Below are 144,179 nucleotides of genomic sequence, written 5' to 3' on the forward strand. Positions count from 1 at the left end.
ATCGCCCATCTTTATGTCTAATTTTATATCTTATATTCATGTTATAAACTATAGATACTGTATCTATTTGGACAATGCTTATCACTGCCACCAGTTGTGTTTAAGCGTTTCATTGATGCGATTTTACTGTTAAACACTCATTTCTGAATTGCTATGGTTCATTTATTGGGCATTAACAACTGGTATAATCAGGGGGTGGGAAGAGATTCCCACCTCCTTGGTACATTGCCAACGAGCATTACCTCCAGTGACAATTACCCCTTCTCTGCTAGTTAAAATTAGGCCCCAGATAAAAGCGCAATGAAATGTTCCTGCCTTTTATGTGAATAATTATAAATTTACAGAAAATAATCAAGCTTGTTTCAAACATGAGTCGGATGAGAATGAAATATCCTTTTCGCTTTGAATTTAAAGGGACTATATTTCATTGGGTGCATGTACAGAAAGTAGGAGACTTTTAAGTGAAAAGAACTCGTAGTCTGGCTTTGCGGACCCTTGGACAGAGTTTGAGATGAAAAACCCGCCTTTGAAATTTGATGGATGACAGGGTATAGCTCACTTATCCAGGTTAGTGAAGATAAAACACCTCATTTCTCCCAGCTTTTTTACAGAATTTCATTGAATTTTGAATTTTTACACACGTCTCTATATGGGGATCAACACCCGTGTGAGCCCTAGAGTATGCATGAAATGCACACAAGTCAATGGGAAGCCCATCCCATATACAAACTCTGCTGGTTTATGTTGATCTACTGTACTTCTGTCAAATCCCCCCCCCCCCCTCCTCCCTTCTTCTTCCCCCTCATCCCCACCCCCTACCCCACCTCTAACTCTGCTTTACTACAATTTGTTTTCTTGTTATATTCTTGTGGTATAGGGCATACAGTATAGTCATCAGTAACACGCAACTTTGAATGGTTGTGGAATTTTGATGTAGGCCTATACAACATTTGTATTTCTTTGTTTGGGCTATCTACCGCACTGAAATAGCTCAACATACTGGTACATAAAGTAATCTGCTTGATAAATCAAAGTGTTTACAGTACTTAATTTGCAGGGCCGGCGGAGCGTTTTCAAAAGTTGGGCCCACTTCCGGGTTTGATGAGCTAACAAGTAACACACACACAAAAAGGACCCCTACCTTTCCACGTCAGGGTTTCTTCAGGATCTCTATTTTAGAAAAAAAAAAGGGGGAGCCAAAGTGATGACACCTTAGGCCCTATGTGAAAATATTTTGAATGGTGCACAAAGAGTGGGGGGCTCGAGCACCCACGCCGCCACCCCCCCCCCCCCCCCATACAGTTCCGAGGTCGACCCGGCCATGCTTTGTAGGCAAAAAAAGGTGATGATTATATGAGGTGCCTGCATCTATGCATTCATCTTCTGAAGAACTATTATAATCAACACTGCAAGATTTATTTTTGAAAAAAAAAAAAAAAAACCCACTGACCATCATTTTCAAGAAGTGTTCCTTTGAGAGTACAACCCTTCAATGTGCAACTTCTCATGAGGGGCAAATACCATCAAAAACACATCACGATGTTAAAAACTAAATTAAAGGACAAGTCCACCTTCATAATTATTATACATAAGTATTGAGAGAATGCAGCAATATTAGTAGAACACATGATCAGTGAAAGTTTGAGGAAAATCGGACAATCCGTTCAAAAGTTACCGGTATGAATTTTTAAAGTATCTACGCAGTCACTGCTGGATAAGAAGACTATATTCCCCCTGCCTTCTGAAAGAGAGAAGTCAAGTGTTCTTTTGTTATGCAAGAAAAATGGAAATATGTTGAATTTTCTTTATTCTTTCTTTATAACGTTGTACACATGTGACATCACAAGCTATAGAAGTCTTTTCATCCAGCCATGACTGAGCAGAAACTTCAAAAATTCATAACTTTTGAACGGATTGTCCGGTTTTCCTCAAACTTTCACTGATGTACGTGTTCTACTAATATTGCTGCATTCACTCAACCCACATGTCTATTCAAGGTGAGCTTGTCCTTTAAATAATATGACCTCCAGGGGCCCGTTGCATAAAACTCCAACCGGATTTTTTTCCGGTTGAAATCACAAAATTCCGGTTGGAAGCTCCCAACCACAGTTTTTATGCAACGGATTTTACATTGTTAGGTTAGCAACCTTAAAAAATTCAGGTTGGGCAAATATCCCAACCTGAATTTTTAAGGTTGCTAAAAAAGTTTTATGCAACGGGACCCAGGTAGTAACAACCATTTGGAACTCCGTCTCTTCGTCAACTTCCTCAGTTGTTTCACCAGGGAGCTATGATCTCAGAGACAAAAAAATTGTTGTATCAATCAGTCACCAAAATCAACTGATTATAACCAAATTGCCACACCTCATAATTTAGAAATCATTGAAAAAAAAAAATGGATCTTTTTATTATTGCCTAACACTGAACGAGCCTGAAGATACCTAATTGTCGTCTGTTCACCACACCGAATTGAAAAGTACCTCTATGACATTTAGCAGCATATTATACTTTAAAAAGGTAAGGGAGACGGGGCCATGTTTTGCCGACTTTGATACTAGTGTATACAAACAGTACATTTAGGATGCAAAGTCCAAACACGTAAAACGTCATTCAATTTCTTCGCCCGCGGCCGCAGTATGGCAGCTGTGTAGTCTTCACAGTCCCACTAATAGATTATGTTGTCATGTTGTACCTTGTCATTTTCACTCTGATTATAAAAGGTTAAAAAGCTTTGCCTTTGTCCATATATCGACTAGAATTCTAGTTTACAGGTAGACTGTAGGATCTAGGTCATAGTCAGGTGATATGGTTTCAAACTTAAACTCGGTGGGTTCGTTTGCTTCTCCAAAGCTTGTCCCGACCAATGGCGATACGAATAATTTTTAGCCAGCCAGGGAACACTGTAAATTTTTATTTTACCAGTTTACATAGGGCCTAAATTACATGTAACGTTAGCCTAACTTTTAACTAGCTGCGACCAGCAGCCCCATTGTCCGCGTAGCGTAATGGGGCTGCTGGTCGCAGTTAAGGCACAACTACAGTATACACAGCCCTGTTGCTGTGAATTACACAAGTGTAACTGTAAGTCGCGACAGGCGCAGGCGTTTGTTGGTCAGGGTAAGCATAAGCCAACGTTAGGCCTACCGTACTGTTTATGTCAAATGTGCCAATGCAATGACATCCAATATGCATGTAACAAGTAAAATTTTTACTAGGAATTTACAATGCCCAGGGTTTCTAGTAGACCCGGCTTGAATTACACACTAACACCTACCGGTACTGTTTACTCAAACTTAGGTCTTGGTCATACCCAGTCTGTACCTTACTGTTAGTCTAGAAAAGTTTTTTTTTTTTTTTTAAATACTTTACCGAGAATGATGGATTAGATTTAATTAATTAATGTCTATCAAAGGAGACTCTGTACTACTGTAGTTCAGAGATCAAGTCTATTTGTGAATCAAACATGAGTTATCACACTCACACTCGCAGTGCTCATCTATTAATTTTAGGGCAAGTCCAAGATATCGCGCACCTTATACGACTACGTATTATTGTATTGTATGGGACATTTAGAAATTTCAAACCTCTGAAAAGTAATGAAGGAGCTCTTAGATTTTACTGTTTATCATCAGGAGGACTGGTAGCCCTGAGAAGAATATTGTGTTTAAGTTTGATGTCATTTGACCTTGGGTTAATTATCTTATGAAGAAAAATATGGCAACTTACGTATGGGACCAGAGAAAAACTGGATTTTTCAAAATAAAGTTTAAATTGAAAATTCTCTGAAAGTACCGTACTGATCAAGTTCTGTTTAGAAGTGAAGAAAGGTACAATACTGAAGTATCTGCCAGCAAAGTTTCACTGCAAAAGAATAACGCATATTTTCATGAAGTTGGTTTAATTAACGAAAGTACACCTTACGTATATGGGACATGGCTCAACTTACGTATGGGACATTTGTCTTTAGTGCACAAGTGTATTCATTCATGGGAATGACTTTAAATTTCCCCATAGTGTCATATTCAGTTCCACAAATCATGTACAACATGTAACAAATGAAATAGAGTAAGTGGGTACTTTCCCGGTTCAGGTACCTAACAAAAGCTAAAATAAGACAAATAAAAGTAATTACCAATTCACAATCAAATGTCTTAGTTTGGATTCCATCATGCATTAACACTGTCCTCATGATGTCTACACATACAGATACAGTACCCGTATATACTGACACTCTATTTCTCGCCCATTTGCAATACTCTGGTCAATATTTTTTATCAAATGGAAAAAAAAAAAATGTGCGTATTCTAGCTTGCGACCTTGATGTAGCATCTGTACATGCACATGTACCATGAGTAACTTGTAGTCTTGATAATGTCAACTGTAAAATCAAATTTAATGTTCAGTGTGCAATGTAATTTGCAAATACAGTTTGAAGTTGGTACTTTCAGTAGTTCTAGGCTTACCTTGCAAGTTGTCTAAGTTTTCATAGAGCTTTATAATTGTTTGAAATGCAGCACAAAACACAACAACAAGAGTAATTCATTTTGCTCTCTAATCATCATGTTTTGCCATGTGAATTTTAGCTTCTGCAAAATCAATTGAGTTCTAATGAAACTTTTAGATCTTAAAAGCCATGGTAGAACAAAGAGATAGAAGAATGTATGTACCAATGCTGGCTTCTTTTTTTTTCAAATTGCTTGGCTTCAGGTCTATGAAACCAAAGATGACAAAATTTGTGTTTATGTAATACTTTGTACATACATACAAACAACATGCTTGTGTAGTGATACAGGAAAGATTATCATTTCTGTATTCAAATCTTAAGAGAAAATGTAATTCTAGATTTTAAGCACTTAAAAAACTCACTGATCTGAAACTTACAATTTTGATAAATTCTAATAACCTCATTTGTGACCGTGCACCTCAAAACGAATGTAAAGTCGCACACACTGATTTTGCGTGAGGACTGAAAATAAGTGAAATGGGTCAACCTAGCCGAACTTGACTTTTTCATATTTTCTGAAAGAGCGGGTCTTCTTTTACACTATGCTAAAATTTGGTATCATAAAACGGGCAGGAAAGTGTGTTTTTTAGCAGTTTATCTCGAACATTTTTGGTAGAATAGTGTGATTAGGTGTGTCTTTAGAATCCCTTTTTCATTTCTGAAAAACCTTGTCCACACTCTTCACTTTCAACTCTAATAACTTTTGAAAGGATAGTGTTACTGCTTTGAAAGTTGGCATTAATTATGGACAGAATAAGTTAATGAGGCATGCTTAATTTCAGTTTAATCTGATAATCCCTTCATTGTTGTTACTCTGGTGGTTTACTTCCTGTTTTTTGTCCCATTCATCGCACATCCAGCACGGTTTGGTACACGTAAAGATTAAGCGCTTGAATAGACACTGTACTTCAGAGCCTCTTTTCTCAGTTCACACTTTTGCTGAGTTTGTGCTTTCTTTTCAATAATTAGATAGGTTAGGAGAGTCCATTTGATTTGAGTTAAACATCATTTCAAAGCTTAAAGTCTGCTCTTTCAGAATATGGTCTTAACTAAAAATTCATGTCTGGCGACTTTTTGTTTGTTTTGAGGTGCAGGGTCACATTTGATCATACACTACAAGATAGCAATGCATGTTGATGATTGTGTAGATGTGGGGTACAAAGTAAGTATGAGTTGATGGAGATGTCTCAGAGCACATCTGTCTCTTCAAACACAAAAAAAAGAAAAGAAAATTGAATTCCCTATTTGTTTGTGTAATTTGTGTTTTTAGCACTCCAACCACAGAACCAGTACCCATTTATTGATATTGTGGTTCATGGCAAATGTAAACCATAGTCTCCATTTTACAGGATTTTCAGAAATCATGTTCATGACCTTGTGACATATTCTGAGGGTGTGCAGTTGAAATATGAAACATCAAATCAAAGTAAAAAGTATTCTCGTAGGGTTTTTCCTTCACTATCAACTCTAGTAATAACAAAGTTACCTGCTGTCACCTCAAGTGATTTTTCTTTTCAGAAAGACCTGTAATGTTGTTATTGATGAGCGCCACTAGCACAATTGTTTTGATTTCCCTTTTGAGGCTGTATACCCTGTAGTACATGCTGAACAGTATACTGCACCTAAACTGACACTCAGAGAATCCCATTCTCTTGGACAAAGTCATTTTGTAGAGAGGTAAAGTTGAAAATGATAACTGAATTAAGAAAATGTCCAATATCAAAATGTTAAAAGGAGGAATGTTGATTGAAGACCAGCTGCACAGCCTGTAATGAAAATAAGAAAATACAAGTATAAATGAATATTCTTTATTTTCCTTTCTTAATCATAGAATGACTCAATAATGCTGTTCTTACACTCTCCCTGAGGTCAACTGAGTAGGAGAGGCAGATATATAGTCATATCCTTCAGAGTAGGTGCAAAGATAACTATTAACCATACAAATGTAAGGACATATAGCATCCATGTCAAAAGGCGGTTTTCCCGTTCACTTTGCATGTAATGTCCCATACGTAAGGCATTTGTCCCATACGTACCGGTAAGCAAACTTTCATATAAGATGAAGGACTAATTAAATTTCCACATTTAGTTTTGCTAATCTGTAGTTAGAGTGAATAAATTAGAACTTCCTAAAGTATGATTGGTCAATGTTAGAAATCTTCAGAAAAAACTTAAAAAACAATACTCAAATCCTTATGTATGGGACACTTCGTTCTGGGAAAGTGCATAATTTGCATAATTAATGTGCTGACCTTGTCTTACCAATTGGAAATTATACTAGCTCATACAGGGGTCATGTCCATAAAGGAACTAGGTCAAGGACAAATTCAACTGATTTTAGATGAATATTTTTAATTTGTCCCATACATAAGGTTTGTTTTTAATTTACTTATGCAAATGAAGGCCATATTTCTTGCATAAATTTGCAAAATTCAATATTTTCTTTACTGGAAATATATAATTTAACTCTTTGGCTACAACATGATATCAATAACTTTTTAATTAGATTAAGATGAATTTTGAGCATCTGAGGGGACATTAGGCCCAAATGATAATAATAATGATAACTAGAGATTGTAATTTGTCATTACTGACAAATTAAGGTGATCCGATTTTTTTTTAATTAATGATTCAAGTCCTGATCGCAATAGGCATGACCATACAGGTTTCATCTGTGTTTAGAGACATTGGCCGTGTGATGTTTGGATTCTCATTTAGAAAAGGGAGTCATATCTGTCATTTTTGGTACCAAATTCTGTATACACTAGATAACGAAGATACAGCAACAAATACATAATTTAGGCATGACCATACAGGTTTCATCTGTGTTTAGGGACATTCGCCGTGTGATATTTGGAATCTCATTTAGAAAAGCGAGTCAGACCTGCCATCTTTGGTACCAAATTCCGTATACACTGTAACGTAGATACAGAATGAAGTATATTTGACCATTGACCCCACTTTGCACAGCCAGGATGGCATCTAAGCAAAAAGTGGTTATTTCGTAAAATGATTCTTGTAACATGGTCTTTGCGTGTGCAAAATATGGAAGAGATAGGACATGTATTTACTAAGATACAGAAATTTGAGGGTGATAGACGCTGTTTTTCTTGAGTTATTGCAAAGAAAGTTGCAGAAAGAAAAGAAACATCTCAATACATTGAAGATAAGCTTTAAATTCAACCACGTTTTTTAACGTAATCCCGACATCGTACGAAAAAGACGAAGGGTAAAATACGATAGCCCAAAGTCTCAGCTACAACATATTAAGATCTGGGAGAAATTCAACGAAGCATAAGTGAGCTATTGCTCGAAAAAGATAGTCATGTCAAATTTCATTTGCAGAAAAACTGCACTCCCATAGAGATAACACGTCATAATGAAGATACAGAAAGAAGAATATATGACCTTTGACCGCACTTTGCACAGACATGATGGCATCTGAGCAAAAAGTGGTTATTTTGTGAAATGATTCTTGTAACATGGTCTTTGCGTGTGCAAAATATGGGAGAGATAGGACATGTATTCACCAAGATACAGGATGAAACATTTATGACCTTTGACCCTAATTTACATACCCAAGATGGTGTCCGATCAAATAATTGTTATTTTATGAAATAATGTACGTGACATGAACAAAACATGTGCAAAATATGGGATTAATAGCCATTGTTGTTGTTCATCTATTGCACAGAAAGTAGTAGAAAGAAAGAAAAATAAAGAAAAATTGTGTTATTTTTATAGAAATTTGAAGGAGAAGCATGAAAAAAAATCAGAAAAAGATAAAGTTAGGAAAGGAGATTAAGACTAACTAAAGAAAAAGAAGAAAAAATAGTGTTTAAAAAAATTTAAAAACAACTGGCAGGGGTGAGCATCGAACCAGGGACCTTAGGATTACGAGTCGGATGCGCTATGCAATGACCTATTTCATGCTCCATAGGCCCTATGTATTAAGCAAAATGACGCTGCATCGAAACCACATGCAATTTTCAACCAAGTTTTTCGACGTGATGCCGACGTCGTATGAAAAAATGGAGGGCACACTTACGATAGCCCAAAGTCTCAGCTACAACATACTAAAATCTGGGAAAAATTCACCGAAGCATAAGTGAGCTAGTGCTCGAAAAAGATAGTCATGTCAATTTTCACTGCCAGAAAAACTGCTCTCCCATAGAGATAACACGTAAACTGGTCAAATTTTACAAGGATACTTTCAATCCATTTTTACGAGGTGATACCGTTATCCAATCAAAATGTTGTAATTTTATGTTTGAAAGAACATTAAATAAGCTACATCATACTGAAATCTGGGTGAAAATTGACAGAAGACTCGTGAGATACGCCCGAATGAACTTGAAATATGATGACGTCATTTTGAAAATTTACTTTTTTTACTTTATTAAGAAATTTGATATCTTTTAATCATTTTGTCAGCATTGCCACTCCATGAAATGACATGTACAACTCATCAGCTTTCAAAATATGTACAGAAAATGGGGGGTCACCGTCCATCCTGACGAGTAAAATCGGATTTAAAATTGTCATTTTTTTGGCATAGTTGCACTGTATATCGCCATTGACGCGCGCGCGGAATTTCAACTTTGACGGGCCCGTATGACGTCATATTGAGTCGGATTGACTTGAAACTTGGTAGACATATTCCTTGACATTTCAGGCAGCCGATAAGTGTGAAAAAACTGAAAATTTCTATTGCATATGAGCTGTGCGTGCGTATATGCGCGCGCGCGTACGCGTCCGTCCGATTTTTTCAATTTTTCAAAAAATGCTCCAAATGGTCTGAAACGTGTGTAAAAAAAATTTGAGCTCGATTTGAGCATACAAATATTTCAACGCGCGCGTACGCGCACGTATCAAGAGAAAATGTGAATTTTGAGAACATGAGTAAAATGCACATAACTTGAAATATATGTGACGTAAATTTCATTGAAAAACTTCATTCCATTAATGAGATATGATTGAGAATGTGTTTTCATATAATGACGTCATAGTGACGTCACGGTCGACTGATCACTTTGATTTTAGTTCGATTGCCGTCTTTGGAACACGATACATACATGGTATAAGTTTGAACTTGATAGACATAGCACTTTCTGAGCTAACCTCTGCACAACTTTTGGGGAGAAATAAAGAAAGAAGAAGAAGAAGAAGAAGAAAGAATCCGTACAGATACAATAGGTGATCCGAGAGGATACTCGGATCACCTAATAACAATAATAATAATAAGAAGAAGAAGAAGAATTAAGAAGAAGAAGAAGAAGAAGAAGAATTAAGAAGAAGAATGATAATAATGATAATGATGATAATTATTCATAGACATGATAGTAATATAGAAACTAGACTCGGAATTTGTCAAGACTGACAAATTAGGTGATCCGATTTTTTTTTTTTTTTAAATCAATGATTCGAGTTTTCACCTAAGATTAGGGACATTGGTCGTGTGATGTTTGGATTCTCATTCTGAAAAGGGAGTCAGACCTGCCATCTTGGGTACCGAATTCCGTATACACTATCAAAGATGCAGAATGAAGTATATTTGACCTTTGACCCCACTTTGCACCCCCAAGATGGTATCTGAGCAAAAAGTGGTTATTTTGTGAAATGATTCTTGTAACATGGTCTTTGCGTGTGCAACATATGGGAAAGATAAGACATGTATTCACCAAGATACAGGATGAAACATTTATGACCTTTGACCCTAATTTACATAACCAAGATGGTGTCTGATCAAGTAGTTGTTATTTTATGAAATAATGTACGTAACATTAACTAAACATGTGCAAAATATGGGGTTGATAGGGGCTATTTTTCTTGAGTTATTGCAAAGAAAATTGGAAAAAGAAAGAAATATGAAAATACATCGAAGATAATCTTTAATTTCAACCACTTTTTTGGACGTGATCCCGACATTATATAAAAAACAATGGGGACACGTACGATAGCGCAAAGTCTCAGCTACAACATATTAAAATCTGGGAGAAATTCACCGAAGGGTAAGTGAGCTAGTGCTCGATAAAGACAATCATGTCAATTTTCACATCTAGCAAAATTCCCTCCCATAGAGATAACACGTCATAACGAAGATAAAGAAAGAAGTACATAATATTATGACCTTTGACCCCGATCTGCACAGACAAGATGGCATCTGAGGAAAAAGTGGTTATTTTGTGAAATGATCCTTGTAACACGGTCTTTACGTGTGCAAAATATGGGGAAGATAAAACATGTATTCACCAAGATACAGGATGAAACATTTATGACCTTTGACCCTAATTTACATACCCAAGATGGCGTCTGATGAAGTAGTTGTTATTTTATGAAATAATGTACGTGACATGAACTAAACATGTGCAAAATATGGTGGTGATAGAGTATGTTTTTCTTGAGTTATTGCAAAGAAAGTTGGAAAAAGAAAGAAATATGAAAATATATCGAAGATAGGCTTTGATTTCAACCAAGTTTTTTGACGTGATCCCGATACTGTATGACAAAATGAAGGGCATATTACAATAGCCCAAAGTCTCAGCTACAACATATTAAAATCTTAGAGAAATTCACCGAAGCATAGGTGAGCTAGTGCTCGAAAAAGAAAGTCATGTCAATTTTCATTTCCAGAAAAACTGCACTCCCATTAAGATAACACGTAAACTGGTCAAATTTGACAAGATTATTTTCAATCCAATATTACGAGGTGATGCCGTCATCTAATCAAAATGTTGTTATTATATTAATGAAAGAGCATTTAGTAAGCTGCAACATACTGAAATCTGGGTGAAAATTGGCCAAGGATAAGTGAGATACGCTCGAGTGAACTTGTAATTTGATGACGTCATTTTGAAAATTTGCTCTTTTTATTTTATTAAGAAATTTGATATCTTTTAATCATTTTTCCAGCATCGCCAACCCATGAAATGACATGTACAACTCATCAGCTTTCAGAATATGTAAAGAAAATTGGGGGTCACCGTCCATCCTGACGAGTAAAATCGGATTTAAAATTGGCGGTTTTTTGGCATTGTTGCACTGTATATCGCCATTGACGCGCGCGCGGAATTTCAACTTTGACGGGCCCGTATGACGTCATATTGAGTCGGATTGACTTGAAACTTGGTAGACATATTCCCTGACATTTCAGGCAGGCGATAAGTGTGAAAAAACGGGAAATTTCTATTGCATATGAGCTGTGCGTGCGTATATGCGCGCGCGCGTACGCGTCCGTAAAATTTTTTCAATTTTTCAAAAAATGCTCTAAATGGTCTGAAACGTGTGCAAAAAAAATTTGAGCTCGATCTGAGCATACAAATATTTCAACGCGCGCGTACGCGCGCGTTTTAAAATAAATATGAATTCTGAGAATATGAGTAGAATCCGCATGACTTAAAATATAAGTGACGTAAATTTCATCGAAGAATTCCATTCTATTAATGAGATATGCATGAAAATGTGTTTTCATATAATGACGTCATAGTGACGTCACGGTCGACTGATCACTATGATTTTACTTGCGCTGTCGTCTTTGGGACACGATACATATATGGTATAAGTTTGAAATTGATAGGAAGAGGACTTTCTGAGCTAATCGATGCACAACTTTTGGGGAGAAAGAAGAAGAAAAAGAAGAAGAAGAAAGAATCCGTACAAAAACAGAAGGTGATCCGAGAGGATACTCGGATCACCTAAAAAACAAACAAACAGGCAAAACTCCATGGGGAGGGGGAGGGGATAGGGCCAGGGACCTAGGCATGCATAGCATGCATGTTAGCAACCATCAGAGTGTTAGAGCTGAAGTTGTTTTCACTCAATATCCACGATATGCTCAATAGGCACATTTTACTCATTACTTCTAAAGGATGACCAGGTTGAACTACGACCAGCCCCGAACATGAAGTGAACTCGAACATGTTTCATGTTCTGACTGGTCGCAGTTAGCAAAAGACTTCCTTATGTCCCCCCCCCACACACACACACACACTAATTTTTTCTATGCTGTAGAATGTAACACTATCTCTACACTATGGTAACCTTGTCAGCTTTTACACATGGATGTGTGCTCTTGCTTCCAGTCCCACACACATTGACATGTGGTGAGGTATGAGTGGGGGGGGGGGGGGACATCAGAAAAAGATCTTCTTCTCCTTCTTCCAATAAGTACATCACTCTCAAAGAGTATTCAAACAAACATCACATCTGGTGCAAGAAGATAAACTTAGTGGTGCAAGTAAAAAAAAAAAAAAAAAAAAAAAAAAAGCCTCCTTAGTATGAGGGTTAAATCGGAGTGTCAGTGGTTTCAAACTGCTCCGAAAGGTCTCGAGAGACAGAGCTGAAACCACAGCTGTGGGAAGGCCGTTCCAGATGCAAACAACACTTGGGAAGAAACTGTGTTGATAAGAGAGAATTCTGCAGTGATGTTGCCAGAGTTGGATGTGGTGGCCTCTGGTCAGGGGGGTGTTTCACAAAGATTTAAGTTTGACTTAACTCATGCGTAAATCCCCAAACCCTGCGTAAATCCCTAAGTCCTGCGTAAATTTACGCAGGACTTTGAATCCTGTTTCACAAAGCTTAAGTCATGCGTAAGTCCCACCAAGTCCTGCGTAACTCTACGCATGGCCTGAAGCCATGCGTAAAGTCAGACTTAAATTCCAAATGGGAAGTTCAAAAGCATAATCAACTCCTAATATTCATTAATTTCTTCCACTTTATCTTATCCTGAGTGAGATGGCAGTATTTTTAACAAACTAGAGAATCACTAGTTTCGTAGAGGGTCTACTCCTACACTATTCACTGAACAATGTTCCAAATTAAAAATAGTCATGAAAATAGATCCCTACCTACAAATGTACTGATAGCTTGAACTGTTAAGTTAAACCAAAATTTTAGCTCGTAAAGAGCTATATAATCTACATGTACCGGTATCTGGACTTTGGAAATTAATTATGTTTCTACCAATCCTTTCTTGCCTGTGTTATCTTCTTAGCTGCTTACCCATGAATATTAATGCATGCCTATCCATTATAAATATCATGCATTCACAACAAATTAGAAAAACCTAACAAATTAGTTAGACCTATACTTGTTAGAAATGTTATACCTCTTGTGTACAGGACGGGGCTGTGTCTACATGTATCTACACTAACTGGTTAGACCGATAAATTTGTCTCTTGTTCGGTAGCCTAATTGTATCTGTACAGTCTGTAATACGGTCGACTGCATTAGCGACCGTATAAATACGAGGCTACCCGACAAGAGGCAGATTTATTGGTCTACCTCTACACATGACTGCCAATGAAATTAGCCAAGTTTCCATTTCTACGACTACGGTACCAGTAACATCTTAATGAATGCTCTTTTTTTTTCCTGGAAGCAAAAAACAAAACAAAATAAGACATAACAACCCCCCCCCCCCCCAGCATTTTGTGTCAGTTAGAGGAAACGGTTAGCCAATAATAGACAGTCACCTCTGCCTCGCATCAAAGGCTAACAGTAACATATACACGGAAAACGTTAGAGGTCTAGTAGTGTCTATGCCTAATCTTGATTGATGCAATTCTCAAACACATTCCAAAATAAATTCATCAATTACTTCCCAATTCAACTCAGGGCCCAGCAATTGGACTTTAAAATTCGACCAATTGATAGCCATTAGCCATGATTTATTATGGTTCTTACTAACCTTATACATGCAGTCTAGGGCAATCATGCACTTTGTTTTCTTCAAAATCATGAAGATGTGGCACTACGCCCCTACATGTATCTTGATTAATGACACAGTGCACAGACTCTACACTAACTGTTAGTGTTAGTGTTAGGCATAGATAGTTAGCCATGTTTCTACGAACTGAGAGTTTATATGTAACGTTAGACATAACTATACACAGCCCAGTATTCGTACAGCGTATTAACAGCGTCTGGTCGGGCTAATAAGTAATGTAGACATTGTCTAATGACAATAATGTAGTAGTAATGGGCAGACTCTAAATTACAATACAAGTAGAAGTACAGTACCAGTACAACACACACAGAGTTCATAATATTCAGTCCTTTCCTAACCTTCGATGAATCATCTCCTGCTAAAATTAAGACTTACATAATTTCAAGTACCTACCTAAGGACTAACACTACAGATTAAGCTAGAAATCTAAACTCACTTCTGTAGTTTAGCCAACCCCTAGCTAGTTGGAAAAGAAAACTTCTCTTCATGTGCAACAAGAGGCTAGCCCGAATCCTCTTCTACCAAGGTCCACAGTTCATTGTGCAATGTGTATGTGAATGGTTGTACAGAATGCAGAGATCATCAGTGCCAGCTAGCTGCTGCGACCCTTACGAAAAAGTCCTGTGGTACTCCTGTGGTAATTACCACAGGACGGTACCACAGGACAGTACCACAGGACAGTACCACAGGAAAGTACCACAGGACAGTACCACAGGAATTGTCCTGTGGTATTTTGGGACATACCACAGGAAAGTACCACAGGAATTCCTGTGGTATTTTGGGACGTACCACAGGGCAGTACCACAGGAAAGTACCACAGGACCGGTACCACAGAACAGTACCACAGGACAGTACCACAGGAATTCCTGTGGTATTTTGGGACGTACCACAGGGCAGTACCACAGGAATTCCTGTGGTATTTTGGGACGTACCACAGGGCAGTACCACAGGACTAGTACCACAGAACAGTACCACAGGAACTGTCCTGTGGTATTTTGGGACAGTACCACAGGACAGTACCACAGGTCGATCATTACCACACAGCATTACCACAGGGCAGTACCACACAGCATTTCCATGGTACCACAGGAGAGTACCACACAGGATAGATCGAAAAAAAAATCTGGGAGAATTTTAGCCACATCTCAAGGAATATTCCTGATAGGTGAGTGATGGATTTCAGGACAAACATGGCCCTACTTAATAACCTGTTCTACTCCTAACATATAACCTCAAACGAGAGTCTAATGGCCAAGTGCCAATCTAGTCCTCTAATAGATCTATATAGTCATATTCTATTCCTAGATAGCCATCGACCGTATCAGTACATATATATATGGCCGTCTATCCGTAAAGCATTAAGGCATGGTTACTAACTCGATTATACTTTATTATCAAGATATGAAATTACACTTTCATAACAATATCTATGATATTGGGAATAACATAACATAATTAGACAATCTTTCATGAAGTTCAAAGTAAGTTCCATCATTAATACTTTGACTTTTTAAGTCATATATGTATTTTTTAAAATCTAGAGTGCTTTTTATGAATATTCATGAGCTATGTAAAACATTGTACCACAGGAGTACCACACGAGTACCACAGGAGTACCACAGAAGTCCTTATGAAATTTCTCATGCTTTACATCAGCACTTTCACTAAATAGGTAATACTGTAGGAGTATAGGACAAGATAAGTAATGGCAAATCAATTATTATTTCATAATTCACAGCCTAACTCATCTATCAATTAATTGAGGAATATTAATATGTGCTTGTTTGTTTGTATTTTTGTTATAAATTTCAGTTGATTCTGCCTTACAATTTTCCTGTGTGGTACTCCTGTGTGGTACTGCTGTTTGATATTCTCCTGATGTGATAGTCCTCTGGTATAAAATGTTAAGAAAAAAAAAGAATTTCCTGTAGCATTTTTCTGTGGTACTTACAAATTTAATTTGCTGTGTGGTACTTATATCTGTGTGGAATAGCACCATATTATGATTTTCCTGTGGGATTTTGGACAGTTCCTGTGGTACTCTCCTGTGGTATACATCAAAAATTACCGCAGGAATTCCTGTCGTACTGTAGTGTGGTACGTCCCAAAATTCCACAGGACAATTCGTGTGGTACTGTCCTGTGGTACGTCCCAAAATACCACAGGACAAGTCATGTGGTACTGTCCTGTGGTACTATCCTGTGGTACTTTCCTGTGGTACTGTCCTGTGGTACTGCCCTGTGGTACTGCCCTGTGGTACTGTCCTGTGGTACTGTCCTGTGGTACGTCCCAAAATACCACATGACAAGTCGTGAGGTACTGTCCTGTGGTAATATCCTGTGGTACTGTCCTGTGGTACGTCCCAAAATACCACAGGACAATTCCTGTGGTACTGTCCTGTGGTACTGACCTGTGGTACATCCCAAAATACCACATGACAATTCCTGTTGTACTGTCCTGTGGTATGTCCCAAAATACCACAGGACAAGTCGTGTGGTACTGTCCTGTGGTACTATCCTGTGGTACTTTCCTGTGGTACTGCCCTGTGGTACGTCCCAAAATATCACAGGAAGAGTCGTGTGGTACTGTCCTGTGGTACTATCCTGTGGTACTTTCCTGTGGTACTGTCCTGTGGTACTGCCCTGTGGTACTGCCCTGTGGTACTGTCCTGTGGTACGTCCCAAAATACCACGGGACAAGTCGTGAGGTACTGTCCTGTGGTAATATCCTGTGGTACTGTCCTGTGGTACGTCCCAAAATACCACAGGACAATTCCTGTGGTACTGTCCTGTGGTATGTCCCAAAATACCACAGGACAAGTCGTGTGGTACTATCCTGAGGTACTTTCCTGTGGTACTGTCCTGTGGTACGTCCCAAAATACCACAGGACAAGTCGTGTGGTACTGTCCTGTGGTACTTTCCTGTGGTACTGTCCTGTGGTACTGTCCTGTGGTACTGCTCTGTGGTACTGTCCTGTGGTACTGCCCTGTGGTACTGTCCTGTGGTACTGTCCTGTGGTACTGCCCTGTGGTACTGTCCTGTGGTACGTCACAAAATACCACAGGACAAGTCGTGAGGTACTGTCCTGTGGTACTATCCTGTGGTACTGTCCTGTGGAACTGCCCTGTGGTACTGTCCTGTGGTACGTCCTAAAATACCACAGAACAAGTCGTGTGGTACTGTCCTGTGGTACTATCCTGTGGTACTTTCCTGTTGTACTCTCCTGTGGTACGTCCCAAAATACCACAGGACAATTCATGTGGTACTGTCGTGTGGTACTGTCGTGTGGTATACGTCCCAAAATACCACAGGACAATTTGTGTGTATACTATCTTGTGGTACTGTCCTGTGGTACTTTCCTGTTTTAATGTCCTGTGGTACTGCCCTGTGGTACATCCCAGAGTATCACACGAGCCTGTGACACAGTACCACACAGTTCCTTTGTTAACATATATTTGTGTGGTACATTGTGTGGTACCAACCAGTACCACAGGAAGTACCACATGAGCCTTTAAAACAGTACCACACAGTTCCTGTGGTAACATTTATTTATGTGGTACATTGTGTGGTACTGACAAGTACTACAGGGAGTACCCTACAAGCCTGTGGTACAGTACCACACAGTTCCTGTGGTAACATTACAAGTGTGTGGTACATTGTGTGGTACCGACAAGTACCACAGGGAGTACCACATGACTTTTTTGTTAGGGGAGCTGCGCTGCGCGAGCAACTGCATTCATCCTAACTTTCACACAGTCCAATATAAACATGTGGGACTGAATTAAAGAGGCCTCATGCACAAAACATCTCTTACCAATCAAAATGATTATCAAACGAGCGGCTATTCATGTACAAAAGAGAAATAATATGAGTCAGTAAATGAGCACTGTGAATAACGAATGATACAGTAATGCCATATGGATCGTAGTTGCAGAAAATCAAAGCAATTTCCCTTCCAGAAAAATTACTCAAAATTCATCAGCAGACAACAAATGGCTAATTTGCATATTTTTGGCTCGTACATTATTATTCAAATCGAATAAGTCAGTCTTAACCTAAGATTGACTTTGTGAAACAGACTTAAAAAGTCGCACTTAGACTAAGATTGACTAGCGCTAAGTCTGACTTACTAAGTGCGACCTTTGTGAAACAGGCCTCAGGTCTGATGAATGATACAGGTATGGTGGCCGGGGCAGCAGGGATAGCAATAAGGCCGTTGATGATCTTGTATAACATGAATACTACTTTCTTAACTAATAAATGCATTATTCAGCATGTTCAGGACTTCAGAAGTTATCATCTGGAGCAGAATTAATTGGTAAACTTTAAAGAAATACACCACAAACTATACATTGATATCAGTGCACTAGAACATAGAATAATAATATCAGATAATAGTAATACATAGTGTAACAGCTAGTTTTTGGTACCGGTAGTGCATTTCAGACTTCAATGCGCTTTACAGACAATCGTTACCCCGTCACTGGATACATTAGCATTTCAAACCAGCACTAACAGTGTTCACTTTCCACTCCCTGGGGAGCAATCCAGCTAGTTGGCATTTTACAGGTGGCGCACACACATGCTGATCAACCAACATAAACATTCACATTCTACCAGGTACTCATTTGTACTCCTGGGTAGAGAGCAGCAATGTAGACAAAACACCTTGCTGAAGGGCAATTTTGCTTAATTCACAGTGCTTGAACTTACGAACCCAAAACATGTTCATGTGATTCAGAGATGAGCACTCTTATCCACTCGGGCATAAAACCTCAACAACAATTAGTATGCAGGAGACTGCATAATAAGCCGGGTACCAAGATGAGAGCTATGGCAACTTCAGCCACATTTGATAAATTAGCAGCCACTGTGAATGCTGATACCAAATCATGGAAGAAGAACATGATTGCAAATGATAGTATCATGATCAAATGATTGTTAAAAAGAACGTCAAAACAGGCACTTATTTTGTGTTGCATTTAATTAAAATAAAATGTTTGTTCTTGTTTTATTCAGACCTCCAAAGTGTATAAAGGCCAAGATGGATGTTGCTATGACATCAGCTGAACTGGCATCAGATGCAGAGATGACGTCAGAGGAAGCATTTATGTTCATTCGAGAAGCATTGGGAGTGGCGTCGTGTAAAGACAAGATGGCCTCCGATCCAGTCGCTCTCTTGAATGAAGTCTTATATTCCTGGCAAGAAAATATACCATACCAGACGGTCGTCAGTATTGCTACGCCCAAGAAGGACAGACATCTTCCCACGTTGCTTGAGATCAAGAATGACATAATGGCGAAGCTTGGAGGCACTTGCTACCACAACAATATCGGCTGCTACATGGTGATCAAGGCTCTTGGTTACCAGGTAACCCTTGTCCCCGCTGACGTCATCCGTGCAAGCAGCGACCATGTGGCCATCATTATCTTCAACTTATCGGGGGCAGGCAGTCAGCACATGGCAGACGTAGGTGCCGGAGGTTGGCCGACATTCCAGCTGATCCCACTGGATTTTGATAGGGAATCTCCCGAGTACCACAAGTCCTTCTTGCGCTACAAATTTGTCCGACAAGATGACCGCATCTTACGCCTGCACAATGCGGAAAGTGATCCAGTGGGAGCAAATTACTTCAAGGCGACCCTAAAAGACGGATGGTACACTTACGCCTCCATCCATTACAACATGCCGGTTGAAGTGTCCTATTTTGATGAAATAATGGAGATACTTCATACCCAAGTTCAAGATGATATGATACTACTGAGAAAAATACGATGTGTAACTTACCCCAAGGGACGATTTGTCTCGATATTCAATGCCACACTCTTGGAAGAGCAAGAGAATGGATGCATAAAGAAAACTTACCTCAAGTCGCATGATGAAATTATTGCCGTGTTCAAACGTTACTTTCCACAGTTTGACGAAAGTGTCATACATGCAGCGATGGATGATGAGTTGGTCAAACTAGATTTTGACCGGGAGGAAATCGTACTAGCTTGTTTATGAAGAGAAAAAGTTTGGGTTAACTCTCACAGACCAAATATTGTATGCAATATCCTGGTGTTATACTCAGGGACAGAGAGATTTATGCAATGACGGCAATGGGTGTTGATATGCATACAACCCAAGTTTTATTCTACTTGACTGATTATACGAAATTTGCAGTAGGTTTCTTAACTGAAATAAATAAGTTTTAATTAATTGCATAAAGTCTGTGACTAAAACCTTCATGCATTATAAGACTCTTTACTTTCAATTTTAAGAAGACCCAAGTGCTTAAATCCTTGGACTGGGTGTTTCATCCCACCATGTCCCTTTCAACTCAAGTGCATCTACGGGTACCGTCCTAGCAATGCTGGGGTAATATAAATGGCAGGACCCTCTGGTACAGAACAGTGACAACATCAAAAAGAAGACCAATTTCAGTTTCCCTAATTTACTGTTTCTACATAGTGCACCTCTATCAATCTGTAGTTGGTAGTTTTTGATTGCTTTAAAACTGGTTAAATCTCTCTTGTTATTGTGCCCAACTCATTACCAGTTTTGTCCCACATATTTAATTTGTGTCATAATGTGCCATGGTTTAAATTTAAAGTGAAAGTGCATGGAAATACATTGTACATTGTACAGGTCAATTTCAGCATGGAGAACATGACATTCAGACAGTTTCTGACATTCAAACATTGCATGTGAGTTGATTTAGCAGGCACAATTAAATTGTTGAGTTTATCAGACACATTTTATTAAACTATCAGTGACATACATAAGAAATTTCATGGAAATGTTATGAACCGGTTGATGAGAAAATGCACTTCTTGCCACTAAAGGACATGACACAAAATGAACAAGCCAGTTATTCCTATACTCATAATCATAGTAAAAAATCCTGTGAATCTTAGGATAGAATGCACATGACTTTGGTATTGCTCTACTAACCTTTTAGGTCAAACTTTAATTATAATGTTGTATTCTAGAACAGTTTTACTGTGCATTCTTTTCTCATAGCCTAAAATGTCAGGTAGCAGACATGACACTGAGTGTAACAGACATGACAGTTTTGTCCCTTTTTTGAGAGTTTACATTATTTTTTTTTTTTTTATTACCAGGTATGGCAGGTCTTTGTTTACACACATTGTGACTGTAAAATTTATATTTAGTCTCACAGCATCTTTGCATTCTGAGAGAGGTGGTTTATTTTGTATTTTACATTACAGCAATATATAATATATGCATACATAATATATGCATACATAATATATGCATACATACGTATACAGTGTATATGGTATAATGGTGGGAAGGAGGACCTAGCAGACATAGTATTCATTCAGTTTAATGCCTTTCATGTCAATACCAAGCTTTTGACCTTTTGACAGGTCTTCATCAAAGCTTTGGATATCAACATAACAGAAGGCAACCAATTTGCACTAAAAAACCTGAAAAAATGAAGTTATGTCCGCTGGTTTCTCATTCCCCGTCATGGTTTTACATGTACAAAATAATACAGCACCCATCATGTACATGGCCAAGGCATACTTGTATGAACATGTTGATTTCACAAAATGTCCAGACTCCTGAAGAAGACATAGGACACCGAAAATTTGAGTCGAATAAACTCATGAAATAATATACTGCTGATTGTGCAAAATTTTACATCACCATCGCAGCTGTGTCTTCAGAAGAATCACTTCCACATCAATCGTGCTAAGTTTTTATGTACAATGCTTTTATACTTGTCATTGTATTATGACGTAATAAAACGCTGTTGCCAGGATGCGCGCTGGGTGCTAGGATTCCCAGCATCTATGCGTTAAAGCGCACATCCTTGGTAACGTGGTTGCAATACTTTTATGACTTAATTGTAAAATTGTTCTCTCAGTATCAAAACTTGAGAATGAGTGAATCGCTCAAAAATTTGTGTGCTGAAATAAAATGTAGGTGAATACAGCATGAACTTGATTTCAGTTTTACTTTTGATCACCAGCACATGGACAACTTAGTCAATATATATATACATGTATACAACATAATACACACATGCACACGCACACATATGTATGTATATATATTTATATAGTGATATGCACTTGTATATATAAACAGTCCATAGGGCGAATATACGTCCAAAAACGCGGTATCTTAACCCTATTATTCTGACGGGGGGGGGGGGGGGGGGGACATTTCGCGCCACGATTCCGCAACGCACAAAGATTTTGCCGCGTCGTTTCATGACTTTTTTCATTGAAGTTTCCGGCATATTTTGAGACCAAATTTGCGATGTCCGGGTTCACGGTTCTGAAGTTATGTAATGTTTTGCTATATGTATGTCGACCTGAAAACGGCTCAAATTCATGATTTCGTGTTCAAATCCAATGCAATTTGTGTTTTTTTGTTAAATTGATATAAATTTGATTATTTCAACTTTTAACCATTGAAATTAATCAATTCTAGTGTAGATAAGCTTGAAAAAGTGCCTGCAACAAATTTTGGCAAAAAAAAAATAGAAAACAAAAGGTAGAAAAAAATAATAAAATACATAAGAAATTAACAAAACAATAAACAAACAAAAAATTGATTTTGATTGTGCTATTTTTTTTACATGAAAATTGTTCGATGTGTCTTGAGGAACTCTGTGACAAAAATTGAGCAATCCTTCAGTCTTTGGAGTTATAGGAGTTATAGGTGAAAATATGATTTCATGCGTAAAAAGGACTACTCCACAGTAGGAGACAGATCAGATGGCATAGTGTGTGCAGATTGTGTAGAGGACTGTACCATCAATACAATTTAGGGGAGATTATCAGCGATGCGAAAGAAAAATGGGTGTATTTATATGTTGGATGTAAATAGAAAACGGGGCGTCATTGGGGGAAAGTAGGTATATCTGCTTTAACATAGAGAATTCAATGGTATAAGATGCATTTTGTGCTCTTGTCAATTCAATGCTTCTTAAAAAGTGGCAATACATTGTATTTGCATTTTTCTGAATATTATCATACTTTTTATCAAAATTACCCTTAACTATTGTTTATTCCACATTCCCCTGTTGGCTAGAAATAGCATTTATTAACATATTATATACAAAGAGAGAGAGAGCTGTATATATTGCATGATTTTGTAGGGTCAGTGTGTATTTAAATAGAGTGGCAATTATTTTATTTTTTTTTTAGATGATATGTGTCAGCGATGACCAACAAACTCTGAGAGTTACTTAGGTTTTTTGAAATATTTTATGACTATTGAATCAAATTATCCAAGCTGCTATTTTCTTGAACAGCTGGAAGATAGGTGTGTCAGACTCTTTGGAAAATAAAAGAAAAACAATTATTAAATACATTTGAGCTTGTCCCTTTACACACAGAATGTCAATGTTCTGTTACATACATTGTAACAAAAAGTGATAAATCAATACATAATAATAACTTATTTGAAGAAATAGCAAGTCACACGAGAAAGAGAGCAAAAGATGAGGAATTGACAAAATCAGAGGAAAAGCTATGGAGGAATGCCAAGAAAGTATGTACAAGTCCTATTTTTTTGAAGTTGCATTATCTACTGCAGTGTATACTAGTAGCTTTAAGATACATTTATGTAGACCTGTAAATAACTCTGTTGATTGGACCACTCATAAGCCACTTAATATTACAATGCAACATTGTAAAATTAAATATTGTACATGTAATGTCTTAATTCCTAAGTCCAAATTTTTCATCATTCTCAAATTCACTGGTAATGGACATAATTTCAACTTCACAGTATTGATTATGTTAAGTAGTTTAATAAAAAGGGACTGGGTGCATTTAATTCTATAAATGCCAGACAAGCATACACACACACACACACACACACACACACACACACACAAACAAGAGTCTTGCCAACAGTTTTGCTTGCATTATACGATTTAATTTGTTTCAATGCGCCATGATGGATGGAACAAGGAAAGATATGGATTCACTCCACCACTGTACAAGTTTAGAACAAATAAATATCACATACTGGTGCAGTAAATCGTAGAATGTAAATGGAAGCTGACAGAGCATGATGCTCTCAAAAATAGCATTCCAGTCATTTGATGTCATCTAACATATATAGCAAAACTACATACAGGCAAACCATGTCAAGAGGTTATAATCACTGTTATGGATAGCAGAGTCACTATGTATACTGCCCATCATTCCAAAGTCATGTTAACATACATTATATACTTTTAATTAGTTCTCTTCAGTTCTTCCAAGTACAATGTACACAAAAATACATTCTACATTCTATTAAAACAATAGATTCATAATAATGTCCAACTACATGATGATAAGAATTAGCATACTATACACACACAATGACACACACCTACACTTGGACTCGCCAGTTCACACATTTCTCGCATACACAAAAACATTACAGTATTTAAAAAGGTAATTTTTCTATCTGTTTATACAGAATTGTATCTAAGACATAAAATACAATTGTTCACACACAATTAGCCTATGCTCAGTTTTGAGTCAAAATCAAGTACTTATGCACATAATAATGGTGTTACTACATGATATACTTATCCAGAATAACTATCCTGGATATGTCTGCCTCAAGACAGGGAAAGAGAATAATCCAGCCCAACTTCAACCAGTCATATACAACATATTCCTTACTACTTGCTACTATCACTATTTGCTACAATTACAGGTCATAATCAATTACACAGTCAATAACTTTGGTCTGTGAACTTGTTATAAGCCACTACTTTTCAAGATGATGCTGAATATATACAATGTATATATATAAAGTTTATATATTCATATTGCTTCCAAAAAATTTGCTCCTGCCACAACTGCTCCCATGAAATATCTGCACGCTAAGCCAAACTTAACCCTAACCCCAAGTCCGTGAGGAAAATACGAGACCGGGGCAACTGTCGCAGGAACAAGTGTCACTGTTTATATTATTATACATAAATATAAACATATATATGTGCATATTCAAACATTCAAGACTAATCTAACAAGTATATACAGCATGTCATAGCTAGGTTACTGCCTGCAGTGTACTACCTATGGGAACTTCATGATAGATGAATAATCTAGCACCATATAGCTCCAAAACATAGCTTTAAGAAAAAAGCATAGCACACACAAATGTATGTAATGTATCAATAAATTAATACAGTCATTAGTAGCACAGAAGTGTATCTGAACATGATGTTTACATACATACAACAAGTCCTAAAAGACCAAGCAGCTCATGTTATCCCATTATCATGAAGTGTGATCTTTGAAGTTGTCTGACATTTAGCACTTGTTGAACAGATTAAACCCCAGCACATATGACTTTTAGCTTCCTTATCATTGTATTCCATGATTTAGATCATTTCTCCTTGGTACATGATGTTGCATTTGCATGTCATATCTAGGGGTCAATTTGTCTCCAGTACAAGTCACAAACGACATCCAAAGCAAGCATTTTTTATCAAATATATGTTCAGTCCTACACAAGGTGTTGCATAACACCCATTCTTCTGTTTTGTGTTTTTCTCAAAACTTTCCAATCATATCTGGGAGAAACAGGTTGAAGTTCTAACTTTTCAATCAGATTATACAGTGAAACAAGAGGCAGGGCATTCAGTTGTCGGTATTCTGTATATTAAACAGACCAATTTCACGATAAACTTGCAGCAATGCTTAGCAGGAAAACGGACAAGCACAGTTCCCCCTTGTGGCAAGCACAATGCTTTGAATTTCATCAACTGATATTACATGCATCAAACTCCTTGTCCCTATCAATATCAAAACACGTCTCTATCATCCTTAGTATGTCACATGTTCAGCAGTCTCACACTGCTGCATGTATATTTATTGCAATGTCTGGCAATATACAGCAACAGGAGCAAATTACTGTAGAATGACAAATGTTCGCGCACATTTTACAGTAATTTCGCGAATTTTGCGAGAGCCGAGATTTGTAAAATCAAAATGCACCCTAAAGATCTTGTCTACACTATATGCATTGAACGTTAGAGGCAACACGTGAAAATTTCATGCTGCGAGAAAGGCCGTCGGCTCCAATTTGTAAATTTCGTGCCGTGAAAATATTGTGTTTTACAGTATACAGCATGGATGAATATTGTGTCTTCTGCAAAGCAGTACTGTGTCTTGAAAGCCAGCAAGTAACAATTGCAGCAGAATGATACATGTATAATCAATTTTCCAAAATCCCGTACATAGTCACATCTCATGCCTCCACTATGGCAAACATACACACACACACAAAAAAAAAAAAAAAAAAAACGTATGACGGTACACATGGATATAAAAACATGTTTTTCTTCACCTTCAAAATATCTGGAGGGAAAAGACTGAAAGATTTGTTCCACCAGAACTTCAGATGATGAAATCACTGATTAGAACAAACATTCTACAAGCAATAGGAAGATCTAATTGCCTTCCAACACAGACTTGGAGTAACTGGATGGATTGATTGTAAAGTGGCAAAGTTGGCATATAAATTAATGAGTAGACAAGATGATGTCACATGACTAATGATGCCACATGACAGATGGTGTCACATGACAGATGGTGTCGCATGACGAATGATGTCACATGATGAATGACGTCACATGACAGATGATGTCACATGACAGATGATGTCACATGACAGATGGTGTCACATGACGAACGATGTCACATGACAAATGATATCACATGACAGATGATGTCACATGACAAATGATGTCAGCATTTTGTGTCTCGGAATCCATTCCTCTTGAAAGTGAGTGGAAAGCCTCGTTGGTGTAGCACGCTGTGGGGTATAGGCTCAAAGTGGACTTCCCCTGTGTGATAATACCTGTACGAAGCAAAGAGATAACAAGGGCAACATAAACTATAAGAAGTATATTGCCCTTTATCGTGCACTACAAAACAGATATGGTCTTTTACAGACAAGCGTGATACAACGCTTGACACCCCGAGTCCTATTTTCTCCAATATACAAATATTGTCCTAAGGGGAAAATATGTGACCCACTACAACAAAAGGATCCTAAAGTCGCTGACGGCTGAGCAGAGAAAAACGAGTTTGAAGTCACATCATCAAAAATGGTCAAAACTATCGGATTTCTGTTCTTGGCATAATTTTGTAGTGTAATGTTTTGTCTATCATGTGCCCAAATTTCGAAGCTAAATGATCAAAGGAAAGGCAAGAAATCAGAGTTTTTCTGGGTCGTAATTTTCCGACTTTCAACGTAACAGAAACATATCTGAAGATTTGGATTTAGTGCCGCCGCTAGACTCCGCCCCTAGAAACAAGGGAGTGATCTTATTGGTCAGTATGTGGCATCCTGATTACTGATTGGTCGTGTGTAGACCGCTGGCGCTAAGCTTGAGTGAATATTGCGGAGGTCGCCAGGAGCATACCAATGTACCTTCTATTGTCAAGCGGTGAAAACTGTCTCGCCTCTCCTTGATCATGATAGCGTCGGAAGGAAAACTTTGAAGGTCTTTTTCTCGAAACTCTGATTTCCTCAACCACTTGACATGCGCTAATTAAATCATTGATATCTCCGCAACCGAGTACTTTGATGAGTTGTGTTATATATGAAATTAAAGTAGAAGAGTAAGGGAATTGTGTTATGCCATTTTAAGGAAATCGTCCTCCCCCGACTTTCAGATCCTTTTGTTGTGGTGGGTCACATATAACTCAAGAGAAGACTGTCTAGTGTTATATTATACCAATCGACAAGGCAATACTTTTTAGCTACAGTTGAACCTCTCGTATCCGGACAAGTCAGGACCGGGGCTCATCCGGATAAGGAATTTGGCCGGATACGGGAGACTCAATGCTTTACACATGTACATATACATACACATGTAGGTCCTACTGATGTAGCCCATTGTAGTACCACATGTAGTAATGTGTATACTGCAACCTTTTCATTGTTAACACTCAGTAACAGACCCCAAAATAGAGGTGTATGTTAATGTTGGAAGTAATATGTAATTCATGTGTGTTTGTGTAAGAGTTCTCAAGGAGTTGGGAATCCCCCTTTCCTCCCGTAATTATTAAAAAAAGAAAAAAAAATCACGGCGAGATTGCGTCCGTATAATAGAGAGATCCGGATAAAGGGAGGCCGGATAAGAGAGGTTCAGCTGTATATGGCTTTAACATAGATACCTATCACTTTATTATAGCCTATCGGCAACCAGTCAAATTCTTGAATTGCAATTCAACTGACAGGACATCACTGCACACAATATAATGAATTTGATCCTCCCTGCATTAGTTATCCAAAATGCATTATGACCAAACACTGACCAATATGTAGACCGTAAGTATATGAGATTATTTCCATGACAAAGTGGAAATTGTATCTCAAAAGTGTTATTTATGTTTGTACATGGCTGAAGCAGAATTTAGAGAAAATATGTAGTAATGTAACCCATTCTCTTACACATCAAGTGAGTACTTGCATTGTAGGAACTAGTCCTATTTTTTTTTCTTTTTTGTATTATATTTTCATCAATTTTAATGATTCAAACAAATAACATAACAATCAAGTATACATTGTTAAATGCAACTTAGATTACAATAAAAACATGATTTATAAAGGGTCGTCAGTCCTATTTTTTGTTGTAAGAGTTGAGTTGTTGACAAATACGACTTCACTGTAAAAGCAACCCCTAGGACTCTGTTTGACAGTGTGGAGGTGTAGTGAAAAGTAGAAATGCTGCGCTTGGCTTATTCAAACATTAATGTCAAGTGGAATAACAGAATATGGTAAGTTTTGTCACCCACAGGCTTTTCAGTTTCTTAAAACATTGGCAATCATGTGTAACAATATTTTTTTTATGTCTTAGATTTTTCACAACACGATTAACGATGGCTGCATTCACATTTTTAAAGTAAAACCATTGTAAAACCATGCATGGATTGTCGGCCTTGTTTGTAGTCATATTAAACTTAAAGCATTAAATTTCTGAACAAACTGCAACAAGTGGCAAGAAGTTGCAAGTTGAATATTTTCTACACGTGTAGATTGTTGTCTTTGTCTTTGCTGCGCAGGTTACCTATTTTAAACAGAGAATGAGTTACTGGACAAGGAAGACTACGGCTTAAGATAGAAGGCTGGTGTCACAGGTTCAATTTGATAGAGTTAGATTTAAAAGGATGAGAAGCAATGGATGGAGCAGGCGGGGGGGGGGGGAAGAAGAAGGGGTAGAGGAACTGGAGCAGAGGAGTGGAAAGAAGGGGAGGAAGAGGAGAAGAAGAAGAGGAGGAGGAGGAGGAGGGGGAGGAGGGGGAAGAAGAAGAGGTGGGGATGGTTCCATGAAGGCAATCACCATGTTAACCCCCTCCCCCTGCAATGACAGAATGGATTAACCTGTTGAGGACAAGTCCCACATATACTCCGGCAAGTGTCTATGGGAAATGTGTGTTGTAGCAAAATCAAACCGTCCTCAACAGGTTAAGGAGAGGACAAGCAGAGAATTGGCCCTGTTTTGTGGGAATCAAACCCTGTGCAATGCTCACCTGTAGATGAATACTCCAGCAATAATGGCAGCTAATATCACTACACCCACACAGACTGCCACAACGATCCATTTCCATGTGCCTACAGAAAAATGACATAAACAGGCCCAGAGAAATAGATGGTTACATTCACATAATATGCCAATTATTTCAATTTTCACAGTAATCGCTATCATCTCAATGCTTTTCACATGATCTGCATTACTGTGATTCCTAAGTTACAATCAACATAATCAATGACACCACCATGAATACGAACAACATCAGCATCATCATCAATGGTAGCATCCCATCGTGACCACCACTTGTATCAAGTTTTGTCATTGCATGTTAAATAATCACAGCTGCATTAAACAGTCTAATGAACAATCTGGTCACAAAGAAAATGTCTTGAACTTTGACATATTGGAACACTAAATCAATTCAGTTCTGTGAGAGGTGCATGCAAGATCATTCAGGCGTTTAGCCTTACAAGTCAAACCCGAGCCAAACAACCTTTAAAAGATGAACTGTGTCCTTCCAAGACAGGCTACTGAAACAGAGAGGTAGCCAAAGTATTCTACAGCATGATACATGTACAAAAGACTGTATGTGTGAAGTACATCACACGTATGTCTCACATAAATTATACATATTCATGCTAAAGGATATACACGAAGGTAGCCAAGAAATGCCAAGAAATTATCTCGCAAATGGGGAAGAGTTCAATTATTCTACCTATAATCTTCCTACTCACCATCATTATGAGACAGCAAACCTCAGATCTGGAATCATGTGTCTTCAAGGAGCATGGCACCATGGCATAGAACACACTCTCTTAACCCATTGAGGACGAGCTGATATTGCTATGACACACATTTTCCATACAAACCTGCACGAGTATACTCTGAACTAGTCTGGGTGAAGTATTGTTCTTGCATTTCTACTATAGTTTCACATGGCGAGTAAAGCACACACAACAGCACAAATAAAACACCATAACTGAGTTCTGTTGACATATTGTTTCTTTCTCACCTTTTCTTCCCTGGAAGGGGCTTGCATTGGAGTCATGTTGGTCTGTAGTCAGTCCATCACTGCTGGTGGAAGTGGGTGGGTTGACTGGAACACATTTTAGCATCCCTGAGAGAAAAGGGGTGGGCAAAGAACAAGAAGGGGTGTGGCAGGGCTGGTATCACAACTACAGTAAAGTTAAGCAGGATTCAGCAGGTGAGATGATACCACATAGTACCTGGGGATGTCCCTCACCATTACCTACGTGTACATACCCTCTCCTTCCCCCTGGCTGTGCTCATTGACATGGCTGGCACAGTATCCCTTTTGTGTCTGTTACTATTCATGGCATACAGGAATCCTGCATGCACTCTTGAGGTGAGTTCTTTATCTTCAATGGCAAAGTACCCATCTATTTCTACATCCATGGGAGTTCTTACCACACAAAACACATCACCCCTTCCTCCACCGGAGTCCTCTGGGAGTGTACAGGCTTAGATTACCATCAATGGCAAGGTACCAAAAGCACCACTTCTTATATATCTAGGTGTATTCATAACCACCAATACTACCCCTTCTTACATCCCTGTGTATCCCTTACTACCATAGGCACATCACCCCTTTGTAAACCCCTGGGTGTGTCCCCCATCACCACAGGCTCATCACCTCTTCCTACATCCCCAGGCGAGTCCCTTTAACATCAAAGGCACATTATCCCTTCCTACACCCCTGGTGGGTGTGTCTCTTACCACCACATGGCACAGTACCCCTTCCTACATCTCTGGGAATATCCCCCACCATCACTTGCATAGTACATATATCTCACTGACACCAGTCCTCTGGACATGTCCCTTACCATCAATGGCATGTTATCCTTCCTATACCCCTTGGTGCTGTCCCTATACCATCAATGGCATAGCACATATCGCTTCATACATTCCTGGGCGCATTCCTAACAATCACTGGCATAGTACCCCTTCCATCAAATCTGGGTCCGTCTCTTTCCATCAATGGCACAGTATCCCTTCACACACCCCATGGCGCATCCCTTACCACCGAAGGCACATTTAGACATGTACCCTTCCAACATTCATGGGTGTTCTCTTAAAACCAGAGATGCATTACCCTTTTACTCTTGGGTAAGTCCCTCACCACCAGAGGCTCATTACCCTTTTTCTTCGCTGCCAATGGCATAGTACACCTTCCTTCACCCCTGAATGCGTCCCCTCCCATTAATGCCATAGTACCCCTTCCTACGCCCCTGGGTGTGTCCCTTATTGTTCATGGTAGGCCCTATAGCACTCCCCCTCACAGATCTTAATCTGGGTGTGTCCCTTACCATCAATGGTATAGTATCCCTTCCTACCAATCTGGGTGTGTCCCTTACTATCAATGGCATAGTACCCCTTCCTACCAATCTGGGTGTGTCTCTTACCATCATTGACATAATTGTACCCCTTCCTACCAATCTGGGTGTGTCTCTTACCATCAATCGCATAGTACCCCTTCCTACACGTGCACTCTCTTTCCTTGCTGCACACAGTGTGTGGGAATGGACAGTGGGAATCCATCACACATCCCATGGCTGGGTAACACGTCCGTCCAGTGCCTGGGGAAAAATACAGAAGAATATCCTTTCTATTTAACCCATTGAGGATGGACTAATTTTGCTACAACATGCATTTCCCATAGACACCTGCCCCAGTATTTTGGGGGCTCGTCTTCAATGGGTTAAAAGATTAAAAGATTAGTTCAAAGGATTTCATGTCATTTCAAGAATAATCACTCAACAGCATGTGGTCTTACTTTGAAAATAAGAAACAATACAAAAATAATAATCACAATTAAGAAAATCATGATATGTACAGTGTTACTCTGCTTGGGAATATTCTCAGCCAAAGCATGCTTGCTTCACAGTCACATTGAATTCTGCATAGTCACATTGCGAGCAGGGCCTTAACACGTTGAGGACGGGCTGATTTTACTACCACACACATTTCCCATAGACACTGTCTTGCCGGAGTATACTCAGGACTCGTCCTCAAAAGGCTAATACAAACAAAACTAATTACTGCCCCCCCCCCCCCAAAAAAAAAAAAGAAAGAAAATAAATAGATAAATAAATAAATAAGAGACAAACAGACAGTCATACCAAAAGTAATTTAATTTTAAGTCATACTGAATATGGAATTGTGATTAAGTACAGTACAATGAGTTCATAATTATATTCACTGTTTTTTTTTTATATCTGATCTGATCCGATTTGATTAGATTTGTCTTGTTTTGCTTTGTTTTGTTTTGTTTTGTTTTGTTTTGTTTTGTTTTGTTGTACGTGGCCACTTCAAGGATGTAATAAATGCTTGCAAAGGAAGCAACAACAGGACAGACGACTTTTAAAGTTCCCTCCTACGGGCCAGACAATGAGGATACAGTGTATGGCCTGGGAAGACAACAGCTGCTGCCAGGGGGACTTGAACCATAAACCTTGTGCTTGATAGTTCGTGGTCATAACCACTGAGCCACTACGAGCTCCATTATCCAAGTCCAGCCTTTGCCAATTCACAGATTCTGCACTCTACCTGTGAAGCCGTTAGCACAATGGCATCTCCCATCGTCACAGTAACTACCCACAGAGGAGCAGTCTGGTAGACAGTCCATGGATGATGGCGGCCGAAGCGACTCATCACAGCCGCCCTGTACCACGAGTACGTCGTTCTTCCCTTCAAATCCTGGAAACAGAGATAGACATTGGAGGAAGGGTGGATTAATGACTCTTTTCAGATGTCTTTTTTTTTTTTTGATTACTTTATGATGGTTTATTAATCTTATCCCTTCTTCTCTGCAGATGAATTTCTGCAGAGCCTGAAGTACTTTTTGTTATGCTAATGACTTCATTAGTGCCTACTAAGTATTCTATTTGCATACCATGAAATATGAATTAGGAAAAGCATGCAATACAATAGTGTACACAATAGTGTACACAATTGATCCATAGATAACTAGAAATGTCGCTACGGCGACTGGTGTATGCCTCCGCCATAATACATGGTTCTCCTAATAGGTCTATAGTACAATGTCTTGACAATGTGTGATGACAGTTTCACACAATTGGCAAAATATTAAAATGACAGGTTTGCCACAAATGTGCTGAATGTTCACTTTCCTAGAACTAGGTTCAATTGGATGAATGATTAAAACGTCAGAGTGCAGGTATTTGGGGGAACTGATGATTTTCACTTGACTTTTGACCCTTTTACAAGTTTATGCATTGAGTAATTTTCAAGGTATTGAGAAAAAGTATAATTTCAGTATCAAATGGTAAAATAGTATTATCGAAACCTGGCATTTGACCTTTGACCCCACAGTTCCAAAGAGAATCACTGTTAGGTAGAACATGCATAAATATGTAAGTTTCATGACAATACCTTGAGTTATTTTTGAGATATGGAGGAAAAAGTGCAATTTAGCACTTTCACTTGACCTTTGACCTTTTGACCTTTGACCTTTTGGCAAGAAACTTCCCACAGAATATATATTGGGTTATACATGCATACATCAAGTTTTAAAAAAATCCTTCAGGCATTGCATAAATATAAGGAAAGTAGTTATATTTTGAGGAGTTGACCTTGACCTTTGACCCATGACCCCCAACTTCCCTAGATAATCACTGCCCATCGGTACAAGCATATATACTTAGTTCCATGAAGATACCTTGAACCATTTGCGAGATATGGAGAAAAACATGAAATTTCAATTTTTTTTTCTCACAAAATAACCTGTGACCTTTGACCTTTGACCCTGTGACCCTAAAATCCACACAAAGTATCATCCCCCAAGGATATACCCTCATACCAAGTTTGATGCAAAACCACCACACGGTTCTTGAGATATCGACAAAAACAAAACGGGACGTACGGACGGACGGACGGACGGACGACCCGAAAACCTAATGCCTCCGGCCACTTCGTTGGCGGAGGCATAAAAATCACTACAACTACTGTTACTGCTGCTACTACTGCTACTTTTATTACACATACTACTACTTCTACTACTACTACTACTACTACTACTACTAGTACTACTACTACTCCTACTACTACTATTACTACTACTACTACTACTACTACTACTACTACTACTACTACTACTATTTCTACTACTACTACTACTACTATTTCTATTACCACTACTACGACTAATGGGTCAACTACCACTTCTACTTCTACTACTACTTCAACTAATACAACTACTGCTACGCTACTACTAATGAATATGATAACCCTTCTGTAAAATTTTCCTGTGCCGTTACTGGCATGCGCACTGGAGTGCTTTCATTACCAACTGCCACAGATGTTTGGAAGCTAATTGGTAATAAACCCATACCGGACAGGCTGATTTTGCTACAACCCGCAGTTCCAAAAGACACTTACACAAGTATGCTCGGGACTCATCCTCAATGGGCTAATAGAGATTTCCTAGTCTCTCTCATACCTACTGTGTCACCATGGCCTTCCTGTTGGACTATAAAGGAACATGGCTTTGCTAATTCAACATACAGCTCTACATCTGAATAGGCTTGATAATCATCAACAGGGTCACGTTGGGATGGGTTACTGGGCCCCGTCTTATAAAGCCTTCAAATCAATCACAAGTCCCCAAAATCAATCGCAACTTGCATTGCAGCACACAAAAAACTTGTGATTGATTTCTATCACAAGTCTTTATAAGACAGGCCCCTGGGTGCTGATGAAAAACTTTGGCAGGTTGAACCAATTTCCTGGGCACATCACAATGGGTTATATAGACTCGGACATATACATCCAAAGTTGCTGATTTCACTGAATTGCTTTGGAAAAAAAAAAGCAGAAAAGATAAGATGTTCTTTCCATTCTTTTCTCCTTGTAGAGCAGAAGAATCCACACCTCTTACCTTCCATCTCACACCACACATCTCTGCTGCGGGTGCTGGAGTCCCATTCTCCTGTCATCCACCTAAAGAGGGGGCACTTCGCCTCCTGGGCAGGGCAAGGTCTGCATGTGTGAAGAAAACACAAACATTTTGTTTTTTTCTTTTTGAAGATTGGAAGCAACTCACTAACAAATAAAACAAATGCATGGCAAATCAAGCAGCAATCCATGCCATGAACAAATCTGATGTAATTTCTTTGAGACTACAGTACCTATACAAAGGAAGAAGCCGTCTCAAACACATTGATGGCATTGCCAGGATGAGATACTGGGCATGAAATGGCTAACACACAAACACTAAACGATGGACAGATCAGAGTCTCCTGTTTGCTAAGAGGTCCTGGCAGAAGAACCTCCCATTTAACTCTATCGGTGCCACAGTGTAATTTCCCTGTGTTCCCATACTTGTGTTGACCTTTGACCGCTTTCAAATTACATAATTATATATTCTACATGAAAACAATAAAGACAGTAAAGCATGAAATTATAAAAACGCAGAACAAGTGTTTTTGGGTGGTATAGTGAGTAATCTGACAGACGGTTTTGGGTGGTTCAGTTACTAATGGGTTAAGACACAATAATTATGTAACTTTTTACAGAGACTTTTATGCTTCACATGCTACAAGGGGAATTGGAGGAAAAATTACAGTAATATAAATTGTAATGTAAATGTTGTGACGTAAATTTTCTGACAAAGCTATGATTACATTTCTTGCAAATGGACAGGAGCTACGCTATTATCCAGGGAAGGGAGGTATGACTTTGGCAGACAATACTGCAACAGACTTTTAGAATTCACTTGAAAAACCTCATCACTGCTGTTCAATCACAAGGATATGCAAGCTCTTGTCATGTGTAAGAGATGGATTCATGAGTGAAGCTTTCAATGTACTCTGGCATTTGCCAATTTATCAATCAGTTTGGGTGGGTTTGTGCGTTTCATAATAATATGTGAACTTGTACAAACACATTGTATGACTCATATTCTTTGTGCTCATCACAAATGATATCCCAACGTGTCTGGATGGCAGCTTTAGAACCTCACGCTGCACCTGTATCATCGAAGGGAAACTTATCATTCAAAATCTAAAATTATATCATTCCCCTACTCCCATACAAGCAACATACAACGTACACTCACGAAGGCCAGGCACTATATGTGCAGCTTTAAACATGTACTTACTAGCAAACTTATGAGAAGGACAGATAGATGCAAGTACTTTAACCCATTGTGGATGAGCTGATCTTTTATAGCACATGTTTCCCATAGAAATCTGCTGGTGTATACCTGGAACCAAAATGTAGTCATCAACAGCTTTAATAACAGTTTCTGGCCTGGCAGGGAATAGTATGGCTAGCTCAACTCACCTACTGTCAATGAGATGTGTAGTACATGGCTTCCCACCCAAGACTGGTGGACTGATCACAACTCTGGTCCTTGTTCTCTGGCCTCCCAGTGTGTCGTTGAAGCAATTTTTAAGGCAAGGTGTGAACTGCGACCACTCTGACACCTGGTGGGAAAGGAAAATAATACCAAGTCAAATATGACGCGAGAGAAAATATCATTCTCTCAACAAAATAATTCCTTCTGTACGTCTCTGGTTGAATATAAAAAAAAAAATTAAGTAGTTCAGGTCGTAATACCATTTTTTCAGATCTCCCACCGGCAAGGGGAAGTGTAGTCATTTCTATCTTAAAAATTGTTTTTTTTTTTAAATAAACAGTTATGGCAGACTCATTTATTAGCCATCCCTAAGAAAAAACATCAAACAAAAAAAAACAAAAAAATAAATAAACAACGTAAAAAAAGTAATACTAACATCATGTTAACAATATACTGTAAAACAAGGAATGTTTGCGTGCATTTTAATTTCATTTCGCGAGCGCCAAGATTTGCGAAATCAAAATGCACGCGAAAGTTCTTGTCTACACTGTATGCATTGAATGCCAGTGGCAATTTGCGAAAATTTCCTGCCGTGAAAAAAGGCTGTCGGCTCCAATTCACAAAAATTTCATGCCTCGCATATTATCATGTTTTACAGTAACTGAAACCAAAAGAAATATTCACGCAAGATCATTTGGTATAGTTCACATCTGCATAAACAATGAACTTTGGCCCAGTAAGAACAGGGTGCTTTACTGACATACTTACCACACAGTCTCCGGGGCACCAGACTTCACAGCGGCGATGAGTTTCCAGGTCCAGGGATGTCTGGTTGGGGTGTAGCCCCAGCTGGTTCCACCCCTCTAGAGAGCCCTCATTCCCTTGGGCTGGGGGGGAGGGGGGGGGGTAGTATTTACATCCCAGGAGGAGGACATAAAGAGAGGACAAGGGAGACTCCATTACAACATCAAACACTGTCTTTCCCCCCACCTGCCCCTTTCCACTTCCCTAACCCTGTCTTTCTTTTACATCCCTTCCCCCCTCTCCTTCTTACCTAACGCACCGTTTATTGTCCTCATCTATACTAATAATAATGATGATAGTTAAATAATAAGGTTTTATCTATCCAGGGCCCTGTTTGATAAAGCTGTTCGTAAAGTTAGAACAGCTTACGAGCGACTGGTGATCAGTTCTGATGTGCTACACTTATCACAATTTCCATAATTCAGCATAAGAACTGATCACCAGTCACTTGTAAGTCGTTCGTAACTTTACGAACAGCTTTATGAAACACCCCCCTGGGTAGCCTCTTCAGTGTTGCCACTGCTCTACCAGAGGGCCCTGGCTTTATTATTACCCTAGCGTTGCCAGGTACCCATTTATACACCTGGGTCGAGTGGTACTTCGTGGGTAACTGCTTATTCTTGCCCAAACGATTGCAGTACAGAGTAAACCTCTTGGACTGAATGAGACACATGGAGATTGTACACCTCCAGCCAAGGACTGGGTTTACACTGTTGCACAGGAAAGGGAATGGTAAGGGTTTCAATTAGCTAGTCTAGTTACATCATTTTGGGTTGGTTTTTTTTTAATTCCAGTGGCTGGTTTTCCTTTGTTTTTGTTTTTGTTTTCCTTTTTTTTTGCATTTGTTTTTTTTGTTTTTTTTTTGTTTTTTGTGTGTGTGTGTCTTGTTATTTTCATCTGACTTTTTCCACCTCCTTTTCATTCCCTTGTTTTTGCTGTATATGATTCAAAATAGTATTGATGTTTACACATGGTGTATTGTATATGCAATGTAAATAGTGAATACGAGAATGCTCCTGTTCATCTGATACAATCCAAAAATAAAAAAATATATATATATACTGTGGGATGCCGTAAACTTCATTTTACATTTTCATTATCACAAAGGAATTCTTATGACTCTCACAAAGAGTACTGACTAATCATTGTGATAGTCCATACCTTCCATTTGTATCATCTGCTGTAATCATGAGGAACTACAACTACAGTATCTAGGATGACCTCATTACAATACCAGAATTATCCAGACATAAAAAGAACTATTCTTACTAGAAATCAATATATCATTTGCCATTCATTATCACAATAAAACATATTTCATACTTCCATCTGAATTGCTTTTCTTAAGTTTGAAGAAAAAAGAGATCAACAAAAAAAAAGAAAGAAAGCTCAAAAAAGGAAGAGACTATTAAACATTTTGTGATTTGAAATGTAAATGAAAAAGGAAGGATGCCATAGAATGCAAGATTTCTGTACATCAAGTCACTGTATAAAAAACATGATCACAAGACTTTAGTTTAAAAGTGATCACTGAGAATGGGAATCAGGGGGACCATGAAAGAATGCAAAGGGAAGCAAACTGATTACTTAGTTATGTGCTAAATAGCTGGGAAGATGATTTTTGTCACACACCATTCAAGTAGCAGTACTCCAAGTCCACTGTGAGTCCGTCACTTCGCTGGCACTCCACCAGACGGGTCTGCTCTCCGACGCCGCAGCCCGCCTTGCTGTCAAACTGACAGCTGCTCCAGTTGCCACGGAACCAGCGATACGTGTAACAGGGTTTGACGTTACAAGGCTTGGTCTGGAATGGACAGGACATACCCAGATATATTAATTGGATTAAACCTCTGCAATTAATTTTTTTACACAAGATCCTACTTGGATCCCCAAATACCGATTCTTTGATACAAGATGGAATTCTTGATTGTTCAACTACATTAATGTCAGCACCTTTCCTGCACTAAGCAGTACTGGTAAGCAAGTGTACTTACTAGCTCTACACTTGAAAATACTATTTAGCAAGGTGAAGGATCTAATATTGTTAATCTTGATTTTAATCTGTGGCTTTTACCTGCTCTTGTTGTTTTAGATATAAATCTTGACGGAAAATCTTACATTTGCATACACTACATCTGGCATTGTGTTTAATATCATACTTGCAAAATGATAAATATAAGAGGTTATATCAAGACTGCCAACCTCTGTGGCCACCCCTCCCCAACAAAAAAAAAAAAACACAAATACATAGAAACAAATTGGAGTGACTCAAACCAGTGACTCAAACCACAAAACTTCTTTTGAGTGCAAAAATGAAGCAAAAAAAAATAACTGCATATTTTGGTTTAAAAACTAGGGATTGTTGCACACAAAGACAGTAAAAAAAGATCAGATAAACTTTTTGTTTCCAAACAGTATTTCCTATACTTGGATAATCCAAAAGCAGACTAAACATAGGACAAACATACAATGTACTTGTCAGCACCTCTGTTATACTAACAAATGAACACTCAGTATTAATACCATTCTGCCTCAAAGATCACAACACTTCTGCTATTGAAATTGTTTCTTTCTTGTCCTGATTTGTCTGACCTCATTCAAGTTGTGGACTTCTTGGCAGCGACGACCCGTTCCCGACGAGTGGGTGACGATCTTCCTCGTGCGCACCATGATGCCACTCGTCCCACACGTCTGGCTGCACTCTGACCACGGCGTGAACTCACCCAGCTGGCAGTCCACGGGACACTCTACGAGGCAGGACTCGTGGGTCGTGACGTTCTCATGCTGACACCGGTCCATGCCCACGATCTCTCCCGCCAAGTTGACGCAGTTCAGTGTCCGGTGGCGAGTACCTTTGACCAAAGAATAGGTGAAAAAAAAAATCACACAGGGGAAACAACTACAATGCTGACAGACAGCAGCTGCTAATACAGGAATAATAGGATTGTTATCATCGTCACCTTCAGGTCAAAAATGTCACAGTAAAAAAAAGTGCAGGTTTCAGCACTGAGATTGTACCAAAAGTTTTAAAACATTTTCCCAAGGTAGATGCAGTGTGGATATAAGAAAAGAAAGGGACAAAGAAAATTATTAAAAGGGAAAGGCAGATTACACACATGTACTAAATGAATGAGGTAGAGATCGAGACCCATTTTATCAGTGAAAGAACATTGAAGCTGCGTGTGTCCACATTCATTGCTATCCGGCATACATGCACATAATGGCAAGTTCTTCCAACCATTGGAATCCACACTAAATAAATTTTTATTTGAAAATAATTTGTCAGAATATAATTCTTTTCTCCATCCATCTTTGTCTCTGACCAATTTACTAGTACATTATAGGGATAGTGTGGCTGCTGGTTATGGCTACTGTAATGCTGTAAATGTATGATACCCCGGCTTCTTGGCTACTTTCTAATCATGCCACTCTTTCATCGATCCATCTCCCGATTTTCACTTCCACTCACACATCACATCACATGCTCAGCTCTGGTACTCACACACTTGCAGCGAATCATAACCAAGCATTGTGGTATTGTCCACTGTGTTCTTTAAAGGTAGGGGATACCTTTTACAGAACTCCTAAAATGCAGCAAAACATTAAATATGAACCTCAGGGGACTTGTTTAGGCCACTGCTTAGAAATTTGGAAGTCAACAGTTATCTACAACTTGCATAATGCACAAAACTCAACTACTCAGTAGTTCTGTGTCAGCCACACTTACGCCTTTTTGTTGCAGTCTTCTGTATTTTTTATCTATAAACACAAATCTAAAAGTATAAGAGCTGATGCAACAACATATAGAGTGTGTGGCAAGAATGTAAATATAGAAATGTTTGTAAGTTTTGATGAACTTTATTCACAAAATATACATGATGGACACACATGCAGTGCATGGGTCTGCAAAGGTAGCCTCGTAATGTACTGGAATTTACGGTGAGCCCCGAAAAAAATTCAATTCAAAATCTAACGGTCAATAAAAATGTACTAAATGTGACAGTGCACCTCAAAACGAACAAAAAGTCGCACACACTGATTTTGCGTGAGAACTGAAAATAAGTGAAATGGGTCAACCTAGCCGAACTTGACTTTTTCATATTTTCTGAAAGAGCGGGTCTTCTTTTACATTATGCTAAAATTTGGTATCATAAAACGGGCAGGAAAGTGTGTTTTTAGCAGTTTATCTCGAACATTTTTGGTAGAATAGTGTGATTAGGTGTGTCTTTAGAATCCCTTTTTCATTTCTAAAAAAAAACACATTGTCCACATTCTTCACTTAACCTTTGAAAGGATAGTGCTACTGCTTTAAAAGTTGGCATTAATTATGGACAGAATGTGTTAATGTAGCATGCTTAATTTCAGTTTAATCTGATAATCCCTTCATTGTTGTTACTCTGGTGGTTTACTTCCTGTTTTTTGTCCCATTCATCGCACAGCCAGCACGGTTTGTTAAAGATTAAGCGCTTGAATGGACACTGTACTTCAGAGCCTCTTTTCTCAGTTCACACTTTTCCTGAGTTTGTGCTTTCTTTCCAATATTTAGATAGGTTAGGAGAGTCCATTTGATTTGAGTTATACATCATTTTAAAGCTTAAAGTCTGCTCTTTTAGAATATGATCTTAACTAAAAATTCATGTCTGGCGATTTTTTGTTTGTTTTGAGGTGCAGGGTCACAAATGTTACCTTCCACTTTCAATACTTTATGGGAGTTTCTAAAATGATACTCTCTTCAACATACCACTGTCTTTATACAACTCTTCATTTAAGGCATGCAAATGGGATTCCCTACCTTTAATGCATCATTTACGTGTGCCTTTATACTACACTTGGACACAAGCATCAATGAAGGTCAACACGATGAATTCTCCACTGCCCGTCATCAACCTGATGCATGTTCTGCATGTTCTACGTCCTTACATGGTTGTACTTAAAGGCAGACCAGTGTATAGTGGTAAATAGGTAGGGAAAAAGGCAGGAAAGCAGAAAAGCAGGTTGAAAGATTGTGCGCCTCCCCCGGGTCCCCAATCACAGCATCCCTCACCTGTTTCTTTCAGCCAGGCCCTGTCTTCTGTTTCATACGTACTGCCTATTACTAGTATACTCGTGTGGTATGTGTTTTTAGATTAAATCACAAGGTGGCGCTCTTCACAAAAAAAAAAAAAAAATCTGCAGTAACAGATAGTATAGTTTTTTGTTGAAACCAAACTTCAGGTTTCTAACATTTTTTGGTGAAATAATGAGAAACCTCTGATGAAATATGAAAGAGCATGTATAGGTTAAACTCCAATGTTTATTTAATGACAATTGGTTTTGAAATGGCTGAAATATCCAAAACAAAGCAATCCTAATAAAAGGTGGAACCCAAGGATTATGATCGCTCTGTTTTACTATATTTTTCAATGTTTCAGCTGTTCCAAAACTGATTTTCGTCAAATAAACGTTGAATTCCTCTTAAAACGGTATGCCCAGTACTATTTCATAAGTGGTTTCTTGGTATCTCACAAAAAGTTCACAGCCTAATCCTCATCTCCACCAACACTATACCATCCCTTTAATTGGTCTACGAAAGTGGTATATCATCATAATCATTGAATGTGGAATGCAAAGAAAAATGTCAAATATCTTTCAGTCAGACCCAAAACTTACCTCTTCCACAGTCCCCTACCACTGCTCTACACTGGCTCCACTCCCCAAGCCTCAGGCGGTACGTAGCCCCAGCACAGTCAACCTCAGTGCAGGGAACCGTCTGTCGAAGTGGCACGCAGGGCTGCAGCTCAGCATTGGGTCTGACCAGGATGCGCGTCCTGGATTTCTGACCGGACGAACACGGGCTACTGCAGGCCGTAAACGCTGACCACTCACTGAATACACAGTCCCCTGGGATCAGGTAAAAATGGTCAAGCGGTCAAGGGAGTTAAAATGGGGATAAAATTTTGATTACTGTCTTCAGTGGTATGATGATGACGTTGATGATGATGATGATGATGATGATGATGATGATAGTGATATACATATTGATGATAACCACAATAATGATGATAATGAGAAGAGGAAGAGGAAGAACAGTGATTTCTACAGCTTGTGAATCTCTTTTCCTTTCATGAAAACATATTATATGCACCTGCATGAAAAATATGCATTTGATACGCAGTCCATTGTTAATAATGCTATTGTCTTCGAAGTTTGGTGCTCTGCAACATTTCATCTGGACATGCATGTTACAGTGTATGTACATCTGATTTTGCACTATTATTTCATCACGGAAATGCCATTGTCCATTTCTTTGCTGGAACCTTGCCTTCACTCTTCGAAAAGTCTAGAACTGGTTACAATTTTCATTTCTAAGGAGACAACATTTTTCAGAAAATTCAAGAATCTGACAATTTACATTCTTTCTGCATCTACAAGAAATCTTGTCTGGGATCTACAGACCTTGGCAGGGTAGAGGGCAGGATTGGCTGTCGGCAGGCTTTGGCGCCCTCTGTTGGCAGAGTGTTTCATTCCCAGCAGGGCAGGTGACGGTTCGTGTCTGTTTCCCTGTGCCACAGTTTGTCTGCAGGTCGGTGGGTACACAGGGGTTCCACTAATGTGAAGAAGAAATGCGACAACATGATTATTGTAAATGAATTAAATTGACATGTGAAATATACTACTAAACCAATAGAAAGAGGTATTTTCATCTGATATTTGTACTTAAATAAACAAGCTAAACAATGATAATAATGATAATAATACAGGGTACTTATAATGCACCAATTCCACGTGAGTAATGTGCTCAAGGGGCAAAAACAAGTAACTGCATACTTAGCAAGTTTTACAAGTACATGCATATGAAATAGTGTTACTACAAACTGTACAGTAGCAAGAAAGAATGAATTCAAATGCAGGTTTCCTCTAAAGAAATTTAAGTTCTTATGTTTTGTACAAATTATAACAAAATGAAGTGAGAAGATCAACCAATTTTGCCTATTTGTGTATCACATTTTCAATTTGTGACTATTCTTCATTCAGCCATCTTTGTATTTGCAGTTTTTAAAAAATGGTTCTTGAATATCAATTTCATAAGTATCAAAAATATAATATCAAGATGAGGAACTATCTTCCAATGTCTTACTGCACTTTTATATCTCCTATCAGCCTGCTGCTAAATCTTGCAAAGTGCACAAAGAAATTAGGTGTTCATATCTATGTCTGCCAAAATGTAACTAGGTCAAAGAGATCACATCCAATGTTAAACCTTCTAAGACCACAGTCAGTAGACTGCTGAAAACCACAGAGATGACTCTACCTCGGACAGGTCCCATTCCAGCTGGTCACATGACCTCTCAAAGCACATCTGTGTCTCAGCCAACAGAGGGCAGGCTCTTCCTCCCTGAATCGGACTGACGGTGCTAATTCGAGTTCTCGTCCTCTCACCTACAAAAAAAAAAAAAAAAAAAAGTGTGGGGGGGGGGGGAGAATGAAAAAAAGTATTATAAGAAGGAGCCTTTAAAAAAATCAAGTGCTGTGGGAACAGCAAAAGAAGTTTTTGAATCTAAGACTTGCTGGATGAAGAGTAAAAGCATTGTTGTTGTTGCTATAATTGTTCATGCTCTTGTTACTGCAGGTGATGATGGTGGTGGTATTGCTTAAGAAGTGCATCATTCACATTTGAACATTTGCACCTTTATCTTGTCTTAACCATGTGTATGAAACAAACCTTAGCCTTTCTTCAAGGCTCTCTTGCAGTAGTGATTGCAAGGGAGAAAAGCATTTGTTGTCACATAAGAAGTGAAGCCACCAGCATGACACAAAGCAAAGGAGTAATTGGACTCCTGTTCAGATTTTTTTTCTTTTTAATATCATACATCTTCGAATTAAAGAATTGATTTGCTATCAGTGTTTGGGAGCAAAACTTGTAACCAATTAGCGCAGCTCTGCTAAAATAAGCTCACAAAAAGCATGGCTTCCTACAGGTACGTCAATAAAGCTTTGGATGTGAGATGCATCACTGGATTATACACCAGTCCTGTAGCATCAAGTATTAAAAGCCTTCTGTGCTGACAGCCAATTGGCTATTCTAGCAATTCCACCTGACAAAGTTCATTACCTGAACCAATCAGTAGGAACAAAGCTTTCTATTACTGTACCCGGTATACGCCATATATTTCGCGAGTCTAAATTTTCGCAAATCGGGAATTCCCAACGATTTTGCAAGCAGTTAAATTCCCGATCGTGGATTCCTGTACTGAATTGAGAAAATGTACAAGCGTATGTCACATTCACATTGGAATCAGTGTCAATATTTTCGCGTGTCTTTAATTTCGCAAATAGCATCTGACTCGCGAAATTTGCGAAAATAAAAACCTCGCGAAATATTTGGCGTATACAGTCCCTTGTTTGTTGGTGGTATCTGGGCCTCTGAAAAGGACTAAACAGACCTGGGTAGCTATCATCTGTATAGTCAATCAATGAAAAAGATTAAAAGCGAGATGGGAATGAAAACCTTGACCGCAGGGCTCGGAGCAGGATGACCAATTGGACCAGATGGTCACTTCGCAGTCCACAGAGCACTGGACCTTGCAGGCTCTGGTCTCGGTGGGCAGGACCTGGTCAGTTTCTCCGGCCAGACAGAAGAGGTCTGCCATGTGAGTGCCATCATTTCGCTCACAGAGGGCACCTCTGTTTTGTCTCCCATTTCCACATTTCAAGCCTGGATAACAACATAAAGGTCAAAAATTTGCAAATTATAATCATTCATAATACTTGATAGCTACTGCAAATTTATTTGTTAGCTAACAAGCAATCAAATTTTAATTCAGACTACTGGCATAATACTTGTATCAGCAGAGAAACACAAAACCTTCCAAATTTTTTAGAGTTGTAAACATGTTGGTCTAGTCTCTCTTTTGAGCATGCCAGATCTGAGTTTGAGTAAAACAAAAAACAAACAAATAAAAAGGACAAACAAACAAACAAACAAACAAACAAACAAACATCCCCTTCAAATGCATCAGGACTGAACTGAAATAACTTTGTGATATTGCTAAACATCAAACCTGAATGATATTAAATATTTTGTCCATTTTACAGAATCATTTTTTATTCCCCAATTGCTGACATACCGATCTCTTGTAAATTACATTGTACAACTGTATGTCCAAGCCTAATAAAAATTTGATACAACAGTCCTCTCTTTCCAAACTGCCTGAACTTTATGCCTCTATCGTGGTAGGAATTCGCTCTTGGCCTGCCTACCTGCAGGAAGAACACAGGAGGTCCAGGGCCCGTAGGACCAGGAGTAGATAGCCTTGTTTGAGTTGCAGGACTGGAACTCGTGGAGGTCACTGTCTGCGATGTGAGGACACAACTGACGTGGATTGTCCCTGGGACCTTGGGTGAACAGGAAACTATAAGCATAGCATTCACAATCAACCGATCATATCACTCTAAATTGCCTGAATGCCGTTTCCATGCCTAGTAAAACAAGACACTATTGGTGGTGATACAGAGAAATTGTTTTGATCAAAAGACATTTAGAGTTTTGGCAGTACACTTTCCTTTCTTTTTGTTTTTCTTGTTAATAAAACAATTCACACTGTATTCCAGTACAACTTTACAGAGCAATATCATACACTGTAAATCTGACGATTAAATGACCTTTCAAATAATAGGAAATTAATCGTCAAAAGAACAAAACTTTTTGAATAACATGACACACCAAAAACATAACACAACACTGTCTCACATGTCAGCATGATATATCCAGACCATAATAAGACATAGATGTGCTGTATAATTTTTTTACTCTTTTGTCCTATGTGAGATTCCACAATACATACATTTTTTTAGCTTTTTTTTAAGCTTCTTTAAACAATCCAGCAATACATATCTTTAATAAACATGAGCATACCTATAGACTAGAATTAATTCTGAAGCACAGGAGTGATATGGTGCCAAGCATCAAACGCATCTAAGTTTTCCATCACAAAGGTAGTGCAGATATGTGACACAGGGATTTGCCGATTGATTGATTGATTGATTAATTGACTGTCTGACTGACTGACTGATTGATTGATTGATTGATTGATTGATTGATTGATTGATTGATTGATTGATTGATTGATTGATTGATTGATTGATTGATTGATGGATGGATGGATGGATGGATGGATGGATTGCTGATTGATTAATAATTTCCTGTCCACAATGGAAATTCTTCACACACTGGATATTACAACAAAATAAACGTACAGTGTACATTACACATACATCAAAGACTAACAGGGTAATACTGAAACTGAAACATACATGTATTAACACACAATATCATATACACCATACCATAACAATGTGATGCACTAGCCAAACATTTACAACAAAAACAAAATCTATTAACATAAATAACTTTTATACAATTATTTAACTTATGAATATTTTCATAGATCTCCTTTCCTACATCATCATAACCACATTATAAAATAATCAAATACTCGCCTATTTCAGCGATAAATTCACTAAGATACTGTACACTCAAATACAAATCTTACCAACGCCTACGATCTCCCGCTTCCTCATGCGGCAGTAGCCCCGCCCAGACTCCGCCCCACAGTTGGCCTGGCAGGGTCCATACTCAGACCAGGCAGAGAGCAGACAGTCCCCACCACAGGGGATGTAGCACCTCTGGGTGGGGGAGGGTGGGGGCTGGGTGAAATCCTGTAAGCACAGGCCTAGGGGAGGGGGAAATGGGAGAATCTTAGAACAAGTACTCAGGAGAATACAAAATGAAGCTATGGACACAGCAACTATTACAGATTACTAGCTTATATCTACTCATTATATGTAATACAATGTACAATGTATGTCTCTTTCACACATATAGTAATTTACAATCTTTTGTAAATGTTAGGCAGTCTTTATTAGATTTTTACAAATGTGACCAAAATTATTCTGAAATGGGGAATATGAAAAAAACAAACTTTGTGAAAAAAAAAATTGAAGGTTATCTACTTTACAGCTTCCTACCATTAGTCGTGTGGGTAGAAAGAATTGATAAAGAGAAATTTAAGTGTTGCACACATGTTTATACCAGGTAATCTATTTATCAAGGTAAAGCTCTGCTCCCTGGGGTTCCATGCAACTATTTATGATGGATACTGGTGCATAGAAGTGTTCATATCATATCATCATTTATATCATCATTATCATCATCATCATCATCATCATTATTACCTTCATTATCATTATTATCTTCACCATCATTATCATCATCCTCATCATCATCTTCATCATCATTCTCATTATCTTCATCATCATTATCATCATCTTCATCATCCATTACTACTACTACTTTCTTCTACTACATGTGTACTACTACTACTACTACTACTACTACGTACTACGTATTACTACTAATACTAGTGCTATAAACTGTAATTTTTGATATCACTGTTAGTATAATTATCATCATCAGGGCGTCGTCATCATCATCATCATCATCTTCATCATCATCATCACCATCACCATGGCATCACCGTCATCATCACCATCTTACCGTCCTCTGCCTCCAGACCATCGCTGCGTCCACAGTAGACCTCCCTGGTCTGCAGTCCCCTCCCGCAGTTTGAACCCACGACACTACACCCTGTCCAGGACGTAGTAACCCACTGGTAGGCATAGCAGGGATCTATGTCTGGGCACGGTGAGTACTCCATGATCAGACCTAGGGAGGAAACATTATCATGTGCAACTAAAAAGTCCATTTAGCTCAATCATTAATACACTATCTAAAATATATTCACATTGATTTTGATCTATAATGCACTGTAAAAGTGGACATTTTTTCCAAAGGCAAAAAAAAGTGTGCTTTCATTTTTACCCTGGTTTCATATTGTGCAAAATGTGTGAAAATTTCCATTGCCCCAAAATTTTTACTTTATACAGTAAACGTCCTTTGATAACTCAAGCCAATATCAGTGTGACATATAAGTTTGATTCCAAATGTGTTCTGAACTATCAGGCTTGCAAATACTTCATTTAACCCATTGAGGATGAGTCCAGAGTATACTCAGGCGGGTGTCTATGGGAAATGCATGTTGTAGCAAAATCAGTCCATCCTCAATGGGTTAAAAAATATGATGATGAAAACAACAGGCAACACTCTGGTGTGGTTTATGACAAAAGAAACATTCTCCTATTGTCGTTAGTAGCTTGCCAATCAAGTACCGTGCCTTTCAAGGAAGGTGAACAATGGTGAGTTTTCACATAATCAAACTTTACTGTTATGATAAAGCATTCACAATTACATAGTTGGCTTGCCAAGAATACATTCATTAACCCCTTTGAGTACTTTGAGTGATTTTTTGGCACAGATAGTACTATCGCACTGTACACATTGTTTCCGGTAGAGAAGGGGTTAAGTCTTCAATTTGATGAAATTCTTCCATCAAGTTTTTTTTTTTTTTTTTTTTTTTTTTTTTGGGGGGGGGGGGGGAGGGGGGGAGTTGCATCTCATTGACAAATTGCCCTACATCAATGTAAATAAGCACCAAATTGATAACTGTTTTAGTAGTAGCCATGACAAAGAAATCATGAGCATTATACTTGGACAGGATTCAAACCTACAAACTCCTGATCACTGGACAGGCATTGTATCCATTTAGACCACCGAGGTTCCGCCGGACAGCCATTGCCGGTTCTAATCCTTATAGCATGCTGCAGGTACAGCATAATCATTCATATCCAATAATGATAATAATAATATACAGTACCTGATGCATGCTATGAGGGTTAGAACCAGCAAGGGCTGTCGGCTGGAAGCTCAGTGGTCTAGTGGATAAAATGCCTGTACAGTGATCAGGAGGTTGTAGGTTTGAATCCTGCTAGAGTACTGCATGTATACTCATCATTTCTGTTGTCATGGCTACTACTAAAGCACTGCCCACTTCAGTGCTCATTTACGTGCAATTTATCAAAAAGATGCATTTAAAGGTTAAGTCTTGCTTAAGAGTTCTGGTACCATTAGCATCAGCTTCAGGAGGACAAGGACTTCCACCATTGACAGACAGGGTCAGTACATGCTTGGTCCTGGTCCTGCGTGCATGAAGACCACAGGAGGCACTGCAAGAGGACCAGGAACTCCAGGGACTAAGCTGGCAGTCCGTGGGACAGGGCCAATCACAGACCCGCTCCAGGTCCGGCTTGGAGCCAGCGTCACACTGCTGCTCACTGACGACCTCACCTGAATGGAAAACAAAAGCATCAGAAAAGGGATCACGGGCACAGGGGAGTGAGAGCAGAGAGATAGATAAGAGAATGTGGTCTGTCATTTGTAAGTGAGGTGCACTGAGATCAAAGTAACTGCTTTAGAGGTCCTTCAAAATTTTTAAGGTCTTTGCTATGGAGTACTGCAAAACTTGTTCATATTACAATAGTAGTGCGACACCAGATTACTATGAAATAACCACTTTCACAAATCTTCTTTGTTTGTATATAATGTACACATTAATTTTAGCATCTTACTGAGATATGTTAAGGACACACATCATCAAGGCATTTGGAGAGAAATGATGTGTGCCTTTAACTCGTTGAGGACGAGCAAAATCAGCCCGTCCCCAACGGGTTAAAGGCACACATCACTTCTCTCCATATGCTGTCATGATAACACAGGTCAACTTTGTTCTTTTTAATGTCATGGAAGCATGCAATTCTCTGAAACTCCTTTCACACCTTCTGCATATCCATCTACTACTCTGACATCTTGAATTGCAGATTTCCCATCTCAAGAGTGAGTTAACAAAATTTAGGATCTGTAGCTTTGGATCATATTTGTAAGATATCTATATAGAACTCTCATCTCATTTTTTTATTTATCTTTCAGCCTTCACTGACTCTACATAATATATCATGTTCATTTAAACTTCCCCTAACTTTAAAGAAAACTGCACCGAATAAAACTTATAGTGTGATTTTTGTGATGGATAAAATATTACCCTTGCTCTGCTCCAAAGATTCTGCATTTTACTTTACCTGTCGAAGACAAGCTAATTTTGCATCAACACACATTTCCCACAGAGAACTGCCACAGTATACAGTTGAACCTCTCTTATCCGGCCTCCCTTTATCCGGATCTCTCTATTATCCGGACGCAATCTCGCCGTGATTTTTTTTTTTTTTTTAATAATTACGGGAGGAAAGGGGGACTCCCAACTCCTTGAGAACTCCTACACAAACACACATGAATTACATATTACTTTCAACATCAACATACACCTCTATTTTGGGGTCTGTTACTGAGTGTAACCATGATGAAAAGGTTGCAGTATACAGTCATTACTACATGTGGTACTACAATGGGCTACATCAGTACATGTGTATGTATATGTAACGCTACATGTATAAAGCATTGAGTCTCCCGTATCCGGCCAAATCCCTTATCCGGATGAGCCCCGGTCCCGACTTGTCCGGATACGAGAGGTTCAACTGTATCTGGGACTAGTCTTCAATGGGTGAAACCAATCTCATACTACACAATCCAACCAGTCACATGACTCTGGAGGCAAGCCGTGTCACGTGACCAGTCGTGTGACTCAATACCGCACAAATATGCAATTAGACCATATGGCTGGGTTTGCGACTCTACTGGCGTCAGTACAGTGTGTACGCTGTACTGCAGCTTGACTGGCTGAAAGTTCCACAACGGTTGTTGAAAATTTAACATGCTATATCTTTGTGACTTGCATTGCGACCCAGGTGCGCGACTGCAAACTGGAAAGGCCTGAGACGTCACACTTGCGGTAACTAGGGTTGTTACAATGGTGGATTGCGGCGAAATTGTGTGTTGTGTTTGGCGGCATTTGATGACATAAATGGTATCCCCGGGTACCAAATGAAAATCAGCCATTTTGTTGAATTATTTATTTTTTTAAAAAGGTTGCACCCGGGGTTACGAAAGAGTGGATATTATTTTGGTGGTGGAGCTTGCGGCGCTAGCCACTACACTGCAGTGCACTGAAGCACACGCTTTTGCTAGCACAGCGTGCCATGCATGCATCGTATAACATGCAGTGGCATGGGAGTGACTGAGTCACACACAGTGCATGCATTTCTCTGCAGCTGTCCTCAAGTGGACATGAGGTGGCGCTACACAACGCGGTACCCCTGGTACTACGGTACCCCGGAGTAACGAGTGATGCATCATTTACTCACCAGTCTCCATCTCGCAAACCACTTCCCGCCTCTGGGTCCCCGCCCCCTCCCCACAGATCGCCATGCCATTGGTGGAGCAGTCCGACCAGGGCGTGGCCTGCCAGGAGTAGGTGTGGCAAGAGACGTACAGGTTGCAGGGTTTGGTCTGGGTCAGCTGATCCTCCGGAAGACACGGGTTTAGCTGCCGGTTGAATGGGTACGCTGTTTGATGGACCAATCATAGAGAAGATGGAAAATAATCAACCAATGAAAAGGATACAATGACAAGCACACTATAAACAAATATAATTGTCACAATTGAGACAGTAAAGGCAGATGTACATTGAACCTTGACCCTTGACCCTTCATTGCCTTCCCCACAAACCTTCAAGAAAAAGAACAACAGGCAACCCTGTTAACCCGCTGAGGATGAGCCTCGAGTATATTCGGGCAAGCGTCTATGGGAAATGCATGTTGTAGCAACATTAGACCGTCCTCAACGGGTTAACAATTGCATTCCTGTGGAATATAAAATACATTAAATTTATGAACCATCATTGCTACTTCAATTTAAAAAGGAGGAGAGAAAGGGGTGAAATAGTCCCTGTCTTACCTACAATCCTGCGACTCCTCTTCTGCACTCCTCCGCTCGTCCCGCACGACACGGAGCAGGAGCCCCACTCTGACCACTCGGAGACGACGCACTCCTCGGCGCACGGCACGCGGCAGGTGCCCTGGCGTACCGGCTTGGGCTTGCCGGCGCAGTAGGATGCCGTGAGGTGCTCGTTGCGGGCGCTGATGCAGTACACAGCCCGGTTGCGGGTACCGGGGCCACAGTCGTCATAGCCAAAGTCAAGGAAACAGGTGGACCAGCGACCTGACAGGTAATCAAATCATTTCAAATTTGATATTACACTAGCTCAGGAAAGTGGATCAACGTCACCATCTGCAACACTATACAAACTTTTTAATTGCAATGTGCATCCTATACACACAGGAGGAATACTACATTCTAAGACCACGGTGATAACAAAGTCCCATTCTCTTCTTGCCAGTTCATTCTTCAGCATTGTGGGAAGAAATTGGGCAGTAATTAATGTGTTCTGTGCATGATATCAAATGAATGTATGACTACATCAAATACACTGTACTACACGTGTGTAGGGTAATATACTTTACAGTACAATTTACATTAATCTATCTGAGGATATTTACATGGGGCCTTAGGAATTTGAAGGAAACATTACACAAACACACACCAGGGCTCCAGTTCATAACACTCGTTATCAGTGACAAGTTGTGATAGTTGTTACAAGCTACTGAAATCCTTGCATCTGATTGGCTGAGAGCAAATTCATCACAGAAATGTGGCAGTTGTCACTGATAACGAGTTTTATTAAACGGGGCCCTGATGTTCATTTCTCTATATCTAACAGCCTTTTCTGGTTTTAATTTTGATGAGTAATTGAATGGTCCTACCCAGTAGCATTTTCAGACAAGACTTGGTGGCAACTGGCGAGGCTCATGAAACTTGAATGTAACCTAAATGAAAGTTATCTGGGTATGTGGCAAATTTCATGCTCTGTGAATTCTGTTCAGTATTTTAGATGAAGATTAGAGGCATTGCTGTATGTGACAACAGACGTGTACAACCCCCCCCCCTTTTTTTTTCTTTTCTTTTTTTTTTTTACAGATGTTTTAGTCATGAAAATGCTCTCAAACTATGCAAATGTATGACGTATAAAAAAAAAACTTTTTCTGAGAGTGCAGCTTGTTCTAGTTGATGAGGTATTTCTCGGGAAGTAAAGAATAATATTACTACTATTCTCCAATAATCTTTATACTTTCTTTAATCATCCACAGCCTGAATATTGGTTCACATTTCTGTAAGGTAAAACTTGACAATGCCTACATCCTTTTTTAAGAGAAAGTGTGAGGATGTATATAATGGCAATCGTGTGGCAAATGTGGATTCTAGCTTACAAATGTTTGTATATCATTCTACTCCTTGTCTTGAAATATGAATCATCTGTTGAAACCAATACGTCCAAAATACAAAATACTGGTATTCATCAACACCAAAGCCATTCATATCTAAAGATAACTTTTTCTTGACATTTTGATTAAAAATGAACACAGAAGAAAGCAAAGGATTTGTACTTAGTCAAAAGAAAAACTTGTAAGAAAAGTTTGGGTCCCAAGGAAACAAGATTTTGGCAAAAACCATAACAACCAGCACATTTAGCTCAGGAGGGCATTCCTAACAATGAGATCCCCCCTCAAAAAAACAACAAGAGATTTCAACTGTTTTCTTTTTCTTTAAATCACATTGACAAGCACAAATAAAAATAGATGAAAACAGAAACGATTTTGTCGGGTTCCGATGTTTTCATGAAGTTGCCTGTATGAAAAGTGTGCAGTTAATTACCCTTTTCGGTGGTCATATTTATGTGGTTGTTATCTAAAGAAAGCGAGGGTGCTGGGGTTACATAAGAGGTGTGACTCAACCCCATGTGGAGTGGTAGAAGAGCTTCCTCTTTTAATGCCATCCTTCAACCTGTAATGACTCCCCTTTCCTCTCATCATTTCCTTGATAAGTGGACAGCAGCGACCCTCAGATAAAGCCGGTGGGTTCAGCTGGAGCGTGATGGCGTCATTTCTATCATCATGCATTTGATCTAACCCACATTATATTAACCCGTTGAGGACGGTTTGATTTTGCTACAACACGCATTTCCCATAGACACCTGCCCGAGTATACTCGGGACTCGTCCTCAACGGGTTAAACACTGATGATGGCTTGTTGTATTGGGCAAACTACCAGAAAATTATTGCTGAGTTTAAATTAAGTTAATAATCATCAATAAAGACAGTACGAAGAATCATGTTTTAGTCACAGTATTTCTAATTACTGTATTAAGCTGTTGGTTTTGTATACAGATATTTCCACAATTGAGGAGATCACTTCTTTGCCCCATGTTATTGTATCAAATTGACAGTGATGGTATCATACACGTATAAGTGCACTATTACCCTGCCACATGGCAACATTTTCACATGTTTTTAAAGTCACGGTCCAACGAGATTTGTGAAATTCATGAAAATTCGAAACCCCTGCGAAAATTACAGCTTATACAGTAGATTTTCATCAAGGATTTGCATTTTGTCAATTACTAGCTAAGTGAGTATCCCTGCAAACCCCTTGATTTGCAAACTTTCCACTGCAGGGCGTTCTGTGCATGCACCAAGTCTTGAGAAGAACAGCTGTAAAGTGATATTATATTATGTTGATGCATTCAATGTATAAAATGAAAAAATTTGTTTGCATTTGCTAAAACCTTGTACTGTATGTGCCTGCCCTTCAAACATAAGAAAAAAAAAGGTTGCTTCTGTATACTATGTATATGTGACTGTGCTTCCTTCATTGTTTGATGGTGAATAGATTTTTCATTAGACTTGTAAAACCTTTGTATCACAGGCAGAATATTATCATAACACCAAGTTTAACATTGCCATTATTGTGTTGACACAATTATGTTTTCATGTAAACAAATTCCAATGACAGGTGGTAATGGAAGAAAAAAATATCCATAAAGATTGGGATCCCTTCATTGGCAATAGTACATACATTGTACTTTGACATGCATCATCTCCAGTACAATTTGGAAAAAAAAAAGGAGATAACATGATCACATGGCATACAATCTTAATTTAAGAATAAAAGTTCAACAAAGAAACTATAGTCAAACAAAAGCATTAAAAAATCACTATGTCCAAGGATGCCTTTATGCCAATCTGAGGGCATTTGAGGAAAGATTCTTGGATTTGATACAAACTTAGGTAAATCCCGACTTTGGGCACAACAGCAGAAAATTAAACAGCCCCAGCTACAGTGCTGTGTCTTGCTAAATATGTTAAGGTGTGATCAAAATGATTCATCAAAATCAGCTGTGATGATACATGAAAGAAAGATTACAACTTCAGGCTTACTACTTGTTCCATGGTAATGAGAAGTTTTTATGTCAGTCCTGCAAATGTGTTGTGCATGATCCCAATTGTTGCTTTGTTACTCACCTTTATGCCAACGGGCACACTCGATGTTCTCACACTCGCGAACCTCCACCAGCGGCGGACACTCCGCCCCTCCAAACACAGTCTCCACCAGGACCTCCCGCCTTCGGATCTGAACAGCGCCCTCACCGCAGCTCTTGGTGCAGGGTGACCAGTGGGACCAGTGGCCGACTTCGCAGTCCACGGGACAGTCTTTGTAGCAGGCCCGGCTGGCCACCGGTTTGAAGCGACTGGCCGAACCTGGAGAAAGGACACGTGTGGTGGGAAAAGAAATCTTGAATAGCAGAGACTGCCTGCAAATTGCTGAGACATAGACAAGATGTTCTTTCATTCAGGACTGCCACCACTCACATATCAGACACAGGGAGGTTACTACATGTATAAGAACATTTCCTGTGTGCTTAGAGCATTTCAGCAATCAAACATGATTCCTTTTTGATGATCAGCAACATTTGATATCTAACTTGTCTGGAAGATTCCTGCAGAATCAGGAAAACTTGGCAACTACAGTACATTTATATGTACAGTAAACTGCACGGAGCATCATCATACTGGGATTCTTTTATTCCTCTTTCATTTCTGCAACTTCCCTTTGTTTTTACTTTCATTTTTGTTTGAGGGTACGTAAAAAAGGAGCCCTCATGAGACAAACATGTCTATAGAGGATAAAACATTAAACATATATGTACCAAGGAAGGGAAGTGCAGCATGTAAAAGCTACACTGTACAAGGCATGTCCATGAACTGTGTGTTTGATTATCGATTTATTCTTTTTTTAATGTTTGGAAAGGCTTATCTTTTGTTTAATTAACTGAATGCTATTTGATTAATATTCTCGATCGCATACGAGACAGCATGTACATGGAAGTATCATTCATATATACCTGATATTCAATGTTTTTCATGATTGAGTTTTGTATAAATGCAATTCAGTTGCATTTGAACACACACACATAATAATGATAATAATAATAATAATAATGATAATAATAATAATAATGATAATAATAATAATAATAATAATAATAATAATAATAATAATAATAATAATAATATTAATAATATATAATAATTATAATAATAATAATAATAATAATAATAATATTAATAATATATAATAATAATAAAAACTTTGACTCTTGTGATATGCATTGCCATGGGACAATCCATTCACCATCAATGATACTTTTTTAAACCTTGCACAGTGTGTGTGTAAAAGGCACACCAAGAAATAATCAATCCTTTTAAGCCTATTTAATGCAACTTGCCACACTACTTCTGCACAAGAGCATGTCCACAGGGTTATATACATTGGCCAATGTTTTGATCTAGGCATTTAAGCAATTTGAAGATTCAAAGCACTTTATTTAAGTATAGTTTTTGGTTTTGTTTTGTTTTGTTTTTTTTGAGGGGGGGGGGGAGTTGCTATTTGTGAACAATGGTGGCAAATGATATTTATTTCACATGTAGCAATCTAGAAACTGATAACTCCTGAATGTAAATGCGGCTTTAGTGTATACACATGAATGCTAAGCTTCAATGAACAGCATTGCTTTGTGCATAGCAGTACTCTGAGGGCTGGAAAGGCATATATATATATATATATATATATTTTTTTTTTTTTTTTTTTTCAGAAAACAAGTATTTTAACCACTCCTGCAATGGACAAGTGTAGTAAAGAAATCTGAAACCAACAGTATTTTCCAAGAGACCTGCATTATTTTTTGGGGAAAAGGTACAAAACACTGCAAAAAAGGAACAGTTGTCATGTCTGTATGCAAGAATCCTACATGGCAGGGTTGCCTAACAGGCATTACAAGGCAGACTGCTAATAGGTATAGGAAGGTATCAATTTGTGGAGGAGTGTTGATCCATAACTTCTTGCCGCTAATCGAGTAATCCGCTGGGAGAGAGCTTTAGAAGGTGTCAGCAATAAGTCAATTACCTTTCCCTCAATGAGTGCCTGAGATGCACCCCGCGCAGTCTGTCGACAAGTTTTGCGGTGAGTGATGTGAGTCACATGATTGGTCATTTGTTCGCGCTGTTCACGCAAAAACGTCAGTAGTCTGCAACGGCTGTGCACTAATAAAGCACTAGCATTTCTCGTCAGTCAATTATGTTATGACTGTAGGAGTCTGGAGGGTTATTAACGCGATGTCAGTTGCAAAGTTTTGATGTGCTAACCTCACACATAACATAATAAAAACCCCGGTTGACATAATGACCTTGTGGCACATACTCGTCTTGGATGTACTATGGGATACAGGAAGTATGGCATGAACAGTATATGGGTATTGTTCTATGTATAACAAACAATAACAACACAAAGAGAACAGACTCAGTAATAATGCTCAAAACAAAAATCAATTTTAATTACAAGTTGCTATGTCCATCTCCATGGCTGTCTAGAAATTATGATTTATGGCAGCTGACAAAAGCAATGATGGATGTGTGCCATAATACTCTTTATAGTAGTTTCCCGCTTCTGTGTTTTAGGCGCAATGTACTCGAGACTCGTCCTCAACAGGTTAATTGATAAATTTCAAGTTTCTTCTAACTCAGTTTTTCTTCCTAACCCACATCAAATTAATGCTTGAACACTCCAGCATTTCTGTCAACAAAGTGTTCATAACTCTTTGATTTTCTTTTATCTTCTGCAGTTTTCCCTTCAGTTCACAGAGCACTGAAACTCCTCTGACCTCCATACAGCCTTCCCCCATCATTGGAACTGGGAGATAATGATGATGCTATAATTAGAGAGAGCCCGACATGCCCAGGAGAGAGTGTGACAGACATATGGAACAGCTTTGAGCCGTATCTGATTGAAACGAGACATGGTGGAGACTGCTCCCGTTTATCACTCAGTACATAGCTACCGCCTCCTCAACGAATGCCACTCACCAACACCCCGCATCCTTGCACCAAGGCTACAACTGTTTTTAACTCCCCTCTTAAAGAATGCCAGTGGGTACTTTGTTAACCCATCCGCTTTGAAAAACTGCTGGCTGCTACACAAAGTCTATGGGAGTGTCAGAATCTCATATGAAATGGGTTAAGTACTGGTACACAAAAACCAAGCAGAGTGCAGATGTCAGAGAGTTCATTTCTGCTTTCGCAATCTACATCACTCTGGATTTTTGCAAGTGCTAATCTCGACCCCAAAATATTTCTCATTCTCTGCAAATTTCACAGGCAATTGGGCCTGATGACCATGAGAAAAATTTCTACCCATTTGACAACCGCATATATGACTGATGTACAGGAAAGTAAAATATTAAAGAAATAAAGAAAAGATTAAAAAAAATTCAACATATTTTCACTTTTCTCGCATGATAATAGAGTACTTGCCTTGCCTCTTTAAGAAGGCAGGGAGAATAATATTACCCTTAAAATATGACAGTAGCGAGTCAAGGGAATGTGTTCTTTTTTCAAAAAATAAAATTCTCTCTATATTTTCCTTATAATGATTCTACACATGTGACATCATACACTGTAGTAGTCTTCTGATCCAGCAGAGACTGTGTAGAAACTTCAAAAATTCATAACTTTTGAACGGATTGTCCAATTTTCCTCAAACTTTCATGATGTGTTCTACAGATGTTGCTGGATTCTCTCAATCCTTATCCATGTGGAAAGTGATCTTTTCCTTTAAAGGGATTGTATAGCTTCGGTTGAGACCTAATTTCAGGTTTCTAATATTTTTTGGTGAGATAATGAGAAACCTCTTATGAAATATGAAAGAGCATGTAATTCTATGAGGAATTCAATGTTTATTTGATGAAACTTGGTTTTTAAATGGCTGAGATATCCAAAAAAGAGCGATTCTAATAAAGTGTGGGATCAACACTTTATTACGATCGCTTTGTTTTACTTTGTTTCTGGATGTTTTAGTCTTTCCAAACCCGATTTTCATCAAATAAACTTTGAATTCCTCTTAAAATGGTATGCTCTGTACTATATCGTAAGTGTTTTCTTGGTAGCTTGCAAAAAGTTAAAAGCCCAATTCTCATCTCCACCAATACTGTACCATTGATCCCTTTAATGTTCTGTGAAATGAATCTGGTCAAAGATAGATAGTACATGAAAGAAATGACTGTCCAGACTTAAGTTTCCATCATGGTATTTTTCACTTAATACTAGACTCGTAAGATTTGAATTAGATCTATGGCAAAATCTTGTTGCACAGCTTTGATTCAAAAACAAGAAGTAACACATGAAATTCAAGAAAATGAAAGTCTGGTGCAAGTGACACCTTATTAGGCGTTTTCACATCAGCCCGATGTTTCAAAATTTTCTGACTTGGGAAATTAACCCAATCACGAAATAGTGCGCTATTTGATAATGTGAACACAAATTAGCGTGCTAATTGTATAGCTCTGATCGAGAAAATTTCTCGACTCCAACTCTGGAAATTTCTGAAATAGCGGGATAGTAGCGCACTATTTGATAATGTGAAAACGACTCGAGAAATTGGCGCGATGCATCCCATCATGCCTAGCGTGTGTGACCCGATCGATCAAGGCAAACTGCACACAAATCATGAGGAATTTTTGAGAGGGCACACACAAGTTGGATTTTTATCGGGCTTGGATTTTTGTCGGGCTGATGTGAAAACGCCAATAGGGATGTGATGTAAAGACATTTTTCCTATCATTATTCATACTTGAGACTGGATAAATGGGTAAAGGAATGCACCAAAAATGCTGACAAGCCATATCATCCTTTGTGTGCTTTAGGTGCAGACTGACACAGAAAACCCCATAGCCATTGTACACACTGTCCAAAGTTCCTGGCACAGAAAGGGTTAACCCTAATCAGGCTGGGGGGGGGGGGGGCGGAATCCGCCCCCCCTCGACGTTTCGCGCAATATCTTCGCAACGCGATAAGCTCCCGCCGCAATGTTTCATGACTTTTTTCTTTCAAGTATCGCGCAACTTTTGAGACCCAAATTGTTGCGCCCGCGCATACCGTTTTGACGCGACGCCCGTTCGAAAAAATTTGTCAACCCCCAACTTGCTCCAAAACGTGATTTTGTGTACAAATCCGATGCAAATTGTGTTTTTTCAATTAATTCACATAAAAATTCATATCTTCACTTAGAATGGCCGAAATTAATTCATTTTAGCATAATACTGCTTTGAAAAATGTCTGTGACAAATTTTGGCCAAAAAACAAACAAAAACAAAAGGTCAAAAAACAAAGAAATACATAGGAAATTAATTTTGATACAGATTTTTTTTTATCCTATGTCTCAGAAGAATGATACAAGAAACATTCTTAAAAAGAAATTAGCGTAATTGGAGCATAAATAAGTGATTTAGAGCCCAAAACTGATTTTATGCATAAATTACAATAATTAATTAATATAAAATATAAGAAAAATTTTTTGGAGAAAGCAACCATACATTTTGATAGAATACGTCGCGGGCGTCGCATGTGCTGATTTTCGGCGCGATCGCACGTTCCATAGGCGAGATCTGAAGGGGGGGCCCCTTCAGCCAAAAAAGCCCAGCCTGATTAGGGTTAAACATACCAGACTCTTGGCAGGTGGAGTCCTCGTGCAGTGAGAGGGGTGAGCTGCCATTCTCAATGCAGAAGACTTGTCTCGTGGCGATTCCGGCACCGCATGCCTCGCTGGAATTCCCCGTCAGATGACATTCTTGCCAGTCCTGGACATAGTGTGAGAGGAACATAATGACATGACAAGATTCATACAGAAAAATATATATTGTCGCTGGGGCAACAAGACTTTGTATCTACAAAAAGTCAAATGTTCAGGAGAGCCAAAAAAACATGGTGGCAAAAGCACTGCAGCAAATGGGATAGCCTTTCCTTTGACATGACGTGGTGGCTTCATTTTTGGAGGAAGACAGTTGGGATTTGGCCAGGACATCACTTAACCCATTATCTAGCCATTAATCACAAAAAGTCAGTTTCACCAAAAATTTCAGATACAAGGTCTTGTCACCCCAGCAACGATGCAAGTTTTTTGGAGTGGAGCTTTCTGCAGATGGGGTCCACACTGCAGCAACAAATTTAATGCAAAGTTGAAAGAAATGCCCTCTGGTATGCAAATTTCCTGGTGATGATTAAGGTGTTTCTTGGCACAGCTGCCTAGTAATCTGTTAGTGCACGTACATGATAGTAAGGTTAGATTTTTCATTTTTTTTTTTTCACTGCAACTGTAAAAAGGACCCAACAGCAATTTTTGTTATAATTTCATCACAATTACCATCACTGAAAAAACAGAACACTATCCTCAATTTGACCCACGTCAGGAGCTCATGCAACCTTTCCTATCATGGAGTAAAAGCAATTCACCATTGTTTGACACTCAAAGCCATAGAGTCCATGCATGCTGTATGGGGGAAAATACCTTATTCGTATAAAACACATTGGCTGTTGAAAATTCAGAAAGCACTTCTGCTAAAAATGGAAGTGAAACAAAAAGTGATAGAAGAAATAGAATACAGTCAAACCTGCCTTAGGGGCCACCTGTCTATAGCGATCACCTGTCTATAGCGGCCAAAAATCCAATGGAGCCGTTGCCGAGCCGATAATTCAGCATGTTTTTCTGCTTTGAAGCCGTTCGCGCAACGTTCAGTGATTGCCACCGCTGCATTCATCCCTTATTTAGTCAAAATAATGCACTAGTGTAAAGCTTTCTTAATGACAAAACACCTACTACTGTGCAAAATTTCATATATACACCGGCATGGCTAAATGCATGAAGCACACGGTATGTGCGTACGTACACACATACATTTGATATGTAAGGATACAACGATGATGCATGTGCATATAAGCAAAGTGCACAAAGTTGGATTACCTGTCTATAACGGCCACTTTTTCCGTTTCCCTTGGGTGGCCGCTACAGACAGGTTTGACTGTATACGCAAGTATGCAGTAGAGAGGGACAAGTTATAGAAAGGTAGGGAGCAAGGGATAACCTTGATGGGGGTGGAGGGGGGGGGGGACAAGATGGGGAATAAAGGGGAGAAAGTGGCAAAGGAAGAAAGAAATCAGAGTTGAAATTTTTTGCTGTGAACTTACATCAGTAATTTGAACAGCATAATTTCATATTGAAACAAAAAAAGAGCTTCATGTAAGAGGGGAAGCAAATGTCTGCTAATCCCCTGTGGCACCAGAACTCACCTGCAGAAACCACACATACTGTGGGCAGATTGTCATATTCTGGTCCTCGCACGGCTGGTGGTCTGTGAGGGGCGGACAAGGCACACCTCCATTGGAAGCCGCCCGAATCACCCTCCTAGACCGCGTCCTTTTCAGAAAACAAAACACACATTTTCATGACAGTTGATTCTAGACTTATTTAACAAGGAAATCCCTAACAAAAAAGTCCTGTGGTACTCCCTGTGGTACTTGTCGGTACCACACAATGTACCACACACTTGTAATGTTACCACAGGAACTGTGTGGTACTGTACCACAGGCTTGTAGGGTATTCCCTGTGGTACTTGTCAGTACCACACAATGTACCACATAAATAAATGTTACCACAGGAACTGTGTGGTACTGTATTACAGGCTCATGTGGTACTCCCTGTGGTACTGGTTGGTACCACACAATGTACCACACAAATATATGTTAACACAGGAACTGTGTGGTATTGTGTCACAGGCTCGTGTGGTACTCTGGGATGTACAGGGCAGTACCACAGGACATTACCACAGGAAAGTTCCACAGGACAGTACCACAAGACAGTATACACACAAATTGTCCTGTGGTATTTTGGGACGTATTCCACACAACAGTACCACAGGACAGTACCACATGAATTGTCCTGTGGTACTTTGGGACGTACCACAGGAGAGTACAACAGGAAAGTACCACAGGATAGTACCACAGGACAGTACCACACGACTTGTTCTGTGGTATTTTAGGACGTACCACAGGACAGTACCACAGGAAAGTACCACAGAATAGTACCACAGGACAGTACCACAGAAATTGTCCTGTGGTATTTTGGGACGTACCACAGGACAGTACCACAGGACAGTACCTCACGACTTGTCCTGTGGTATTTTGGGACGTACCACAGGACAGTACCACAGGACAGTACCACAGGAAAGTACCACAGGATAGTACCACAGGACAGTACCACACGACTTGTCCTGTGGTATTTTGGGACGTACCACAGGGCAGTACCACAGGACAGTACCACACGACTCGTCCTGTGGTATTTTGGGACGTACCACAGGACAGTACCACAGGGCAATACCACAGGAAAGTACCACAGGGCAGTACCACACGACTTGTCCTGTGGTATTTTAGGACATACCACAGGACAGTACCACAGGAATTGTCCTGTGGTATTTTGGGACATACCACAGGACAGTACCACAGGACAGTACCACAGGATATTACCACAGGACAGTACCTCACGACTTGTCCTGTGGTATTTTGGGACGTACCACAGGACAGTACCACAGGGCAGTACCACAGGACAGTACCACAGGAAAGTACCACAGGATAGTACCACAGGACAGTACCACACGACTTGTCCTTTGGTATTTTGGGACGTACCACAGGGCAGTACCACAGGATAGTACCACATGACTTGTCCTGTGGTATTTTGGGACGTACCACAGGACAGTACCACAGGATAGTACCACAGGACAGTACCACACGACTTGTCCTGTGGTATTTCGGGACGTACCACAGGACAGTACCACAGGACAATACCACAGGAAAGTACCACAGGATAGTACCACATGACTTGTCCTGTGGTATTTTGGGACGTACCACAGGACAGTACCACACGAATTGTCCTGTGGAATTTTGGGAGTACCACAGGACAGTACGACAGGAATTCCTGTGGTAATTTTCGATGTATACCACAGGAGAGTACCACAGGAACTGTCCAAAATCCCACAGGAAAATCATAATATGGTGCTATTCCACACAGAAGTACCACACAGCAAATTCAATTCGTAAGTACCACAGAAAAATGCTACAAGATATTCTTTTTTTTTTTCTTAACATTTTATACCAGAGGACTATCACATCAGGAGAATATCAAACAGCAGTACCACACAGGAGTACCACACAGGAAAATTGTAAGGCAGAATCAACTGAAATTTATAACAAAAATACAAACAAAAAAGCACATATTAATATTCCTCAATTAATTGATAGATGAGTTATGCTGTGAATTATAACAGATTTGCCATTACTTATCCTGTCCTATACTCCTACAGTATTACCTATTTAGTGAAAGTGCTGATGTAAAGCATGAGAAATTTCATAAGGACTTTTGTGGTACTCCTGTGGTACTCCTGTGGTACTCCTGTGGTACAAAATTTTACATAGCTCATGAATATTCATAAAAAGCACTCTAGATTTTAGAAAATACATAATATGACTTAAAAAGTCAAAGTATTAATGATGGAACTTACTTTGAACTTTATGAAAGATTGTCTAATTATGTTATGTTATTCCCAATATCATAGATATTGTTATGAAAGTGTAATTTCATATCTTGATAATAAAGTATAATCGAGTTAGTAACCATGCCTTAATGCTTTACGGATAGACGGCCATATATATATGTACTGATAGGGTCGATGGCTACCTAGGAATAGAATATGACTATATAGATTTATTATAGGACTAGATTGGCACTTGGCCATTAAACTCTCGTTTGATGTTATATGTTAGGAGTAGGACAGGTTATTAAGTAGGGCCATGTTTGTCCTGAAATCCATCACTCACCTATCAGGAATATTCCTTGAAATGTGGCTAAAAGTCTCCCAGATTTTTTTTTTCGACCTATCCTGTGTGGTACTCTCCTGTGGTACCATGGAAATGCTGTGTGGTACTGCCCTGTGGTAATGCTGTGTGGTAATGATCGACCTGTGGTACTGTCCTGTGGTACTGTCCCAAAATACCACAGGACAGTTCCTGTGGTACTGTTCTGTGGTACTAGTCCTGTGGTACTGCCCTGTGGTACGTCCCAAAAATACCACAGGAATTCCTGTGGTACTGCCCTGTGGTACGTCCCAAAATACCACAGGAATTCCTGTGGTACTGTCCTGTGGTACTGTTCTGTGGTACCGGTCCTGTGGTACTTTCCTGTGGTACTGCCCTGTGGTACGTCCCAAAATACCACAGGAATTCCTGTGGTACTGTCCTGTGGTATGTCCCAAAATACCACAGGACAATTCCTGTGGTACTGTCCTGTGGTACTATCCTGTGGTACTGTCCTGTGGTACTGTCCTGTGGTACCGTCCTGTGGTAATTACCACAGGAGTACCACAGGACTTTTTCGTAAGGGTAAAGTAGAAATTACGCGGTGCGTAATATATGTCCCCACCGGAAATAGCATTTTGTAGCAAAATGTACAATACAGGTCAAAAATCTAGGTCAAAGGTCAAAGAAGTCAAAGGTCAAAATTCTGTGTAGAAATTTTGAAGCCCTCACCTAGTGCCATCACATAAAAGCAAACGGAATCGAAATTGGGTTACAAATGGCAAAGGAGTAGCATTTTGTAGCAAAATGTACAATACAGGTAAAAAATCAAGGTCAAAGGTAAAAAAATCAAGGTCAAAGGTCAAAGAAGTCAAAGGTCAAAATTCTGTGTAGAAGTTTTGAAGCCCTCACCTAGTGCCATCACATAAAGCAATCGGAATCGAAATCAGGTTAGAAATGGCGAAGGAGTAGCATTTTGAAGCAAAATGTACAATATACATTATAGGTCAAAGGTCAAGGTCAAAGGTCACAACTGAAATTCTGTGTAGAAGTTTCAAAGCTCCCATGTAGTGCTATCATATAAAGCAAACAGAATCGAAATTGGCTCATAAATGACAGAGAAGTAGCAAATTGAACATTTTGATCACACACGGATGCACACACAGACGGACGGACGGACGGACACATGGACACACACACGTACGGAGCCCGTTTCATAGTCCCCTGCTCGAACTCGTTCGGCGGGGACAACAAATTGCCCTTCATCGATGCATTATGTAAAATAGACACTGATTGTGTTTCTCTGGTAGCCAAAATAAAAAAAATCATAGGCATACATATTCCAGTTGGACTCAAAAGTGCTGACCTCTAGATTGCTAGACAGGCATCCACCAAAACTTGCCTTGTTCTCAAATACATCTTGAATATCTACACACATGGTTTATTAATGCTCTTAAGCCTGCAATTGATACCAGATCTGATCTGAATCTATCTCAACTGTGGGTCGCTTTTTTGGCTTGATATTGTTCCCATGTTAATGAAACAGGACCCTGAAGTCCCAAAAGGGTTAATTTAATTCTTACTTGTTTTATTTAAGCCGCCACCACCACTGCTCTGATTCACCACTTTCATTTAAAACACCAGCATTCTCCACAGAGTTGGTCATCTCTTTCAGTTGCATATCAATTAGGTGATATTTTAAAACACACAAGTTTGGACTGAAATCAGTGACTGTCCTAAATTCCTTCATACAGTGTATAATCTAGATTCTACGGCAGCTAAAAGATTATTCTGCATTATAAAATGGCATCACTTTTGTAATAAATTTAACAATTGATCCTCCTTTGGTCAGAAAAGTTTTTAACTGTGATTTTGTTGGATAAATTTCTGGCAAAAACTGGCTTTCCGGTTAAACATTATTTCTTTTTTTTTTTTTTTTTTCTGTTTTGTTTTGTTGATATTTTGTTTTGTTTTGTTTTGTTTTGTTTTGTTTTGTTTTGGGTGGGGGTCCTACAGCAGTACCAATGTATGGAGACACAACTGATCTGTAAACAACATACACTCACCTATGACCTCTGACCTCTGGCTGGCTGGGGTCATGGCAGGTCGTGGAACACTCACTCCAGTCAGACCAGAGTGAGACCAGACAGTCACAGGGCACTGTGCAGACCTCGCGGCTGGCGGGCCGGAAGTTTGCTGTCTGTAGACTGTTTTCTGAAACTGTGGAGCGTGCGATGACAAAGAGATTACAATAAGAAAGCGGAGAGGTACGTATAACTGCCCAAGATGGAACAGATATCATCACTTAGCATCTTGGTCTTGCTACAGCTATTTATATGTCTATGATTGGAACAACCTGTTATGAAATCACTGAATCACAGCAGGTCAAAATAAAATGCAACCATCTTGTGACGATTTATGTGAGCCATCAACAAGTAAACCCAATAGAATTGCAGACATTTGATCCAGATGCAAAAAACAAACAAACAAACAAAGAAACTGAAAATTGGAAAATTTGCCTGGAAAAAAAAAAGTGGTACATAATTCTTGGAATTGTCTTGACTTTTCCAAGAATGTACAAAAACATTTTTCTTTTTGGATTTTATGCAACAATAGCATAATGAAAAAGATGATGTGTGTCTAATGCCTGATCTCCCACAAATGTGACTACATCTGAACTTCAGTGCATATTTTCTGAAACTTTGTGACCTGATGACTGGCTTTCTTTATACCACTTTTGTCTTTTAACAGGTAATTTTTTTTCAATGAGTGCTAAAAATGGGAAATTCTTGTACCATTGTAAAGCTGATGGTCTGGAAATTCATACAAAACATTTCTGAAAGATTATTGTTCTAAATAAACTGCAAGAAATACAATTTGCCATTCATTTAATGGTTCCAAACTTAAAGGACAAGTCCACCTTCATATACATAAGGATTGAGAAAATGCAGCATTATTAGTAGAACACATCAGTGAAAGTTTGAGGAAAATTGGACAATCCGTTCAAAAGTTACGAATATTTTAAGTATCTGCGCAGTCACTGCTGGAAGAGAAGACTACTACAGTGTATGATGTCACATGCGTACAACTGTATAACGAAAATAAAAAGAGAATTTCACAAAACTTTACTTTTTGAATAAAGTGCACATTTCTTCGACTTGCTACTGACGTACAATGTATGTTAAGGGTAATATTGTTCCCCCTGCCTTCAGAAAGAGAGAAGTCGAGTGTTCTTTTGTTATGCCAGAAAAATAGAAATATGTTGAATTTTCTTTATTCTTTCTTTATTATGTGACATCACAAGCTATAGTAGTCTTTTCATCCAGCTGGGACTGAGCAGAAACTTCAAAAATTCATAACTTTTTAACGGATTGTCTGATTTTGCTCAAACTCTCACTGATGTGTTCTACTAATATTGCTGCATTCACTCAACCCACATGTCTATGAAGGTGAACTTGTCCTTTAAGAAAAATGTAGAAGAAGAACTGCTCTTGCAGAAAGTATAAAAAACTTCAGATTGACTACAAGCAAGTTGACCTGTTTCACCTGTTTTGAGTCCTCACATACAGTAATTTGGCAGGGAGTGCGAATCTTTTTTTTTTTTTTTACTATACTATAAGAGCACTAAATGCTTGAGCCACAAACACATATTTGTGTATGTTAGTGGTGGATGCAGGGGGGAGCGCACCAGGCACGCGACCCCCCTTTATTTTTTGTTAAAACAAAAGAAATGAAAAGAAATGAAAAGAAACAAATGGGGGAAGGGGTGCATGCATCCCCCTCCTTTATTTTTTGCAAAGGCACCCCCTCTTTACAGAATTCCTGGATCCGCCCCTGTATGTGACAATGGTAAAAGATATGTATGAGAATAGAAGACTGTCTACTGACCAGGTGTTCCACTCTGAAGACAGTGGTCCTCCTCTGATATCTCCCCATTCACATCCACACAGTCCACCCTACGGTATCTCTGTCCCACCATGCAAGACTCTGGAGCTGCTGACGATGGCTGGAAAAAGGACAAAAACAGAGCTTCATTCTAATACCCATTCACATTCACAACTGAAATCTATCTTGAAGTTTGGTTGAAAGTGTTTCACTGCCAACTGCATTTCTTTGCCTGCAGCTTTGCAAACTACATATGTCAGGCCTTTCAAAGTATGGTAGAAGCATGCAAAGAAAAATATGTCATATAACTTCTGTGCCTGATTGATGATTCTACACACTTCTATCATTACAAAGGATAGTGGGTAGAACCTTCCAGATCACAATGGCCCCTTGCACACTGACGTCTTGTTTCTCTAAAATATAACGTTTCTCAACTCAGGTTCAGCCTAGCATAAGCCAGAAGTGTATTTCAAATGAGTTTTGCTGGATTTTCAGGCAATTTGACAGTTAAATTGTATTACACATGATGATCAGCCCATTGAAGATGAGCTGATTTTGCTATGATACTCATTTCCAATAGACACATTCCCAAGTGTACTCAGGACTAGTCTTCAACAGGATATGAATTAGGTGGAACTTACAAGCATTTTTACCACAGTATACATGTAGAGTGTGAGCACATCCTGCATCAAGGATTGCATTATCATGACTGACAGGCTATGGAGTTTGTGACACGACCATTAATCTCTCACTGGGTCGAGTTTGTGTCAAAGCGATTCTTTTGTATGTTGGCTTACTGTACGAGCTGAAATTTTCGCAGTGGTTTTATTTTCGCGAATTTCACGAATCGCCTTTGAACCGCGAAAATAACAACACATGAAAATAACAACGCGCAAAAACAGAAACGCGCGAAAACAACGCAGGGAAATGAAAATCAAGCCATGCCATGTGCTGCAGGATCGCGCCAAAATTATAGTGCTGTACAGTACTGTATCCCGTCCTGCGCTGCGCCTAGCTAGCCTTCAACTTGTCGACTGTGCACGCACGTCGCACAGTACAGCTAGCTATAGCTGTTTAGAGTGCGTTCAGTCTACTCTTGCTGCTGCATTCTTGGTGTTCGGCTGTCGATGTCTGGCACAAATTTCGAAAGTCCTTGTGAAGTATTAAATTTCTTTTTGATATTTGTTTTACTTTCAAATTGAGAAAGTACTAGTACACAAGGTACTTTTAGTTTAGACAACTATAGTTTTTTCCTGAGAGTTCAAGTAAGTTCAGTTAGACCCTCTCAACCGCGAAATTAACAACACGCAAAAATGTCCTCCAAGTAGCAATTCGTGAAAATAATTATCTGTACGCGAAAATTTCAGCTCGCACAGTATCACCTCCATACTCTACCAAATACATCAAAAGGGATTCACAATCAATTGAATGACAAGTAGTAGCCTACTAAAGGCCGTGTCACACCTTTCCAGGTAAGCCTTGCATGCGACTAAAATTGCGAAGAACAATTTTTACTACCCGGAGGTCCCCGCAGATGACCCGCACATGACAGTACCTAGCACGTATCTCACCTGTAGTCGCCCGGAGGTGCGCACGCGAATCTTTTTACCCGCAACCATGTATAGACCCTATCACACCTTTCCGGGCAAGCTACACGGGCTTGTTGCGTGTAAGGATTTTCCACCATACCGGACAATTTCTGAGGGCGGACATGGATTTTGGCGAGTCAGTGCATGTGTCTTACTTGCTGGATGCGTTCTACTTAAATTCTACTTGCGGGTATACTATGTGACCTGCGTACCAGTCGCGTGGGGGCTGACAACTCAGTGAAGGAATTGCTTGCAGCAGCACCTCGCAGGCAACTTCAATGCAGGTACTTCAGCTCTCACGCAGGTCACACGGAATACACGCAAGTAGAAGTAAGTAGCAAGTGTCTAGTGCCGGAAATTCTCCTGCGTGCTGGAAAATCCCTCCTCGCAACAGGCCCGTGTAGCTTGCCCAGAAAGGTGTGACACAGCCTTAATAGACATGGATAATCTGTCTTTCCTGGGTAAATCTATAATATGATTTGCACAAAACAGCGATGTCAATGCGCTTTAATTACCAGTATTTTACCTTGAGGGTACAACAATGTATGAGATCTCTGTGTTTGTATTGTCCCTTTAAATTCTCCAATAAATGGTGTGTGTGTGTGTGTGTGTTTTAACTTCATATTTTCACATATACTATGCCAGATAGTAACATCAACTGTTTCAAGGGCATCAGAGAAGGAAACCACTTCCCTACTCGCATATTATGTCTAAAGCTGACAGTCAGTGAAACGGGAGGGTTTCCCCAATATATAATGTGTTTATTCTGTAAATAAGGCAGAAAGGGAGTCAGTAAGAGTTTGAGGAGAAGTAGACAATATTTTTTTTTGTCTGCTATTGAACACATCTAGACTGACAGGACTGAATCAATAAAAGCGGTATAAGTTTAGTCCAGGTTTCATATGACATTTTGTGCTCGTGAATGCATGACAAGCCGTAATTAACCCATTGAGGACGAGTTCCGAGTACCCGTACACTCGAGCAAGCGTCTGGGAAATGTGTGTTGTAGCAAAATCAAACCGTCCTCAATGGGCTAAGATTCATCACATTCACTACTGGTACAGATAGGTCCACCATGATGACAATACAGAGGTCCAATTAGGTAATTAGTGTTTCAGACCAGCCAGCTACATGATGAACTTGCGCACACATTTTGCATCAACCATGGACTATTTGCATAAACTTCCTCTGTGAACTATACAATGTAAGGGCGTTTGTACTTTGATGCAGAGGGAACCCTAAAAAGGCAAAAAGGACTGAAGATACAGACAGACAGCCAGACAGACAGGCAGACAGGAAGAAATACATGTAGAAGCTATTCACACCAGACTCTATTAAAAAAGATACCGGTACATAAAAAAGCAGTGTATGACTCATATGACAGACAAACCAGTGATGTGGAAACCATGCGCCAGTATTCATTTATACAATTTGGTAAATAGGCCTACTAAAGGACGACAATTTCAACACTTTTTATGGCTCAGCGGAAATAAGCACCTCTTTGGCACAAACCACTCACTGAGAGGAAACGTTACAGACACGATTGCTGTCAGTTTCATGATCAGTGTTTTTTTCCCCTCCCTTTCCTGATATTCTTCAAAGACAGGATTGTTAAGGAACGAAGGGTGAAAGTGCTCCACAATTTCAAAGTAAACCCAGCCAATGTTAAACCTAACCTTATACTGGGAAGGGCAGTTTTGTAGACTTTTAATGTGCTCCTTCAAAGAATAATTTTCCTTTAATATCAATTAGCACTTTCAGACAATGGTCATTCATTTTGAAGTACAAAATGGTGTATAAGTCTATGTACATGTAATGAATCAACAAACATTGCAATTTGAACGTCATGGTTTGTTCTGTTTTTTTCACAAGATTTGGAAAGAAAAAGAAGAAACTAACAATTGCATTGAATTTGTTGTGAATTGTTTCATTTATATTGCTATACAAATGACATTTCATATATGTAGCAGTCATACCAAAATGCATAGCAAATTGTTATGCAATACCAGGAAAATTACTGTACAGCGTACATTCCCTGCTCCTTTGCTACAGCTGTAACTGGACTCTATACTGAGTTGCACAATAGAAGGGAGTTAACGAAAAGAGTGGCTTGTCCTCACATGAAACCATGTGATATACACAAATTAACCTCGTTGATGCCAATTACCAGGGTCAGGTATTGACTGGCTGGATAATTACTCTGTTCCTTGAGGCAGATATTAATACAGACTCCAGATTGGTAATAAGAAACACCTGTGACATCCAGGATTGGACAGCAAACTCCTGTGGAATTAGTCCCCAATTCCCCCCCCCCCCCAAGAAAAAAAAAATACATCCCCTAGGCCTACTCAGTTACATTGGATTATGATTTATGATAAATGCAATTAAACAAAAACAAAAACAAACAAGGAAAAGTAGAAGTTACGCGGTGCGTAATATATGTCCCCGCCGGAAGTAGCATTTTGTAACAAAATGTGCAATATAGGTAAAAAATCAAGGTCAAAGGTCAAAGAAGTCAAAGGTCAAAATTCTGTGTAGAAGTTTTGAAGCCCTCACCTAGTGCCATCACATAAAGCAAATTGAATCGAAATTGGGTTAGAAATGGCGAAGGAGTAGCATTTTGTAGCCAATGTGCAAGATAGGTCAAAAATCAAGGTCAAAGGTCAAAGAAGACAAAGGTCAAAATTCTGTGTAGAAGTTTTGAAGCCCTCACCTAGTGCTATCACATAAAGCAAACGGAATCGAAATCGGGTTAGAAATGGCGAAGGAGTAGCATTTTGTAGCAAAATGCACAATATAGGTCAAAAATCAAGGTCAAAGGTCAAAGAAGTCAAAGGTAAAAATTCTGTGTACAAGTTTTGAAGCCCTCAACTAGTGCCATCATATAAAGCAAACGGAATCGAAATCGGGTTAGAAATGGCGAAGGAGTAGCATTTTGTAGCAAAATGTACAATATAGGTCAAAAATCAAGGTCAAAGGTCAAAGAAGTCAAAGGTCAAAATTCTGTGTAGAAGTTTTGAAGCCCTTACCTAGTGCCATCATATAAAGCAAACGGAATCAAAATCGGGTTAGAAATGGCGAAGGAGTAGCATTTTGTAGCAAAATGTACAATATAGGTCAAAGGTCAAGGTCAAAGGTCACAACTGAATTTCTGTGTAGAAGTTTTAAAGCTCCCATGTAGTGCTATCATATAAAGCAAACAGAATCAAAATTGGCTCATAAATGACAGAGAAGTAGCAAATTGAACATTTTGATCACACACGGACGCACACACGGACGGACGCACGGACGCACGGACACACACACGTACGGAGCCCGTTTCATAGTCCCCTGCTCGAACTCGTTCGGCGGGGACAACAAACAAACAAACAAACATATCAACTTGCAGTGTATTGCTTGCAGGTAAAAAGTAGACACAAGAGGGAACTTTACATGATTGCAAAAACTTGATTGGTAAAAACAGAGTGTTTTGATGTGCACACCATTTATACTGCCCTCCCCCCCCCCCCAAAAAAAAAAAACCAAACAAACAAACAAACAAACAAACAAAATGGCTAGCCTGAAACATGCATGTGTGAGGGGAAAAAAAATGTTTTCTGGTTTTGGGGGGTTGATTTGTTGCTGACACTGTCTTTGAGTGGAGGCCACAAATCACACGAGATGAATGGTGTAGGCATGGTGGGCGGGAGATTCCCTGCACGGGAGGGTGGCTGTCACGCCACCGAAAATCAGAATAAAACTGGTAATGAACCTAGGAGTGATCAATTACACTTGGAAAAAAAAAATGGAGGGTTTCAAATAAAGTCTCCTTCTGAGGAAGATATTTGGTGGTGGTGGGTTTTTTTGTTTGTTTTTTTTTTGTTTGTTTTTTTTCCTGGCTTATGGCTGACATGCTTGCATTTGTTTGTCTGTTCGTCTGCCTTTGAGCTGTAAAACTCAAATAGGGTTTATATTCATGGACAGGCCCTTTATAAACTGTTTGGAATAGGTCCGTAGTGGTATTGAGAAGGAACAGGTGATTAGACCGGATCATAATCAGGATGTAATAATGTTTTTGAAAGGATGCACATAGTTTTCTATGGCATCGGTGGCCTTATGACCATGGCGGAGGTTTTCGTTCCCTGCATGCTTCTACCTTCATACAAGCTAGTCTTCTCCAACTATCATTATGCCGTGGCGGATCCAGACGGGGGTGCACCGGATGCACCCTCCCCCCCCCCCCCCCCCGTCCCGTTTATTTTTCTTTAAAAACAAAAGAAATAAAAAGAAAAAAAATGCACTGAAACCCGGAAATGGCACCAGAAATATTAGTTGCCCCCCACCCCTCTTTACAGTATTCCTGGATCTGCCCCTGCTATGCGTTGACAGGTGTGAATTTGAGCTTCTATAAGAAAAACCTACACTGATCCTAAATTGGCCTTAATCAGGGGAGTGCACAACCTCTGCATGGAATTTGAGTTCATGATCAGCAGCAGGTAGGCCTAATCTATTAATGGTATGGATGGATGATAAAGCATAAATAACAAGAGGCCCTTATCGTCCTCCTTGTAGAATCCTTCTTCAGATGTTAAAACAGCTGTGAGAATGCATTTACACAATCAATTAAAGTCGGACGATCATGGCCCCCAATAATACGTTGTTGTGTAGCTCTTCCAAACGAACAAATGCAATTGCGCAATGCCAGACTGCAGTGCTATCCATAAACGTGTGGGACAGTGCTGCCACTGATAAACGTGTGTGTGTGTGTGTGTGTGTGTGTACGCATCATACACAAACATTGTGACCGCGAGCTGCGGTGATTGGATGAAAGAGGCCAGAAGACGCATGGCTCTTTTGGCCTCTATTCATGCGCATGCGCACTGTGAGTGTGCGTCCATTCGGCACTGATCGTAAGCTCTCGTGGCTCGGACAGCCATTTTGGGTCAGGTGATTTAAAGCCCAGCATGTGTTCGCTGACCCATTGAGCCAGCGCTATTTTCATTCGGTGTCACGACATTTGATACAGAATGGGGGGAGGCAGCGTGTTGCGTTCGTCTCCGTGCCGCACAAACCACTCGCCACAATTGTAAGGCTTTAACAGAGAGTGAAAGAATCAAGACCATATTTTTTAATGCATGGAAGTTTTCCCCACATTTTCAAATTCATGACAATTACGTTTGTTACCTGAATTTAAAAGAAGAGTTTCATCAAGCATCGATACACATTTATGTAAAGTTGGAATCCAAGTATTGAAACAGTGTAGCACGGACAGGTGAACTGAGCTGGTTATTATCAAGTCCTCTTGGGCAGAATATCCCTAATTCTGCATAGAACATACTGTACATGTCAATTAATAAATGACCCTAGCTACACCCAGCCAGAAAGTTATCCTGAATCACAAAGAATCACTATACATATGATTCAAACCAAAAGAGAGAGAAAAAAAGAATAACATCAGATTGATTTATTAAGTGTGCTCCATGGAATCTAGATGTGTACGGAGTTGGACAATGCATCACAGGGAACACCTGATGCAGTGAGCTCAGCTCCCCCCCCCCCCCCCCATGAAGTAAAATTAATTTATTTGCATCAATTGGTGCATCAATCCCTGTGATAAATGCTTAAACAGATCATACCAGTAAATGTGCAGTGTGAGTTTGTACAAGTGTTTTTTTTAGTGTTATTTGTTTCAGTTTCAGTATAATTCTCCAGAAATATATCATATATGACAAATCAACAATAACATTCTTATTAAAATATTCAAAATAAACCTGACTGCTTTATAGAGGAAATTATAAATATGTGGCAGACATCAAGTGTCCTTTAACCCATTGAGGATGAGCTGATTTTGCTATTGAACATGCTTTTCCCATCTAGACACCTGCCTGAGTATACACTTGACTAGTCTCCAACTGATAAATGGTTCACATGTTACTTTTGTAGCAATCAAAGTGATGTGATACGAATCAATTTCTGAATACTTTAATCAGGAAACAAAGGTCTTATTATCCTAGAGCAACATGGCAAATATAATCCAAATCTGACTGAAATCAAAGTTCTAGTATTACATGAAGGAGGAACAAGAGGGGAGGTGGGAGGAGAGGGAAGGGGGGAGGGGGGAATAGGAGACAGAAGAATAGGAAAAAGAAGAAGATGGAGGAGGAGGAAGAAGAAGAAGATAATAAAGAGGAGGAGGAGGAGGATGAGGAGAGAAGTGGAGGAAGAGGAGGAGGAGAAAGGAAAATAGAGAAAGCCGGTAGCTGTCTCAGTGTAAACACTGTTCTCACAAATTCACAAACAACAGTGTCACTACATGTATGTGAATATAAAGGATCACACACATTGTGAATAGTACATGTACACTTGTCCATATGTTCACCAAGGTCTAGCAGGCTGTGATCCATCTTTACAGAAAACCATCTCTAAAAGCATCCACACCAAGTACATAGTAAATGCTCAGCAACAGCTCCAGTGACAATTCAAATGTGTGGCTGATGCGGTGATAGCTGGAAACTACACGTTGTATGTGATACTGTTAACTCTGCTCTATACACACCGAAATGACAAGCAGCTGGATTTTGCCCCCTCCCTCTCCATACCCACGAGATAGAAGCTCATAATCTCCAAGACATTAACATTCCCCCTGATTGTAGCTCTGTCCCAGCTGATTATCTCATCTGCCTTCCAGACCGGGGATGGATGAGTTGAAAAATAAGCAGTATCCAGGGCCTGAAGGGGGTAGGATGGTATCTGACATTTGAGACAGACATTGGTAGACAGGAGATCAGACTGTAGGCCATACAGTACCATCAAGACCCATTCTAGACTGGCTTGGAACTTGTTTGTAAGTTGATCTGCATACATGTATTTAAAAATGATTAAAGTTGTTGTTGGTGTTTGTTTGTTTTTTGATAATCATTCATTTGCACTTTAATCCCTTCTGTGCCAGAGACAGTGCTGTGCAGTTCTTTCTTTGCCAATCAGTAACTCTAAGCATACAAAGGTTTAAGTTTTAAAAATAAACCGGAATCACATTTCTGAAATCATTCTAGACGATGCCTGCATGGCTCAATGGGAGTTTTCAAATCAAGTTATGCTTTAAGGCATAATTTACCATAAATGAAACAAAACTCAGTAGTATATAGTTAGTGCTTTAAAATAGTTCCAAAATGTGAGTTAGGGATAGAAACAACAACTGTAAAATTTTGAATCAGTAAATATACAAAATATACAAAATGTGAACAATAGTTACAAGTGTATAATGAAAATGTTTCCAGACTAAACTGTCCACAGTTACGCTTTATTTAGAAAAATACAGATATCTCCTTAATATATCTCAGGCTTTATGGCAAAAAAAAAAAATATATTATGATAGGATGTTTTGTGGTACAACAGACCTACACATACACTGTATGCCTTAGACGTCATATCTTGAAATTTTTAAAAATCACTGTTCCCATTTGAAGATAAACAATAATAATAATAATAATAATAAACCATATTTATATGGCGCATATCACAAAATAGATTAATGTCTCTATGCGCATTGAAGGAAAAAAGGAACTAATAAATAGAAATAAGGAAAATAGTGTGAGAGAGAGAGGAGGCAAAACAAGATGAAAAGTGACAGAGCTGTGACAAACATTGCTTTAGTTTTAAACCTGGTCCACGGACATGTTAAAGAGATATGTTTTCAACAAACGTTTAAAATCATGTAGTATTAATTTGCTAAAGATATGTGGGTAATTTGTTCCATAACTCTGCTGCTGCCAGTTGAAAAGATCTTGCGCCATAAAATTGTGTTGATATTGTGGGGGTGTACAACAGAAGTTTGGACTGAGAGCGAAGATTCCTTGCTGGACGATATTTTGTTATGAGCTGTTGGAGGTAAGTAGGACTTAATTCTTGCAAACACATAAATACCATGATTAAGATCTTGAAGTCAATCCGTTGCGTTACTGGCAGCCAATGCAGTTGTCTTAAAATTGGACTTATATGTTCATTGAGTCGAGTACGTGTGACCAACCTAGCAGCAGAGTTTTGTATTCTCTGCAACTTTTGGATTTCATTGTTTGGTAAACCATACAAAATGCCGTTGCAGAAATCAAGACGAGACATAATTGAAATAGGACAATACCTTCAATTTTGGGTGTGAGTCTGGAGTCTGAAAGTTCAACCATGATGGAGATGGTGAAGCTGAATATTTTTTTTCACCTCTGCAAAGGTCTGCACACTTCGGAGGTACATACATTGTACTCCTGCTTCTAAGTTTACCAATCTTGAGATGTGTTTGATTGGCAGGCCATGAGGTTTTATGACATGGCTGTTGAAAGGAGTTCTGTCATTTACAGTCTGGCTGTCAGCACTGGGAAACTTATATTACTGTCTGAACACTGCACGACTCGACATAATCTTTGAAGAGCTTTTCAAAAGTGAGATTATAAATGGACCTGTCCTTTCACATGCGTCAAACATTTCAAGAGATTGCTTCGGAGTTGGGGAGATAACGACAGTGCAGGTTACATTGTTAGCATCTCAAATTATCTATTTGCAGAAAAGCAAAGTGTAACGTAACGTCACTCCACGTGTTGCATGATCATTGTATTGACTTTAATTCTTTGATGCATGGATACCTTTAAGACGGTCTGCAACTTAAAGTGAGGTCTTTCGAAAGATTTCATGAGATATTGGCCCCCAAAAACTGGCAGTCTGTATGCTGTTCCACACCATCCAGTCCTGAAGGTTTTTGTCCTTCCGTGATGGCTGAATGAACACAGACTATCACTGTGCACCATGAGTCGGGCATCACAGATAACAGCTAAAATGGCTTTTGAGGTCCCACTTATCTCATTTCAAATCCCTGACAAAATAGACACACTTCAAGTGCCTATAAACACAACTTCCATACGGTGATCTCACAACGAACATTTACAATCTCATAACTTATATTAAGAAGGGAAGATGACAAAATGGGGGAAAGAAGGAAAAGAAGAAGGGGAAGAAACAAAAAGAACAGCAATGCTTATAAATCTAATTTTAAATCTCTGACAAAATAGACACACCATACCTAAAAAGACAACTTCTACAGTACGTCACAATGGACATATATTATAAGAATAATACAGGAAAGGGTGAAAAGAATGGGAAAAGACGAAAGAGAAGAAAGAGAAGAAGTAATAAGAACAAAAATGATTAGGAAGAGAAGAAGAGAAATATGGTCACCACCACGAACAAGAAGCAGTTCCTAAGAAGAAGAAAAAGAAGAGCAGAGGATTTTTCTGCCACTAAATGAATCCATGTTTGGGATGTTACCTGCCCCTTTAAAACTTTCAGATATTCCCCCTCTAAAGGGATGATACAAATCTGGTTGAAATGGGGCTTCAGGTTTCCAACTTTTTGTGTGTGTGACAATATAAGAAACTTCTCATGAAATATGAAAAAGCATACAATTCTAAAATGAATTTTTGTTGTTTAATAATTTGAAAAACTTGGTTTTGAATTAAAATGACTGGACGAGATGTAGTGTATCCAAAGACAAGAGACTTGTCCTAAGAAAAGGTGGGACCGATCTTTTATTAGGACCACTTTATTTTACTTTGTTTTTGGATCTATCTCAGCCATTTCAAAAGTACATTGTAGTTTTCATAAAACAAACTTGGAATTCCTCTTAGAATTGTACCCAATTAATGTACATCACAATTTCGTAATCGTGGTTTCTATAATTTACAATGTATTTGGCAAAAAGTTAAAACCGAATCCTCCATCTCAACCAAAAGCTGTACCATCCCTTTAAACTTACAGACTTGATCTCAATTTTACCACCAACTAAGGCTTCACACACCTTTGCAACATCATACTCCACCACTGAACCATCATGCTGTTTTCTATAATGTACACCACAACATTGATGTGCCCAGGGAGTTGGGTCCAGCCGTTTCTAAATTGGGATTTTACTACTTTCCTGTCAATTAGATATCTCCCCCCTTAATAGCTGAAAGGAATGATTCTACACTACATAATGGCTGTAAGATTTGTCTTCTTCTCTTCTTCTTTTTTTCCAGGTAGTGACATTATGACAATATAGGTGTCATTTTTATGAGACCATATTATGAGAGGAAAATCTAATTCCCTGGGTCCTTCTGGTCATTGATAGTGCTTTCAAATCACTTGTATCATTCTAACCACCTTGTGACTGGAAATATGGTGGTTTGTTGGGCGTAAATCATCACAATTATACTTGTCAATTTGCAACATCCTAATCATCTCGAGCACTTCGGGGGCACAAAGTGTCTGCTATCAAACACATCAAAATGCATGCTTTACAATACAACACAAACATACACACCCAAACACTTGTAAGCATACAAGCAGTCAAACTCAGAATTTCCTGCACTCCCTCCCCCCCCCCCCCCCTCAAGACATTTCGTGGAAGATGAGAGGTCCTACTTATAGCCTGCAAGACTACAGGCTCGTAATTAAATTCATTTTATTACCAACTACAGATTATAACATACATTAATTTACACTAGCTTTGTTAACTTCCTTGATTTTTGCTTACACCTACAGTATTACCCAAGTGATCATACAACGTATAAATAAATATGCATGCCATTCAAAATAGAACTTATCGAGGAGAGAATGTTTTAAGCTCACACTACTCTGAGTATCATATCAAACATGAAGTTTATGGAGTATGGACAAAAAGAGCTTGTTTGCTAGATAGGCCCTACATGCACATGTACTATATGTAGTACCTTGACAAGGATGAATAATGAACAATAATTAACCCAAAGAGTGCTTTGCTTGCCAAGATTTGTCATCCCCAATCACTAATCCATCTAAATTTGACCTTGTTGTAAATCATGAAGCCCAGTCAGGTGTAACAATGTGCCTCAGTCCAACATGAAGGTCATGGTGACAGAATAGTGCTGCTCAAGGGAGATTAAATACAATCTATTCATTGACAATGACCCTGGTAACTATCAGTTCTAAACATCTGTACCATTCAACAAATCAAGAACTGTTCTAAGATTAGGTTAAGTGTTAAATGTGTAATGACACTACTTAATCCTGGATCCTGTCTTTTACTGGGCAAGTCCAAGATATCGCGCACCTTACGTATGGGACATTCAGAGATTTCAAACCTCTGAAAAGTAATGAAGGAGCACTTGGATTTTCCTGTTTATCATCAGGATGACTGGTATCCCTGAGAAGAACATTGTGTTTAAGTTTGATGTCATTTGACCTTGGGTTAATTATTTTATTAAGAAAAATATGGCAACTTACGTATGGGACCAGAGAAAAACTGGATTTTTCAAAAAAAAGTTTGACTTGAAAGTTCTCTGAAAGTACCTTATTGATCAAGTTCTGTTTAGAAGTAAAGAAAGGTACAATACTGAAGTATCTTTCAGCAAAGTTTCATTGCAAAAGAATAAAGCATTTTTTCATGAAGTTGGTTTAATTAACGAAAGTACACCTTACGTATGGGACATGGCTCAACTTACGTATGGGACATATGTCTTTAGTGCACAAGTGTATTCATGGGAATGACTTTGAATTTTCCCATAGTGTCATATTCAGTTCCACAAATCATACTACAACATTTAACAAATGAAATAGACTGCTAAGTAGGTGCTTTCCCAGTTCAAGTACCTAACAAAAGCTAAAATAAGACAAATAAAAGTAATTACCAATTTGCAATTAAATATCTTAGTTTGGATTCCGTCATGCATTAACACTGTCCTCATGATGTCTATACATACAGATACAGTATATACTGACACTCTATTTCTAGCCCATTTGTAATACTCTGGTCAATATTTTTATCAATTGAAAAAAAAAAATGTGCAAATTCTAGCTTGTGACCTTGATGTAGCATACATGCACATGTACCATGACTAATTTGTAGTCTTGATAATTTCAACTGTAAAATCAAATGTCATGTACAGTGTAATTTGCAAATACAGTTTGAAGTGGGTACTTTCAGTAGTTCTACAACTGTAGGCTTACCTTGCAAGTTGTCTAGTAAGTTTTTATAGAGCTTTATAATAGTTTGAAATGCAGCACAAAACACAACAACAAGAGTAATTCATTTTGCTCTGTAATCATCATGTTTTGCCATGTGAATTTTAGCTTCTGCAAAATCAATCAAATTTGAATGAAACTTTTAGACTTTAAAAGCCGTGGTAGAACAAAGAGATAGAAGAATGTATGTACCTATGCTGGCTTTTTTTTTTCTCAAATTGCATGGCTTCAAGTCTATGAAACCAAAGACCACAAAATTTGTGTTGATACTTTGTACATACATAATGCTTGTGTAGTGAAACAGGAAAGATTATCATTTGTATTCAAGTCTTCAGAGAAAACGTAATTCTAGATTTGAAACTCTTAAGTAACTCACTGATCTGAAACTTACAATTTTGATAAATTCTAATAACCTCATTTGATCATACACTACCAGATTGCAATGTATGTTGATAATTGTGTAGATGTGGGGTACAAAGTAAGTATGATTTGATGAAGGTGTCTCAGAGCACATCTGTCTCCTCAAACACAAAATAGCAAAAAAATGAAATCCCTATTTTTTGTGTAGTTTGTGTTTTTAGCACTCCAACCAGAGAACCAGTATTGATATTGTGGTTCATGGTAAATATAGTCTTCATTTTACCGGATTTTTAGAAATCATGTTCATGACCTTGATAAAGTCATGACATATTCTGAGGGTGTGCAGTTGAAATATTAAACATCATATCAAAATAAAAAGTATTCTCGTAGGGTTTTTCCTTTGCTATCAACTCTATTAATGACAAAGTTACCTGCTGTCACCTCAAGTGATTTTTCTATTCAGTAAGACCTGTAATGTTGTCATTGATGAGCGCCACAAGCACAATTGTTTTGATTTCCCTTTTGAGGCTGTACAGCCTGTAGTACATGCTGAACAATGTACTGCACCTAAAATGACACTCAGAGAATCCCACTCTCTTGTACAAAGTCATTTTGTAGAGAGGTAAAGTTGAAAATGATAACTGAATTAAGAAAATATCCAATATCAAAATGTTAAAGGGAGGAATGCTAATTGAAGACCAGCTGCACAGCCTGTAATGAAAATAAATGAATATTCTTTATTTTCCTTTCTTAATCATAGAATGACTCAATAATGCTGTTCTTACACTCTCCCTGAGGTCAACTGAGTAGGAGAGGCAGATATATAGACATATCCTTCAGAGTAGGTGCAAAGATAACCATTAACCAAACAAATGTAAGGACATATAGCATCCATGTCAAAAGGCGGTTTTCCCATTCACTTTGCATGTAATGTCCCATACGTAAGGCATTTGTCCCATACGTAAGCAAACTTTAATTAGTTATAAGAGGAAGGACTAATTAAATTTCCACATTTAGTTTTGCTAATATGGAGTTAAAATGAATAAATTAGAACTTCCTGAAGTATGATTGGTCAATGTTAGAAATCTTTAGAGAAAACTTAAAAAAACATACTCAAATCCTTACGTATGGGACACTTCGTTCTGGGAAAGTGCATAATTTGCATAATTAATGTGCTGACCTTGTCTTACCAATTGGAAATTATACTAGCTCATACAGGGGTCATGTCCATAAAGGAACTAGGTCAAGGACAAATTCAACTGATTTTATATGAATATTTTTAATTTGTCCCATACGTAAGGTTTGTTTTTACTTTATGCAAATTAAGGTCATATTTCTTGCATAAATTTGCATAATTCAATATTTTCTTTGCTGGAAATATATAATTTAACTCTTTGGCTACAACATGATATCAATAACTTTTCGATTAAATCAAGATGAATTTTGAGCATCTGAGGGGACATTATCTTGGACTTGCCCTACTATAGGGCCGTTTACACCTCAAAGTTATCAATTATTGTATTTTTTGTTTTGTTTTAGATTCAAGTGTCACCAAAAATTATCAATTGGCGGCAAGTGAAGCACTTTAAAGGGATGTTCATAACTTTTTTGGTTGAGATGGGAGCTTCAGTTTTCCAACTTTTTTCAAAAAACAATATGAAATATGAAAGAGCATGTAAGAGGGATTCAAAGTTTGATGGAAATTGGTTTTGAAATGGCTGAGATATATTATCCAAAACAAAGGGGCCCTAATACAAGGTGGGATCAACCTCTTATTAGGACCACTTTATCAAATTCCTTTGTTTTTGGATAGCAAGTAAACTTTGAGTTCCTCTTAGAATTATTCTTTGATATTTCATAAAAGATTGATCTACAAAATCAAAACCTGAATCTGTAGACCTGAATTTTCCTTCACAGTATAGGCCTAATGTCACTAGCATGCCTGTATTTGTACTATCATGGTGCATCTCAAGCAGAAATATTAATGCTCTTACATGTAGGTGCCCAAACTCAACCCATGTAACAAAAGCTTGAACCAGGTAATATTCTTCACAGGCTTGGAAATGTCTGTTTATGCTATCAATCAATTATGATGGGGATCAAATTGGGAATTTTCACTCATTGCTTTGCCATATGGAAGAGTCTGCTCTGTATGAAGGGTTTGTGTGAACACACCTTTGGAAACAACATCACAAATTATCATAATGAGAATCCTCCCATATCTCTCCATCACGAATTCAGAGTGAAAATAATAAATTCATCAATCACATCACCATGCTTATAAAACTATTCCAGATTGATTCCACATATTGAGACTGCATGTAAAGAATTATTTATTCTTAGCAGAAATTTTGAGCACACTAACGTTACAGTTCAGTAGTTGCATGGGTAAACCTGGCCTAGCAGGTAAACTTGGCCCCCAGCGGTAGGCCGAGTTCACCCATAGTTACAATTGTATGGTACATCAAAACTGGTTCCAATCGGCTATTTTTCTGAATTTGTACTGATTGTATTAAAAAGCTATTTTGAAAGTAGATTTCCACAGTACATTTTTATCAAAACACTATCATCAGTTTCATACTGTTGTGTGTTGATGTTTTGTTGTTTAAAACGATTGTGTATAAATGACCAGAATAAAACATTGTCAGTTCTAGAGAAGAAAAATGGACTGAAAAGAATGTAGATCAAACCTGTCGACAGCTGGTCCATTCTCCAATTCGCCATTTGTATGATGGTAGTGACAACTCAACTGTACAATCGGGTAGCTTGAGATTTTTCTGTGCTTGAGACAGCTCGCCGCATTCTCTCCCGCCGAAGCGAGGCGAGCGGACCACCACTCTCGACCGGTATCGCGCCGCTGGCTTGCAAGTACCGCTCCACTCGGACCAAGCAATCCACGACCCGAGCACACAATCTTCCGGGCAAATGACACATTTCTGATAGGATGACGGACGTGATAAGCCACTACAATAATGGTATGGAACTCTTGTTCTTTCGTCGTCCGAATTTTCGTCTATATAAACACAAAATACATCCCTCGTTTGGCCACAGAAAGTTTTATTTTGGCTGCTCCCACAAGCAGTCCACGGGCTAGCAGCCCATTCAAACGGGATGGAAGTCGGGATGGAGGTAGGGGTATGGGTCGTGGAGTTCACAAGCGGCGATACTGCCTGAGGAGTCTTTTGTGCCCCTACGAAATCACGGTTTCTAAGTCCAAAGAAGAAAATCAATAAGTGGATAAATACCCTGATTACGGACATAGTACTCCTGTAAGAAAGTGTGTGATCCATTGGACTTTTTGTGAACAATCCCCAGTGAATATAGGAAAATCAGAAATATCATCCGGCGATCCAGGGACGAAAAAGTGCCGCTGCACAGGGTAAAAGACGGTCAATCGGTACGGACGGTGCAGCGATCCTCATGCGGGCCTCCGCCGCTGCCTGATTCTTTGCTGTCTTGTTTTGGATCGATGACTTGTGTGTGAGGTTGAAGCTTCCCACTAGTGTGCATGTGTGTTATGTGTGCTCAGCTAAGAGCAGCGAGCACAGTGCAGTGCACTATGAGGGGGGGGGGGGGGGGGAGGTGGGGGGGCACGGACTAAACCACTACCAACATCATTCATATCGCACCTCTGCCTTTATCGGATGGTCAGCCAAACAATACTTCTCTCTTTTCTTTTCTTTTTCATCGTTTTTTTTCTCTCTCTCCCTTCTCTCTTTTTTTTATAGTCAGTTTTTGTTGATCACTCAAACATATCATAGACTTCAAAAAAGAATAGCTGTGTAGCAATAAATTAACTGCAAAATGAAGACAAGCTTACAACTCAACATGGACATTTTTACACACCGTGATGAATTTTCTCCTAGAAAGTATTTAAAAAAACACAATAGGCCCTAATACATTGTGATGATAATAATAATAATAAAAAAAAATAGTATCTAATTCCTATTGGCATTGGTTCAACTTTGGGGACTGGAGAGCTTATGAAAGCAAACTCAGGCAAGTTTAATCTTTTTCATAATTTCTCATAAAGGAACAGAGAGTACGCACAAATAATGAACGCACACACGGGTTTACTGCCAGTGATCAACCACATGGAGTTCAGCAAGATATAGCAAATAATTCAATTGCACAAGTGCGAACAATGTCGGATGATCAAGTATCGATGTGATCATTTCCCGTTCTTGTTTTCGTGGACGTCTGACCCTCACTGACCACAAACAACAATATCGTCAACAATACAGAATTAAAGTGGATCCAAGGCTTCACAACTCCATTCTCCTTTCTCGAACAATCTCGGAAACTCTAATTACATCCTTTATTTCCGAAGCCTCCCCCTGTTCCGAACCGTGATAAAGTGATAATGGTTTTATCCTCTGGTCAACAGGATTCGGTACTATAAACACGTTTAGTTCTATACGTCGATTATTTTAGTATGAAATTCGCCAGTGAACAAATACTATCAGTTTTGTTGCGATGCATGCGAAAAGAACCCAACAGGAGTCTGGAACAACGCCCGATACCATGTGGCTGAGTTCGCATTGTTCTATAGTATCTATAACCACATGATATAGGATTTTGATTTTTGTTAAACTGTTATTGCTTATGCGCATGTATCTTTAATATGAACCACCCATGTTGTTTTGTCAACTACACTTGATTTGGTTTTGAACGATTATAAGCAGCCTTAAGGGATCGTATAGTTTTGGTTGAGACCTAACTTCAGGTTTCTAACAATTTTTTTTGGTAAGATAATGAAAAACCTCTTATGAAATATGAAAAAGCATGTAATTCCATGAGGAATTCAACGTTTTTTTGATGAAAATTGGTTTTGAAATGGCTGAGATATCCAAGACAGAGCGATCCTTTATGTAAGACATGCTTTTATTACAATCGCTTTGAATTGTTTTACCTTGTTTTTTGGATGTTTCAGGGCCATTCTAAACCCAATTTTCATCAAATAAATTTTGAATTCCTTTCAAAAAGGTATGCTCTGTACTATTTCATAAGACCAGTTTACTTGGTATCTCGAAAAAAATTAAAAGCCCAATTCTCATCTCCACCAATATACTGTACCATCCTTTAAAATCTTATCGGTGACATTAAAATAAGACTATGGTGTGGATAGCATAAGAAGGGGATACGGGCAATTGCGGGGCAAATATCAAAGAACTCGCAAACCTCTGCTATATACCAGCAACAGTTTGTTTTAATCATATACTGAATGCGAATGGGTCATTAATCTCTCACCCTACAAAAATAAACAACTGGAGACGGATGTGAGGATCTCCCGTGTCTCTTTCGAAAAAGTACGACGGCATACGTGAAAGTCTGTGCCGCACCGGAGGAGCCTACGAAAGTAAGTCTGCGAAACTGCAAAGCTTCAACTCATTATTTAACAATCGTTATCATTGCAAAGCAAGAGATTAAATGGCTTGTGGGGCAATACCAATATATCTACTAGTATTTTATTGCAGTAAAATAAAATACAAACGAAGAGCAGATGTTTTCCTGAAATCGGATAGCAAATCCATGTCATCTGATAGTTGAAAACTGGAATATATTTGGTCTTAATAACACATAATTGAATAGTCTTAGTTTGGCATGTAATAAGGCCCTATGGGGAGGGGAGGGGGAGGGAATGGAACACACAATTAGGTGAGTTGATGATGTCATAGGCCCATAGTTACAGATGTTCAATTGGGTTCCACTGACACTTTCTCCTGCGACAACAAGTATTGCTCCCATAAAATATCTGCACGCTATAAGCTAAACATCGAACCCTATTCTAACCACAAACGTAACTTTAACCCTAATCCTCATCCTCATGCACCTCAAACTAAACCTAATACCATTATGACAGCCTTAACCCTATAATCCTATAACCCTAACTCTAACCCTAAGAATTTAGAGACAAAAAGACTGGAACAATATCATCTCAGGAGCCGCGAATGTGGTGTCACCGTTCGTTTGTATAAGCAAGCCACTCTGAATACTCCATCATGTATCGTCAGTGTTAAAGGACAAGTTCACCTTCATAAACATAAGGATTGAGAGAATGCAGCAATATTAATAGAAGACATTAGTGAAAGTTTGAGGAATAATTGGACAATCGGTGCAAAAGTTATTAATTTTTAAAATTTTTGTGTTGGAACTGCTGGATGAGGAGACTACTAAGGCTTGCGATGTCATATGAGTACAACAGTATAAGAAAATGCAAAGAAAATTCAACATATTTTCACTTTTTTTGCATAATAAAAGAGCACTTGACTTGCCTCTTTCTAAAGGCAATGGGAATAATATTGCCCATAACATAATGTCAGTAAGGAGTCAAGGGAATGTGTACTTTTTTTTTTTCAAAAGATGAAATTTTGTGAAATTCTCTTTATATTTTCCTTATGTACGCATGTGACATCATACACTGCAGTAGTCTTATCATCCAGCGGTGACTGCACAAAAGCTTTAAAAATTCATAACTTTTGAACGGATTGTCCGATTTTCCTCAAACTTTCAATGATGTGTTCTACAAATATTGCTACATTCTCTCAATCCTTATGTTAATGAAGGTGAACTTGTCCTTTAAATTCTGCATCGTCCTCTGTGTTTGATTTTTTTTTTTAATAGTAAAATCCAGTAGACTTTAGAATGATACCGCCTCTCTTTTTGGAAAACAATCTTCCCTTCCAGACAGGCGCCAGAATAAACATTTTAGAATAAACATTTTTTTTTTTATTTATTCTTTTTCTATATATACGTAGATCAACCGAGTGTTTCTCCATGAATGTCCATATGATTTATACTCGCAACAAGCCGGTGTAGCTTACCCGGAAAGGTGTGACAGGGCCTAAACTTAACTGCGGGTGAATAGGACTTGCGTGTGCAACTCCGGGTAACTACGGGTGAGATAGTATGTGCTAGGTACTGATGTCATGTCCGGGTCATCTGCGGGGACCTCCGGGTAGCAAATAAAACATTCTTCGCAAGTCGCACCCAAGGATATAATTGCCCGGAAAGGTGCGACAGGGCCATTACAGTGGGGAAAAAAAAAAATCAAATCTCTGCGTATGGGTGTTTTTGCACTAGTTAGCTTGTTCATATGGGCTTGTACGTTTCACTCTCTGTTCTTTGATGCTAACTGCTTTGTTTATTTTGTATACACAATTATAAGGATATATATATATATATATATATATATATATACATTTTTTTTTTTTTTTTTTGGGAGGGGGGGTCACTTGGGCTGTAGAATTGCACAGTCGAGCATTCCTATGCCAGAAAGTCCTTTTCACAACCGGATGAAATTAATCGCAGACCTATATACTGATTTAGGATTTTCGAAATTTCTTTTTATCCAAATTGGCAAAAAAAAAAAAAAAAAAAAAAAGGGAAGGAGAGGGAAAGATAGAAGGAGGAGGAGGAAGAGAAGGAGGGGAGTGGGAAGGTGAGAGATAATTGGGAGAGACTGAGGGGGAAAAACGACCTCCTGCACATTACGTTCAAACTTAACATACTCACATAATCGAAAATTTGATGGCAAAATGGGTTCAGCGTCATTTTCTGGCAGTGGCGGATTCGGGGGGGGGGGCGCAACCGGCGCAGTCCCCCCTTTATTTGTCCCCCCTTTATTTGTCCCCCCTTTATTTTCCATGAAAAATAAAAGAAATAAAAAGAAAAACAATGAAATGAAACCCTTAAGTGGCACCAGGAATATTAGTTGCGCCCCCCTTTACAGAATTCCTGGATCCGCCCCTGTATAGTAAGTCCGTCAGCAGATATACCGCAGAATTAAACCTTTCCAATGATAACTTGCTTGGTACATAACAAAGAATATTAATCCAGTTATGATGAAAAATTCCATCTTATTTTCTTATTTTGTTTATTGATGGTTTTAAGCAGATTTTATCACAAATATCTCAAATTGACAAGAATGGAGATAAGTCGTTTTGCGATCAAACTCTTCATATTGAGACCTGTACCTGGTGAAGTAGCACCAACAACCGAAAGTGCAACAGTCACATGATAAAAATAAGGTGGGCAGATGCTAGACTGGTCGTTAGCACCGGAACAAACGTTAAAATAACAATAACACGCTCAAACATTCCTCTACTTTTTACGATGTTGTTGCATCAATTTGAAAATAAGTGAGCACAAAAATGGGTTTAGTGATTACAATAATAGTACACAAAATGGATGCGTGAGGTTCCGAAGTTTTCAATAATGCATGCCATGTATTAAATTCCCCTTTACACATAGGTTCCTGCTCCAACGTAGATAATACCATGGTAACTATCATAAACAACAACAACTCGTATACATTTATTGTAAGATTGTTTGAGATAAAGAACAAAGGAGAATAGAATGAATAAAATGGAATAGAATGAAGAGGTTGCGGGAGGAGGAGAAGAAGAAGAAGAAAGCAAAAGAAGGAGGAGGAGGAGAAAAGGGAGAAAGTAAGAAGAGGAAGAATCAAACGAATGTAAGTTGTTGTGAGCCCTCCGCGGTAGAAGTCGTATAGTCACAATCGGTGTTTCGTCAGTCTCCCCGCAAGTCGAATTCAACCCACATCAACCCTCAGATCAGTGCAGGGAAAACGGCGCCCGGGGCAAGCGCGAAAATTGCGCCCCTAATTTTTGAAAAAGTGTTCAACCCCAACCCCATCCCGGTAGGGACTTTAAAAAAATTCCACATGATATGCTTTTTCAAGCACTTAAAAGGGGTCTTTTGAGGGTGATTTAAATGTAATAAATTTTGATAAATTTTGGCGAGCGAGCGCAAGGGGTCTTTTGAGGGTGATTTAAATGTAATAAATTTTGATAAATTTTGGCGAGCGAGCGCAGCGAGCGAGCCGAAAATTTTTGTATTTCAGCTTTCCAAACTTGGAATTCTTGTCATTTTTTGCTCATTAAATCTATACAAATCTAATCAAGATATAGTAACGGCCTTATAGATAGCGATTTATACCAACAAACTGAGGACTTGCCCCCCTTGGCCCCCCCCCCCCCCCACCGAGATACGTCACTGGATCAGTGGGGATCCAGGCGGCGACGCACCGCCCCCCCCCCCCTTTATTTTGTTAAAACAAAATAAATGAACTTTTGTTTTACGGAAATCCTGGATCCGGTCCCTTAAACAGATTGTACATAAACAATGATACATCATGCTACAGTCCTGTGAATACCAGCATTACTAGCAGGTTGTCTCTGGGAATGATTGGCTTAAAACCTCATTGTGGTTCCCAAGGCTAATTTCTAGGTTGTCCCTATATTCCACCTCAACAAAACTTTCACCTTTTCCACATTACTATCATTATTTTTTATTTATTCATTTTTTCTTTAAGCAGGCATCTCTGGGAGCACATCAAATTTTCATTCACTCTCTTTTGTTTGTTTGGTGGTTTTGTAGTGTTTATTGATTGATTGATTTTTCTTTTTCGGGGGGGGGGGGGTCTATTAAAGCAAACATATGAAGAGTTTGTTTGCAAAAACCGATAAGTCCATTTTTGAAGATTTTGAAGTACGGTCTCTGTCATAAAGTACAAAATAATACCTTTTAAATGATATATTGGTCACTACATATAAAGGTACATTTTTGAAGTTATGGTCAAAAGAAGCAAAAATTTTCTTATTATTCTCTTTATTTTTCTTGACCTTTAACCGCAAATATCTCCATTTGACAATTTTGGACTTATCGGTTTTTGCGATCAAACTCTTCATATTATGAATTTACTTAAATGCAATACATTTTATCCTTGCCATGGTCAGCCTGTCATACATAATATTTTCGCGACATGAAATTTTTGCAAATTGGAGTCAACGGCCTTTTTCGCGGCATGAAATTTTCGCGAGTTGCCTCTAGCATTCAATGCATGTAGTGTAGACAAGAACTTTCGTGCGCATTTTAATTTCGCTAATCTTGACTCTCACGAAATTTGCGAAATTAAAATGCACGCGAACATTCCTTGTTTTGCAGCTATTGTGGTAGACATTATTTGCTCCTCAGGTTTACACAATAATTGTACTGCCTAGTAATTTTCAAACACGAGTCAAACTGACAAAGTTTCAAAAATGTTATGAAACATTTTGTGTCATCATGCATAGGCCTAGTAATCTCACGATAATTTCATTTTTTGAAATCATTTTACTTTCTTTTTTGTAGTGGTGGTGGTGGCTTCACCAACAGATCAAAGTACAACAATCTTACAAATACAGAATTAAGAGAAATAAATAGTATGTTCACTTTCATAATGAAAATGAACAGTATGGTATGTTCAGTTGCAATTACAATGTACATAGTTTCCCTTACTCCAAAGCAATGGACAAAAAGTACTTGAAAGAAAAACAAATACAATGTACTCACACACACGAACACTGTCATGCAAACATAAACATAATTACACACACACACTCACGCACTTACACAAAAATGTATTTAATGTGTAGGTTAAAGGGGATGGCTAGTAACTGATCAGTGGGAATCAGTGGGAATGCTGGGGGATGATTGTTTCAATTCTTGTGGGATTCATTTAAGAGTACATTATATATCCATTGTTGTGTGAAAATTATTTGCTTCAGAACGGTCTCATATTCAAGTAATGTGCAGTTTAATGCCCCGTCACTGTACAGGCATGCTAACCAGGAAACATTAAACTGCACATTACTTGAATATGAGACCATTCTGAAGCACATAATTTTCACACAACAATAGATATATAGGCCTAATGTACTCTTAAATGAATCCCACAAGAATTGGAACAATCATCCCCCAGCATTCCAACCGATTCCCACTGATCAGTTACTAGCCATCCCCTTTAAGAGTGTATGGCAAAGTTTGAGTCTTTCAACACTATAACTGACTGGTGTATATTGCACCTATTCTCCAGCACATGTTTCACCCAGACTGCAAATATGGAAGATTTGGGCAATGTTCTATGAAGAGTTATAATTGATTATGTACAGTAGTTGATTTCGATCATAAGTCTATGGCAGCATGTGTGGTAAGGATATACATTGTAGTTGATTTCTATCATAAGTCTATGGCAGCCTGTGTGGTAAGGGAATTTATAATTGATTATTAAATTTTGATAACTATTTTTGTTAGACAAAAGTGACAAAGCAAAATATAAGAAAATTTAAATGCTGTTCATATATTATTATAAAGGCATGCATTCATTGTAATATGCCATTAATATTTGTAATAATATCAGGCAAAGAAGAAATTAAACATGTTTTTGTAATATGTCCACATATCACACAACAAATTCATCGGCAACGAGAAAATAGATGTAAAAGATAAACACATAAGTGGAGAAAGAATACACTTGGAAAAGAACTCTTGTGAAAAAAAGAGAAAGATCTCGTACGAGCTTTAATGCGCATTCATCAATTTGTTTCTTTCATTTGAGATAATATATTACAAAGCACAAGACAACCACAGAAACCAACTGTTTTGTGTCACACAAGCTCAGGAATTGGTTGAGGCTTTTAAAACTGAACTACGCATATAAAGTCATCAAATGGTTCTACTTAAGGTATGTAGTAGCATTACATACATTATATGATACAACTCATCCACTTTCAGCAATGAAGGTACACAAATGCAGAATCGAGCTTTACCAGTTTCTGTATGAACTTTACAATAGGAGAAATTGCTTACTCTCTGTTTTTCTAGTTCTTGGCAAACATGTATAGGCGTAAAGACGATTCCCTTAAGCATAAAACTTGGACGAGATTAAAATTTCAAACCAAAGAAAATTTAGAAATGAAATGACTTTACTTCCTGAAAGCATTGAAACAAAATTTGATGGCTATGTATGACTTTGAGCACAAATTTTACAACCAAAATAAATGGCAGCAACTCAAATACATAACACAAATAAACGACAGTAGAGAATCTTATATTTGCAGTATGACAGGGTAAGGACAGTAAATTTTATAAAGAGGATCTCAAACAGACTGGAGACTGGACTACATGATGAGAAATGGTCTCAACTTTGATGAGCTCAACAAATGTAAGGTGCCGAGTACAGAAAAAATATAGCGGACTTAGAACTATGCAAATTGAAAGCAGCAGGTGAGGAAGCAAGTTACAATCACAAAATGGATTGCGTAACTTGCACTGTGGCGATGTCCCTGCGTAAGCCACAGCTCTAACTAAAGAGCACACACAAATATGCATATATGGGACTATGGATGGAGAGTGCACATGAGATCAAATACCAGTTTGTCCTTTGTTGACAACAGAGCAACATAAAGCAGACCCAAATCCCCTAAGCACCCTCCCTAATCCTAAGTGCAAATGTGTTTTTGATATTGACTTTAAAAATGATTTAAAGAAATTATGAATTCACACTGTAATTCTGATATCACAACAAAACGAGAACACAAAAATACCACAGGCAGGAAACATCACTACATTGGTCAACACAAAGATTTTGCCGTTGTGTAGAGTTGAGGCAAAGCATCTATGCTGCTTACTGTGTTTTCATTCATAAGTGTGGATGAACTGCCTTAAAAAAAAAAAAAAAAAAAAAAAAAAAAAAAAAAAAAAGAATGAAAAAATAATTTGCTACTGCTGCTGTTGTTGGGATGATTACACTTAGATACAGATATCTGGTGGTATAATAACTAATCAAACATGAATTAGACATACAGCTGTCAGGAAATAAATTCATTCAGAAATTTACAGACATGTTGATTGACACTCCTGTAAAATGTGTCACAAATAGAATGCTTTGAGCTAACATGCAAGGACAGCAAGGGTAATCTTCAGTAACTGAAGTTAATTACAGAAATTCAAGAAAGCATTCATTTAAGATTGGCAAATATATCTTCACAACTGAAAGTGCACCCCAAAGACTGGTTTGACTCATGGGATGCCGAAACCTGGTGTGTCCAGTGAAAAGTCCACAGTGAGGTCAGAATCTCATTGGCAACTGATCAAGAAAGGAGAAAGTTGCAGAGAGCTCACAGGACTGCCATAACCACAGATGTGAACAATTACATTTTCCATGATCCATTTTTTGATCGCATGTCTTTCACAAACACTTTTTTCTTCTTCTTTTTTTGACTGCCCTTGTGGTATGCTCCAAAATCAAGTACATAAGCTGTTGCCAAAATGCCTCTAGGTCAGGGTTGGGGATAGGACAGGGAAAATGGTTGTCATGTTAAACTGATATTTGGGGTCTCAGGAGTGGTAGAAATCTCAGCTTTTTGAGTGGTGGGGAAAGTTGTTTCCTCTCTTCTTCAAACATGCTGAAATAAAAGAGGACAAATTTGCCATATTCAGAACCTTGGGAGTGGTAGAAAGGCTTAACTTTTTGAGTGGGGGGGGGGAAGTATTGAAATTCGAGTTTGTGTTTCTTCTTCAAATATGTAATATAGAAAAAGAAAAAAAAAAGAGAGAAAAATCTACCACCACTCCCAATTGTTTCCAAGATACAGCTTCTGGCTAGGTGCTTGTAATTTCTAGCAAACTGTGAAAATGCAGGTAATTATGGGAGGTGAAGAGGAGGAAAGGGAAGGAGAGGAGATAAGGGAGGGGTAGGGAGAGGAGGAGGAGGAGGAGGCCCAAGGGTTGGTATAAGATGCTGATGGATGCAAGGGGAGGCGGTCTGGGTCTTATTTGGTGTAGAGTTTGGCCAGCGTCTTCAGCTTTTACCACACTGTACATAAACAGGTGATTGATGGGGATTTAAAGGGAGAATGAGAAAGGGGAGGATGAGGAGGAACAAGAGGGGTAAAGGACTTTGGTGGATCCATGGGGAGGAGGTCTAGGTCTTATTTGGTGTGGAGCTTGGCCAGTGTCTTCAGCTGGAGGATCTTGATGTCGGCCGCGCCGAGGTCCATCTTGACGATGCCGTCCTCGGCGTCGATGTTGATCAGGGTGCCGGTGCTCTCCCGGTCCTCGCCGATGATGACCTTGACCTGAAAGACAACCATACAAGGAGATAAAGTCGCTTCCAGGGAAATTACTGACAAATACATACTGATAGCACTGTAGTCTGCATCACTAAACAACAGTGCGCCCTTATTGGTCAGCTTCTTGTGCATGGACTCAAGACTTAAATTTAAAGAACTTATCCAGTAATACAGTGTACCTGTTTTAATGGGAAACAAGAGTCCTTTAAAGAGGAAATCTACCCCAAAAATAAATAAAGTCTGAAAGAAAGAGAAAAACATTCCATACAGAATGTTCCAAAGTGACAATATCTGATGTGAAATACGGAAGATATGCCATTTTGAAACTTCACATCTCTTCAGAAACATTTTTTGACCAATCCTTATGAATATTCAAATGAGCGAACTGATGTCATATCCTCAGATTTTTTCATGTTAAATATGAAATTGGGAAAAATTGATAGTTTTAGCTAATACAGCTAAAGCATATTCCTATACCACAACTATCAGAGGGAACATTTGTTCTTGATTATTTTGGGTGGTTTTAAGGCAAGTTCAATATTTATACAGCTGAAATATGAGATTATTGTCATTTCTATGTAAGAAATGAAGAGGAAAATGTGAGAGCATGACTTCATCAACTTGCTAATTTGGATATTCATAACGACTGGTCAAGTACCAGGATGGACAGCGGAGGTAACTTACCCGGTCGGTCTTGGATGGCATGACCGGCTCGAGATGCTGGGCCTGGACATTGACCACTCTTTCCTCCTTCAGCAGGAAGACGGAGCACAGAGGTCCCTAGGAAACAGACCAACAAGTTACCATAGTTGTTACAAGCTACTGAAATCCTTGCATCTGATTGGCTGAGAGCAAATTTGTCACAGAAATGTGGCAGTTGTCACTGATGAAAAGTTTTATGAAACGGGGCCCTGATGTACTACTTAACCCTAACTAGGGCGGGGGGAGGGGGGGGGGGGGGCCTCCGAGGCCCCCCCTCGACGTTTCGCGTGATGTATCGCTATCGCGAGAAGCTATCGCCGCGACGTGTCATGACTTTTTTCTTTCGAGTCTCCCGCATCTTTTGACACCAAATTTGCGATGCCCAGGTGTGCGGTTCCGAAGTTGCGCATAAATATGCACGTGCATGTCAGACAAAAAATTGCTCCAAAACGTGAATTTGTGTACAATTTCAATGCAAACTGTGTTTCCAGGCAAATTTCATAAAAGCATGATTATTTTGGGGTTTTATTGATTAAAATCAATTAATAACGCATTTTCTTGTTCAGAACAATGTCACGGACAAATTTCATCGAAAAAACAATGAAAAACATAAAGCCGAAAAAAAGAAATACATAAGAAATTAAAAAAACAATAAAATACTTAGGAAATTTTTTCTGATTGCGCAATTTTTTTCTCTTACATTTGCTAAGGACACTAAAAAGAATATTTACACAAAAAATGTGCCTGTTTTGAGCTTTATTTAGTGATTTATACCAAATTGTCTGATTTCATGCATCATTATGCATAAATTAGCATAATTTAGTGTAAATGATAATTTTTGAAAAAATTAACTTCATGGTACTTTAGATTACATCATAGGCAATGCGTGTGCCAATTTTCGTCGCGATCGCGCGGTCGACGGCCGAGATCCGGAGGGGGGGCCTGGAGGCCCCCCCCCCCCCCCCCCCCCCCCCCCCCCCCGGCTCTATCATCTACCTGAATAGCCCGGCCTAGTTAGGGTTAATGATGTATGGGTAATGCATGGTGATAGCAATTGTAAGAAAAAGTAGATCATAATCTCAAGCGTACTCTGTCATCACCACTTATTGGAATTTCCCACTTGGCTTCCCACTTGGCAGATATTTATGAAGTCCATTAGATTCTTTGAAAGTACTACAATTTCATTCAACAATTGTTAGTGTTGATGCATATACCAACCAAATTTGGTGTAGAGAAAACCACAAATTAACATATATTGTTACCACCTTTTGTAGAGTGTTGAATGAATGTCATCCGATTTGAAGTTTGACAGAATGTTGATTTCATGTCAATACCACATATGAACATACCTTCTACAACACTGGTGGTTCACCTGCCTACCTATGCAAGAAAAATGGGCAAATAAAGCTAACTCCCATGGTTGGCCCCAGGTAACCAGCAATAGTCAGCAAACAGTATCAACCAGGCACATTGTGCCATACGAAGGCAAAGAAAGAGATGCTTCACATATGTGACTATGACTACTGCAATCATTGACATTACGGAATGATTGTTATTGGTTTGTACACAGGGTAAAGATTCACTATGCCTCTTGGCCACGCCCTCTTACCTGCAAGCCCCTAATCACACCCTCCTTCAGGATCAGGGAGGGGTCGTCGGAGTCTGTGATCTTGACGACGATGTCGGTGGTGTGCCAGTCGGACTGGGAGGGGTGCATGGCGTCGCCCCCGGGGGTGTGCGGGTTGTAGCCCAGCGGGGATGGGGCCATGGGTGTCATGGCATAGCCAGAGGGACTGGGACTTGCCTGGAAGCTGTTCGGTGATGGGGTGTGGTAGGTACCCGAGGGGGATGGGGAAGGCTGATATGATCCGGGACTTGGTGCCGGCTGGAAACTACTTGAAGGGCTGGGTGTGGCTGGAAAGAAAAAAGAAACATTTAAAAAAATTGATGAAAATGCATAAAAACAAAAACATCAACAACAACAACAAAACCAACAAGTTTGGGTAATTGAAAACAAAAGGAAATGGCTGATTAAAGATATTGAGGAGACAATACAAGACAATTATACAAGAAAGAAACAACAACAAACAATGACAAACTTAACTAGAACCTAGACTCTATATCTGGATGTTGAAAGAATAATGTACACAATAGAAATTGAACTTCAAAGAAAATGTCATCTAGGCTAAAGAGTATGTATGCAACAGTCACTGAAATGCAGCAGAAAATCTGCACGAATGAACTCAGCAAAAATGAAGAGAAGTTTTGGCACGGAGAACTTACCTTGAAAGCTCCCAGGCGAAGGTGACTGTGTCTGGGCATACGGTGAGTAAGAGGACTCGCTCCCATACATCCCCGATGCACTGTTGGGCGTGGCAGGGGTGTAAGGACCCTGCCCAGGTGACTGGGGTTCCCCTGAGTAGCCCGGTGTGCCTGGGGTGGTGGAGCCATAGGGCTGGGGGGACGGTGACGACTCGTCAAAGCTGTAATCATAGTCGCTGTTCCTGTAGCCAATAATGAGAGTGACAAATGAGTGTCAGCCATTCAAATTTTATCCCCTGTGAAAAAAACTAATACTCACTGATATTTCTTTTGCTGTTGTTTGTGTGAAAATTAAAGGTTTTCCTATCAGTAGACATGTGATACCTGATGCATGTATAACAAACTTTTCACAACAAACTTTCCAGCATACCTTTCAGCTAGCATACTGTGCAAGTCAAGCAACAACCCAACTTATGCAGTATGCCAGATGTCAGAGACAAATGCATGCAAACCATTCACGTTCTCCGAGTAAAACCTGATATTTGCAAATATTTCTCCTGGGTTTCTTTGTAGTTTGCGTGAACATAGATAGTTTTACAATCAGACATGTGATTCCTGATGTATGTATTGCAAACTTTCCACCACACCTCTCAGCTAACACACTGCATTTGTGCTTCAAAGACGTAACTTCAAGAACATAACTTTTTAGTTGCCCCCTATTCTACTTTGTTAATGCACTGATCATTTTTGCCATTTTTTGTCAGTCAGTGCGTGCATTTGAATACTGGTACTGAACAAGAGAATTTCTACCAGGTTAGTTCATCAAGCATTAGTTTTCATAAACATACACACTAATGTAAGACCTTTTAAGTCATTCCACAATGTTTGAAGTAAATATCAATTAAGAATAACAGGTAAGCAGAACCTTTGCACCTGCTGCTAATACAATCAAGCCATTGTGAATTACTGTAACTTTGATAACATGTCCTTGAAGGACTCAGAGTCACCACGCCAACAGTACTACAACAACAAACCACAGATCAAAATTGACAAACAAACAAACTTGGTGGCAAGTGCTGCCAAAGGGACTTATATTTCTCTACTTACCTCATTGGAGTGTTGGGTGCCGTAGGATCCCAGGCTCCTGACCGTGAGGGCGTCATACTACCGTCGTGTGAGGGCGTCATGGAGCCGTAATGAGGTGTTCTGCTACCTGTAGATGGTGAGAGGCAGTCAACGATTTCAAACAAAATGTTATCACGTCTACCAACATTCCCACATCCGAATCAGGGAGATTCCCCCATCCGAATCAGGGAGATTCCCCACAGCAATCAGGGAGATATCTGTGTGTTACATGCATTTCAATGGGCGAAAATAATTCCCAAATCAGGGAGATTTTGATATTCTCTTATTCAGACATGAACAGATTTGAACATTTTCAGGGAGACTCCAACAGAATCGGGGAGACTTGGCAGCTCTGCATTATCACAGGATTTCCCCTTTTGCAAATTCTCTGCAAAAGTGCAACAGATAAAGTTGGTGCCATGGGAAAGTAAGCTACCATTAATTTTCAAAGATAAATGAAATGAAACCCTTATTTGTTATGAAGAGATAAAAAATTGTCTTTGCAATTCCCATCATTTTCGCGGAGTGCCTTTTCAGCAACCTCTAAAAGTCCTAGCGTTATTAATAACAAAACAAAATATCGCATGTAGATTTGAACCGCTGATGTATTGCTTGCATCATGATTTGTCTCTTTTGGTAGAGTGAACCAGCATGACGATCTGTTCACAGGTTCCAAATATATTTAACTGATGACGGTTTTCAAGTTCATGTGATCCTTGAATTGCAAATCCTGAAAATACACTCTGGTAAATTGTAGAGGTAGGTAATTCAGACCTTTCCCTATAATAATAGATCTGGAAACTTCTCTATGATGGGAAGGAAAATGATACTATAGATTTCCAGTGAATTTATTCAGACTGAAAAAAAGTGTTCTTCTCCATACAAAAGAGGAGCAGTTTTGAGTGACATTGGGTTAGTTTGTCAAAATTACTGGGATATATTACTCTATGATAAAGTAGTTTATAAACTATTTTCAATCATTTCGATAGTAGATATTCCATACTACATATTCTGAAATTCTCAGTGTGTAATTCGGTGTAATTTTTATGTAGTTATCACTTTCGCAGAAGTATGTAATTCCATTTGTGAAAATCATTTGTTTTCCCCATAGACGCGTGTGTTAAACAATCAGGCGATTCGACGGTTCGGTGACCATGCGGTCACCGAACCGAGGAATCAGTGCGCATTGACTTGCGTGTAATTTTTGAGATTCAACAGTTCATTGACCGCACGCAAAGTGCGCGTACTATGTAATACATGTGTTGACAATGACAACGCTCAATGTACATGTACATATGGACACACATGGAAAATGACAACGTTCTTTGCAGACCGAAAATACATGCATGCAGCTCTTTGACGATTTCCCGCTTATTTGTTAACAATACAATTCGATAAAAACTTCACAAGTTATAGCAAGAATTGAAGTCTGATGTACTACAAAAAAAGTTGGAAATTATAGACATGAAAGTGTAGCAACCATAAGTCAAAAATGGGTTAACTTCAAACGCGATTTTCTAGAATTGTCATTCTTACGCAAACCTGAGGGATTCGTCGGTTCGTGTGACCGGCGACGATATGGTCGACGATCTTTTCAATATTCAATACCCCGTCTTTGGTATCAGCTCCCTAATGATATCATAGAATGTTCATCACTAGATCAGTTCAAGTCTTTATCGAAGACTCATTTGTTTGTAAGGTAATTTCTATTTTGTAAACTATTTAATGATGTGTTTTAGGTTGATTTACAATTTTCCTCTTTTGTTTTTGTGTGTTCTTATACATGTATCTGTGTTTTTTTTTTCTCCTTTCTGAAAAAGTGCTTAGAGACTTAAACGTAATTTGTGCTCCATAAATATGGCTTATCATTATTATTATCAAGATTTCATACAAGATGTTGGGAGACATTATTCTTCAATAATGCACAATTTTTGTGAAGTTTAAAAATGGGATATACGACCTTTAACTGCTGCACTGTACTCACCATCGTGGACTGGTGTCTGGGAGCCATACATGGGTGTCCTTGAGCCAGCTCCGTACATGGGTGTCTGCGAGCCGTACATCGGTGTGTTGCGACTGTATGCTGTCGTCATCCCGCTACGAATCTGTGAGCTGCATGCATGACACAATCAAGGAGCATGATTTGATGAAATCTTTAGATACCGTATACCTCATACATTTCACACTGGACAGACATTTGCAAAACAAACAACACTCCAAAATATTGCATTTTGTAACACACATGCTTTTAATATTGCCTATATGGTGGGAAACTGCAAAATTTCCTTCTCTATATATGAGCTGATATCGTTCTGACCCTATGGTTCCTAATCAGGAATTCAAACTCCTCTTGAAATGTCTTTCCAAGTCTGCTTTCATTGATATTAAACTTGAAACATATTTGACATACAGATCATAATGTCAACTGCCTGAGTGTCCACATTACATTCAACACACAAGTCATACATACCTACTCATTATCCAATTTCCCAACGATCGCTTACGGCATGAGCCGTTATTTTTGTGAGGGTTATATTTTCTCGAATTTTGCCAATCACTCTTGGAAAGCGAATCTAACAACACATGAAAATGTCGTCATGCGCTGGGAGAATAGTGCACCTACGATAAGGTGTCAATTTGCAAAAGCAACGTCTCGTGAAAATGTCTCTGATCTCCTCATTTGCGGAAATATAAGTACACGAAAATAACAGCTTATACAGTAGCACAACCTCTTACTCACCCAACAATGTTCATACGAGTCCTGTCAACATTAATTGTCTTACACGTTGCATGAAGCTCAATACGCGCCGTAGACTCTGTTGCATCCTTGACAATACCGATGTGACCTACGCAATGGAGAAAGTAATGCACACCATGCATATTTCAAATTAGCTATTTCTGCACAAATAATGGGGAATACACCTAAAAATCATGTGATTTTAGAGAATGAATAGAACAAAGATGCCAAGTTTAAGGATATTGGGACAAGCTGATTTTTAAGGTTCTGTTTAAATCCTAGTATCATTATTGCTAGATTGAAAGCCTACATTATGCCATGTCACGATATACTGGCATAAAGAATTCTGAAAAATTCCATACTTCAATAAGAGGTATACATTTCCTAATTTCAAACTTGATACTGACAAGTATTGTTAAGGATTACAGTTTTTCCCGTTTCTGAAGGAGGGAAGTCAAATGCTTTTTCATTATGCTAGTAGAAAAAAAAAAAAGCATAGATTTTGGTTTCAAGTCTGTTCACATACAGTATTTAATATCAATGAGGTTCAATTTCGATTATGAATGACAGGTATATGGTCTTTGAGGTGTAATGAATTCTCCATACTTACATGTCATTTCAATCTGGACAATTTTCTCCGATGGTCACCATTAATGTTCACAAAATGATACTAGGATACATATTGTTCATTAACCAGCCGGCTGCAGTCTGTCTTGGTAATTCTGCTCTTTTATTTTATTTTTTTAAATCCTTAACCCTTTTGCATCAGTGACTTTGGACAGTGTGTACAATAATATGGGGTTTTCTGTGTCACTCAGTACTCAAAGCACACAAGGAGTTAATTGGAAATTATTTTTTAATTAATCATTTGACAGTATCATGGCACGTTTCTAATGTAACAAAGAGCTTGAGACAAAATATATCAACTGACCTTTAAATGGTCCTTTGGTGATGCGGACTGTCTGACCAATCATGTCGCGGTCTCGCCCGACACGCCCCCGTCCACGCCCACCGGGGCCCCCAGCAGGCTGAGCTGAAGGTGGGGAAAGAAGTGAGTAGCACATTGTTGTCATACACCAATTATATAAAACATTAACAAACACTGCTCTCTTGAAGGAAATTTGAAAAATCAATCTCTTGTTTAAGGGCAGAAGGTGTTTGTTCCAAAGCTTGGTGAAATTTAATTCTATTACATGCCTCAGCATTGACTGGTAACTTCTCGAACTCTTTCATTGCCGTGCGCCAATTACCATCGATGGCTTATGTAAGACAAAACCGCTACGGTATAATACACTGACAAATACTGACTATCTAATGCAGAGGAAACTGACTCACTTTCCTCCCAATAAACACCCATGCAAAGCAAAAAGCTAAACCCCACCAAAAATAAGCCAAACCAACATGGAAGAAACCAAGGCAACCTAAGAACAACAACCAAACAAGCAAGCAAGACAAGACGTACCTAATCATATCACATGAAAAACAGAACAAAACGAGACAAAACAAAATTGCCAGTATGAGAAAACTTACGGCCTGAGCTGGGATGCATTGGGCTTGAGATACGAGGACTCATCGGGGTGTAGCCTGGACTGAAACCTACGTCAGCTTTCTGTCGGAACAAACATGTGAGAAGCACACAAATTGTCATTGCAGCTGGCACAAAGGGTGAACTGGGGTAAAGTGGTTAGCCTCATCTGTATCTCACACGGAGGGTTCTCAGTTCACACCACTAAAACCCAGAAACATTTGCAGCATGAAGCTTTCGCCAATGGCCTTTTTTGCAACATGAAACTTTTATTTGCCAATTGGCGCTGGCATTCCATGCATTGTGCAGACTAGACACTTTGGTGAATCTTAGCTCCTCACGAAATTTGTGAAAATTTCAAGCAGGCAAAAGTTTCTGGTTTCAGTGTGTCATTGACATGTAAACAAATGAGCAGGCAAGCAAGATTAGAAATACTACCAAGGCATCGGTTTATTTACAAGATGTTAAAATGAAGCATATGCCTTGATGCCAACACATTCTGTTAATCAATCACAGAGAAGAATCTCAATAAAGTCCTTCTTACCAGAGTTGAAGAAGAAACTTGCTTAGGCTTTTCTTTTCTGTCAGAAAAAACAAAACAAAACAAGTGGCTACCAGACCACTTGAGCTTCTAATTTAAGATACGGTTTTCCTGACAGATATACTTCTTCTCTACATCTGCAAAGGTAACGGCCAAAGTTTGTTTTTAACATTTTTTGAGAGCTTACCCGTGAGCCACCAGCAAGCACAATGTGCCTGTTCCTGACCACAAAGATCCCTCCATTCTCAGTCATTAGGCGGGAGTGTAAGAAAGCGTAGTTACGGTAGATGTGCTTCACCTCGCCCTGGCGACCCTGGGGTGTAAGAAGGGGATGGGGGTAAAGGGGTTACAAGAGTTTTTTTTTTTACATTTATATGTTTTATTGATCTCAATTATTGACATAAAAACATAAATCATTTTTAATTATGGCATAAAAACAACACAACCACAAAAAAAATATTTTGCGAGAAAAGAAAAAAAAAAGTGAAAAAGAGAAAAAAGGCAGCAGAATAGAAAATACGTTTGATCTTCAGACCTCCATTGAGGGGAGAGGGGAAATGAAAAACCTGAAGATACGCGGTAGTTGACAATAACAAAAATAAGAGATGATTTTGATTTGCCACAGAGAGAGGGGAAGAGGACAAACTGTTGAAGTCATCAAGATTAAAGTGAGTGAATCATGATCTATTTCTTTCTAGTTTCAAAAACTTCAGCCCACTGATAAAGTCATGTAACAGTGTGTACATTTCAACTCATCTGCAATCTCAAACATACAAATGACACAGATTACCTCATAACCACATGGGCCGAAAAGATTATTAAACTTAAAAAAAAAAAAAAAAAGAGCAATAATTCTTCTACATGAACTCTAAAGATTGGAATCATAAAACAAATGGAAAATCATGTACTTTGCAGTTTTTCTGGAACACTTTTTTTTTTTTTTTTGTAGAGTGGTAGAGGCACTTTTGCTCACTCCTCACTTCCATCACCTATTACTTTTAAAAAGCTTGACAGGTGCCACTGCATTTAAATTTGTTCTCAGTCATGAACAGAATGTGCTCAATGAGTGTGGCACATTTCAGATAATCTCTTACTTGTGGTTGGTACAGAGGTTTTTTTTATCCTGTTTTTGTTTGTTTTTTGTTTGTTTTTTTTTGTCCCATTCATTGCATATCAGAGCTCAGCACAGGGAAATTAAGCACTCAAATAGACCCTGAGTTTCAAAGCCTTTTCTTCTCAGTAAACACTTTCCTGAATGCATACCCTTTCCCCCAATTATTTAGATAGGTTAGGAAAGTCCATTTACATTGAGCAATATAATATATCATTCTAAAGCTAAATATTCCCTGAAAGGAAAATCCATATCCGGCGACTTTTTGGTGGTTATGTGATGCAGAGTCACACACATGCAGTGTCCACATCATCTTAGTTTGCATCACATTTAGCAACTACAGTGCACTCCCCTTATAACGAATACCGTTATAACAAAATTCCGGTCATAACGAAGTAAAAATTTGGGCCATTACATTATCCACTTTATGTATTTTTATTGTTTATTTGTTCTGTTATAACCAATTTTTGATACAACAAAAGAAAACTGCCGGTCCCGAGGACTTCGTTATAACGGAAATCCACCGTACTGCCTTTATCACAGCTATCTTCCCTCCGTATTCTTACCGAGTGTGGCCCATCAATGACCTTCACAATGTCCTTGATCTGTAGGTTGTTCTGCTCTGCATCAAGGGCCACAGCATTTCTCGAGTCCTTCTTGCGATTCACCGCCTGGGGCTTCACATGCACCAGCTACAGGCATAGACAGAAAATCATGTTTGCAGAAGAACTAAAAGATGGCCATAGGTACAAAATGAATGCACTAAAAACAGAGATTGTTATTAATGGCTTATTTGACTCTGCAAATTCACATCTTGTCAAAGGATTGGGTATAGTATTTGTGGAGATGAGAACTGAGCTTTTAACTTTTTGCGAGATACCACGAAACCACTTATGAAAATGTTATAAATCATACCATTCTAAGAGGAATTTAATGGTTATTTGATAAAGATTGGTTTTGAAATTGCTGAGATATCCAAAAAAAAAAAACACATAGTAAAACAAAGTGCTCCTAATTAAAGGTGGGTTGGTCACAACTTTTATTAGGATCGCTGTGTTTTGGATATCTCAGCCATTTCACGACCAATTTTCATCAAATAATAATGTTGACTTCCTTTTTGAATACACGCTCTTTCCTATTTCATAAGAGGTTTATAATTATCTCACTGAAAAGCATTAGAAACCTGAAGCCAGGTCTCAACTGAAACTAAACCATTCCTTTTACCCACTGAGGATGAGTCCAGTGTATACTCGGGCAAGTGTCTATGGGAAATGCATGCTGTAGCAAAATCAGCCCATCCTCAACGGGTTAAGCACCCAGAGAAAAGAGATTTTGTGTTCATTGACATTCCAGAAATCTTTTTAATAACTGGGCGAGAGTGGTAGGTCAAACAACAATGTTCATATTTTAGAAATTAGCATAAAGTCTTTATACAATGATAATGTCTTTTTAATGTGGTGAACCAGAGACGATTTATTAAAATTGATTTGCTGTCTGCAGAGCTGTTTTTTTTTTTTTCCCCCACATGTTGCAGCTGAAGTTGAGATGATTTTGCAAAGCATCCTCAAGGCAAAGTGTTGGTCATCAAACTATCTAAACATAATTGACATGAGTTCTGGTGCACTACATAAGTTGGCAAGCAAATGCCTGCTGCTTACTGTAAACGTGGATATTTTCACACAAGTTATTTTTCTCGCTCGGCCAAGTAAGATAAATTCCATGTGTTTTTAATTCTGCGGAATCAAGAGATTAATTAGTGGTACATACTTACAGCAAGCAAAGATATTTGTGTGCTTTTATTTTCACACAAGTTTCTGGCTGCGCAAAAAGTGTCATAAATTTCCACACAGCAGAAAATTTCACTCTTATAGCACAGGATTTTTACCCGGGTCACCGACACAGGAAAATTTATATAATTCAAGGGAAAGGTGACCTGATATAGACAGTAAGCTTACCTTATTGTGCATGTTGAGAACCTGGAATGTCTCTTTTTCCAGCCTGACAATGACACCCACTGTCTGGGGGCTGCAGAGAGAGTGTCAAGACGTAGTGTTAGGTGTCAAGTGTTAAGAGAAGGTGTCAAGTAGTGTTTGCTGGAGGCATTACACTACATTACTGACTGAGATACCAGCATTTTTAACAATACTCTTCCAATATGCGAAGAATTGGGCAAATCCCCATTTCAGCTCAAAGAAAGTTTCTAGCATTTCAGTCACATCTCGGCTTTAACTATTCATTGACGCCTGGTATTGTTTGTGGGTCCCCCCCCCCCCCCCCCTCTAAATGATACTTTATTTGCTACTCAAAACAAAGCATTCTTTGGAATCATCACAAACGAAAGTATCTGACAATGAATGGATTTTGTTTGGTTTCACTAATCATACATTCACATTTTGATGCTTGTTGCCTTTGTGAACTTACAATGGAAAAAAATTCAAGAAAACATAGCCGAAAATGTATTACAATGTTGCTGCTGTCATACCTACAAGTAATGGGTGTATACATGGTATTAAAGCCTACCTTATCAAAGGTAAATGACAATTTTTTCACACAATAACTCTGGTGATGCATAGAGTCACGAAAGCAGCATGAAACGGCAGTGAATGATCTGTCCACATCAACAGCAACTTGGTCTAGCCATTTTTATTTTGCTAACTTCAGTCAAATGATTGCACTGCAAAGAGACACTCACTCCAGCTGAACTAAGTCACCGAGTTGGTACTGCCCAAGCGAGTCCACTCCCGAGCTCATTTCTTGACACAGCTGAAGATCTCTTGGGAGGACTTTCATCTGCAGGGATGAGTGAAGAAAAAAGAAACATCCCAATAACATAAACAAAGTCCTTTTGCTCAGACTATTCCATACCAGTAGAATTCAGCAAGCTTAAAGGGATGGCATAGTTTTGGTTGAGATGGGGATTCAGGTTTTCAACTGTTTTTTTCTTTTTGGTGAAATAATGTATATTGGCCTCCACAATTTTCACATGCTTTGTACGATTTATAATACAGTTGAACCTCTCGTATCCGGACAAGTCGGGACCAGGGCTCATCCGGATAAGGGATTTGGCCGGATACGGGAGACTCAATGCTTTATACATGTACATATACATACACATGTACTGATGTAGCCCATTGTAGTACCACATGTAGTAATGTGTATACTGCAACCTTTTCATTGTTACACTCAGTAACAGACCCCAAAATAGAGGTGTATGTTAATGTTGGAAGTAATATGTAATTCATGTGTGTTTGTGTAGGAGTTCTCAAGGAATTGGGAATCCCCCTTTCCTCCGGTAATTATTAAAAAAAAAAAAATCACGGCGAGATTACGTCCATATAATAGAGAGATCCGGATAAAGGGAGGCCGGATAAGAGAGATTCAACTGTAATATAGTTATATTGACTGGCTCATTGACCGATTATGGCTTACCTCGTGCATGGTGAGGTCAGAGAAGACAATGGCTAGGTTATCCTCTACTCTCAGGACCAGTCCAGTGTCCCCCTCAAAGCGGCCGGAGATGACCCGCACGTGGTCGCCGATCCGGAAGTGCTTCCTCAGCTCATGGGAGGGGAACTCCAGGATGTCCTGCAACGTGTCAGATCACACAAGATGAAGGGATGTGACAGAAGACATATGTTTTACAATATGTCGCATTTCACTTATACATAGAGGGCAAATTATAATGTATATTGCCCTCTACAATATTCATACACACCATACAATGTGTACAATAATTGCTATATTGACTGGTCTTTATGGTGGAATATAAGAAAATATATATCCTCTTTGATCAAACTGCCTTGATCTTTAACTCAAGCTATATACATGTATTTGTTGGTCAGGAAAATACGTATCCTTGTGTTTCTACTACACCACTATATCATGCATCCGTCAACAGGAGATACGATTTATCTAAACTTTCCTTTGGCATTTTCCTAATCATTAAATGGACAAGACAGGATATAAAATTCACTCTTGCATGCTAAATACAAAAATTCATATGATACAGATACAGTGAAATACTGCCTGGCAGTTGCATTAGTACTTCTGACTGGAGCATTTTGGAAGGTAGTCCATACAAAAACAGCAGCAGCAGTTTCCATCAATTCATTCTTTAACTGCACTATTCTAATCATTTGATTTTGGGTCATAAGGTATGATTTCTGTGTCTGCAAGTGTCTGTACATAATGCCATAGGAATGAACAGTAATACTTGAAAGAGAAGAGGTATTAACAAATGTTGCAAAGAAAATTAGGCCACTACGTAAATATTATTTTTTACAACCCCTACCTAAGCACATAGTGCAGCACTAACATTGAGCGTGCTAATCAGGGATAAAAATTTGAAGTGGGATGAGGGGGAACTTTGGCCCTACCTTGAGGTCCTCATGTTTGGGGAGCACCAAGATGGTGTTGCCGTCGACACTCTTCACTTTGCCCTGGAGGTGGATCAACTCACCCTCCACCACTTCCACGTTGTCACCAGGGGCAAAGCTGTGACTCTTCTCCACTGAAGACTTTGTCTTGGTCACCACTGTCCGGGATGGCATCGTTGTCAAGGAAAAGGCACACCAGTGACTCTCCTCTTTCACATACTTATATGCTGTACCACAAGAAATTTTTCTGTGCATGAATCTTTCACAGATTTCGCAAGGAGCCAAGATTTGCGAAAGTAAGGTGCATGCAAAAGTTTTTGTCTTAGATACATAATGCATTGGATGCCAGTTGCCAATTCACTAAAGTTTCATGGCACACAAAAAAGGCCATCAGCTTTAATTTGCCAAAGTTTCAAGCTGCAAATGTTTCTGGTTTTACAGTACATTTTCTCTTTTATAAGATGTGCTTTTACCTGTTCTCACGTAAATGGCACATCGGGACAGTTTGTCAACAAAATCAATGCACTAACTGATGATTCTATGCATTTACTGTACATACAGCTGGTGTTTTCTTTACAAAAACACACCTGCCTGAAAATCCTTCAAAAAAATCGTGTAAATACATAATCATTAAGATGATATTATTGACAAAATTAATCTGAAGGAAAGAGATTACATATATGGGCTACACACAACAAGCACATTCTGAGGAGAGCTAGGAACACAGTACAATGAAAACAAAATGGGTAGGTTAGAAGTCAAAGGCAGGGAGCCAATCAGGACTAGGGAAGGAGGATTAAAGCAAGGGGGGTAAACAGACAAAAGGCAGAGGTTGGGCCAGTGATGATCCCAAGGATCAGAGGGGCAACCTCTGAAGGATAAAGATGCATAGGAAGGCATCAACATACATCGACAGAAGAATGTAGAATAGGAAAAAATCAAAATACCAACAGCATAAGTTAACCCACTGAAGGTGAGTCCCGAGTATACTCGGGCAGGTGTCTATAAGAAATGCGTGTCGTAGGAAGATAAGCCCCTCCTCAATGGGTTAAGGGGGTGCAGCTGGGGGATTGAAAAGGATACACTCTACATCAATGTCCTCTGGCTTGTCTTCAAATCTCTCTAGCTCAGACAGGGTAGGTTTTACTCCTTCAGCAATCTGGGGATGTTGATATGACAGTATCATCATTACAATATGTACAATCACTGCAAGATATGTACTTACTAAAAAAAAGATGTACATACATTGGTCAAATGTGCGAAAATAAGCTCTTTTTCTCATGGCAGAATAATTACGAAATGGATATATTTCACTCAAGATGAAACACTTAATTGAATTTTAATGCGATTATCAAATGGAATAGTACCAAAACTTGGATGTTGAGATCTAAACGAAACCCAATACAAATCTCACGAGAAAAGATATCAGTGAGGAAGAGCCAAAATACACATTGGTACCCTTCCTGAAAAATCTTTATTCTACTTTCTTTTCATGTCTTTTTATGAACATTGTGTTGGCAATTATTTGTCTTTACTACAATAATCAATCTTCATATCAAGGCAAGGTACTTACAATGGCACTCATTGCAAAACTCTTGAAGAGAAATCCTTTGCGACTGTAGCGGTTGCCCTCAAAGATAAGGAAGTCTCCATCAGTGGTGACCTCTCCCCCGACGCGACGGATTGCTTCCAGGTCAAAGAGCTTCTGCTCGGGCCGGCGCCGCTTGCGCTTCTCGGCGGGCGTCTGGGCCATGCGCTGGATGCCGCGGGGCCGGTTGTAGTCGACGCGGGGGAGGAGCTTCAGGGTCACCTGGTTCTGGGTCTGGTCCACGTAATCCACCTGACCCAGGTCATCCTTGAAGACACCTCGCCTGGGGAGAGAGAATTATTAAAGGGTGCGTTTGAATGCTCTTGTAAAGCGAACTGTATTGTACCGTGCCCCGCCAGAGGAGAGCTCGACACTACAGTGTACTGTACTGTATTGTACCAAGCCAAAAGTGGACCATTTCCTGATGTGCTTCAAACAGGTACCAAAAACGTAACAAAATTTTGCATGTGAGAATGCGCGTAGAATGCACATATACTGTAAAAGTGGATATTTTCGTGTGACTATTTTTCGTGCTCCACCCGGTAAGAAGAGTTTTGCGTGCATTTAATTCCGCGAAATCAAGACAGTAAGCTGAAGATATTGCAAGCAAAAATCTTCATGTGCTTTTTTTTTCACTCTAGTTTCTGGTTGTGCAAAAATTTCAACACTGCAAAAATTTCCACTTTTACAGTACATCACAATGCAAAGAATTTATTCTCTTTGTTTGGGACAGCTGTCAGTAGTTCAAGTGGTTTAAGTGAATGACCCTTTTGCTACAAAATGTATGACCCCATCTAAAAATAGCTCACGAGGTACAAGCAGGTACATGCTTTCTCAACAGAGCACTCGAGCGCTCCAAATCTGTCACAGTTCAGTGCAGTACACTATAGCTCAGTTGGCTTTGGTTCATTTTAGAACATTCAAATGCACCCAATGATTATCTTTATATCACCCTCTGAATTTACTGTGTCAGACTATGTTAGGGATTCTCCAAAACAGCTGCAACTTGCTGCTCCGTCTAGAGTATAACAATAGGGAGTTTTAGATTTTGACGCGCGGACGTTTGAGCCGACGCTTGCCCTGGACGTTCTCCTCTCCCTGCGTCGTGTGGAAAAGTAGCTTTAGATTACGCTGGGACGCAACGTATAAAAAATAAAATCACGCCCCCATATGATCGGTGCATGAAGTAGTTCTCTACGTTGCAAACTGCGCGGACGTAAAAATAGCCCAGTACGCGTAGTAAAAAACTCAGGTGACGCAAGCTAAAAATAGATTGACTTTACACGCTCAGAACATTTTTTTTCCTTTGAACGTCCGCGCATCTAAAATCTAAAGCTCCCTGAGTGCCTACATGCACTTCTGAAAGGCTGTTAACATTTAGTCAACAAAACATCTGTGGACCCAAACAGCATGCAAGGAAATACGATGTACTTGTGTGCTACTTCAATCTCAATAGGTTTTAAAATATCTTAAATCAGAGTGGTATCCATCACTCTCTCATGAGGTCACAATGAGATTGTTAACTTTTTAGGAGTTTTTGACAGAATCAAGGAAGCCCGGCTCCTCTGCCTGCAACATACCCACTACCACTATTTCTATTGTAATGGGTGACTGTGCATCACAAAATCAATACAAAGTTGCGCACCTAAATTTCAATGTGAGGACTAAAAATAAGTGAAACTGGTCAAACCAGTCAAAATGCAATTTTCATATTTCCTGAAAGAACAATTCTTCTCGTACATTATTCTAAAGTTTGGGATTAAAAACAAATGGAAAATTGCACTTATAGCAGTTTTTTGCAGAACACTAATTTCATAGAATAGTGTGATTAGGTACAGTCAAACATGTCTATAGTGACCACCGTCTATAGCGACCATCTACCATATGTGACCACTAAACACAATTCCCCCCACAAGAAAAGTCATGGTAACGACTTTGTCTATAGCAGCCGCCTGTCTACAACGGCCACTTTTTTCATCTTCCTTAGGTGGTATCTATAACACAGGTTTGACTGTAAATCTTAGAGGCCCCTTTTCATTTCTTAAAATCTTTTATATGCTCTTCACTTTCCACTCTAATATCTTTTGAAAGGATGATGCTACTGCTTTGACAGTTGGTATTGGTGATGGATAGAATGTGTTGATAGAGTGCGCTCAATTTCAGCTTAATCTGATAATCCCTTCATTGTTGTAGCTGCATTCTACATCCTGTTTTTTGTCTCATTCACTGCACAGCTGGCACGACTTGGTAAGATTAAGCACTTGAATAGACCCAATGCTTCAGAGCCTAGTACATACACTTTTCCAGAGTGTGTGCATTCTTTCCAATGTTTTAAGACAGGTTAGGAGAGTCCATTTGAATTGACTTACACTTCATTTTTAAGCTTACGGTCCGGTCTTTCAGAATCTGCCCTTAACTAAAAATCCATGTCTGGCAACCCTATGCTGGTTTTGTGATGCAGGGTCATACATGTATATCAGGAAAACAATTCATGAATATATGAGATCATACTGGGATGCATTTGAAATATACTTCAGGGGTTACATTGGCAATTGTAAGGCCAGATATCCCATGATGCGGTCTGATACGGTGACCGGCATGGCCATTCGAGGATGAGTGCAAGGAAATGAATGCATGTAGGTGTGTATGGAGGGAAAGTGGTGGAGATTGACGATGTGGTCGGCACATGACTCACTTGAGGCGGACCCAGGCGCCCCTCTTGAGGACGGCCATCTCCTTGACCACCTTGAGGACATCGGTCATCTCTTTGATGGGCACCATCTGCTGCTGCCACTGACCCATGCGAAGGTTGCCCACCCCATTGATGGCCTGCTTGACGTGGGTCTGTTTGAACGACTCGATGTAGATGTAGCCCTTCAGGCCCTCCACGGCCACTACCGACTTGATTTGGAGAGGCTGTGGGGTCAAAGGTTACAAGATCAAGGAGTGTATCTCTGGTCCAGTTTAATGAGTGCACAAGATGGGTTGCCAACCTAGGCATACCGAAAAATACTAATGCACACTAAAAATGCACATTTTATAAGCAAAATATTCAGTAAAAGCATTTTCAGTAAAATGTTAAAAATCAAAACCACAAGGGCACTATGTTACCCGATATTTTGAACAACACTCATAAATCTATGCACTTTTGATTACATGAACGTTTTAATTTCATGAAAATTAATTTGTGCTTTCTTTTTTTTCGGGGGGGGGGGGGGCAATATGCTCAAATCTAAGAAAGCGATAGAGCCCTTCTGGTTCTGGGCTGACAATTATATCTGTTTGTTTCATAAGTTTGTTTGTTTGTTTGTTGTCTTACCTCTTCCTGGTTCTGGTAGGCAATGAATTTCCTCATCAGTTGAATGGCAGTCTCCTTCTCCTCCCCAATCCTACACTTCACCATCCACAGGTTGGGATCCCTACAAACACACACATTGAGCGGCATGAGAAGTGAGACAGTAGCAGGTGTCACTAATGCGGCACAACCGGTATTTATTTACTGTATACGGCATATAGTTAGCGAGTCTAATTTTTTGCTAAACGGGACTTCCCGACAATTTCACGAGTGGTTAAATTCGCGATCGTGGAGTACTGTACTGAATGGAGAAATGTGTACGTGTGCATCACATTCTAATCAAGATGAGAGTCATTATAGCGTCTTGCTCACGAAATTCGCGAAAATAAAAACCTTGCGAAATATCTGGTGTATACAGTAACTTTGTGCATAGAGGCCATAAATATGCATACAGGCCTGTGCAAAATATATACTGTATGCCAGATATTTTGTGAGGTTTTTATTTGCATGAATTTCTCAAGTTGGGTGCTACTTGCGAATTTACAAACACGCAAAAATATTGATTCTGATCCCTTCATGCAAGTGACATGCAATAATACATTTCTCCATTCAATACTGTCCTGTTGGGAAGTCATGATTCAACAAAAATTAAACTCTCTCTAAATATATGGCGTATACAGTAGTGTAGTTGCCAGAAAGGGGAATGCCATGCAGTCCCAATTGTACTAGAATCTCATTCAGGTTAAATGTTGCCCATACTGGACATTTTCTTATTATGTCTAAACCAGTGACATTGTCTCATATTCTTCATTCAATTTACAATGGCTGACACATTACAACAGACTACCATCAATTTCATGTTTCTACTTCTGTTTATTTGTATTTATATCATCATTAAATTTCTTTTATCACTTTCATTCTTATTATCATTATATCTTTTTTTCAGCGAGCCTGCAGAAACTCTCACACTTGTTACAGATGTATGTATAAAAGCCTATTACACAGAAATGCTGGTCCTTGGCAGTATACTGTATACGCTGTTGACGAGGTCATGGGCATTTTCGCGAGATGTTGTTTTCGCGAATCGCCGCCGATGCTTACGTTACTACTCACAAAGCACATGGAGGCATTTTCGCATGTTGCTGAATTCGCGATCCAACCGTGATTCACGAAAATTAAACCCTCGCGAAAATAACATCTTATACAGTAATAGGGAATGAGTAGATGATGATATCAAACAGAGATAACAAAGCAGGCAAAGACAGGAGCACTGACTTGACGCCTGGAAGGAGACCCTGCTGAGTGATGGAGTCTGGTAGCTCGTCCTCATCGGCCAGAGCCTTGCTGGACGTCTCGGCGTACTTCCTCTTGTAGTACTCCTCTAGCTCCTCCTCCTTTTGGGTGCTGTGGGCCAATCAGAGGTGAGAATGATAGTTAAATGTAAAAGCCCCAGTAGAGTGATACGACTATGCACTGTATACGGTGACATTTCAATGCATTTGACTTGCCAGTATTTCTAAAATGTGGATTTCGGGCAGAGCAAAAAAGTCTGAAAACAGATCAATCTCTGAACTCTCACATCCCTCCATTGTGAGACCCTGTTTGGGTTATAACTAGAAATATTTGTAAGAAATTGGAATTTACATGTTACTAAACATCTCCAATGTGAGTGCAAAGACACTCAAAATGAAGAGTATGTTTACGTGCTCTGACTCATACCTCAGTTTTATCATACTGTAAAACATTATAGATTCGCAGCATGAAATTTTCGCGAATTGGAGTTGATGGCCTTTTTTTCGGCATGAAACTTTCACGAATTGCCACTGGCATTCAATGCATATAGTGCAGACAAGAACTTTCGTTTTAATTTTGAGCATCTTGGCTCTCACGAAATTCGCGAAATTAAAATGCATGCGAACATTCCTCATTTTACAGTATATACGGCAGACGGTTTGTAAGAGATTGTGTTTCAGCAGAAAGGGATGGATTGTATCACCGATCCATTATTTCTTACACTACAGAGTCTTTAAAATCAACATACAGAACACTACCGGAGATACAAATGTTCACAAATCAAAAACCAATATGACATTTAAAATCTCAGTAAGTAGAAATGTTTCCGGAATAAGGGACACATTATCCTCTTGCAAAGGGATGAAGAAATACATTCAAGTTTACAGAAAGTCTCCTGCAGAACTGGCAAAGTTTGGCAGTTCTGCTTGATACTGCACACTGAACTCCTTAATACTGTATACATTTCTTGAAAGCAGAAACCACTTTGTACAGTCTCACCCTATTGCCACTCCCCCACCCCCCATCTTGTGCCCTCCCCTTTCCAAACTCACATTCCTACGTGGTTTCATCTGAAGACTGCCAAAACAATTACCTTCATAACATAAGCCACTATAAAGTCATAAAATAAAAAGCAGGAGGCATCATTTGAAATAAAGGATGGAAATAAATAACTCACTCACACCTTTATTAGTCTTACTCTGTTTTTTTTTTATATTTTGGAGGGGGGTCATTTCAGCAAGTGTGATCATTTTCCTATTACCTATTGATCTTTCATATTCATTTAGATACACAGGGCCTTGTTACCACTAGCCTATTTGCCAAAGTGCAAATACCTGACTAATGCATGGGTACAAGCAAAATAAAGGCTGTACAGTGCACTCCCGTTGAATGAACATGGTTACAATGAAATTTATTTACGATAAAATTTTAGGTCCCATACAATTGTTTATAGATGTATCTTTTTATACTATACTTGTTTGGTCATATTGGAATTTGATCCACAGAGAGAAAATTGCCAGTCAAGAGAACTTCATTATAACAGGAGTCACAGCACAGGTACACCTGTATCTAGCACACTACTATCTACAATCTACACAGTGACTTTCCCCGACCACAGAGCAGACCTACCTGAGGAGCTGGTGAAGTCGCCGAGCTCCATGTTGGTCGCTGTCGTTGTACTCTGTCTGTGTCTTGTCGATCAGGGCCTGGGCACCGTCCTCCCACTCCTCTTCCTCATCGTCCTCCCCATCGTCATCATCGACGTCTGTTCAAAAATAGTGTGGACAAGCACATCAACCCATCATGCTGGTATTATACAAATGAGTGTAAATAGGGACTTTTTCTTTGCATCAATTTAGCCAGTTGTTAAAGGTGTCATGAAGTCCCACACAAAGTTGACTGTACTCGCTTGTCAGGAAAGAAGACATATGTGACCCGCTACAACAAAAAGGTCCTAAAGTCGCGCGCGGTCGAAGCCGTGAAAATCGAGTTTGAAGTCAGAGCATTAAAATTGGTCAAAACTTACGATTTTCTGATTTTGATATATTATTGGAGTCTTACATGTCTTCTATCCTCTGTCGAAATTTTGAAGCAAAATGGTGAAAGGAAAGACCCAAAAATAGCGTTTTTCTGAGCCATGTTTTTTGGCGTTTCAACGAAGCAGAAAATGGTTCGAAAATTTGGATTGAGCGCCACAGATAGGTTCCGCCCCTAACAACGACCGGAGTGATCTCATTGGTCAGTTTGCTGCTTGCTGCTAACCGAAGCGTGAAGCTCGCACACTGCCCAGTCGACTGGTGCGTGCAGTCGGGGTGCGCTATGCTCAGCCGCTTCTCACATCCTGGTCACTGATTGGTTGGTGAGGAGACCGCCGACGCTGATGTGCTTGAATGAACTCTTCGAGGTTGCTAGGGCTTACCTTCTATTGTCCAGAGGTGAAAACTGACTTGCGTGTGTTGATCGCGATTGCGTCGAAAGGAAGACTTTTAGGGCGCTTTTCTCGAAACAGTGATTTTCCAGACGTCTCGACATGCTCTCTTTTAAACGTCGATATCTCCGCAGCCGATTATCTTTATAGAATGTGTTATATATCAATCTAAAGCAGAAAGATTAGGGGATTATACCATGCAATTTTCAAATAATCGACCTCTCCCGACTTTAGGATCATTTTGTTATAGCGGGTCACATATGTGACCCTGCACCTCAAAACAAACAAAAAGTCGCCAGACATGAATTTTTAGTTAAGACCATATTCGGAAAGAGCAGACTTTAAGCTTTAAAATGATGTATAACTCAAATCAAATGGACTCTCCTAACCTATCTAAATATTGGAAAGAAAGCACAAGCTCAGGAAAAGTGTGAACTGAGAAAAGAGGCTCTGAAGTACAGTGTCTATTCAAGCGCTTAATCTTTACCAAACCGTGCTGGCTGTGCGATAAATAGGACAAAAAACAGGAAGTAAACCATCAGAGTAACAACAATGAAGGGATTATCAGATTAAATTGAAATTAAGCATGCCTCATTAACACATTTTGTCCATAATTAATGCCAACTTTCAAAGCAGTAGCACTATCCTTTCAAAAGTTATTAGAGTTGAAAGTGAAGAGTGTGGACAAGGTTTTCCAGAAATGAAAAAGGGATTCTAAAGACACACCTAATCACACTATTCTACCAAAAATGTTCGAGATAAACTGCTAAAAAAAAACACACTTTCCTGCCCGTTTTATGATACCAAATTTTAGCATAATGTAAAAGAAGACCCGCTCTTTCAGAAAATATGAAAAAGTTAAGTTCGGCTAGGTTGACCCATTTCACTTATTTTCAGTCCTCACGCAAAATCAGTGTGTGCGACTTTATGTTCGTTTTGAGGTGCACTGTCACATATAAAGAATTTCATGAAGCCGGACGCAATATTTAGGGAGACTTGAAAGAATGGCAGCATACTGTGAAGACAGAGTTTTCACAGCAAAATTTTTTGTGATTGGAGCCGACAGCCTTTTTTGCAGCATGAAATATTCACAAATTGCCACTGGCATTCAATGCATTATAATGTAGACAAGGACTTTCGTGTGAATTTTTGTAGCAAGTTGATCCTACTGTACAAATTCTAAATATGATTAGTATCGTTTTGATGGACATGTCAATTATCTGATCAATTAAAATGTTTCAAAAGAAGAAAAAAAGGTTAAAAAATAACACTTTAGTGTGAATTTGATTTTGTGAAATATAAATTAATACGAAATTTTGAATTTGACATGTAATGTACAAGCCATTTTCCTGATAGGACAAAAGAGAATATATGACTGTGCATCACAAAATAAACAAAAAGTAGCACCCCTTGACTTTACATGAGGACTCAAAAGAGGAACTGGGTCAACCAAGTCAATCTTGAGTTTTTCAGATTTTCTGAAAGAGTTGTCCTCCTTCTATATCATTCTTTAGTTTGGGATCATAACATGAATGGGAAAGTGTGTTTTCACCAGTTTTTCTACAACTTTTTTTGGGGGGGAGAATAGAACGGTCAGGTATGTCTTAAAGGCCCCCTTTCATTTCTTGAAATCCTTTGCACACATTCACTTTCAAGTCTAATAACAACTTTTGAAAGGATAATGCTCCTGCTTTGAAAGTTGGCATTAATCATGGACAGAATGTGTTGATAGAATATGCTCAATTTCAGTTTAATCTGATAATCTCTTTATTGTTGTTGCTCCAGTGGTTTACATCCTGTGTTTTGTCCCTTTCATCACACAGCTTGCACGGATTGGTAAGGATTAAGCGCTTAAATAGACACTGTACTTCAGAGCCTCTTTTCTCAGTTCACACTTTTCCAGAGTGTGTGCTTTCTTTCCAGTATTTAGATAGGTTCAGGGAGTCCATTTGAATGGAGTTATACACCATTTTAAAGCTTAGACTCTGCTCTGTCAGAATCTGCTCTTAACTAAAAATCTATGTCTGGCGACTTTTTGCTGGTGTTGTGATGCAGGGTCACATATGAAGTCTTCTTTAGCATCCTTCAAGCTAGGACCTTTCTACAACTCTCCCCAACTCACCAGCCTCTTCTATGATGAAGCTTTCCACTTTCCTCTTCTTGGACTTCCTGCGGTGATCTCGCTCCTCCTCCTCTTCCTCCTCGTCCTCATACTCGTCCTCGTCGTCGCTGCGTGGTTCGCTGATGAGGTCCTCTCCATCTTCAGGCTCTTCGTCTCCCTCGTCAGGTTCCTCTCCTTCCTCTGCCTCCTCAGCTTCTGGGCTTCCTAAAGGGCTCCCTTCCTGGAAGGAGGAAAAAAGGAGTTGACGACTCACATTACTTTGCATCCTAAACACATCACTCAACTCTGGCACTTTAACAGGGATGCTTACCTTGTAAGCAGTATTGCAGTATTCTGAAGGCAGACAGGCATTATGTTTTCAAAGATAAAAGAGAGAAATTTTACCTTTCTTGCAAAATCTTGCAATAGACATAATTTGTGTAGTTTTATAAAATGGGAAACACACTATTTTCCATGATACCTGCAATATTTTTTTTTATTTTAGTTATTTTTTTTTTTTTTTTGGGGGGGGGGGAAGAAAAAAAATAATTGCAAAATATAAGAATTGGCATTTTTGCAAAAACGAATTGCAAGAGGACCCTCTCCAACTCAGGTGTACTGCCATAAAAGGAAAGCACTCTCCCACCTGTATAGTTTTGTTTCCATTTTCTACTTATTTCAAAAAGTGACACCGGTTCATCTACAGTGTACTGCCGTTGTAATGAAAATGGTTATAACAAAGTTCAGATACAACAAAGTAAAAATTTGGGCTGCGATGTTATCCACTCAAGGTATTTTTATTAGTTTTTTTGTTCGGTTACAACAAAATTTCAATATAATGGAAGAAAACTGCCAGTCCCGAGAACCCCATTATAATGGGAGTCCACTGTACATGTAGTTGCCATTTGTCCTGGCACTTGAAAGAAAAGGAGAAGTGAAATGAGTTCCTAGTCCATCGAGGCTCTAGCACCAATATATACGCATTACCTCTCATAATGCTGGTGCCCTCTGAATTTGAAAATTCTTGTGATGTCCATATTAACAATTTCTGTCATGCGTTTACAAGTGAATTAAACTGAATAAAACATGTCACAATTCAAACTCTTATGTTTACTTTGTTCACTGTACAATAACTTTAAAGAGAGAGAGAGAGAGAAAAATGAATACATTGTATGATAACATTTTTACACTCTTTTATACAGTACACAGGCAATTGCCACTTAAATGACCAGAGTTACCAAAAGCAAAGGTAAACTGCTTTGGTTGTTGGAGTGGTACACAGGTGTTTGCTAAAACAAAAACAGTCCATGAGTGCAAGTCTGTAAAATATCTCCTAAAAAAGAAGAGAAGCCAAAATTGTAACCAAATCGTTTTTCTGTTCGCCCCCCTCTTTTAAATATCTCATCTAGTGTAAATTAGATACATGTGTATTAGTCCAGGCGCAGCGACCCAGAAAAACTGACTTCGTTCAACCCACCCCGCAGAAAAGGTTTGACTGCATGGGGTGGTCGGTTGGACCCTCTGGAACACCCCTAGGTAGTATGTGATATCAAATTGTGGTATCAATGAAATTTTACAGGCCATTTTAGCTGCGACATGACCATATTCTTTGAGGAAGCGTCTGCGCACAGTAAGACTACTACACGTACCACTAGCACTGCTACAGGCGCCAATGCCAGTGGTGCCTGTTATAGTCTTAGCGTACAAAGACTTTTTCCGCGACAAACATCGGTTTTTGCCTGCAAACTAACTTTTCACGCTAAGCTAGGGTCGGTGTAGTGTAGTTTCCAGACGTTTTTATTTCGTCTTTATTTCTCCAAGTTGAAGCAAGCCAAGTGAGAGTGCATACCCAGCGATTGTGACGCCCGAACCGATTTTTGTGGCAATCATTGGTGACCCGCTACAACAAAATGATCCTAAAGTCGGGTGAGGTCGATTATTTGAAAATTGCATGACAAAATTCCCTAATCTTTCTGCTTTAAATTGATATATAACACATCTTATGAAAATAATCGGCTGCGGAGATATCGATGTTTAAAAGAGAGCATGTCGAGACGTATGGGAAATCACTGTTTCGAGAAAAGCGCCCTAAAAGTTTTCCTTGCGACGCAATCGCGATCAAGGGACACGCTAGTCAATTTTCACCTCCAGACAATAGAAGGTAAACCCTAGCAACCCCCGAAATGCTCATTCAAGCACAGCGACGGCGGTCTCCTCACCGACCAATCAGTGGCCAGGATGCCAGGAGAAGCGGCTGGGCATAGCGCACCCCGCCCGCACGCACCAGTCGACTTGGCAGTGTGCGAGCTTCACGCTTCGGTTAGCGGCAAGCAGCAAACTGACCAATGAGATCACTCCGGTCGTTGTTAGGGGCGGAGCCTATCTGTGGCGCTCAATCCAAATTTTCGAACCGGTTTCTGCTTGGTTGAAACGCCAAAAACATGGCCCAGAAAAACGCTATTTTTTGGTCTTTCCTTTCATCATTTTGCTTCAAAATTTCGACAGATGATAGAAGACATGTCAGACTCCAATAATATGTCAAAATCAGAAAATCGTAAGTTTTGACCAATTAAGATGCTCCGACTTCAAACTCGATTTTCACGGCTTCGACCGTGCGCGACTTTAGGACCTTTTTGTTGTAGCGGGTCACATTGAGCACGCACCCTCACTCGGCTTAGCGCAATACAGCGGGCTTCTGCACAATACACGGGCTGTAACTCAGAGAAATAAAGGCGAAATAAAAACAGCTAGAAATTAAGACTAGGGTCGGTAACGCTTGTTGCTATTGGGGCACTGAAAATGACAAAATTATCACAGTTTTTGCATTTATTTCATGAAGGATTCATCGAAACGCCTTAAAACTATATATGTGCATGTTGCTAGAGATGTCAGCAATACAATGGGATACATTGTAAGGTATGAAATTGTGCATGGTTACCATGGTAACCGGATGCCTACAGGTGATTGGTAACTCCCAAAAATATCTGGAATTTAGACAGGTTTGTTTCTTTTGCCTTTCGTGCACATCATTCATTGTAGATGAGCTCTACACTGTAAAATTAGTCTGGATAAAAAGGGAAAAGACGCCCAAGATTTTCCCTCATTCTCTCCTCAGCATTAATTCATTACTGCACGCTTTGAATAAAATTTACATATCATGATATTTCATTTCATTATATATATATATATATATATATATATATTTTTTTTTTCACAATAGCTAACGCACACAAAAGTACGCTTAATTCTTTGATGGCTAATCCAGCGCACGTGTATATTCCTTCTTTAGAAAGGAATTTATCGGTATTCTTGAATAAACTTCCTTTAAGAACATAAACAATCAATTGCTTTCCTCTGCTCTTTTCCAGGATTGTTGTGAATAACCATCGCTCTGTAAATACTCGAAAGAGCTACTATAGAATATTGCCTTTGCTTTCTGTATTCATCTTATTTTTAAGGGAAATTTGTGTCCATACATTATTAAAAACTATATACATTTGCTTATGCTTTGAAGTCAAATTTGTGTTGAAAGTACGACGGATGCTACTTTTTCATGCATTTTACTATTTGAAAATGATATCTTTCTTTCAATGGCTGTTTATTATGCCTTTGCTTACAAATTTTGCTGTAACTTGAGAATGCTTCAAAATATTCTTCACATATACCTGATGTCGTACACTTTATGCAGAAGGAAGGACATGCTTATTGAGCTTTTTGAAATTATGGGCTTTAGTTTTTGAGTTACTGACAACTAAATTCTGATTGGATAATACTTGTTGCCATGGCAACAGGGAAAACTTTTTAAATGAAAATCAATAAAAAATTGTGTGTTTTTTTATTGCATCTATAAGATTAAAAAAAAAAACAATGTTTGCAGCAGCAGGAGGCATTTTGGGGTTACTAGTCACCTTTAGGCATCCGGTTACCATGGTAACCATGCACAATATTATAACTTACAATGAATCCCACTGTATGGATGACATCTCTAGCAACATGTACATATAAAGTTTTATGCAGTTTTGATGAATTCTTCATGAAATAAATGTAAAAACTGTGTGAGTTTGCCGTTTTCAGTGCCCCAAATAGCGACAAGCGTTTACCGACCCTAGTCTTAATTTCCAGCCATTTTTTCGTCTTTATTTCTCTGAGTTGCAGCTTGTGTATTATGCAGAAGCCCGCTGTATATATTGCGCTAAGTGGAATGAGAGCACACACCCAGTAATTGCGATTCGGTCGTCACAATCACCGGGTATGCGCTCTCACTCGGCTTGCTTGAACTCTTGAAATAAAGACGAAATAAAAACGGCTAGAAACTACACTACACCGAACCCAGCTTGGCGTGAAAAGTTAGTTTGCAGGCAAAACCCTTGTTTATCGAAGAAAAAGTATATGTGCGCTGAGACTACTACACGCAGCATTGGCACTGGCGCCTGTAGCAGTGCTAGTGGTGCGTGTAATAGTCTTGGCGTGTGCAGACTCTTTTACGTTTGTTCCAACAAATCATGATGAAAAGTGGCCAGTAAAATTCTACTGACACTACAATTTGGAACCACATACTACCTGGGGATGTTCATAGAGGTCCCATCTACCACCTTGTCTGGTCAAACCTTTTTTGCGGGGTGGGTTGAACGAACTCCTTAATTAAGCCTCTTACAGGAACTAGCGCCTTGACTATATACACGGAAATGTATCGTTGTATATATTCACATTACAACTGCCATTACATATTTTGACAAATATCCATCTATCCATTCATCTACTGCCTACAGTTGTATGTAAGCTTGTCTGCGTACACCATTATGCTGCATGTTGGACAGCTGCAATCCTTATGTCCATCTAAAGGTCAACAATACCTCGGCATCACTGTCCTTTTGGAAGCTCTCCTCTCCTTCCTCCTCCTCGGAGAAAATACTCCCTTCGCTGTCTGACATGGTGCCCTCTTGAGTCCTGAATGCACAGTGTCACCTAGGTCCAGTGAAATCACTGCTCTTCTTCATACACACACGGCTCGTGGTACGCTTTCACAGCGGTGACAATCTGAAAGACAATACAAAAAATTACATTGTACAAAGCTGATTCCATTTACAGAGTACAAAATGTATGTACATGTACACAGTAATACACTGCTTACGGGTATCACTTGCACAGTAGGCCTATGTAGCTGAAAGACTAATATCTAAATTTAAAATATGTGCCATATTTTCTATATCAAATTTTCAACCTTTTTTTTTTCTGCAAATTACTAAGATATGACAAAAAATCTTTCCAAATCAAGATTCTGTCAATGACATACCTGGTAATCTGTCAGACACTGGTTAAGTGCTGTAAACCAAACAGGTTGGACTACAGTGGAAGTGTGACAATATAAAGGGAATAATTTTCTGACTCAAATTTTAGCAATTTCACCTGATGATTGCTATTTCAAATCGCATCCTGTACACTGACTTCTACAGAAGAAAACTGCTAGAAAAAAAAATAATAATAATAAGTTTGTGTACACTGTAGTGTAGCAGTTGCATAAAAAAATGCATCAAGAGCAAATTGCATTGCAATACCATGAAAATCATTCCTTGGCATAGTACACGTGAATGCTATATGGCAGTGTGCACGAACACTACGCAACCTGCTACAGTACTAAAACATTGTCCCAGGACACTGATAATGAGTCTCAATCCTAAAAAAAGGCAGGGTATTCTTTGTTTTCAGGAATATCATTTCATGAGTTTCTGCAAGAACTCAGTGAGAGGCACGTGCAGTCATACTGCTTCTTCACACGTTTAGCGAGGAAATAAGATCCCTTTGCAGTTGAGAATCAAGTCAAATTTATCCTTTGTACTTGACATCATCGTACCTTTTTTATCCCAACTGGGATAATTGGATATCACAGCTCATTTAGAGCTAAAAATTGTTCTGAAGAGGACTTTTATTGCAGTGATTTTCAGTTTTTCCATGCGTGATGGATGACATGATTCCATACGTGCATTATGGGTTGTCCCCACATCATACTGTACATGTACATGCCAAGTCTGTCGTGGGTGGCACAAGTTCAAGCGCCCTGCATTATACAAGTCTGTGCTGGTTTAGGCTAAGTTTAAATTCCATAGTTACCGCATGCACACTATTCCGACTGACGCATGAAAAGACATGCACATCATTTGTGCTAAAGAATGGGGACAATTTCCTTGCCAAAAATCGATTTTAGTTCATCATCAAGATTGCGTAGGAAGGAAAACTTAAAAGGCGGTTTTCTCGACATGCTCACCTGTAGTTTCTACTGTAGACCACTTTACATGCTCTCTTAAAGTCATCAACATTTCCGCAACCAAACACTTATTTTTATGAGTAATGTCCTATATGAAATTACAGCAAAGAGTTAGGGAATAATGTCGTGTCATTTTCAGAAAATCAACCTTCCCGACTTTCAGATCCTTTTGTTGTAGTGGGTCATATAATATATTGAACTTTGTTGGTGAGTTGCTTTTATAAAGGTACATAGGTGAGTCAACTATGCTGTCTTGTTTGGCCCACTGATGTCCATGGAAGGGTGTTCAGCATGGGAGTCACGTTTGCTGACATGTACAACCTATGTGCAATTTTACCAGTTAGCACCAAAGGAATACATTGCCAGTCTTTTCTTCCCCTGGCTGTCAAGGCCTGTAATGCCATCTCTCCTGATGCTGCAGATGTTTCTCCACAACACCTGTAGAATTCTTCCACCAGTGTTTGGCAGCAAAACTCACAATCTACATTGATTTAGGTGGATGCTCTCATCATGGTATTCACTAGCCTGACCAGACGCCGTGCTTTGCACAGCGTCCCCCGTGCGCCAGGACGGCGTCAGACAAGCTCCGATACACCTATCTCCTGAGACCCCTTGAATCACAGAGCACAAAACCACAAAACTCTTGAATGCAACTGTCGATGTTGAAAATGCCTGCATTCTTATTTCAAATTGCATGAATCACATGCACTCACGTGAAACAAAATGCTTGGGATATAAGCATAGTATATTATTAGTCCATACTGAGCAAAACTTGCAATTTCAACCCGCAAAGCTGACCAACATTCAGATGACAAACATGTAGGCCCCAGCTTTAATTTTGAATGTTCAAAGCAACAATTGTGCCCAAAGATGATAGAGTGCTGCATAGCGGCGCACGTGTACGTGTATGTTGCAGTAGCCAAATTTGAAGCTGGAAGTGGAACCACGGTGCTCCGTGCACACGCACCCGTATGAGTGTCTCGCCCGCACAGTCAACAGTAGTGCCACCTTTTCCCGATGTTTTTGCAGTGCTGCAACAACATTTCGAATCACTGTCGTTTACAGAGCTAGCGTATACAATATTTACATATTTTGTATATCTTCATTTTCGGTAAGTTGTGAATTCTGTGAATGTCAATATCGATAGCAAAACATGATAGCTAAATAGATCAAGTTCATGATACACAGTGTATAATAGGTGTGAGCAACAAATACAGCACTTGTAATTAATTTAAAATCGAGTTGTCGCTCCATGGTTTTTGGAGATCATATCGTGGCCTCCAGTAGGTGCAGCCCTATCACCACACTTGCATACAGCAACAGGGCTGTGTATAGTTAGTCCTTATTATTCACTGCACCCAAATCATCACAATATCATTAATTGCACTGAAGCATCTAACCTGCACATAATTATATTCACAGCATGCATGTAAATGATGTAAATTTACTTTTAGGATGCCTACAATCGAACGATAATCTTCAGAAATAAGGGACATGGACATGGGTAATACAAGAAGAAGGTAGATCAGACTCGAGAGACCTGTATGAGAATTTCAAACAACATAACGTTCAAGGTTAGAAGGTTTGATTGGTTCAGGAATGTTGGTTCATTTTCTGTATCAAATGTGCATGATCTCACAAAACAAGACAATCTTTTACTTAGAACACTTGAAATAATGAGAGATAACACTGGCCCAAATTGCTTCAAAGAAGTAATATGACCAGAACCTACCTTCCGCAGATTATTTCGTCCGGCTCGATCCGCATCCGCGACACGATGTTCCGTAGAAGAGCCGCCTTGCCTATAGCATAGAAACTCCTGTTGTGCGATGCGAGCCAGTTGACCGTATGCACTGGGGCCCCTGCCTGCTTCGCTAATTCGCGAGCGAGTTGCCGCTGGCTTGCGAGCCGAGCGTGGTTGAACAACAGAAGACGTCGTTACCGGAAGATTCAGATCCCAGTGCGAGAGCTGTTCTAATGTATCACTATCAGATTGCTGTCGGGATTCTTCGAGTAGGCCGTGCCGATCTAACACAGTTTACGGCATTTCATACGAATATCCTGATATCAATCTGCAGAAGGTGTAAAATACGAGGAAATCTGGCTCAGGCTGTGTTTGTCAGCTAGCAAATCCTGCGCTGCGCTTTTTCCGCGCTCTGATCCCCCGCTCGCTCGCTAGTGATAGCGCTAGCTAGCGCTAGCATGGGATAGCTGCACATTTTGTATTCATTCTATGTGGATGCACGCTTGGAATCGTACGTACATGATGTACGTACGCACAGCCCACATTACTTTATGCTAGTCTATAATCCAAAGCGCAATGAAAAAAAAAAAATCATACAAATCTCAAGCCAAGTATCAATGCTTACTGTATTTTTGATCGGGTCAAAATAGCAACAGCAGCAGAGTGTTATCTGTGTGGAATTCAATGGCTCCATGTGAAATCCTAGTAGCATAAATATGTACATTGGTTTGATCTTAATTGATAATTGAAAATTGAATTGATCTTTAGTACACGATATCTACACAAGACTACGAGATGATACTAGTACTCAGTACCGCTACGAGTACTTGCACTTTGTACGTATATACAAGCTGTTGAAAAAAATACTAATGAATACTCAGTACACTGTAAAAAAAAAAAAAAAAAAAAAATGGTGATATTGATGGTGATGATGGTGGTGATGATGGTGGTGGTGATGATGGTGGTGATTTATTAAATGGCGGTGATTATGGTGGTGGCGATGATAGCAGGGTCCTCTGGTAGACCAATGGCAACACTGAAGAGGCTACCCTGGGAATCAGTGTATATAAGACCTTATGATGATGATGATGATGATGATGATGATGATGATGATGATGATGATGAGGAGGAGGAGGAGGAGGAGGAGGAGGAGGAGGAGGAGGAGGAGGAGGAGGATAATAATCATGATAATTATCATGATTATCAATTGACGTTTATTAATAGGCCACGATATCTGGCGTAATCATACACAGTTGTTACAATAGAAGTCAAACAAACATTCGATGCGCATTGAAAAATAGGCCTATGAAGTGAATGCCCAGGTTGAATTCATGTCGAAAAGTCTAACCATATCATTATAGATCACGACCTACAAAATGATTAATTCAGGCAATAACGAAGTACCAGTATAATTGTAGGCCTATGGGGGCCCGTATAATAATTTTTTTTTCCTTTTAATTCAAAGACTGGAGTAAGTGAATGGAGGAAAAAAAAAAAAACACCACTACTGTTACACAGTTACTCACCACACACGTGAAGAAATGGTAAATGCCATTAATTTAGGAACCCTAGAGGGCACCCCAACTGTTAGGCAAAATAAATATTAATATGCATTACTTATAAAACAAATCATCGGCAGTTCAATTGTGGTATAAAAATATTAGCTACATTTTGATTCTGCATGTATAAAATATGTCTTTGTAGAGGCCCCTACTATTATCCATATTCATGTTATTGCTGAAATGCTCACAATTTCATCAAATCACTCTTACTTTAAAGGATGTGTAGAGTTCTGATCGAGGTGACGATTTAGCTTTTGACATTTTGTGAGATATTCAGAAACCACTCTATGAGATGTCAAAAAGCATGCAATTCTAAGGGGTATCAAAAGTTTATTTGATGAAAATCGGTTTTGAACTGGCTGAGATATCCCAAAATAAGGTGAAACAAAGAGATCCTAATAAAGTTGTGGCATGTCGCCTTTTATTATTACCACTTTTTTTGATATCTCGGCCATTTGAAAACCAATTTTCATCAAATAAACGTCGAATCCTTCTTAAAATCACATGCTCTTTCGGATTTCATAAGAGGTTTCTCATTATCTCACTTAGGAATGTAAAAAACATGAATCCCCACCTCAACCAGTACTGTACACCCCCTTTAACTGAAAGGATCGAACAATGTTATGCGCTGAGCATATATTTTGAATTAAAGAAAAAAAGAGGCAGTTTAAATAGGTCTTTGCTATTGCTATGCTTGTATACTGACTGTTTATATTTAAAGCGATATATTATAGAACCTATATTTAAACCTAACTAGGCCTGGCCGGGGGGGGGGGGGGGGGGCCTCCGAGCCCCCGAGGCCCCCCCCCCCCCCCCCGACGTTCCGCGCGATGTATCGTATCGCGAAAAGCTATCGCCCCGACGTTTCTTGACTTTTTTCTTCGAGTCTCCCAAATCTTTTGACACCAAATTTGCGATGCCCAGGCGCGCGGTTCCGAAGATGCGCATGAATAGGCCTATGTACGTGCATGTCAGACCAAAAACTGTATGATTATTTTGGGGTTTTATCGATTAAAATCAATTGATAACATATTTTCTTGTTTGGAACAATGTCGCGGACAAATTTCATCGAAAAAACAATGAAAAACATAAAGTCGAAAAACAAAGAAATACATAAGAAATTCAAAAAAACAATGAAATACGTCAGAATTTTATTCTGATGGCACAATTTTTTCGCTTACATTTGCTAAGGACACTAAAAACAATATTTACACAAAAAATGTGCCTGATTTGAGCTTTATTTAGTGATCTATACCAAATTGTCTGACATGCATCAAGTATCCATAAATCAGCATGATATGGCATAAATGATAATTTTTTGAAAAAATTAATTTAATGGTACATTAGAATACGTCACAGGCAATGTGTGTGCCAATTTTCGTCGTGATCGCGAGGTCGACGGCCGAGATCTGGGGGGGGGGGGGGGGGCATGGGAGCCCCCCTCCCCCCCCCCCCCCCCGGCTCTATCATCCACCTAAATAGCCCGGTCTCGTGAGGGTTAAGTGAAGTTTTCAAATACTAGTGTGATCAATATTATGTGGACTTACTGATCCAGTAATCGCACAGGAATTTGAAGCCAAAATATGTGTTGTGCTTTGAGTGAATACAGCATATCAGTAGAACATAAGTAATTTGATAGGAAGTTTGAGGAAAAGCGGACAAGTATATGCATTCAAAAACTATGAATTTTTAAAATTTCAGTGCCGACAGTGCCTAGAAGCCTACAGGAGTTCGTTACCCTACATCACTGCAGGACAGCAATAGACTATAAAGCCTGAGCAAACTGAGGCACTGCATTGTCACTTTTATAGCATGAGAGCAGATAACCCAGCTAGCAATTAATATTAATATAAAAATTCCTCTTCATTACAATGTGAAATTGTGAATTATATGGAAAGCCTATAACGTAAGTAATAATTTAACGCAGTTAAAAAGTTTGAACCCAACATATGATAGTTATTTTAGACGAATGTGTTTTTTCTATTTCTATTAAAATAGTTTTCGAATTTTAGATTTTCTTACTTGAATATAATATAAGTATGTCCTAGGGATGAATATTCACGGTATAGTACCGGACCCCCCACCCCTGTTTTTTTTTTTTGCAACGTCCGATAAAGATTACAATTGTTTTGTAAAGGACGTTTCATTTTGTAACGTCCATTGACGTTTTAAAGACGTTTTCAAAAAAACAAAACAAAAACAAAACAAAAAAAAACCTGTGCTTTGCTGTATATGGTATAAGTCCAAATTTTAATTTTGACGAAGACACGGAAGTTCATAAAAACTCAGTTGAGAAAATGTTAACGTTCTGAAAAAGTTATGTGTTTGCTGGGGACTTTTATTATTCATTTACTTACAGAAAGCAGGGTGAATAGGGCCTATAGCCCTTGACATAATCACATTTTAGTAAGTTACAAGTCGAGGTATACAATGTGTAATTTTTAAATGTACATTTTTAAAACTTTCTCTTTATTCGTTCTTTATTTTCGTGGGAAGTAAAATAAGGCCCTCATACGTTTGTTTGTTGTTTTGTTTGTTTATGTTCATCGTTTTATTTGTTTCAAACATAATGGAGTATAAATCCTTGAAAATAATTGCCTGGGCGTATGTATTATAGGATAAGAATAATGGCCGATCTTGTTTTCTGTGTGTTGTTGTTGTTGTTGGGGTTTTTTTTTCGGGGGGGGGGGGCGGAGTGGGAAAGGAGGCCATGGGTATGGTGGCTTGCTCAGAACTGTGGCCTATCTTTCTGAAAGTACAAGGGGCGGTAAATCCTTGTTATTGAGAAAAAAACAAACAAACTAATATGACAAGCAGGACAAACCTACTGGTAAATGTAAGAACATCACACGTGTACACACAAACACACAATGTATAATGATGATTATCATCGTTTGCACTCAGACACTCAAAACAAGCACAAGCTGCATGGCTAACGCAAGAGGGCGACAAATCATTGTAATTTCTCGAACAACACCACACACACACACACACACACACACACACACACACACACACACACACACACACACTCACACACACACACACACACACACACACACACACACACACAAATCGTAAAGAATCAATCAGCTCAGCGAACTACTTGACTAATGAAAAGTATTAGACATGTTAGAGGAAATTCTGCGCATTTTACAACCAGAAATTTTCACCTGTAAAAAAATTAAAAAAGACAAGAAAGGGGGGGGGGGGGGGTATACGGTGACAGCATTAAGAAAATACAAGAAGAATTCCAGAAAAAAAAATAAAAAAAATGTCGAATTTTCTTTTATTTTTAGGCTTATATTGTTGTCTACACATGATGTCATAGAATGGAGTAGTATAGTCTACTTATCCAATCATTTCAGCACCCAAACGTTAAAGATTTCCCCAAACTTTCACTGACGTGTTCTAAAATATCGTTGCTGCTTTCACTCAATCGATATTGCTCTTAGGGCTTCAAAGTATATTGATATGTACAAAAATCCTATAGGCCTATCCGGGCTTATAAGGCCAACAGTATATACCTCAAGTTGGGTGACGTCATAAATTCACTTTTGCACATTTGATGATTGACTGCTCATAGGCCTGCTGTATTCAAAATTATTGTATTCCAGTTGATTTATTTGTTTTGTGAAAGCAAATATTTGTAGGGCCTACTCAATCGTAGAACTTCGGTGAATGACGCCATATAGGCCCTACAAGGCCAAATCTCGGCCCACTGATAGGTCCTACCGTATTGTAGGGTACCATAGGCTACTCAATATTATATTTCAAATATCCCTATTCTATTTTTCTGATCATTGATCAACATTTTTGTTGCTTTCCTTGAACAGGGTCCTATTCCGTCTTTTTAGACCAATTTTTAACTCGTCCGGATTACCTAATTCGAATTTATAGGCCTATAAATTCGAATTTATAGGCCACCTATGCATTGAATTACAAGCCTATAATGACGAACACAAAAAAAGGAGAAGAAAATGAATCAAACTGATAGGACTAGGCCCTACTAGTAAGTTCCTAAGTGTTACTATAATTTTATATACAAACAAAATGTTGAATAGAATTGGGTTGGTTGAAAGAAAAGAATGTTCGTTTTGTAATGTGCATGTTCAAACTTTAATACATTTTTTTTTTTGAGTGAGTGTCAATATGTTATAGATTGTGGGTTGAGTAAGAGAATGGATAAATGCGGGGTTAGAAATAACATTTACAACAGAAAATGAATTATTTGGTTTGGGGTATTAACAATTCGGCATTGAATTGTTTTACTATATGCTTGTGAGATATGAAATTTATGTTTGTAAAATAAAAAGAATAATACCTCGTTTTGATTTATGTAAAGATAGTATAAGGAAATATCATGATAAAGAAAATTTATTGCAAGAAATGATGATAAGTTGCAAGTGTTTCAGAAAAAATGGTGTCTGTTTGGACACCTGTTTTCTTGATATGTCTGAGTCACGGTACTTTATTGGTTGTTGTTCAAAGTATTTTATTTGAAATATTATAATGTTATTTGAAATATTATGCTGTATCATGTATTCAGAGGAATAGATGTTTAATGCAGGTTGATAAATATCCCAATGGGGAAAGAAGTTCCTAAGTGTCGTTGTTTTTTGTTTTTGCTTTTTTGTTTGTTTGTTTGTTTGTTTGTTTGTCTGTCTGTCTGTTACCCGTGGGAAAGTGGCTTTTCAAATACAATACGTCATTCACAAGTTCTACGAGTGTAAAAAGTTTGGTTACACCAAGAAGATAAGTTAACTGAAATCAGAATAAATAATCTATTCCTTTCAGCCACTAAGGATTAAATGACTATAGTAGGGCCTATTAAATATAATACACATTTCTTTTTCTAGCTGGCAGCGGAGCACTTATTTCCATGATCTTGTCGATAGAGCATTGTAAGCTACCATACAGCTTCCGTTTTTAGGGATGACGTATAGTTTTGCGCATGCGCTGTCATCTTACTATTCAGTACGCCATGTTTTTACCTGAGAAGAGGACGGAAGAACGCGACTCGTGAAAATGAAAGAATGGATCGGCTTGAAATGGATGTGAAAAGGCGGTGAAATAATGCTATTACTTTAACAACACTCTAAGAACACACTGACGAGGAAAAATCGAGGAATCAAACGGGAAAACGTCAGAAAAATGGCGCTCGAAACCCTGTTTGAAACACCCCTGCCTCTCGTGTCCAGTGAAAACAAAGAAAGCCAAAATGCTGGCTCTGAAAGGTCGAGTAGCATCTCTGTAAATTAATATTTGTATCACATATATTGTTTAGCGTAAGTACATACACAGAAGTGTGGTAATTCAGTGATGTTTTGTGGATATTTTCCTGCTAAAATGTGTCGCTCCCAAGTCTGGCTATTTCGGAGACATATTTAATGTATTCATGTGACGTCATGTTCTCGCGTGGGTTCATCCTTCAATCTGGATTGTTCGATTTCTTGAAGGGGTGTGGGACTTGCCTTTCAGCTGTTGCTACACACACGCAGTCGTGAGCCAGCGCTAGCATAGCGAGTCGGCTCGTCATTCGGGCGACCTGACGAGTAGACTACGTGTATTGTCAGTCGCCGGTCATTTCTCACGTGCCAGCACTTCTGTCGCACACAAATGGTGTGTACAGTAACGTGTCATGGTATGGGGGATATCGGGATGGGAGTCGAGTTCGAGTCGAATGTTTGCAAAGACCCTATTGATTAGCTACCGTTGATCTTTAGCTTTGGTGCGGTGTATGTCCGGTAGATGTACCGCATGCCGCGCAGCACTAGCTCTGCTCTGCTTTGTGAACGAATCTTCAGTGATCTTGCTGTGTATGCTCGTGGTTTTTAATCAAATTCGTCTGTGCATGCTCTGAACTTCAACTTTCATCGTAGTAGAATAACCGTCTAACTCATTTGGTGATGGCTTTGGTATTGGAAAATGCCATACCGTCTCTGACTAGCATAAGCAATCGTAAAAATCGTTCCTTAACACGACTCGACCCGACATAACATAGATTACGAGTGCCTCTCCATGGCTGGCTTCGTCTTCACATAAGCTGTCTAACGTTACTGTACTACTGAGTATTCGGTAGAGAGACCACGCTTCCTACATCCTAGTCTAAGTAGAGCAGACCACTTCATACACTCCATTACCAATTTGGACAAGATTCAACATGCTTTGATGATAATATAAATGTTTACTAGTGATAGTACTGGTCGTTGGAAAAAAGGTGAAGAAACCCAGAACAGTGTTGCTGAATTTTCTGTGTTAAACTACAATGGTCTACAGCCTTGGGAGTCGAGTAGACATCTAACGTTGGTACAGACTAGAAATATTTAAAACATTAGAAATGGTGCATGTGTTCTTGCACACACAACGTTCAACATTTGAACATTTGAATTGACTGTAACTGTTACTAGAGTCTGTGTGACCTTGCTCCATTTGAGTAAAGCTTTCAAACTTTACAGGTAGGCCTAGATAGATAGAGACCAAACAGTGTTATGGAGGCCTTGCTTGAACACATATATATATATATTTTTTTTTTGGTAGTGGTTTACCATCATTTGACCTAATGTTAAGAGTTTCAGGGGCAATTAATTAACACTAACCATAATTCAGTTTAAATGGATATCCAACCATTGATTAGGCCATAGGGCCTACATTTTGTTTCACATCTCAGTTACCAATAATATCTTCTTTCCTTTTTCCTTGAATTACATTTTTCGCTGTCTTCCCTTTTTCCTGCCGTTTCCTCTAGCTCTTCCTCAAGTCCAAAGAGTCTATTTCTTCATGTTTTCATGTCTCTGACATAAGTTACAATTGTACATAGCCAGCGCTAGAAGTCTTAAAACAAATATTTGATGAAAATGAACAGAGTTCCCACCCCCTTCAGAGAAATACAGATAGGAAAACAGTACAGCACTTTAAAGATAAGGCCGTAGCTATGAATTTAGATCTCCTCTAGTTAACAGAACTTGTAAGAAAGTCTCATTGAAGCTCTGCTAAACATGGTTCCAATGAGCCTGTTTTGATGTATTAAATACCAACCATGTCACTATAACAGCTGTAAAGTTAATGTTGATATATAATCAGATAACAGAAATCACTGACAAAATCCACAAAACATCACTGCTTTCACCAGCTTCATGTGTGCCTTGTAGACATTTCCATGTGTAAAATGATGTTGATGTGTGTGAAAGCTTATGTGTACACATATCTGTTGCGTGTATGTTCAACCAGTTGTTCAAGTAGCAGTGCAGTGTATATGAACTGTAGTCTTCACGTTCAACACTAAACAACCCATTTTGAAGCCATGCAGGTATGGTCATTTAACTGTGCCAGGAAAGTCAAATTCACATTCACCTTCCCTTCCCTTCCCTTCCCTTTTAAATCCCCATTCACAATGCTTATCCTTTTAAATCCCCATTCACAAATCCATTAGAAAACTTGTTGGCTTACACTTGTCCTGTGCATTGTAGAGTGGTCTGGAAAATTCAGACTAGCCATCTCTACTGTATTCCCCCACCCCCCTCCCTTCACCATTGTGTGCTGCATGCATGGACATCAAATGTGGTTTCAATAGACTGAAATGGGTTAACTTGAGTGTTCATCAAAAACAATGGGGTAACACAAATGTTGAAGCACACTACCTAATACAAGAGCATATTACGACAGGTAGGCCTACTGTTGCTAAAGACTCTATCTTCTTGTATCCTCACTTTATAGAATGATGGGACCTGCCACTAGCATGGCTGTCGCATCACACAAGTGATTACTAGTATGCGTCTACTACCTAGTCTTGCATTCTAGACCTTATTCCACATGCAGTTCAGTTATTGCAATACCGGACCAGGTACTGGTACATGATGTACACTGTATGGTGCTGGCTAAAGCATAATGAATTCTTGCCTCTGGAAATGAAGAATATCAAATAGCTTCCCTTCATTTTTTTTTTTTTTTTTTTTTTGGGGGGGGTTTCACATGGACAAAATTTCAAACCACCCATGAGCTATTTTCTGAATTACAAATTTAAAAGTGAAGCAATGAAAGAGCAGGAAAGGAAACTTGTTCCTTTTTCACTTTCGTAAATTATTATTTTTATTTACAATTTAATTCATCAACGAAGGATTTCATCTGAATCACAGTTACAAAGGTCAAGGATCTCAATTCCCAATGCTCGAGTCTCTCTGCTAGAATACAAGTTGTTTAGGGTGCTGTTCGTTATTCCGAAGGTTCACTATTCCGAAGGTTCGTTATTCCGAAAATGAAATTCGGAACAATGAACCTTCGGAATAACGAATCTTAGGAATAAAGAGCCTTCGGAATAACGACCCTTCGGAATAACGAGCTGTAACCGTTGTTTATACGTCTTTTTGCCACTTAATTACGCAGGAATACATTGTAATTTGCATTAGTACGTGCTATTATCCACATTTTATCAAGGAAAGTCCACTCATCTATACTTGCACAATATCCTTTATACAACCTACAGAGCATTACATTGTACATTCTTTCCCTTTTGCTCACCAACACAATTTTTCTTCTAATGTCTTGATATGTGACAAAAACTTCACTAGTTTTTCAAACACATATGATACCATGAATGAAAGTGAATGAAACAAATGAGAAGTAAAAAAAAAAAAAAGGAAAAGAAATTCAAACAGAAGACCAAAAAAAAAAAAAAAAGCCAAACAGCCACCCCACAGAATTTGAACATTTTATTTTCTCTCTCTCTCTCCTCCAGTCTATTTAATCCTTTTGCATGAGAAACACAAAATAGCAGTAAAGAGCTTTTTTTTTTATTATTTTTTTTCTTTTTACTTTTTTGAATTAATTTTTGTCTACTAGGACTATGAGATGAATATTACAGGTGATGAATATTAGAATTCTAATATGTATGAGAAAAAAAGGATATCATTGGTATACCCTTTCCTTTCTATTTCATTTATATATTTTCTTCTTTTTTCCACTTTTTTCTTCTTTTTTCCACTTTTTTCTTCTTTTTTTTTTGGATAATGTGCAGTACATGCAACACCACTTTAAACATAAAGTCTTCAGTAATCATGGCAAACCTCAATATTTACTGTATTGGCATGCCAATTTGATTGTGCATGCCCCGCTTCTTTCTGATCCCTTTTCAGTGTCATATGGTATTATCTGATGTAATGTACTACACTTAATCTGTGACAGACATGCCTTGCCAATATACAATTAATTCATATAGGACCTAAAGGTCCTAATACACACACACCCATGCCAAACAGAAATAACAATTTTGACAAGAACAAAACATACACAGAGCCCTGTGACAGTGGCTTGCTTTGGCCAACATGTCAATGTAAAATGTCCTTCACCTCATCATTGATGACCATTTATCACTTTACCAAGTCCAGTCCTTGTGACCACCTGCATCAACATTCATTCTCTATGTATTCTGAATTCTGAGGAAAGAATCTGAATTTTGACCATTCCCAGCTCTTGTTTCAATAGGAGTTTCCTATTTTTTTAATACTTTTATTACACACCCTTATAAGAAATGTGCTTTCATTCCCATTTTTTAGTCAATTCATTCCTGTTTCTCAGTCAGAAAGGGAGGTCTGCCACAGTCATCAATTCAGGGATTATCAAAGTTATTATTATTATGATTATTTTATATTTTGTTTTAATTTTTGATATTTTTTTTTTTTTTTTTGGGGGGGGGTGAGGTGTGAGTTATGCAGTTTACACAGGAAGACTGACTGCAATCTCAGTTCGTTTAGTGAAAGAAATCCATTCATGAATGAATAAATTAATAAAGTCATTACTAAGTCACATGCATGGTTTTTTGTTTTTTTTTTAAACTGAGATAGAGGAAGGCTGGGTGGTAATTAGTTTACTTAATTTATTCCCTTCATTTCATACCCCATGGATGTTGTTGCAAGTTAATTCACTAACCTGGCCATAAAGGATCAGCAAGCAAATGAACAAAGATCCTGAAAGGAGTACTGTAAAAGTGGATATTTTCGCGCGACAAATTTTTCGCGCTAGGCCGGGTCAGAAGAGTTTCGTGTGTTTTTAATTCCGCGGAATCGAGACATCACGCACAGGAACGTATGGCAAGCAAAAATATTCGCGTGTTTTTATTTTCGCGCTAGTTTCTGGTTGCGCGAAATGCGCGAAAATTTCAACACCGCGAAAATTTCCACTTTTACAGTATTTCTCGGGAATCTGTGCATCATGAGTAATTTGACAATAGCGAGGTCTTTGGCACTGACTGTCTCTTTACCTTGAAGATATTATGATACCCTAGCTCTTAAGAGTTTGTACATGTACAATACATGGCACTTAAGGTCGTTGCAAGGACTGGGTTGCATTGAAATACCCCACATTGAAGTTAACTTCACAATAAGATTGCATATTAGGATAAGGCAAGTAATGGACATTCAATGTACAAAGAACATCAGATTAAAAAAACAATAACAACAGAAAAAATGTGTACATGTTGACACCAAATATGTAAATCAGCCAATAACATTCTTTGTTTATCAGTTTCTCATACATCCTCTTTCCCATCACAGCCATCACTGGCACAATAGCTCTAAAATAAAAATTGTTGCAAAAGGTACAAAAGGATAGTTTTCATTCATTGAATATGCAATTTTGTGAGCAAGTCAATGAGAGTCTCTGAGGTTTTTTTTTTTTTTTTTTTTTTTTTGTCAATGGACATTGCAGAAATGAAATTTCATAGAGGTGACAAATTAGATAATAAGACAGCGAATAAGTTATTCTGGTGGGTGGGGGCTCTCTTGAGGTATTTCCAAGCTATAAAATGTGAATAAACTGAGGTTTTTTAGAGATTAAGCAAGATGGATAAAATGATTAGACTTTCTCTACTCAATGACACTTGCTGTGAATCATCAGAGTTGAGCCCCGAAATGCCACCTGTCGTGCAAAATCAGA

At 38.9% G+C, this 144,179-nt stretch overlaps 4 protein-coding genes across 4 annotated transcripts in view; 2 read left to right on the forward strand and 2 right to left on the reverse strand.

Annotated features, from left to right (window-relative positions):
* The first annotated feature begins 2,453 nt into the window (after positions 1-2,453).
* On the forward strand, positions 2,454-22,270 carry LOC140226298 (uncharacterized). Its single transcript, XM_072306796.1, has 2 exons — positions 2,454-2,517; positions 19,251-22,270. The coding sequence occupies exon 2, from the start codon at positions 19,276-19,278 to the stop codon at positions 20,236-20,238; it is 963 nt and encodes a 320-aa protein (XP_072162897.1). The 5' UTR covers positions 2,454-2,517; positions 19,251-19,275; the 3' UTR covers positions 20,239-22,270.
* Positions 22,271-26,697: 4,427 nt separating this feature from the next.
* Positions 26,698-87,942, reverse strand: LOC140246703 (thrombospondin type-1 domain-containing protein 7A-like). The gene is made up of 26 exons (XM_072326041.1): positions 87,373-87,942; positions 70,734-70,851; positions 68,912-69,065; positions 64,290-64,416; positions 62,668-62,803; positions 57,138-57,374; positions 53,677-53,940; positions 53,085-53,285; positions 50,896-51,117; positions 49,432-49,599; positions 48,428-48,607; positions 47,136-47,270; positions 46,384-46,590; positions 45,187-45,314; positions 44,331-44,481; positions 43,545-43,775; positions 40,488-40,747; positions 39,528-39,699; positions 37,860-37,978; positions 37,076-37,218; positions 35,670-35,770; positions 33,320-33,460; positions 32,227-32,349; positions 30,765-30,869; positions 29,751-29,832; positions 26,698-27,069 (listed from the first exon to the last, which is right to left on the reverse strand). The coding sequence occupies exons 1-26, from the start codon at positions 87,940-87,942 to the stop codon at positions 26,958-26,960; spliced, it is 4,587 nt and encodes a 1,528-aa protein (XP_072182142.1). The 3' UTR covers positions 26,698-26,957.
* Positions 87,943-98,261: 10,319 nt separating this feature from the next.
* Positions 98,262-131,737, reverse strand: LOC140226300 (transcription elongation factor SPT5-like). Its single transcript, XM_072306797.1, has 24 exons — positions 131,677-131,737; positions 128,536-128,719; positions 123,704-123,923; positions 120,783-120,918; positions 119,136-119,264; positions 117,885-117,984; positions 117,261-117,481; positions 114,551-114,848; positions 114,061-114,136; positions 112,978-113,135; positions 112,031-112,186; positions 111,294-111,391; positions 110,557-110,626; positions 109,168-109,293; positions 107,678-107,803; positions 106,955-107,033; positions 106,356-106,457; positions 105,428-105,533; positions 104,672-104,799; positions 102,670-102,775; positions 101,584-101,804; positions 100,910-101,214; positions 99,283-99,378; positions 98,262-98,604 (listed from the first exon to the last, which is right to left on the reverse strand). Exons 2-24 carry the CDS (start codon positions 128,611-128,613, stop codon positions 98,458-98,460), a joined length of 3,282 nt encoding a protein of 1,093 aa, XP_072162898.1. The 5' UTR covers positions 128,614-128,719; positions 131,677-131,737; the 3' UTR covers positions 98,262-98,457.
* A 6,507-nt stretch (positions 131,738-138,244) lies between these two features.
* LOC140246704 (uncharacterized) overlaps positions 138,245-144,179 on the forward strand; it is a 26,456-nt gene continuing 20,521 nt past the window's right edge. Inside the window, exon 1 of the mRNA XM_072326042.1 lies at positions 138,245-138,487. Within this exon, the coding sequence (XP_072182143.1) occupies positions 138,405-138,487 (83 nt within the window). The 5' untranslated portion in view covers positions 138,245-138,404. The remainder of the gene's footprint in view (positions 138,488-144,179) is intronic.

The sequence above is a fragment of the Diadema setosum genome, chromosome 3 (assembly GCF_964275005.1).
Source record: "Diadema setosum chromosome 3, eeDiaSeto1, whole genome shotgun sequence".
In the NCBI taxonomy this organism is placed as follows: domain Eukaryota; kingdom Metazoa; phylum Echinodermata; class Echinoidea; order Diadematoida; family Diadematidae; genus Diadema; species Diadema setosum.

Bases quoted from the DNA above. Each gene is read 5' to 3' on its own strand.
- LOC140246703 (XM_072326041.1), bottom strand. From the start codon at position 87,942: ATGTCCGTAATCAGGGTATTTATCCACTTATTGATTTTCTTCTTTGGA. The intron at 48,608-49,431 runs GTAAGATGGTGA...CCCCTCCCCTAG, and splicing joins TGGTCTGGAGGCAGAGGACG to GCCTGTGCTTACAGGATTTC. The intron at 40,748-43,544 runs GTAAGTTTTGGG...CTTTGGTCAAAG, and splicing joins GGTAGGGGACTGTGGAAGAG to GTACTCGCCACCGGACACTG.
- LOC140226298 (XM_072306796.1), top strand. From the start codon at position 19,276: ATGGATGTTGCTATGACATCAGCTGAACTGGCATCAGATGCAGAGATG.
- LOC140226300 (XM_072306797.1), bottom strand. From the start codon at position 128,613: ATGTCAGACAGCGAAGGGAGTATTTTCTCCGAGGAGGAGGAAGGAGAG. The intron at 111,392-112,030 runs GTAAGCCATAAT...TCATCCCTGCAG, and splicing joins CTGACCTCACCATGCACGAG to ATGAAAGTCCTCCCAAGAGA. The intron at 105,534-106,355 runs GTCAGTTGATAT...TCCATTGCGTAG, and splicing joins CACCAAAGGACCATTTAAAG to GTCACATCGGTATTGTCAAG.